Below are 143,770 nucleotides of genomic sequence, written 5' to 3' on the forward strand. Positions count from 1 at the left end.
CCAGACAAGTACAGGTCTTCCATCAGTTCTGTGTTGTATCAGCCAGCATCACGCAGTTGGCTCAGACAGCCAAGAGCAACTAAAATGACAGTTTTCAGGGAACTATGTGCTAAATGGTGCTTCCTTAACTAATCTTGAGTGTCAGGTGCTACTAGAAAATCTCTAAGGCTATCTCTAATAAATTAAATTTGGCCAGGAAGAGTCCTGGGTATGAATGCTAACAGGTATGGAATGATTTCCATCCATTCTCTCATCTGACTATCCTGGCCCTCGAAACTAGGTTGTCACAAGTAAGCTACTTGTTAGTATTTTTGCAGCACTATTGGGAAGGTAGTTAGGCTAAAAGTGTGCAAGGAACATTTAGGGCATATAATAGTCTGTATGATCATATTTCATTCCTCAGAACTGATGCTTATTATGTACTTACTTGTGAACTACTGGTCTACTCTATTTCTAAAGTAGGTGGGTGGGGAGAGTCAAATATCTCTTACAACACTTCTACTGGTGCCCATGAAGAGTTTAGTATTTAATTCCCTAGTAACAAGCTCCCAAATCCATGACTCATATAAAGCAGGGTGATCATTACAGATTGTGAACATCAAAATATCTGACTGAAAGAAATTCAGGCACAGTCATGGGTAAGCAGATGGTGAAAGTGTCTCCTTCATTAAGGTTATGAGAACAAGGACCTTTTCAGGCAAAAAAGGACAAGTAAAGGAGCAAGCAATAAACGAGAACTCACAGAGAAAAACACAGAATGTCAATGACCAGAATTCTCCAGCCACTAAAAGCTGGGATGTTAGGAAACTACAGAGATAGCTTTGAGAGGGCTGATGTGGACTTTCATAGAATCAATAAGTTTGGAAATGACCTCAAAGATCATCAAGTCCAACCTGCCACCCAAGACCTCATGACTACTAAACCATGGCACGAAGTGCCACGTCCAATCCCTTCTGGAACACCTCCACAGAAACTACAAAGCATAGTGGCAAAGGATCCCAAAGCGTACAGAGTCCCTTACAGCACACTCAAAGGCTTCCCAATACTTCCCTTCTTCTCACCCAAATCCCCCAGGGCTCCTTCCTCCCCCACCACTACTAGGCAAGTCTCAGCTGGCCAGGTCTGAGACTCCCTCCCCACCCCCACCCCCCTTCTCCTGGCATTAGGCCTAGAGAGGCCTAAGAGGCCTTGAGATACTCCTCCACTGTTACCCCATAGGGAGCATCTCCCACGGGAGCAGAGAGGGAAGAGAGAGGAAGAGAATGACTTTGCAGATGGGTTTCACAGCATCACAGAATTAACCAGGTTGGGAAAAAACCTTCAAGATCATCAAGTCCAACCTATCACCCAACACCATCTAATCAACCTGTTGGAACAGGTTGGACTTGATGATCCTTGGGGTCTCTTCCAACCTTAGTTACTGTGATACTGTGATACTGTGTGATACTGTGATACTGAACTAAACCATGGCACTAAATGCCTCATCCAGTCTTGTTTTAAACACTCCCAGAGATGGTGAGTCTACCACCTCCCTGGGCAGCCTATTCCAATGGCCAATCACTCTTTCTGTGAAGAACTTCTTCTTAACATCCAGCCTAAACTGCAAAATTGGTTTAGAATCATAGAACTGTTGGGGTTGGAAGTGACCTCAAGGATCATGTAGTCCCAACCCCTCTGCCACGGGCAGGGACACCTCACACTAGATCAGGTTGCTCACAGCCACATCCAGCCTGGCCTTAAAAACTCCCAGGGGTGAGGCTTCCACCACCTTCCTGGGCAACCTGTTCCAGTGTCTCACCACCCTCATGGGGAAGGATTTCTTCCTAATATCCTATCACTACCTGACACCCTAAAAGTTCCTTACCTGCACCATTTTCCCCCTTTTTCCCTCAAACCCCAGAGCACCTGGGCTCTGTTGGAGCTCCTCCCACCCCAGGTGTGGCCACTTGGCCCTCCTCACCCACTCCCCTTTTTAATCCCCGCCCCCAGGAGAGGCAGAAGCCCCAAGCTGAGCCCGTCTGGGCTGAGGATCCTCCTCTCATCACTGGTGAGTGCCCATGGTGCACACTGGGTGATGGTGGTGGTGACAACAAAGGCCGGGGGGCCTGGTGGCCCCCCGGTTAGGCAGGGTGATGACTGATGACTCCCTTAGTATTATCCATGGGTGCTGGCTGGGCCTCCTTACTGGGGCTGAGCTCCTTGCCCCCGGCTCTGGGATGGGTGCAGTAACGGTGGTGGTGGAGCAGGAGCTGCTTAGTCATATGAAATTTTGCTGGTTACACTGTTTTTACCTGGAGGCCACTTGAGTCTGCTCTGCTAAATCTGAGAAACAGAATTAGGGCTGAAGCACTCCTCTGGCAATGCAGAAAAGGAAATATTTGTGTTTAGTGGACAGTTTGGATTTAGCTGTTTAACTCCAGTCACAACTTTTTGGCCCCAGCCATCCAAGCAGTATTTTAGCCAGTAAAAAGTATGCTTACCTAAGCCATGAACAGCAGAAGAATGCTGTGGGGAATAATGCTAAAGGGTTTACTAAAGATACATCCACAGCCTTTTGCTCATCCACTAAATGGATCGCCTTCCTCTGAGGTTGCTCCGTTGATAGACTTCTCAGATAGAAAATGGGAGGCCTGGTAAGGCTATGAGGACCTGTGTGATAGAGACAGAATCCTTCAGCATTTTTACAACATGAGGATCTCCTGAGAGAGACTTATAGGGTAGGGGACTTATGGGTAGGAATTCACTGTCCTGTGTCTACCTACTAGGTTGGACACTTGGGACACCGGAAGTGTAACTTATGTGGCGGTAGCAGGAGGCACCCAGCCTAAAGTGCCACAACTGGCGAACAGCTCAGCCTGGGACTATTCCCCTAGGTCTCTGAGCCCCCAGGCTGGGTTCCAGCAGCTGCTCATAACATCCCTTAAGATACATAGTCCCAGAAATCTCTTTTGTCATTTGAAAGATCTTGAAGCATCTAACTTGAAATGTTGTCTCCCTTTCTGTAAGATTGGCAGGAGCAAGCTACAGAGCCTGTTACTGAGCTGCAAAACCTCTTAGAAACAAACAGTAGAGGGAGTCAGGTAGTTAATGCAGCAGATCACTTTCTCAGTTACAGTCACTAGAAAATGAGAGCTCTTGGCAATTTAAAAGCTTTAGATATATTTTCCTTTGGGTACATACTGAAATAGAGATTGAAGCCAGAGCTTGACAGATCACCCTAAATACAGTCTTCCATAAACTGAGCTAGCTGCATATTTCCTGCTCTCAAGAATCTAGAGAGTCAAGCCTAATTCAAGTAAAATATTTGTTTTCATGAAAACATTGCCCTTAGTCCAAGAAATACTCATGTAACCCTTTGTCATACTGTTCCAAGGTATTTACAGACAGCAAATGTGTCCTACCTCAGCCTGCCTCACAAATTAATTTCTTCTGCTGCCCTCTTATATGTTGTCTAATCTAGTGGGAGATTTGTCAGTCCTGTCTTGAACTCAGAGGTTCAGTTTATCTTTCTTGAACACAGCTAGCTAGATGGTATCATATAAGTATGGTGATTTTTCTCATTCTCTAATGTAACTATTTCTCCTGACACACAATTTAGATTTTAATTGGTCACTTTTATGGTTGGATCACAGCAGACACTCAGTTACCGATCTACAAATTTGTCCCATTCTTTGTACTCCTCTTTTGTTTTCTCTTGAGGGTCTTACTGCACAAATGTTATTAAGGCTGAAGTGCCTCACTTCACACTCTGCAGTATAATTTTTTGTCTCAAATACTTCAAACAGGGTTTGAAGTTAACATTTAAAATGGTGTGTGACGCAGCATCACAGTCCCTTTTGGCTGAGAAGGACATCAGATGAGATTTTTCAACTGCCTGGGAAAACCTTCTAATTATCCTCTAATCATTAAAGGGGGAAACAATCCACAGCAGTTCACCTTTTCCTGAGGCTCTATCTTTGGGGCTGCAGTCTGGGTAGGTGAGGGTACATGCTTGCAGAGCTGGGTCAGATACATAACCTTCAGAGAGGGAAAGGATGTCAGAAACACTCTGGCGTTTCTCTTCTTCACAAGTACACCTTACTATTAGGAGCTAGGATTCAAGTTCTCTCTGGAGATCTGAGAGTGTGAGCTAAGTCTTGTAGCATTTGCGGTAATCTTTATTGAATCTAAAGTCCCAGAGTCCAATTAAAGCCAGAACTATGGTATCTTGATATCTTCAGCAGTCATTAACCTCAGAGGAGCGGGAAGATGACAGGTGCATGAACGCAGCAGCACAAAAGCATTGCAGAATCCTGACAGGGCCTATAAAGGCTCACAAGTTTAATGAATTAAAACTGTTGAAGACACTGTTTTTGCAATTAGTCTTAGTCTGAGGTTAGAATGATGTCAGAACTGGGACCACAGATGGAGGTGAAATGGAGAGAAAAAGTTTTCTTCAGAAATAACTGCACTGGGATTTGAAAACCCTTTTAGATTGAAATTTCTTCCATGAGAAGAGAGTCACATGGGCATTACATTTTTTCCTAACACCACTGACACTGCAGCAAAAAATTTTAGCATAGCAATTTGGAAGAAAACTCTTCCAAAACATGATTGATTGTTGTGTTTGGGTGATTTTTCAGAAGCTGTTTATCCTTGAACTAGATATTCATGTGACACAGATATAAAACTTTAAAATATAATTTTAGTCATTATTAATGTACAGTAAATATTCCCCAGGGAATATTTTAATGCTGTAGTATAATTTATTAGGAAAAAAAATCATTATTCTCATTGAGTTGGGTTTTCCTATGAATCACAATAACAGATATTAAGGGATGAGAAGGACTTTGAAAGATCATTTAGTCCAGCCCCCTGCCAGAGCAGGATCACCTAGAGTAGGTCACACAGGAACATATCCAGGAAGGTTTTGAATGTCTCCAGAGAAGGAGACTCTACAACCTCTCTGGACAGCCTGTTCCAGTGTTCTGTCACTTCACAGTAAAGTTGGTTTGCTTTTTTTTTCCCCTTATGTTCACATGGAACTTCCTATGCCTCAGCTTGCACCTGTTGCCCCTTGTCCTATCATTGGAATCACTGAGAAAAGCCTGGTGTCATCCTCCAGACATTCACCTTTCACATTACAAACATGAATGAGGTCACCCCTCAGTCTCCTCTTCACCAAGCTAAAGAGACCCTGCTCCCTCAGGCTTTCATCTTAAGGGAGATGAAAAATATCATTATTTCATAAAGCTGGAGTGTTTGGGGTAACACAAGCTTCTGTATTTTAGAGTGGATAAAAAGGTCTTAGTAAAAATAAGTTCCAGAAAGAATAGTTTGATGTTTTCATTAATTGCAAAGTCTTTAAAGCAGAAACAAAAGGCACCTTTTTTTTCCAATAATAGTGTTTTTTTCAATAGAAATTTGCTTGGTTTTGATGTAAGAAAGGCTGAGGTTATAGTTTAGAACAGAATAAACCAGGTTGGAAGAGACCTTCAAGATCACTGCGTCCAACCTATCATCCAACACCATCTAATCAACTAAACCATGCAAGCAAGCACCCCATCAAGTCTCCTCCTAAACACCTCCGATGATGGCAACTCCACCACCTCCCCAGGAAGCCCATTCCAATGGGCAATCACACTCTCTGTGTAGAATTTTTTCCTAACATCCAGTCTGAACCTCCCCTGGTGCAGCTTGAGACTGTGTCATCTTGTTCTGATGATGGTTGCCTGGGAGAAGAGACCAGACCCCACCTGGCTACAGCCATGCTTCAGGTAGTTGTGGATGGCAGTAAGGTCTCCCCTGAGCCTCCTCTTCTCCAGGCTAAACAACCCCAGCTCCCTCAGCCTCTCCTCATAGGGCTTATGCTCCAAACCCCTTACCAGCTTTTTTGCCCTTCTCTGGACACATTCCAGCAAGTCAACATTAGTTACACTTTTCCAAGCATCATCTAACCAGGTTTATTTCAATCCAGTCCCTCTATAATACCATTGGGTATCATCAATCCATTTGTGGTTCATTTTAGGGATTAGTTCAACCTTATGGCAAGCATGTAGCAGAGAACCGGAAAAGCATGAATCTATTCACTTCTCTTGTTGCAATCAGGAAATACTTGAATGCACAGATGCAATGAAACTTGGTACTGAGGTTACCTGTCTTCTAAATGTTTATTTTTAGCTTATCTTGAACAGAAACAATCCTGAGCATGTATCTTTAATCTCACTTGGTGCTGCATTAATTAGGACTCTTCCTTTCAGAAGAATAGTCCATATTTTATGTAGTACTATTACTTCTCTGTACAGTTCCAAATAAATGGGGGTAGGGAGGAAGGGCAAAATGCTGTTCCAGCAAGACTTCATATAATTTTTAAAAAGTCATATAAATATTGCAACAGAAAACCAATATGCTAGAGTCTCAAGAATTAAAATATAACTCATTGTCTCACAGTATTACCAAGGTTGGAAGAGGCCTCAAAGATCACCAAGTCCAACCTGTCACCACAGACCTCATGACTAAACCATGGCACTAAGTGCCACAACCAATCACCTCTTGATCCCCTCCAGGGACAGCCCTTTCCAATGGCGAACAACTCCCTCAGTGAAGAACTTTCTCCTCACCTCGAGCCTAAACCTCCCCTGGTGCAGCTTGAGATTGTGTCCTCATGTTCTGGTGATGGTTGCCTGGGAGAAGAGACCAACTCCCTCCTGGCTACAATCCCCTTCAGGTAGCTGTAGAGAGCAATAAGGTATCCCCTGAGCCTCCTCTTCTCCAGGCTAAACAATCCCAGCTCCCTCAGCCTCTGCTCGCAGGGCTTGTGCTCAAGGCCTCTCCCCAGCCTTGTTGCCCTTCTCTGGACACATTCAAAAGTCTTGATGTCCTTCCTAAACTGAGGGGCCCAGAACTGGACACAGTACTCAAGGTGTGGCCTAACCAGTGCAGAGTACAGGGGTAAAATGTCTTCCCTGCTCCTGCTGGCCACACTGTTCTTGATACAGGCCAGGATGCCATTGGCCTTCTTGGCCACCTGGGCACACTGCTGGCTCATGTTTAGGCAGCTGTCAATCATACTCCCAGAGCACCAAAGCAATGGCTATGGCTTTTGGAATAAACATAACAGCATTCTATTGACAATTTATGATCCAAACAAGCACAACTACCTCATTGTTAGGGAATCAAAGAAGATGTCTGCAGCAGATACATGCTTCCCTATCAAGTATATTACAGGTCCTGACTGCTGTATTTTCTTTTGTTAAATTAAGCAACATTATTCAACATGACCATAAGGTGTCCTTCTTTTAGAGTAAATCTTAAAAGCAAAGTCTTTAATTTCTTTGCTATTGCTTTCAAGTTAAAATAGTGTCATTTAATTTCCCGCCAACAATCTATGTGAGTAACACATGCAGGAGACTTAAGAACACCAAAAATAAAAGCAGAGTCTTGAAGGTGCATGAGTATTTGTAGAGAAAAAGACAAAACTTGAAACTGATTGTTCTGCAACTTCAGAGTTGAGTCTAAACTATTTCAATGCAACACGTGAAAACTTAAAATCAAATTCAAATATTCCTTGGTAAAGACGTTTTTCCAGGGCATTTTGTAACCAAGAGAAACCACTAGAGGGCAAAACGTCCACTGCTAAAAAATGTGAGACGAACACCTTTATATGAAGGAGAAAAGCACTGAGGGGAAGGGGAGGGAAAGGGTCTGCTAGGAAGTGTTGGTACTACAATTTTAACTACATTACCACTGAAATGTATTCGTTATTCATTTAAACTGCTAGGATAACTTTAACTGGACTGATCATAACAACTGTCTTTTATTTTAGTAAAGTCTAGTAGGATGTTAAGGTGATTAACAATAAATTCTTTCTTCCACATGTAAATCAAGTTCCCTATTTTTGTCCATACTAAATTTTTGACTATAACAACTAAGCCAGGTATGATAAACCCAAGAACTTAACTTTAAATGCCATGTAGTGCTGCAAAGGTCTCTTCCAACCTCTGGTCTATTCTATTCTAAAACATGGAAAACAGTCTGCATCTCAAAATAGAAAAGATGCAAATGTCCAGCCTTACAGACTATCTAGTGGTTTTCCACTCACCAGTTACTTAGTAGTCATGCAACAATATTTTGTAGCTTAATTGCCTGAGTTGTAGTTATAACACCAAGTTGCTAAATCCAGTGTGTGTATTTTCCTTGGGGGAGCATTTATGCATTCAAGACATAACAGCTCCTGACATGGTAGGTACACATTTCAGCAACAAGGAAATCAGGCAGGAGATTAATTAGGTGTTAGTGAAGCAATTAAAAAAGAAAAGGTAATTTAACTAGATTGCATACAGGCAGAATGACAAAGATGTCTGAAGTAACATGACACCTTTCAATGTGGCATTGTGCTCGACAGTAAAACCTTAAATTATTATGCAAATATTATTTGCTTGCATGACATTTGCCAAAATTTTGATTGACCTGTGTTTCCCTTCCTCAGCCCTGGTATAAAAGCAGGTTACAGCTCCTAAGGGCAAATTAACCTGTTCAAACTTTCTGCTACTGTTCTTAAATTCCCCTTTGGGCATTCCCTGTATTGATATCTTTCCTTCCTTTTATAACTTTAAGCTTACCTGATCTTTAATGACTTGATTTATCTTTGGTAAGCTACTAATAAAGATGGAAGTTGTAGTAGCTGGTTTACAGTGCACAAACCAGCAACCTTTTCATGGGTTGCTTTGAATCTGCTGATGATTATTCAATACCATGCTGATGTCATGCTAGCTTCAGAATGAAAATTCTGGCTGGAGCAAAATGTCATGGGGCTTGAAGTTTGGATTGTAATCTGAGAGGCTTTTTGTTTCCAGTTGCTGCTTCCAGTTTCTAGTTTTGGGGTGTTGGTCTTTTCTGCTGGGCTGGTTGCAGGTTGAGGGTTGAAGGACTGACTTAATCGCTGGCTTCTACTGCTGCTTCTGCTTTTGCTGTGCTTTTACGTGAAATAGTATGATGTACAATTAGCCTATCTCATTAAACTCCTTGTCTCAACCCAGAGACTTTTGGTGACACTTTCCCTCCCATGGGGCAGGCAGGGATTAGGAGGGAAGGGGGTTGCAGGGGGCAGATGTGCTTGGGGCAGATGTGACTGTGTTAACTCAGGACAAGCTCCAAACCAGGATTTAGAGGAAGATGTTGCCTTTTGTCCCACAAATTTAAGAAGTTAAACCCAAAGCCATTTGCATGATAGTCCAGGTTAAAAGAACAAGTGATGTCACCTGTGTCACACTAATACTGGTGTAACTGGTTTAACTACAGTCTGCCCACAGCATCTCAATACCAGGTTTACTACAGTAAGTTATTCTAAACATCATCTTCTCTGAATTGATCATTGATTATTCACCATTCTTTACAGTGGTAAAGCTCTGAATTTAATTGTAATCAATACTGACAAATGGTGTACAGTCCCAAACCCTTACTACTGACTTCTTTGGAGAGCTACACACTTTGAGATTTACTCGTAAGTATAGCATTTTACCTCTTCTGTTTTGGCTTTGTGCTTTACAGCAATACTCACTCCTTTGTTTTGCTTGGTATTTCAAAATGCTTCAAACTGCATCACTTCAAAGTATTTTGTTTATTTGCTCTTTAATACAGAAATGTTGTCAGGAGGGAATACACTGAACTGTTCTTAGAGGTGTTCAGGACCCATCTGCCTGAGAAGGTCCTTATGCTGTGTTTCAGATGCACTTTGCCATTTTAATAACAAAGCAAACAAGCTGTTATTTTCAGCGTTCAGCAAAAGCAGTGAGCCTGATCTAAACCACTAGAAAGCCTTCCATCACACATGTCTGAACTGCCTTCTAGCTGAGGAAAGGTTAACATAAAATATAGTGCAGTTTAAGTTTCAGGATATCCAATTATGGGAAACAAGCAGATTAATTGACTAGATACATCCGTGAACATCACTAAAGGTAAATACAGTTTCAGATAGGTGTGCACTGAAGCAATTATATCCTAACTATATATCCTGCAACATTTTTTTTCACACTTATTTATATACATGATATAATCCATTACAGAGAAATACAGTTATTAGAATTTTAGTGCTGTGCTTCTACAATGAAATAAGAAGTACTTCTGTAGGGAATTTATACATGATTTGAATGCTAGTTTGCACTCATCAAGGAAAAGTAGAAGGTAACTCTTGAAAGGGTCAATTGCATGAAGCAAAATAATACTAGCTAAAATCTCCAGGTTCCCAAATGATGTCAAGAGCTTGAAAAACTAGCTTTTTAAATTATAATAAATTATAATGTGGTGGGTTGAAATTTCCCCTCAACATAAAATTGCCATTTATTTACATTATGCTACTTTCTGTTCGAGATCTGTGGAAAATTTTTGTGGTGGGTTGAGAGACCTCAAACGGTCACAATTTTCTAGGCACAGCCTAAAACTACCACAACTATATACTTACGAATTTAAGTTATATCTGACATGTATCTCCTTGGAAAGCAAAGCTGAGTGACATAAACATAACTGACACAAAACAGGGAACTAGAAAACAAAATTACGTTGAAAGAATCTTCTCACCTTACTAGCTCATTTCTATTGATTATGACAAGATTTTCTTCTTAGCCCCTTGAATTCAGATAGTAAATATAACATTTTGGGTGTTGTAGTTCACTGTTTTGAGTTATTCAGGTAAAGGGGTACAAGGGCAGATAGGTAGGTGTTTTTGTTCTTGCTATAAGTAACGGAGTATCTTGTCTCACCCTCACCTCCCTTTCTTTCTTTCCCTCCAGTTTCCATTTTGTTTCTTTCTAGTTGATCATATTTTGATTTTAATAGCTAGTTTCTTTTTCTCAAGTCCTATAAAGCAGAATTTCTAGTCTAGCTGTGGATGTCTGCATTAGTCAAGTGCTGGTTATTACAATGCAGCATCTCACAGCTAAGAAAGCTGCAGGTCTGTAATTTGTTGCACAGGACAAAGTATATCCTAAAAATACAACAGCTGCTTCTAATATGTCACTATCATGTATTTAGTATACCAAAAGTTTACGTGAGTAAGAAATTCTAGGTTCAATTTAAACAGTCTCAAGCTCCGACAGGGGAGATTTAGGCTGGATGTTAGGAAGATATTCTTCACAGAAAGAGTGATTAGCCATTGGAATGGGCTGCCCAGGGAGGTGGGGGAGTCACCATCACTGGAAGTATTTATGAAGAGACTGGATGGAGCTCTTGGTGCCGTGGTTTAGTTCATTAGATGGTGCTGGACTCCTGTGTTGTGTGCTAAGAAACAGCAGCATACAGAAAAACAAATTGTGTGATCTCGGCAACTTCTGGATAACTATATGTTGGTGTGCGTGGTGTGGGAAGACACAGTTTCTTATGTGCCACATTTAGTGTAGTTCAGTGATAGAATAGAATAAACCAGGTTGAAAAAGACCTTCAAGATCATTGAGTCCAACCTGTCATCCAACACTATATAATGAACTAAACCATGGCACCAAACACCCCATCCAGTCTCCTCCTGAATACCTCCAGTGATGGTGACTCTACCACCTCCCTGGGTAGCACATTCCAATGACCAATCACTCACTCTGTGTAGAATTTCTTCCTAACATCCAGCCTAAACTTTCCCTGGCACAGCCTGAGACTGTGTCCTCTTGTACTGGTGTCCTAGGAGAAGAGCCTGTCTACAACCTCCCTTCAGGTAGTTGTAGAGAGCAATAAGGTCTCCCCTGAGCCTCCTCTTCTCCAGGCTATGTAATCCCAGCTCCCTCAGCCTCTCTTCACAGGGCTTGTGCACCAAATCCCTCACCAACTTTGTTGCCCTTCTCTGGACACATTCCAGCATCTCAACATCTTTCCTAAACTGAGGGGCCCAGAACTGGACACAGTACTCAAGGTGTGGCCTAACCAGTGCTGAGGCCAGGGGCAGAATGACCTCCGTGCTCCTGCTGGCCACACTGTTCCTGATACAGGCCAGGATGCCATTGGCCTTCTTGGCCACCTGGGCACCCTGCTGTCTCATGTTCAACCTACTCTCAACCAGTACCCCCAGGTCCAGGTTCTGCCTGGACACTCTCCGGCCACTCTCCCAGCCACTCTGACCCGAGCCTGTAGCACTGCATGGGGTTGTTGTGGCCAATGTGTAGAACCCAGCACTTAGGTGTGTTCAATCTCATGCCATTAGACTCTGCCCATCTGTCCAGCCTGTCGAGGTCACTCTGCAGAGCTCTCCAAGCTGTAAGCCAGTAAAGGGAAGGGCTGTCAATACAAAAGACCACGGGATAAGTATTGAGGCAGGGATAACTCAAGGCATATGTGGTGCAAATGAAGCTTGTTTGCTGCAGGACATGCAAGACAGAAATCAGGCCCAAGATTGCCAAATTTTAATGTATTTCTGAGAGAAACCCCAAATAATGCCCATTTTTCACATTATGTTGTAAAACATGTTTCAGGTACTAAAATACTGCCTATTTACCTCTGCTTTCATGGTTTTGAAGAAATTTTCCAAAAACCCAGGAGAAGACATTGGCAAAGTATGTTTATTTGATGTCTGATCTGAAGTGCATTGGACCCAGCACACCTCTACAATGCACAAATGCACACTTCTACAATGTAAGCTCAGAGAGACTGCAAAACTGAGGATGCTTTATGGAGCTCAGCCAGACTTGGCACCTGTGTGGGTTGTAGGCAATCACTTTCTCTCTTGAATACTACGCCTAAAAACATTTCATATCTGATTTTTCTCTTCATTCTACAGTCTCTTGGTCAGAATGGGGCTGAGGCCCATTGAGTATTAGGCAGGCCCTACTGATCAGTTTGCAAGCCTGAGAAACATAAATACCGTCTGAAAATTGATTATACAGTCTGAAAAACAGGGCAAAAGGGACAGAGACTTCTCTGTATAATATTTCTTCTGCAGCAAACTGGCAAACTTTACATTTCACTCTTTTCAGTATCAGTCTTCTTTCCAGTGTGATCCTTGCAATCCACATGGCCTCTCTGAGGAAAAAACCAAAAATAGTTTCTAAGATTTAATGTGACAGAGCATTCATACCACAGAAAAAGATTGCACTGGCTCAAGGGCTATTAAAAAGCTATACACAACAGAGTGATCACACTACTTTCTCCTGAATAAATCCAGCTGCAATGGCTGCTGCACAGAAGTGGAAGACTGCAGAAGAGGAGCGATACAGGATAACTGCTCATGAAGAGGTGAAGCACTGTAGGAAATTTCCCTTCTGTCAATGGTGACTCTGTAACACCTAAGGAGTTATTGTTGCATGGGTGTTCTCAGAGGGTGTGGCAGGTCCTTTTCATAAAGCCTTCCAAAAAGTGTTGCTGTTATGAGTGGTTTCGATGTGCCATGCTTGCTTTTTAATCGTCCATCTTGTAGCACCTAATTGAAAAGAGAGAGAATGACAATAACAGCCCTCTAACAGAGCAGTAGTATCACAGGGTGCTGAAAGGATAGGCCTTGATGCTGGGTATTTTGATGGAGCACTTCTAAAAGACAATCATGAAAATGAAAGAAAATAGAATTGTTTCTGACTCTGCCACTACCTTCCCACATTTCCTTGGACATGAGGATCTTTAAAACTTTCTCTGGCCCTTTGAGGGGAAGAAAAAAAACAAAAACAAAGAAAAAAACCAAAACAAACAAAACCAGGATGTGGGGAGGCCTGTGGATGTAATCTACCTGGACTTCAGCAAGGCCTCTGACACTGTCCCCCACAGCAAACTCCTGGCCAAGCTGTCAGCCCAGGGCTTGGATGGGAGCACACTGTGATGGGTTAGGAACTGGCTGGAGGGCCGAGCCCAGAGAGTGGTGGTGAATGGTGCCACGTCCAGCTGGCAGCCAGTCAGTAGTGGTGTGCCCCAGGGATCAGTGCTGGGCCCTGTGCTCATTAACATCTTTATTGATGATCTGGATGAGGGCATTGAGTCCATCATCAGTAAATTTGCAGATGACACCAAGCTGGGGCCAGGAGTTGATCTACTGGAGGGTAGAGAGGCTCTGCAGAGGGACCTTGACAGGCTGGACAGATGGGCAGAATCCAACGGCAATTACGATTTCATCTGGCCTCTTGCATGCCTGTAATCTAAGGTTTGTGAATGAAAAGTTATTTTGGCAAAAATATATAGAATCGTAGAATTGTTAGGGCTGGAAGGGACCTCAAGGATCATCTGGTTCAAACGCCACTGCCATGGGCAGGGACACCTCACACTAGATCAGGTATGATACTGTTTCAAGTTTAAAAAATAAACCCTACAAGCCCCTCAAAAATCTCTTAACTTTTTTAACTGCATAAGCTTTCTACTCTTTTTTTAATTTTTCTTGCTTGGACAATTTCTGAGTGTATTTGATTTCCTTGTTTCCTAAAATGCCCATCAGCAGAAACCTGTAGAAAAATAGCTCCTTGACAACTGCTCTTTATAGCTTTGGGACCTGAATTGGGAAGGCATATTTGCAAAAGAAAACACTAGAACATTGGAATATTGTGTCCAGTTCTGGGCCCTTCAGTTCAAAAAACACAGTGAGCTACTTGAAAGAGTCCAGCACAGAGCCACAAGGATGATTAGGGGAATGGAACATCTTCCATATGAGGAGAGACTGAGGGAGCTGAGGGCTCTTTATCTTAGAGAAGAGGAGACTGAGAGGTGACCTCATTCATGTTTATAAATATATAAAGGGTGAGTCCCGAGAGGATGGAGCCAGGCTCTGCTCAGTGGTGCTCAGTGACAGGACAAGGGGCAATGGGTGGAAGTTGAGGCATAACAAGTTTCACATAAATGTGAGGAAAAAAAATTTCACTGTGAGGGTGACAGAGCACTGGAACAGGCTGCCCAGGGGGGTTGTGGAGTCTCCCTCTCTGGAGATATTCAAAACTCACCTGGATGCATTCCTGTGTGAACTGTGATCCTGCTCTGGCAGGGGGGTTGGACTAGATGATCTTTTGAGGTCACTTCCAGCCCCTGAAATTCTGTGATTCTATTAGTTGTAGCATTTATATGTCCTTATCACTAAGGATTAATTTAATCCATCTATTTAAATGTCCCCTTGAATTACGGTCTGCAGAACCAAAGAAAGTGATTTTTGGATGAGACTTTGCTGCCATATGGGTTTCCAGCACCACAGCCTGGAAAACCTCTCAAACAGCTCCAGGGTGCCCCATTACCTCAAATTCACCGTGTGCCAGCTGCACCTCGCTGTACAAGACTTCTGGAAAGACATAGTTGGTACCAAATGTGCCACTGAGGGAGAACATCTCGAACTTGGTCTCAGCTGTTTCCACTGGCTGCCCACACGTGTTCAGGTCTGCGCTCTTGCACTTGAGCAGTGTGCATACCTGTGGGCAGGAGGATACACAACTACAAAATACTGTTAAGCTTTTCATAATTAAGAGATAGATTTGGTGGCAATAAAGTTGTCATGAGGTAGTACTGGACAAGTCTTTTGGGGTCATTTAGAGGTAAGCATATGAAACCCACATTTGCCCCTACAGAACCAGTTACCTGCCAGTGATATTTAATGAGAGAACCATGGAGTCCATCAAATGCACCCAGGACATACACTTCATCTTTGCTCTGGTTTGACATCTGATAAACCAAATGACAGCAGAGGTCTCCTTGACAAACTGTGTAATTTCCATCTTTGTATTTGAGGTGACTGAAAGTGAATATATCCCGCCGGACAGCTCCCGAAAAAGTGTCATTTCCTCCTGGGAACTTCCCAATGCTTGTGGCATACAAACTCCAGTTGACAGCAGGAGGGTAGGTGGGAGAAAGACGAGGGTGTGCACTTAGCTCTGCTACCAGGAGTTGTCCCTCCTCAGTCTCACTGTTGTAGTGATAGGTGGCAGGTCCCTCTGGTGTGAACAGCCCACTGCCTGCCAAAGACAGCCCCCGGCTCTCTGTCAGCTTGCACCCTGGAGTACAGCTTGACAGAGAGTCCAGCTGTCCCCTGAGCCACACTGGTGGGCTTTTCTGGTGATGTTATTTCTAGTTATGGAGAACTTTTAAGTAATTTAAAAGCACAGAATTGATAAAATACCCATCATTGTGAAAACATGACTTAAACTTCAAGTTTTGTGCTTTGCTGGATCTTAAATCTGGGCCTCAAATGGCAATTTAACATTTGACCATCCCTTTAAGAGCATTAAGTTCATTTAGATGTAAATCCGAGCTCTAACAGTGGCATACTTGCCAAGGAAGGAAACTATGGAGGTGATTATATTTCACAGAAGGCATCCCAGAGCTGTGGCCTAAACTCAGCTCAGTATATTTCAGACAGGCAAAAGTGTTCCTTTGTGGCTTTCACTTTGGCTTCCAGAAAGAGTTGCAGATGTAGCTACTGCAATGTTTTCTCAGTTTAAAAAGAAAAAAACCCAAAAGAAGCAATAAATAAGTATTCAGAGCAAACCAAAACCTAAATATCTCTAATTCTTCAACAGCCACAAAAACCTGAAAATCTTTTATTTAATATCTGAGTTTAGGTTATTAAATTCTGTTTGAAACATTTATTTATTTTTTCCTTCATTTTACTGTTGATTGAATTTTAGACAAAAAAGATCTGCTTCGAAAAAAGAGGCTGAAAATGTAAGTGAAACTTTGTGCTATTTTTGAAAATAAAATTTCCCATTGAAATGATCAAAATTTAATGTTGTGAACTTCACAATTTCACCTTCCCCAGAACATTTTCTTGCCTGCAGCTGTTTACTACATTCAATACAACATCAGGAAGATATTTAGTCTGACTGAAACACTGTTTGCCAGAGATTTCACTATGTGTAAGACATTTCTGCCTGCTTCTGAACTCTGTGCTTTGAAGACAATTTCCCTTTTCCCACATGCAACTCACCTGTCATTGCTGTGCCAATGTTGTGAGTATTTGCTGAAAGTAAATTGACACCCATGCCCATAGCCCAGGCAGAGTGAAACTCAACTGCAGTCAGAAATGGCAGGACATTCATCCAAGCTGTTGGGTAGACCATGGTGTCCACCTGCAACTTGTTCACCAGGACCATGGCAGGCTCATGGAAAAGGATGTCGAAGCAAGTGAAAATGCCAAACTTTCCAAAGGGAGTCTGAAAGGTGACAGCTTCTGGCTCTTTTGGGTAATTAAACTGAGTTTCTCCTCTAAACAGGTTGTACTGTGGGTGAAGAAAATGACATATCAGAAACTAAAAACAAGATTATAAACAGCTACTCATGCATCTGAGATTGGCCTTAAGGCAAAACTAGGATTTGAGGTACCTGAGCTGTCCAGCATAGGAGGTTTGCAGCCATCTAGCTGACCGTCTCCCTCTGGGGGTGGCTCTGCTCCAGCTGCTACTTGGAAGCAATACCTAGCCAATATTAACTGCCAAACCCTTGCCAAGAGTGCTCTCTGGCTTGATTAAAACTATACTGAGGACCAGCTAACATTTACTGAGTATGGAAAACTGTCAGTGCTTACTTTCTGATTTGGTATCATAAGAGTAGCCTTTGTGCTGCCTGGGGAGGTGGTGGAGTCGCCATTATTGGAGGTGTTTAGGAGGAGACTTGATAAGGTGCTTGGTTGCATGGTTTAGTTAATTAGGTGGTGTTGGATGATAGGTTGGACATGATGATCTTGAAGGTCTCTTCCAACCTTGTCTGGTCTGGTCTATTCTATTCTATTCTATTCTATTCTATCTGGCATACACTCTGCAGCTGTGATGTTTTGGGGAACAATGCCTGATCCATCAAGCCCTTGCCTGCTTTTCCCTCTGGCCAATAAGATCCTTGCATTTAATCAGTCAGGACTGGTTGTCACTTTACAATAATTTACAATTATTATAAAACTCACCTGAAATTAGTGCCAGCAGTACCAAAAATATACCAATAATCAATTAGAGGGTGATGCCGAAGTGCCTCCTTACCTTGTGGTAACGAGCCACCAGTTTCCCCTCTGGATCAAAGACAACATTGGTATTGTACTGGTAGCGACCATCGCTGGGGCAGCTGGGATCACTGGAGTTACACAGCTTCTTGTCCCCAATGTTTGCAACCACATAGATGGAGTTCTGCCTGGCCATGCAGCTGAGTCGTTCCTGCACTGGAGCAGGAGCAAATCTAAGGTATTTTTGGGGAAAGCAAAAACAAATTTACAAGTTGTAGTTTGGGTGTGGAAGAAATGCCTTCAAAATTAAGATTCTGATGAGTGGACAGTGCCAGGAGCTGGAAAAGATATAGGTCATAATTTCTGTTCATTTTATTCTCTGTTGATAACATCATTTTAAACTGCTGGTCTCACTTAGCTTTAAAAAATGGTCTCCCTGTGTTCTCCTTTCCTGTACCCCTAGTGTGTGGATATAATTCCCAGCTAGCACACATACAAATACATGGAGAGGTTCAGAAGGCAAAGAGGAGAATAAATCAGTATGTAGATAAATACAGAATAACTTTTAAAGAACTTTTCAGGCATATCTAAGCAGTGATTTCAAAAGATTACTATTGCTCATTTTTAAGACTCTTCACTCTAAGTCAGCTGCCTATAAACCTTTAGTAAAAAGTGGCCACAGCATTTACATGAACTTGGTCCTCCTGGCATTCCCTGCAGACACAGAGCAGCCTTGTGTAATGCATCAGTCTGTGCAAGTGATTGGATTTCTGGACATCACTTCTTTCAGCTCTAGATAAATATTTGGTGAAATGTGATTTAGAAATCAGCCAGCCACATAAAGTGAGGAGCTATTGCCTAATCTAATAGGAACTAGCTTACACTTACAGAAAATTTTCACAGTTAATCTGAAGTGATAGTTTTACATGTTTAAAAAAAAACAAACAAAAAAAAAATTATTTTTCCTAAAATGGCCTCAGTTTCCTCCTTTTCAGTTCTTAAATTGAGGCTGTTTCAATCCTTTTTACCTTGTATAACCCCACTACTATTTCATTAAGAGCTCTTTTTGATGCCTCCCATTTCTACAATGCTTAGGTTTTTCAATAGACATAATAATAATAAAACAGCAGTTATGCATTTACTGCAAGCAGCTCATGACTCCATGATGCACTAGTTTGAAACCACATAAATCGCTGCAGAAAACAATCACCTTGTAGGGTCCGTGCAGGGAATCCAGTTCACTGCTGGATCAGGGATATCCTCCAGGTAGGGGTAGATGGTTTCTCTCGTGAAACGCCAGCCATAGATGCCATCTTCCGGAGTCACAATTATGTGGGCACCCTGACACAACAGATTCCAGTAAGAATTCATCCATCAATGGATAACCAGGATGGGCAGCAGCAGAAGAAAACACAAATTAACAATGCTCAAAATACACCTTGTACCTGTTGGGCAGCTTCCTCGATGGCTCCTTCCAAGACATCCATGTTTTTGTTCATCAGGGCCAAAGCCTCCTCAGGAGAAACAGGCTTGTCAGTGACATCTGGCAGGATGACTGCATGCTCATAGACGGCTGCAATGAAGGTGCTGGAGGCAAGGGCCTGAAGAATTGTGAATCCCAACACTGCAGCACGCAGGAGAAGGTGGGAAGTGAGCATGGCTGGTGTCTTGCAGCTTCTGAGTTGGGCATGAAGAATACAAAGTGGACAGAAACAGGAGAAGTAAAGATTAATGAGTTTCCTCTGGACATAAACTTCCATTGAGCAATCTGGGAAAGTACAGTGTAGTCCTGCCAGCAACCATGACATGTCTTTATATGAAATATTTTTAGAAGCTGGGTCTCTTTTCCAAATCTAAATGCTGTAAGTAAAAGGGCAACAAGAAGTCAAGAGAGAATCTCAGAAGCTAGGCTGACCCTATACACAGCTCCATGGAAAGAGCACCTGCACGCTCCATTTTTACACCTCTCCCCAGGCTTCCAAGTCCATCTCAGGTGAGCCCAAACTCTTCTAGTGGCAGTTTTAGGCTCACCTGAGATGGTCACACTATTCCATATAAACCCTACTCTGTGTGGCTGTCCTCAGCTAAAAATTCTGTCAGTGCCAAAGGCAGGCCACCTGCATGAAGTATGCTCAGACTGTAGCATGATTATGAGACATGTGGTCTTGTTGTGCCTCTTGTCCTTGGGCAATGGCTTAGTATAGTTGCAGCAGGCACCCTGAGAATGTCCTCTCTCCTAGGTTCATACTGCAGTATAAACTAAACCTTGAATTGCGATGATGTCTTTCCCTGGATAAGCTGGCACACCTGCTTGCTTCGTGAGAAATAATTAAGCAACACAGCTGGGTTTTTTTAATACTCTTCATTACAAAAGGTCTTTTTTGCACAATAAGCAATCAGAAAATGTTCATACAAATCAGGTTTGGTTTTTTCCTCATTGAAAGAAAATTTTGCATAACTGTTTTAGAAACCACATATTACTCCTGTAGTTTCGTGTCCTCCAGAAAACAAAACCCTTTGCTAGAATCTGTGGTACCTCTAAAGGAGGTAAAGGAGCGGAGCTTGGATAACCATTTAGCATTCAGCAAGGAACCAAGGAAAATATTCTTCATCCTGACAACATCTTGCTCTTTGCTATGTAGTTTCAACCAGAAGTCTTGCTTTTGTCCATCAGCAGCACCAGGGCCTTTCCAAGTATCACCAGCACTTCAGTGTCCTCTGACAAGATCACACAGTGCTCATAGATGGTTGTGACATAGCTTTCCAGGGCTTTCCAGGGCCTTCAGAGCAGACAGTATCAAAAGCATAGCAGAGGCATGAGCTTTAGGAAGCCCCATGTCTGTTCTCTGGAAGTCACCCAAGAGGAAGCAAGGAACAAGCAAAGACAAGAAGCTTTAAAAGGCAAAGTCTTGCACAAAACCTAGGAATTCCCCAGCATTGAGCAATTCTGCCTGGCACCACTGGCAGAGATGTCACAGAGAAGTCACCACTGTGCTGCAGCTGAAGAAACATCTCACTTGCTTTATTTACTAACTGTTCAGGCATGGCATTACTGCAGCAGTGTAGCTCAAGGCAAGCCCAGGTCACAGCAGGAAAACAAGCCTGGGTTTGGGAAATGTCAGCAAAGACCACCACAAACATGTTCCTGGCCAAACATAAGGGCACAGGGTGCAGGCAGAGCTGCTGCCGCCACACAGGCACTGCTTTTGACACCCCAGCTCAGGAGAGCACCAGCTCAGATCTGCAGGACATTTAGTGGCTGCTCCATATCATAGGGGGCACGCATGGCAGGCCATTTGTCTGACCAAACTCATCAGCACACTGCTCACTGATATGAGCTCTAAAGATCTCTGGTCCCCAAAGATGTCTGTTGGAAAATCCAACAGAGCCACAATTGCAGGAGCCACAGTTTTGAAATGTTGCCTATTGTAACCTGCTTGCTTACATCTACAGAATGCTCCATCAGAAATCTGGGAGCAAAAGCTGCATGTAACAAAAATCACTTGTATCTGGTTGCTCAAGTTTCTTACCTTCTTTGGCTCTGAGTTAGCTGCCAGGAAGTGAAACACTTTGCTGCCGCACTTCCCTCAAAGAGTTGTTTATTGGTATCGGTGGTTACACACAGCCTTGACTTTATACAGGCTGAGTTGGTATGTGGATAATGGTTAGATTTGCATAGAGTTACCTTCTGCATGCTTGACTCACCCCACACAATAGCACATTTCACAACGATCAATGTTATGCAATCTTTCTGCAACACTAATTTAGCACCGCGACAGCTTACCCCACTCTGCTGTAAGAAAATACTCGACATACAAATGTGCCTAAATGCAACCACAATGGCCTTGAACCAAATCCTGAGTTCAAGATACTTGGCCTGTGTAACGGTGAAATCATATACTACTTACAGACACACTCCCTTAGCTAGAGGACTGGTAGCAGCAGTGAACAAACCTGAAGAAGCTGCCTCTCACCTCTGAAACAGGCCACGTGCTCCTGTGTAATCCCTTCCACATTCTGTGATGAGATCTTCTCACGTGCCATAGTCTCCCTTAAATCCAGATCCTTGCCCAGGGAGAGAGTTGCAGCATCATCTGCTATGTTCCTGTAGGCTACAAGTACAACATCTGCACCGAGTTTCTACCCATGGGAAGAGGATGTGCTGGACAATCCCATACCCAGACTGAGATCAGTCTGTGGTCAGACAGTAACTGACTCCAGCAGTGAATGAGCTAGGAGCAGAGATGTTGATCTACCATGAGTCAGGGTACATTGTCTAAGGCTTTTGACAACGTCAAAACCACGTCACTATGGTAGAAATGACTATGCTATGCAACATGTGAGTGGCTATTTACACCTGAAAACAGAAAAGGTCATGTGGTGCACAGCAGTGACAATCAGTGCTGGAGTTTGGAGCAACATCTCCATAACAGAAGCACATGGGGCTGTGTGAGGCAGCACATCAATATCCCCCAGAGGAGCCAAGATGGGGGGAAACACAGAGAAGCATGGGAAAAAGGGACAGGAATACCTCTCCCCCTCCCCAAGGCTGTGGTTGGTGACAGGCCCTTTGCCCCAAGCCGCATGTCAGGCACAGACCTCCATGCTAGGGCAAGCTAGAGCATGCAGAAAACTGATGGTAATCAGTTTCTGCCCTTTTTGGCTTTTGGAATATGCTTTTTGGTAGCATTTCACAACACAAATTAGCATAGGTATTTAAACAGGTAAGCTGCATAGCACTCACCCTCTCTTTCTTGGGTTTTTCACACATACACACACACACACACACACACACTCGTGGATTAGGCAGCTGCAGTTACAGAAGGATTTTCTGATTAAAAGACACCAGAGAAATTCCCGTAACTGGGAATTGTTAGTAGAGGTAAGATATTGCTTTTCCAAATACCGTCTCTCAAATTATTTGTAACCATTCCAGCATGGATTCAGGAAGGGTAGGTCCTGCCTGACCAACCTGATCTCCTTCTATGATCAGGTGACCACCTGATGGGTGTGGGGCAGGCTGTGGATGTGGTCTACCTGGACTTCAGCAAGGCCTTCGACACCATCCCCCATGGTAAACTCCTGGCCAAGCTGTCAGCCCATGGCTTGGACAGCAGCACTCTGTGCTGGGTTAGGAACTGGCTGGAGGGCCAAGCCCAGAGGGTGGTGGTGAATGGTGCCACATCCAGCTGGCAGCCAGTCACTAGTGGTGTCCCCCAGGAATCAGCGCTGGGCCCCATGCTCTTTAATACCTTTATCAATGACCTGGACTTTAATACCTTTATCAATGACCTGGACGAGGGGATCAAGTCCATCATCAGTAAGGTTGCAGAGGAAACCAAGCTGGGACAGGTGTTGATCTGTTTGAGGGTAGGAGAGCTCTGCAGAGGAACCTTAACAGGCTGGACAGGTGGGCAGAGTCCAAGGGCATGAGATTTACCACATCCAAGTGCTAGATTCTGCACATTGGCCACAACAAACCCATGCAGTGCTACAGGTTGGGGTCAGAGTGGCTGGAGAGTGGCCAGGCAGAAGGGGACCCGGGGGTACTGGTCAATAGTAGGATGAACATGAGCCAGGAGTGTGCCCAGGTGGCCAAGAAGATCAAAGGCATCCTAGCCTGTATCAGGAACAGTGTGGCCAGCAGGAGCACAGAAGTCATTCTCCCCCTGGACTCAGCACTGGTTAGGCCATACCTTGAGTCCTGTGTCCAGTTCTGGGCCCCTCAGTTCAGGAAAGATGTTGACTTGATGGAACATGTCCAGAGAAGGGCAACAAAGTTGGTGAGGGGTTTGGAGCACAAGCCCTATGAGGAGAGGCTGAAGGAGCTGGGGTTGTTTAGCCTGGAGAAGAGGAGGCTCAGGGGAGACCTTATTGCTCTCTACAACTACGTGAAAGGAGGTTGTAGCCAGGTGATGACTGACTCAACCCCCTCATCCAGATCATCAATGAAGACGTTAAGGTCTTTTCCAACCTTATTGATTCTATGATTCTATGACTATTCTGTGCTGCCATGTGCCACACAACAGGCACCAATGGCATAAAGGCAATAAAAGCAAAGCAATACAAACGGGGTGGGGGGGGAAGTTTAAGTAATATATCAGAGGCAAAGCATTCTTGAGCTTTTTTGTATAATAGTGCCATAAAGCAGCTTTCACTGTTTTTATTTACTGTTCTCATAATTATCTGCAATTACATTTCAGTAAGAATGTATCCTCTGGCTCACAACACAGTTTTTCTGATTGCTAGAAAAACAAAAGTCCAGAAAACAGAGAAACACAACTGCCATTTTGCACTAATAAAAGGTTAGTAATCTTATGAAATAGAATAGATACTTGCCAACAAGTAGTAGCAATAAAATATTCTGGCTGCATAATTACTAAACAAAGAACACTGGTAAGTTTGAGCAACTCTAAATAAGAAACATAATTGGGATTGCTGTAGTAGAGGATGCTGTATCTCCTTTAGATTAACAGTGTACAGCTTCAGTTATGGAAATACTGTGGCAAGTTGGTGTTTGTAGGGTTTATATCAAGATGATCCTTTTCATACCATCGCCCAAAAAGTGTCACAGTGACGACTGGTTTTGTTGGTCTTGTCTTGCTTACCAAGCGCCCATCATTCAACACCTGATTGAAAACAGTGAGAGGACATGATGAGAATAGCCACAGGGACACGCTAACAGCTCAGAAAGATGTGACAAAACAGGAAGAAGGCATGTCAAACCACATCTCTTACTGATTACTTCATTAAAAGGCATTTAATCCATCTATTTATTCACTATGAGCAAGTTCACTTTGGCTGTTTCAAGACAGTTTATTTCATTACTATTCCACATGACACAGCTCCAGGGTGCCCCATTACCTCAAACTCCCTAGGTGCCAGCTGCACCTCGCTGTACAAGACTTCTGGAAAGACGTAGTTGGTGCCAAACGTGCCACTGAGGGAGAACATCTCAAACTTGGTCTGAGCTGTCTCCACTGGCTGCCCACACGTGTTCAGGTCTGTGCTCTTGCACTTGAGCAGCGTGCATATCTGTGGGGAGGGGAAGACAGCAATATCCTGTAGCCACTGATATGCAACTAGCATATTGACTAACAGAAGTAACTAAAGAATAATAGATAGGCACAGTAACTTAAGTGTGAAGGTAAAGAAGGTTTTAAGTAAATTCAGCCAGGATGTAACTCTCTGTCTTCCCAAACACTTGGTTAAAAGAGAGGAGTGGACATTTCCACTAGAAGTCACATGCCATTTGAGTAAATGACAAAAAATTAACATCTCTTAAATTAAATTACCAGTGTATTTAATAAATCACAGAATCACAGGAATATTCAGGTTGGAAAAGACCTTCAGGATCACCAAGTTCAACCGATAACCCTACTCGACAAGGTTCACTCCTAAACCATATCCCCAAGCACAACATTCAAATGATCTTTAAACACAACCAGGGTTGGTGACTCAACCACCTCCCTGGGCAGCACATTCCAATGCCTGACCACTCTTCCAGTGAAAAACGTTTCCCTTATGTCCAGTCTAAACCTACCCAGTTGCAGCATGAGGCCATTCCCTCTTGTTGTATCACTTATTACCTGTGAGAAGAGACCAGCACAAGCCTCTCTATAATGTCCTTTCAGGTCATTGTAGACAGCAGTAAGGTCACCCCTCAGCCTCCTCTTTTCCAAACTAAACAGCCCCAGCTCCCTCAGCTGCTCCTCATAAGATTTATTCTCCAAAGAGAATCATATCTTTCACAAAGATAGATATGATTTTTGATGACATTTGATGAAGATTAGAAATGATTCAGAACACTTATTTCAGATAGTCACAAAAAGGGGACCTAAATTTAGCCAACATGGCATGCCTAAAGAAAAAATCAGTGAGAAGCTTCAGAGGTTTAGTGACCTTCACTGCTTTTGTTGGATTTAAAGGTAAGCAGGCTCAGATAGATGTTTATAAACATTTAGCCAGCGTGCCCCTTCCTTAAAGGCACAGCCTCAAGCGGTCACAATAGTATAGCAACTACTTCCCTTTGCTAAGGAACATGACATCAGAACTCCATCACACAAGAAAGGCATTGCCTTTTTCCCCTATGGAGCTGAAGGTTTCTCCTGTAAAGAAGATTCCTAAAGTAACTAACCCCTCTCCAAAGTGTCATTACCTGCAAATAGTACTGTCCTTCAACAACATGAAGCCCATCAAAAGCACCCAGCACATAAACTTCATCTTCTCTTTTCCCTGCCATCTTGTAGCTCAAGTGACAGCAGAGGTCTTTCTGGCAAACAGTGAGATTCCCCTCAGGTTTAGTGATGTCAGTGAAAGTGAACTTGTCATGGAAGATGAGTCCTCCAAATTCATGGTCATTGCGTGAAAACCTTTCAACACGCGACGCATGTGAGTTCCACTTGACATCAGGTGAGGAAGCAGAAGAAAGGCGAGGGTGTGAATCTAGTTCAGCAATGAGGAGGTGACCATCCTCAGTTTTCATATTGTAGTAGTATGTTCTGGCTCCATCTGGTGCATAAATACCACTCCCTGAGGAGAGCATAATAATGGTCAGTCTATAAAGAATAAAGAATTTCATATTGGTTTTTCAATTGTGCCTCCTGCCAACTTACAGAATAGAATTAGGATAGGATAGGATAGGATAGGATAGGATAGGATAGGATAGGATAGGATAGGATAGGATAGGATAGGATAGGATAGAACTAACCAGGTTGGAAAACACATTTGAGATCATCAAGTCCAACCCCTCACCCAAGACCATCTAATCAACAAAACCATGGCACCAAGCACCCCATCCAGTCTCTTCTTAAACAATCCAGTGATGGTGACTCCACCACCTCCCTGGGCAACCCATTCCAATGGCCAATTACTCTTTCTATGAAGAACTTCTTCCTAACATCCAGCCTAAACCTCCCCTGGTGCAGCTTGAGACTGTGTCCTCTTGTTCTGGTGCTGGTTGCCTGGGAGAAGAGACCAACCTCCACCCAGCTACAACCTCCCTTCAGGTAGCTGTAGACAGCAAAAAGGTCTCCCCTGAGCCTCCTCTTCTTCAGGGTACGCCTGTCCTGGTGAACACAGAAGAAATAGCAGCTGTCTATCCCCACTTACACTATCAGAGGACTCATCTCTACATGGGGAATTCACACCTGAGCAGTGTCAAGTGACAAGAGACATCAAAGAACATCTGTCATACCCATCACTGCTGAAGAGCCACATAAAATGGACAAGCAGTAGCCTGTCAGGCATTTTAAATGAGAAGCCCCAAGCCATTACTGTGGTTTCACAGCTCAGTGAAGATACTAGCCTAGCTGAAATAATCCTATAAAGTAAGATCTAGAAAATCAATGCTAGATTCTTAAAAAGAAATGCAGGCTTTTGGCAGTGTTACTGCAACAGGTCTGAAAAATTTCTTTTTAATGCTTTTCCATGACTGTTAAATGTAGCTACAAATAAGTCTTTCATTTGGCCAGAATAAATGGAGCCATGTATGTAGTTTACAAGAGTAGGTACAGTTTGGCATTCAGTCCCAGACTTAGAGGTGGAAATGTAAAGAGCCTAAGTTTCAGATGTTTTTCCTCAGGTAGAAGGGGCAGTAACTCATTACCTGTTTAGAGGTGCTAAAAGAAAGAAAGGAAAATCCTAAGAAGCTAGGGCAAAGAAAACATCGCACTCTTTGCTGTACATCACATGGCACCAGTAGAGACGGGATTTGTCAGATTTAAAATCTGGTGACCAGACACTTCACATTCCAGCTAAAGTTACCTTGTAGAAGAGGGATAAAAGAATTCATGGTTATAAATGTTTTTCAGACAGATTGAGAATTGATTACCTGTCATAGACATGTTGGTGCAGTGTGTATCGGCAGCTAAGAAGTTGACACCCATGCCCATAGCCCAGGCAGAATGAAACTCAACTGCAGTCAGAAATGGTAGGACATTCATCCAAGCTGTCGGGAAGAGCACAGTGTCCACCTGCAACTTGCTCACCAGGACCACAGCAGGCTCATGGAAAAGGATGTCAAAGCAAGTGAAAATGCCAAACTTCCCAAAGGGGGTCTCAAATGTGACAGCTTCTGGCTCTTTTGGGTAATCAAATTGAGTTTCTGACATAAAGAGATTATACTGCAGGGTAAGAAAAATAAACACTGGTTAAAAGCACTTATTGCAATATCCTGGAGTCCTTTCCTAAAACCATTCAGAACAACCAGAGAAGTGTTTTGACCTATGTTTGAAGCTTTCACATATAGGAAGTCAAGATAAAATTCTGTGGTGACCACAGGGCACAAAAGGTGGATATGGACAAACATATTGCCATGGCATCTAGCTAGGAAAGCAGGCTGCTATCTGCATGTCTGTTGGTGTTACCCACCTGCATCTCCTGTAAAGAATAATCTTTCCATTCTCCCCACCTAGTTTATAATTCTGGTGACCTGAAAGATGCACATTAAAATAAAAATAAAGGAAGAGAAGCATGAAGGATCTAGTTCCCAAAGACAGAATTTATGACCCTGGTGTAGAGATACACAGAAGTACACAGACGGGAAGCACACAGCTCCAGCAGGAAGCATGACAGCACTGGGAGACTGCAGAGCAAAGAAGAAAAAAAGGCAATAGCAATGGGGGGAAGTAGATCATCTTAGCCAACACAAAAATACAAGTTAGCAACATTTGAGTCACCATCACCGGAGGTATTTAGGAAGAGACTGGATGAGGCACTTAGTGCCATTGTTTAGTTGATTAGACGGTGTTGGGTGATAGGTTGGACTTGATGATCTCAAAGGTCTTTTCCATCCTGGTTAATCCTATCCTAGTCTATTCTATTCTCCGCTTTCCAACATTTTCTTTCTTCCTTCACATTCATGTTTACTAAAAGAGTTGTTAATCTTCATGTGGCATGGAGAATAAAGATGTGTACAGAATAAGAAAAGAGGTTTGAGTTTATTGAACTTGCCACTTAGTGCCTGGGTCATGCCACACTGGCACACAGGGAATCAGACTCACATTACTAGGGTCCCCCCTCACCCAGTTTGCTCACAAATAAATGTCCTAGTACCTGAAGAATCAGAGAATCATAGAATCAGTCAGGGTTGGAAGGGACCACAAGGATCATCTAGTTCCAACCCCCTTGCCATGGACAGGGATACCCCACACTAGATCAGGCTGGCCAGAGCCTCATCCAGCCTGCTCTTAAACACCTCCAGGGATGGGGCCTCAACCACCTCCCTGGACAACCCATTCCAGGGCTTCACCACTCTCGCGGTGAAGAACTTCCTCCTCATGTCCAGCCTGAATCTCCCCACCTCCAGCTTCATTCCGTTCCCCCGAGTCCTTTCACTACCTGATATCCTAACAAGTCCCTCCCCAGCCTTCTTGTAGGCCCTCTTCAGATACTGGAAGGCCCCAGTAAGGTCACCTCGGAGTCAGGAGAACCAGGTGAAATATTGCCTGTAACACGTTAAACAACTGACTTCAGTTTAGCCACATTGGCATGCTATCTGGCAGATGCGCCCTAAACATTGATGAACCCTGCAGGCAAGCACATAAAACTGGAAGCAGATATATTCTTTGAATGAAAATGTTTCAATGCCCTCATCTGTCTTCACACTCAGTTTATGTCTTGTGGTTTTGCCATGATAATTCCTGCTTTGCAAAAACATCATTAGTTAAAAAAACCCCAAGTTCAGGAAAGAGTCCATCTTCCCTAAATCAGACAGACTGCTCATCTAAGACAAGATGCAGATGAACCTTGTAAAATCCTGGAACATGAAGAGGTAGTCTGGTGAAAATCTGCCACTAAACATGCTTCATAGGCAGAATTTTCAGTGAGAGAGTTCATGAACAAAACCCTATGCCACTAAATTGGACTTGAGAAATCACTTTTCATTCCAATCTCTTGTGAGAAATATGACAGCAAATGCAAATCTGGAGTCAACACTTCACAGCAAGAGAGAAATTCTTTTACATTATAAAAATTATAAAACAGAAACAAAAATCTACCATGAGGCAATGAGTGGCATTTAATTCTCATGCCAAACGGAGACATTTTGGAAGTAGTGGAAAAACAGCTCCTGATTTCCACGGCCACTTTACCTTGTGGTAACGAGCCACCAGTTTCCCCTCTGGATCAAAGACAACATTGGTATTGTACTGATAGCGACCATCGCTGGGGCAGCTGGGATCACTGGAGTTACACAGCTTCTTGTCCCCAATGTTTGCAACCACATAGATGGAGTTCTGCCTGGCCATGCAGCTGAGTCGTTCCTGCACTGGAGCAGGAGCAAATCTAAGGTATTTTAGGGAAAAGAACAAATAAAAATCATTTTAAAATCTGCCTGTGGTGTCCATCACTGGCATGCTGAGGGCCTGCTGGCAGCATTTTTATCCTGTTGTCATGGCAGGGCAGGCAGATACACAGGATTGCCTCCTGCACCTTGAGGCCCTGGAGCATTCTCATTGGTGTCCAGAAGAACATGCCACCCCTGGGCTGCCTGTCAGCACCCCTTGGCACCTGGAATGTGCTGTGCAGCAAGCAAATAATTCTAAGGCTGGGAAAGGGTAGGAGAGGAATTGCTGGGCAGAGGAAAAGACAAACTTGGTGTTTAGCACAGTGGCATCTGATGACTGAAGCTCTGGGCCTATGACACACCAAGCAGAGTTGAGCTGTGGAATAGTATCATCATAGCAATTCATTTCCTCCCCCAGCTGGAAGCACACAATCCTCTAGTTATGGCATAAGCAGCAGTTGGACATTCATGAGTCATGTGCCATAAACTGACACCATCTCTGAAGTAACCATACCAAGCCAGAAAGAGAGCAGACATCCATCTGAAGTTGGTAATGCATGTGGCTTTGCAAGGTGCGCATGGGCCACACAGGAGGACCACCAGGCAGGACACATATATAGCACCAAAGAACAGGGCTTGCCAGACTGTGATAATAGGTGTTACATTCTCAAAAGCCACTAATGAAAATGCCAATTAAGAGCAGTGAAGAGACACCACAGATCACATTCACAACTCACTGTGCAAAGAACTGGAATAAAGACCTGCTCAGACACACAGTACCCCACAGATCACATTCAGTGAGTGAAAGGCTCCATGTATTTTAGCTACGTATGTCTCAGCTACTTATGCACTTCTATCTGCTGTGAGTCTTCCTCTCTAGACCACTGAGGAATTACACCCTCACAGATGTAATAATATGCTCTAAGTACATCATCATTGAGCAGATGTAGAAAGCCATGGTGAAAAAGGCAGACCATGGCTGGAGTTCAATTGCTGAGTACTTACTGCATGCTGTACAGATATGAAGTCCAGCACTCAACTACAGGTTATCCTGTTCCTGATAGAATATGATGCTTGTATGACAGATCAGTTTAGGAAAGATGTTGACTTGCTGGAACGTGTCCACAGAAGGACAACAAAGCTAGCGAGAAGTTTGGAGCACAAGCCCTATGAGGAGAGGCTGAGGGAGCTGGGGTTGCTTAGCCTGGAGAAGAGAAGGCTCAGGGGAGACCTTATTGCTGTCTACAACTACCTGAAGGGAAGTTGTAGCCAGGTGGGGGCTGGTCTCTTCTCCCAGGCAACCAGCACCAGAACAAGAGGACACAGTCTCAAGCTGCACCAGGGGAGGTTTAGACTGGATGTTAGGAAGAAATTCTTCACAGAGATCATGAATGCCCATTGGAATGGGCTGCCCGGGGAGGTGGTGGAGTCACCATCACTGGAGGTGTTTAGAAGGAGACTTGATGGGTTGCTTGGTGCCATGGTTTAGTTGATTAGATGGGGTTAGATGATGGGTTGGACACGATGATCTCGAAGGTCTCTTCCAACCTGGTTAATTCCTATTCTATTCTATTCTATTCTATTCTATTCTATTCTATTCTATTCTATTCTGTCATGTTCTACAGTACAGACTCTAGCAATGTGGACTTTATCTGATCTTAAATATGAAAAACTATGATTAAAAGTTTCTGGGCTTGTAGCCCAAACTCAGAAGTTTGGACTTTTGACTACTGAACTCATCAACTCTATTATTAGCTGCTCAGTAACTAGTTCTTGGCTGTTCACAGAAATGGCATGTGTGCTTTTGTTTGAACACAGCACTTGTAAGAAAAAGCAAACAAACCAACAAAGCAAATAAAAACAAATGTATGTTATGAACATACAATCCATTCTATTAAAAATAATATGAAAAAAAAGCCCTGAAAGCAGAATCAATCATAGAATCATAGAATCAGTCAGGGTTGGAAGGGACCACAAGGATCATCTAGTTCCAACCCTTCTGCCATGGGCAGGGACACCTCACTAGATCAGGCTGGCCAGAGCCTCATCCAGCCTGGGCTTAAACACCTCCAGGAATGGGGCCTCAACCACCTCCCCGGACAATCCATTCCAGGGCTTCGCCACTCTCATGGTGAAGAACTTCCTCCTCATGTCCAGTCTGAATCTCCCCACCTCCAGCTTCATTCCGTTCCCCCTAGACCTATCACTACCTGTTACCCTAAGTCCCTCCCCAGCCTTCTTGTAGGCCCCCTTCGGATACTGGAACGCCACAATAAGGTCACCTCGGAGCCTTCTTTTTTCCAGACTGAACAGCCCCAGCTCCTTCAGTCTGTCCTCATGAGAAGCAGCATGTCTGGCATTAAAGCTTTTCCCAGACCCCAAAATCAAGATGCTTCCTGTACAGTCAGTAAGCTAAAGTCTGCATATTGGCTGAATTTCACTTTTAGGAAAGTGTCCAATTCAAGAAAAAATGTTGTTTGTTTGTTTGTTTGTTTGTTTTTTAATGTACTCTCATCAATAAGTCTTGGACTTGTTATATTTTGTCATGCAACTTACCTTTGTATAAAACTTTGATTGAAACTTGCTGTTGTGTCAAAAGCATTAGCAGTTCTTAGGCATTTACTGCAAGCAGCTCATGACTTCATGACTCACGAGTTTGAAATCATAGTTACAGTTTGAAGGGGGAACTTTAGCCTAGTCCATGAATGCAAAGACTAAAAGTAAAATAAATTCCCATTGGAAGCAAAAGGAAAATAATGGTAAGATCTATATAATTCATTGGATTGCTAAGGGGCATACAGAGCAGAGGCATAAACAGTTCTCTCTGTTCTTCTGTCGCTACTGCTTGCTACTTTCCTCTCTCTCTCTCTGCTTTCTACTTTCCTCTCTCTCTCTCTCTGCTTGCTACTTTCCTCTCTCTCTCTCCTGTAGCCTTGCCAGGGTATCTGTTTTGACTACTGCACAGGGTAACAGGGAGCAGGGAGGGAGTGGGGGAGGAGGTGAACAGATTCCCTGGCTCCATCCAGGAGGAACTGAGGAGTTTCTGTGTTGTTTATAAACTGTAAATATATATATATATGGTACATATATTGTATATTTTGTACATACTCATTGCATTTCATATTTCTAGATTGCAATTTGCTTTTAAATATAGCTGAGCTAGTCTGGCAATTCATCTGGGGGGGGGCTAATTTCTCCAAACTAGTTGTGGGGTAATCACAACCCTACACACACACAAATCACTGCAGAAAGAAAAACACTAAAATCACCTTGTAGAGTCCGTGCAGGGAATCCAGTTCACTGCTGGATCAGGGATATCCTCCAGGTAGGGGTAGATGGTTTCTCTCGAGAAACGCCAGCCATAGATGCCATCTTCTGGAGTCACAATTATGTGGGCACCCTGACACAACAGATTCCAGTAAGAATTCATCCATCAGTGGATAACCAGGATGGGCAGCAGCAGAAGAAAACACAAATTAACAATGCTCAAAATATACCTTGTACCTGTTGGGCAGCTTCCTTGATGGCCCCTTCCAAGACACCCATGTTTTTGTTCATCAGGGCCAAAGCCTCCTCAGGAGAAACAGGCTTGTCAGTGACATCTGGCAGGATGACTGCATGCTCATAGACGGCTGCAATGAAGGTGCTGGAGGCAAGGGCCTGAAGGATTGTGAGTCCCAACACTGCAGCATGCAGGAGAAGGTGGGAAGTGAGCATGGCTGGTGTCTTGCAGCTTCTGAGTTGGGCATGAAGAATACAAAGTGGACAGAAACAGGAGAAGTAAAGATTAATGAGTTTCCTTTGGACATAAACTTCTATTGAGCAATCTAGGAAGGTACAGTGTAGTCCTGCCACGAACCAGGAATCAACTGTTCCTGTGATAGACTGGAAAGAATGAAAGTACACACTAAAGAAGTTGCAATGCTGAGCAATGCAGAGACTAATTGTACCAATATAAAATCAAGTCATTGAACACATGGCTAGAAAGAGCAGTTCAAGTTTCATTGTTACACTTCTCGGTCATTGATTGCAATTGACTTTTGCTATCTGTGTTGGCTCAACCAAAGTTGAGGTGAAAGGTGGTCTTCTGGGGAGTTTGAGTAGCAGAACTGAGGGTCTTAAAAATGGGTTTACTCTAATGTCTTCAGACTCCCTAATTCCTGCGCTATGTGTCAGTGTGTGCAGCTTGCTTCCCTGAGTTTCTTTGTATCAAAGTCCTGTCATTACAACCTTACTGTCGTTAGTTGCCAGCAATACAACCACACCTGCCCCTTGCACTTATCCCAGCGGCTTTCCGAGTCATTTCTGTTTAGCTATGCATCACTTTCCAACAGTCATCTGTCAGAAAAATCTGCATCTAGAGGGAATGTTTTCCCCTGAAATCAGGCAGGTAAGTACTTTTTAGCTGCAGTATTCTCATTTGGAAAAGTCTTTCTGAATAGTGGGAAGCAGAATAGGCTGCCTACCCTCAACTACAAGCGAACTATCATTGTAGAGTTGTCTCAGAAAAGACAGAATTTAGGGTGATTGCAAGCACTGAAGAGTTCCTTAGAGCAGGAGGTTGAAATCCACTGATTGAGGGTTTCAACCATTAGAAACATTGATTTGCATATGGCATTGTTCACTGCTTCTGTACTTTGCAGTACTTCCATTACTAGATACAGCGTGCTCATTCAGGAGCCTTAAATATGAGCCTTTAAAAGACTGCAAGAGATTTCAGTGGTAACATTGGAGTAGCATTGGAGTATATTTCCCTCACCCTATTTTTCTTACCAAATGAAATACACAATGAGTCACATTAAATACAAGCAGACATAAGTCTGAAGGAGGAAGCAGCAAATGCTCCCTTGTTTAAAAACTGCTAGAACAACAGCCCAGAAATGTGAGTGCCCTGGCAGGGCTGAGCAGAAAAAGTTGCAAGCACAGAGGCCTTACAAAGTTCATGTCACACCACCACGACAGGGGTTTCTGTAGTACAGTGGGATAGGGCACCATCACATACAGCCTGCAGATCTGGGAGCTCTCCCAGGAGCAAGAAATTAATGCCAGTTAAACAAACCAACCTACTGAACCCACTAAATAAAACTTGGAAGCTGCAGCAGTCCAGGCTCTGCATGGCTGTGGGCAATGTAAAAGGAAGCTTACCCTAGAGCTCCCTCTACTTTTCACACCTCCACCCTTCTCATCTGTTCTTCCCACACTGGTACTGCCCTTTCCCCTGTCTCTGCTACTGCCTGGGGATGCCAGTTATCTGAGGATTTACCTTTGTGAAACAAGCTGTGGTAGCATCAAATTCGGCATCCTAGCAGTAGAGGTAGTCTCTCTTGAGATTGTAGTCGTGCTCCTTCTTTTGTGCTAAGAGAGACTGCATGGAAAACCACTCCTTATTCAAAGGGTTAATCTTACTGTAAAGACTGTGAAAGGTCACATCTGCAACCATGCAATCTGCACAGCAGTGAGGAAATGTGGGCAGGGGTGAGTAAATCAACTCGGTGAGGAAACCAGAAGCTGCTCAGTTTTCTCAAGAGCACACAGTTATGCTGCTTAGCTGTAACTACCACCACGTCCTAGTGCACAGACAGATATGTAGAGATACATTACTTTTTCTCCACAAACAAGCAGAGTGTTTTCCATTACCTCTAGTATATGAATTGTACAGGGTTATGATTTAATACATTTCCAGACTAAAATCTTGGGTTTACAACATTCACTTTGTCCAAAAAATGCATTTTGTATTCTGCAAGTATTATTTATTTTAAGACATTGGCCAAATTAAACATGAAAAAAAAAAGTTACTTCAAAACAAACTTGCAGAACAAACAAAAGAATTAACCACGCAAAGAGATCTTAGCCAAGTAATCCAGCCCACTTGCTTTGAAAGTGCAGTTGGCAGGGCCTAAACCAGGGCAGCTGCCAGTGCATTCAACCTGTTCACTAGCCTTTCCCTATACCTGCCTCCCCCTAACACCAGTACAAGCAACCATTTCAAAGGAAGACACATATGCAGCTGCAAAATGGCTCATTTTGAGGATTTTTGGTATGGACCCTCTTGACTGCTTGAAGAAGGTGACACGGATATCAATAGTTTTGTTGCAAGGAAATTTTCCACACCCTAAAGCTGTGGCCAGAAAGACTCCAGAAGGCTCCTCTGCCACAGAGGAGTGTTTAAATCACCTAAATAATCACAGCCAAAAGCACTTGCAGAAGTGATTTTAATATGCATTTGTTAAAGAGTGACATAAGACAGCACAGTGGCAAAATTCACTCTATTACCTACTACACAGATCCTACACAGCCTTGAGGTAGTAGCAATTTAAGATTTATAAACACTCTTAGAATAAATCACAAGATTAGATTGACCGTTTCTTAACAATACTTAATCATCAGCAATTATCAGAGTGATTTAATAAAACTTACAGTGACCTAATTGGCAGGGGGGTGGGAAATAAGTGATCTTTAAGGTCCCTTCCAACCCAAAAGATTCTATGATTAAAGATTTGAAAATAGCAAGGTTCACACGAGACTGACAACAAAGTTCCCTGGATTGAATCCCACACCCATGCTAATAGACACACACAGATGTAGGGGTTAAGCTGCTCTCCTTTTGCAAGTTGTAATAAATTGTCGGTGCCAAAAGATCTTTGAAACCTCACAAAATCCAGCTGTAGTTAATTACTCACTGTTCTCCTTTGTCAGTATCTGTCAGCAGACAATCTTTGTACCCTTTCTCTTTATCAGCATCTCTCGGTAGACGATCTTGAAAATCTTTGTGGAATCTACTATTTTAAATCCTCACAAAATCTGTTCTCTGAAGCTTTTGTGGAATCTGTCCTGAGAGGTGCCCGAGCTCAGGGGGAATCAGAGTGTGCTAGGGGTTGGAAGGGATCTCCAGGGACCCAGTCCAACCCCCCTGCTAAAGCAGGTTGACCTGGATCAGGTTGCGCAAGAACGTGTCCAGGCACGTTTTGAAATTCTCCAGTGGATATTGACCACCTCTCTGGGAAGTCTGTTCCAGCGCTGAGTCACTCCCAAAGTAAAGGAGTTTTTCTTTACATTTAAGTGAAGCCTTCTGTATTCTGGTTTGTGCCCATTGCCCCTTGTCCTATTGCAAGGCACCAATAAAAACAGTCCAGCCCTATCTTCATGACCTCCACCCTTTAGATATCTATATGCATTCATAAGATCTCCTCTCAGTCTCCTCTTTCCCAGGCTAAAGAGTGCCAGGTCTCTCAGCCTCTCCTCATAAAAGAGATACTCCAGTCCCCCGGTCATCTTTGTGGCAGTCCATTGGACTCTCCAGGTTCCCTGTCTCTTTTGAACTGAGGAGCCCAGAACTGGATACAGTACTCCAGGTGTGGCCTCACCAGAGTAGAGGGGAAGGAGAACCTCCCTCAACCTGCTGGTCACACTGTCAATGCACCCCAGAATACTAGAAGATACAGGGTCACAGCCTCCTGCAGGGTCTCACTTAGAATGGCTGTTTATAGGCTTGCAAGCCAATTGATTTTGGTCAGCATTATTTTCATTTGGCCACAATTCTATTCATGTAATTCTGACTCCTTCCAGAATGGGCTATGATTGAGGCAGCAGGAGTTTCCCAAGGAACAGGAGTTTCAGGTATGGTTAGGGAGTGGAAGAATGTCATAACTCACTGAACTTGTAACCAAATCAAGAACACAATGTTGGATGGACTTGACATCACAATGTGGCCCAGGAGGTCTACGCCATCACGTCCTTCAACAAAGCTGGAGCATGGCATGACAATACATTATACTGTGTGCCAAGCTTTTGGAACAACTTTGTTTTAAGGCTTGTTTTCTTTTCCAAGTAAATGATTAAAGTTCAAACATCAGTCCTCAAAGGTTCTGCTATCTCTGATTCAGAAGAGTGTGTTTTCAAACACTGAGTGGAATAGTGCTGTGGAAATGTTCCACCAAAAATTTCAAAGAATTAAAAATCACTTATTATTGGGCAACAAGCCACTGCTATGTGCCTGAATCCTACCACACAGAGTCAGAAGAATTTACTTTCTATTGTTCTCAGCATCAAGGTCAACCAACACTATTACATAAAACCACATTCAGAACTGCGCAGCAGAGTAGTTTATTTTTGCCTCGAGTCAACAAATCAAATTGATTTTGCAGCAAAATGTCTATCCAGTTAGATAAGACAAGCTGAGAAATAGACTGTTATTATAATTATGGATATTAAAACTAATTAACATTATTATCCATTATTGTTAATTAGCATTACAGAAACAAGCATGTGAGAACATGCTGTGAAATCAGGGTGTAGCTTGCTCTGTGTGTGGAGGGTCCTTTTCGTACCAGCTCACAAAGAGTGTTACACTCAAAACTGGCTTTGATGTAGTTGTCTGACTTACCAGATGACCATCAGTTAGTATCTAGTTATGGAAAAGTAAAATAAACAGGAACATCAGCAAAGCAGTAGTATTGTATGACAAACAAGGATCCTTACTGGTGCTGACCTAATTGAGAGATGTGGTATCTCACTCAGAGCTACCAGAAAATCTGAAACTACTCTTCTGTCTTCAGCGAGATCTTGTTCTAGGAGACTAGGAGACTGAGAAGGCAGCTGGCAAATATGGATCTGCTGTATGAAGGCACCCAGGAAAATCTGTAAGAAGAGACTGGATAGGGTGCTTGGTGCCATGGTTTTGTTGATTAGATAGTGTTGGATGATAGGTTGGACTTGATGATCTCAAAGGTCTTTTCCAACCTGGTTAATTCTATTCTAAAAAAAGTAAAGTGGCCTTGAACTCAAGCCAGTTACTGAAATAGAGGACACTGATACTGCTACTCTGCTTTCTAGTGGCTTTCTGACCATGTTAGAAATGTCAGCCAGCTCACGGGACTGTCCCTTGAGTTCCCCAGGATCCAGCTACACTGTGCAAGCCTTCTGGAAAGGCCCTTCTGCTGAGGGAGAATGTTATCAAGCCATGTCCACCAGCCTGCCCTTATGTGTTCAGGGCAATAGGCATATCTACAGGAAAAAGTATACAAAAAAGCAAAATATCACAAAATTTTCAACAATCACAAGCTGGATTTGATTGTAACAAAAGCTGTCATGATGACAAAATGATCCAATATATCTAATTATGTATTTAGGCCAAGAGGATTCATGAGTGGAACTTGAAACTTTGCAAGAAGACAGATCTTTGCCAGCACCCTAGCAAAGTATAGTGTCAGTGTGCACACATCTGTTTGTAAGCTATGTGTGCATTCATGCATAGTACATATGCATTTAGTCATAGATCACAGTATCACAGTATCACAAAGCTTGGAAGAGAGACCTCAAAGATCATCGAGTCCAACCTGTCACCACAGACCTCATGACTAGACCATGGCACCAAGTACCACGTCCAATCCCCTCTTCAACACCTCCAGGGACGGTGACTCCACCACCTCCCTGGGCAGCCCATTCCAATGGCTAACGACTCTCTCAGTGAAGAACTTTCTCCTCACCTCGAGTCTAAACTTCCCCTGGTGCAACTTGAGACTGTGTCCCATTGTTCTGCTGCTGGTTACCTGGGAGAAGAGACCAACCCCTTCCTGGCTACAACCACCTTTCAGGTAGTTGTAGAGAGCAATGAGGTCTCCCCTGAGCCTTGTCTTCTCCAGGCTAAACAATCCCAGCTCCCTCAGCCTCTCCTCACAGGGCTGTGCTCAAGGCCTCTCCCCAGCCTTGTTGCCCTTCCCTGGACACGTTCAAGTGTCTTGATGTCTTTCTTAAACTGAGGGGCCCAGAACTGGACACAGCACTCAAGGTGTGGCCTGACCAATGCAGAGTACAGGGGCACAATGACTTCCCTGCTCCTGCTGGCCACACTATTCCTAATGCAGGCCAGGATGCCGTTGGCCTTCTTGGCCACCTGGGCACACTGCTGGCTCATTTTCAGGCAGCTGTCAATCAGCACCCCCAGGTCCCTCTCCGTTTGGCAGCTCTCCAGCCACTCCAACCCTAGCCTGTAGCTCTGCATGGGGTTGCCATGGCCAAAGTGCAGCACCTGGCACTTGGTCTAGTTGAATGCCATCCCGCTGGACACCACCCACCTGTCCAGTCAGTTAAGGTCCCTCTGCAGAGCCCTTCCACCCTCTGACCAACATTTGCTCCCAACTTGGTGTCATCTGCAAATTTGCTGATGACTGACTCAATCCCCTCATCCAGATCATCAATGAAGATGTTAAAGAGGATGGGGCCCAGCACTGATCCCTGGGAGACGCCACTGGTGACTGGCCACCAGCTGGATGTGGCACCATTCACCACCACTCTCTGGGCTCGGCCCTCCAGCCAGTTCCTAACCCAGCACAGAGTGTTGCTGTCTAAGCCACAAGCTGACAGTTTAGACAGCTGTTTGCTGTGGGGGACGGTGTCAAAGGCCTTGCTGAAGTCCAGGTAGACCACATCCACAGGCCTCCCCACATCCACCAGACGGGTCACCTGATCATAGAAGGAGATCAGGTTGGAGAGGCAAGACCTGTCCTTCCTAAATCCATGTTGGCTGGACCTGAGCCCTTGGCCATCCTTCAGGCGCACAGCTATTGCCACCAGGATAATCTGCTAGATGATGAATAGTAGGTGACCTAGGAAAGTTACTTCAAGTCTGGTTGAGTTTCCTAGAAAACTGAAGCCACATTTACTTGCCTACAGCACATTAAAAAAATCAACACAACAATAAAAAAAAGAGCCTAAGAGCAAAACTTGAAAGATTCAATACACTGGAAAGCCATGTGTATATAAATGCTACAGTCCTATCTGGTTTCTTAACTTTGTTAGATAAACACATTAGATATACCGTTAGCATAACGGTATAAGCCACTGAGCAGATAAAAACAGGTCTCTGTTCTGATAAGAGCAACGCTGTGGAGACAAGGAACATTCAGACTTCTCTCTCTTCTGTACACATATGTGGAAATCTGTGGTAATGGTTGCAATAAGCAGTGTGAGCAATCTGGCAGTGTAGGCCTAGAGCCTGACATGGTGATAGGCTGTGTCCAGCATGGGTGCGGAAGTGGCTAGCAGTATAGCAGAATAGTGCTGTGCCTGCACCGCCTAACCAAAGCAGGACGCTGGTAGCTATAAACACAGAGAGTTGTCTTGGAATAACAGGACGCACACATGCATCAACAACCTCGTGTGTTATTACTAGTTTAACCAATAATCAATAGTGATAGTGTGTGGTCACTCGTGAGGGGCCAATGAAGCCATGCCAGCAATGCCCTCCGAGTTTATATAAGCTGTAAAGGTTTTCTTACTATGCACTTCTTCTATGCACTTCTTACTAGCCTGTCAGCTCTACTGTCTGCTCTGTACTATGCTTGCATTATAATCGAACAACACTGAAGCAATAAAGGAACAATACTAGATCATACTGATCAGCTGTATTGATTCCAATCTCCATCGTCACCAAAGAAATCTCCTTGAGGAGTTTTAGTACAGGGTCAACTCAGGGCCTTCACTTGAATCATTTGTAACACAGACATTTAGAAAAGCAGGATGAACACCACTAATGAAACTGATGTTTTCAGAGAAACCCAAGATATCTCCTTTTAAACCATATCAAAAAGGAGAAAAATGCAAAGGGGCTGTAAGGAAAGTACTACAGAATCACAGAATCACCAAGACTGGAAGAGACCTCAAAGATCATCAAGTCCAACCTGTCACAGACCTCATGACTAAACTGTGGCACCAAGTGCCACGTCCAGTCCCCTCTTGAACACCTCCAGGGACGGTGACTCCACCACCTCCCTGGGCAGCACATTCTAATGGCTAACAGGTCTCTCAGTGAAGAACTAGCCTGGAATAAATCACAGCCTGGAGAAGAGGAGACTCTGGGGTGACCTTATTACTCTCTACAACTACCTGAAGGGAGGTTGTAGACAGACGGATGTTAGTCTCTTCTCCCAGGTGGCCAGTACTAGGACAAGAGGACACAGTCTCAGGCTGCGCCAGGGGAGGTTCAGGCTGGATGTTAGGAAAAAGTTCTATACAGAGAGAGTGATTGCCCATTGGAATGGGCTGCCTGGGGAGGTGGTGGAGTCGCCATCATTGGAGGTTTTCAGGAGGAGACTTGATGGGGTGCTTGGTGCCGTGGGTTAGTTGTTTGGGTGGTGTTGGATTGGTTGATGGGTTGGACGCGATGATCTTGAAGGTCTCTTCCAACCTGGTTTATTCTATGTATTCTATGTATTCTATATGTAACTTTCTCCTCACCTCAAGTCTAAACTTCCCCTGGCACAACTTGAGACTGTGTCCTCTTGTTCTGGTGCTGGTTGCCTGGGAGAAGAGATACATAGAATACATAGAATAGAATACATAGAATAAACCAGGTTGGAAGAGACCTTCAAGATCATCGCGTCCAACCCCCTCCTGGCCACAACCACCCTTCAAGTAGTTGTAGACAGCAATAAGGTCTCTCCTGAGCATCCTCTTCTCCAGGCTAAACAACCCCAGCTCCCTCAGCCTCTCCTCATAGGGCTTGTGCTCGAGGCCTCTCACCAACCTTGTTGCCCTTCTCTGGACACATTCATGTGTCTCAGTGTCCTTCTTAAACTGAAGGGCCCAGAACTGGACACAGTACTCAAGGTGTGGCCTAACCAGTGCTGCTAACCAGCAGCCTTCCCACTGTCCAGATAAAACCAAAGAATCTTTACCTGCAAATAATACTCTCCTTCAACAACATGCAGCCCATCAAAAGCACCCAGAATACATATGTAATTTTCATGCCTTTCTGACATCTTGTAACTCAGATAGCAACAGAGATATGTCCTGCTGGGAAATGGCACCATTTCCTTCAGGTTCAGTGAGCTCTGTGAAGAAGGCTTTAAGCTTGAGTTGAGGAGAAAGTTCTTTACAGAGTTTTTAGCCATTGGAATGTGCTGCCCAGGGAGGTGGTGGAGTCACTGTCCCTGGAAGTGTTCAAGAGGGGATTGGATGTGGCACTTGGTGCCATGGTTTAGTAGTCCTGAGGTGTTGGGTGCCAGGTTGTACTTGATGATCTTTGAGGTCTTTTCCAACCTTATTGATTCTATGATTCTAAGAGATCATGGTAAACAATGAGACTGAAATAGTGATTGTTTGATGAAAGTGGTGCAATCCCAATGGCATGCAATTTCCAGTTAATAGCAGCAGGATAGTCAGGAGAGAGACAGGGGCATGAATACAGTTCTGTCACCAAAAGGTGACCATTTGCCATTTCTGTGCTGTAGTAACATGCACTTGGACCATCTGGCACATAAACACCACTCTCTACAAACACAACATCAGAAAGCTGATGAATGGGATAGGTAAGCAATTTTCACTAAACAAGTTTTATCCTAATGTTTACCAGATTATTTTGAAAGTAAATTAAGCCTTCACAGACTAATCTAATGTTTTTTTGCAATCAATGGAAAGTAGACCAAACTCTGATGTTTCATGCTTTTTAAGTGACAAGATAAGTGTGCTAATTATATGCCATTACATATGATTTAAGTGGCAATATAGTCCTCATTTGAAGCTGCATTGGAGATCAGTATTTCTGATTAAAATGGTAGTACTGTGAAGTCAAACAATTCTGTAAGGAAAAGATACTACTGAAAGTGACATCTTTATGCAAGCTCTTTACAGAAAGACATAAATCTTTAAAGCCCTGAGTAAAACCTATTCATAAAGAATATGAGTCATATGGTGGAGAATTGAAGGAACAGTCCTATTATCTGCTTGTATTTGGAAGATGAAGTTAGGGCTACATTTTAACACCACCAGTAAATCACAGATTATAGATCCTTGGGGACATTAAACTGCTTCTCTGTCACAAAAAGGTTGTACTGCAGGTTTTACTATAGGAAAAGAAGGAATAGAGAGGAAAAAAATAGAAATCATAGTGTTTAAATCAGACTGATATTGAATGCAATTTCCATTCATTTAAACACAAGTAAGGGTGACTGTGGATATATTATATCTTTATTTTGAAAAGAGGAATTCATACTGCTACAGGAGGAGTCAAGCACAAATATTTGCAGATCTGATTTACAGCAGTGAAAGGGATTCACATTAAGTCAGCACAAGTTTAGGAGATTAATGAATATCTCATGTGTTACTTCTTCTTGGGAAGCAGTAAAAACTGAGGACTTACTGAGTTTTAGTTAGTGTAATTTAATTTCTCATTATTAAATTCAGAATGGCAGGAATGAAGATATCTTAAGGCACTGGCTTTCACCTGCCCCCTGACATCTCTCTATAATGATTCTATGTACAAATACATTTAAGTCTTGGAGGCAGCTTTTGTTTCACATCTTGAATCAGCCAAGGATCAGGCACTTCCTGAATGTTGTAAAATCCTCTTACCTTCTGATAACAAGTCATCAGTTTCCTTTCTGAGATAATGTTGGTATTATACTGATATTGACTACCATTTGGGTACATCAGATGACTCAAGTTCTGTGACTTCTGGTCTTCCATATATTTGCAACCACATACATGGAATATTCCTTGCCAGACAGCTCAGTCTTACCCAGCAGGGGTGAGGGAGCAGATCTAAACATCAGGTAAGGAAGAAAGGTAATAAAACATCAGAACCAGTCAATCCATGAGAATGTCAACACTAAGACTACAGATCACGAGAACGACAGGTTTCATTAATTCCTGTCTGATATGACACTATCGTATTCTGTTCAACAGAAGGCAGCGCGATTGCGCCTCCAAGTCCAACGGGCTGAAACTCCAGCGTTACCGCTCGTCACAGAGGGCTTCCTTGCACTGAAAGCGAATCTTGGCACCTCCAAGTCTCCCTCTGCTGCCGCCGTGTGGCACAGCATTGAAACTACACGGGCGCACGGGCTAACCTCAGCTGCTCTGCTTCAGCTCTTGATTTGGCCGCTGTGCTGAGGTAGTTTAGGATTTGTCGTCTCTGTGGTGCGGTTTGTTATCTTTCTTCAAATACTGCAGTTTCCAAAAAATGGTGCAATGTACTCGGGAAAATAACAGAATAAAAAGGCTATCACATCGTGACTCAAAAACGTAAAACTGAAATTGTGCAGTATGTGCTTTCAGTAGCAGCTGTTACTTTATTCCTAATAAACCTATATCTTAATTTTCTACAACATGCACGGAATACAGTACTGAAAGGTAGATTCCGTGAGTTTTTTGTTTCTCATTTAACTAAGTCTTAACCTTTATTAACAGGCATATTAAAATTCACCAATAAAACAAATCTACAGTGTGAAAAAAATTACAAAGTATGATGAAAGAAGTAGTCTGAAGCTATATATGGCAAGCCAGAGAGTGGTGGTGAATGGTGCCACATCCAGCAGGAGGCCAGTCACCAGTGGCATACCCCAGGGATCAGTACCGGGCCCCATCCTCTTTAGCATCTTCATTGATGATATGGATGAGGGGGTTGAGTCAGTCATCAGCAAATTTGCAGATGACACCAAGTTGGGAGCAGATGTTGGTCAGTTAGAGAGTGGAAGGGCTCTGCAGAGGGACCTCGACTGACTGGACAGATGGGCAGAGTCCAATGGAACGGCATTCATCAAATCCAATTGCCAGGTGCTGCACTTTGGCCACGGCAACCCCATGCAGAGCTACAGGCTGGGGTCAGGGTGGCTGGAGAGCTGCCAAACGGAGAGGGACCTGGGGGTGCTGATTGACAGCTGCCTGAATATGAGCCAGCAGTGTGCCCAGGTGGCCAAGAAGGCCAGTGGCATCCTGGCCTGCATTACGAATAGTGTGGCCAGCAGGAGCAGGGAAGTCATTGTGCCCCTGGACTCTGCATTGGTTAGGCCACACCTTGAGTACTGTGTCCAGTTCTGGGCCCCTCAGTTTAAGAAAGACATCAAGACACTTGAACGTGTCCAGGGAAGGGCAACAAGGCTGGTGAGAGGCCTTGAGCACAGCCCTGTGAGGAGAGGCTGAGGGAGCTGGGATTGTTTAGCCTGGAGAAGACGAGGCTCAGGGGAGATCTCATTGCTCTCTACAACTACCTGAAAGGTGGTTGTAGCCAGGAGGGGGTTGATCTCTTCTCTCTAGCAACCGGCACCAGAACAAGAGGACACAGTCTCCAGCTGTGCCAGGGGAAGTTTAGGCTCGAGGTGAGGAGAAAGTTCTTCATGGAGAGAGTCGTTCGTCATTGGAATGTGATGCCCAGGGAGGTGGTGGAGTCACCATCCCTGGAGGTGTTCAAGAGGGGATTGGACGTGGCACTTGGTGCCATGGTCTAGTCATGAGGTCTGCAGTGACAGGTTGGACTCAATGATCTTTGAGGTCTCTTCCAACCTTGATGATTCTGTGATACTGTGAACTACATGATGTCTACCCTCACTCCATTTCACATAAGTTGCTTCAAGACACTTTAAACTATCAGTGACCATTCCTGGATGCAACTGTATTTCCCATCAGACAGGTCCTCTGTGTGCAGCAGGGAACGTATCTTCCAGCATCAGCACGTGGAATCTAGTCCACTTGTGGGCCTTTGAGATGCTCAAGATAAGGGTGTATTCTTTCTCATAACAATCCAACCACAAATGTCATCCTCAGAAGACACAGTGATATGGGCACCCTAGAACCAACGCAGATACTTCCAAAATACCATTAATAAAATGAATAAATGGTCACCATTTACCAGAATGAGTGTCTCTAATTTTTTCATACCTGTCTGGCTGCTTCTGTTGATAGCCTCTTCCAAAACTGTTATATTTTTGTCCACCAGCACCAAGGCACTTCAGTGAAACTGGCACTTCAGTGTCCTCTAACAAGACCATGCTGTGCTGAGATGGCTGCAACATAGCTGTCCAGGACACCCATCTCCAGAGTGGACAGCACCAAGAGCGCAGCAGAGTTACAAGCTTTAGGAAGCCCCATGAAGACAAAGCCTTGCACAACCCCCGTGAATTCCTTGGGGTGGCAAAAAGCTACACCAGGAGATGCAATCACCCTGCCCACAAAGACCCACAATAAAGGCAAAAGAGCCACCAGCATTGAGCAATTTTGCCATTAACCACAAGCAGCAAAGTCACAGGGAAGTCACCACTATGCTGCAGCTGAAGGAACACATCACCTGCTATCTGCCTATGATTCAGGTGTGATATTGCTGTAGTAGTGTGCAGCTCAGGTCACAGCAAGAAAACAAGCTTGAGTCTGAGAAACCTCAGAGACCAGAGATGTTCCAGGCCAAACATGAGGGTGCAGGGTGCATGCAGGGCTGCAGCAGCAGGTGACTGACCCCGAGCTTGCTGCTGCCACACTGTCACTGTCTGTGACATCCTGACTTGGCTGCTCCAATCCAGCATAATAGCTTGAGGTGTACATTCCTGGTTTCAGTAAAGTCTAGCACCTGCTAAAGAAAGAAAGGGAGCTATTGCCAAGGGACCCTGGTGCATCACACTTGAGCTGGCTACCAGAGCAGTTCATAGGATCACAGGATGTTAGGGGTTGGAAGGAACCTCTGAAGGTCATTGAGTCCAACCCCGCTGCAAGAGCAGGACCACAGAAGCTAGCACAGGTTGCACAGGAACACAACCAGATGGGTCTTGAAAATCTCCAGAGAAGGAGATTCCACAACCTCCCTGGGCAGCCCGTTTCAGTACTCTGTGACCCTCACAGTGAAGAAGTTCCTTCTCATGTTGAGGTGGAACCTCCTGTGCTGTAGTTTATACCCATTACCCTATCATAGGGTGCAACTGTGAAGAGCCTGTCCCTTCCCCTCTTGACACACAGCCCTCTGATATTTATAAATATTCATTAAATCCACTCTCGGTCTTCTCTTCAGACTAAACAGCTCCAGGTCTCTCAACCTTTCCACATAAGGCACATGCAGCAGTCCCTTAATCATCCTCATAAAGACAGAAAAAGGTAAAGAGCAAAAGGCTAAAAGGAGTGAGAGTGATTCCCTATGAAAAGAAGAAAGGGGAGAGCCTTTTTTTGCCAAAATCTACCATACATAGAGTTCTAATTGCTAGTGACCCAAACAGGTCTCTGGCAGAACAAGTATTTCTCAGGTGAATTCCAGTAGCTACTCACAAGAGAATCTGCTTGCTAGGACAGGTGTTCAAGAACAGATTGGACGTGGCACTTGGTGCCATGGTCTAGTCACGAGGTCTGTAGAGACAGGTTGGACTTGATGATCCTTGGGGTCTCTTCCAACCTTAGTTATACTGTGATACTGTGACTAGAACATTTTTATTACTTATGGGGAAAATCAGTACCACAGAGAACCCATTTTAGGACTCAGTTCCAGGCTCAAGGACAAATTAAAATACTTTTGCCACAACTGAGGTCAAGAAGTCTAATGTCAGTTTGGCAGGTATGATCTTGTCTCAGTCACCCCTGAGTTGTTTTGCTGAGCATCTGGAAGAAGTGAGAAGATATATTTTTTTAAACCCCATTGTTGAAAAATAGTAGCCATAGACTCTTGATAGATTTACTGCTGCAGAGGCAGGCGGTACCAACATTCCAGCTGGCACTTACTGGTAAAACAGAGCTCATACTCCCCAAACTGAGTGTTCATATATCTACAAACATATGTCTGTATGTGTATTTATGTACACACACACACACACACAATGCCAAATCTCCTCCAAAACTTAAGATCAATTAGCTCTATGTAGAGGTGCCAACTCTTCTCTTCATTACCTTTCCCTCCCCTTTTCAGGCAGTTTCAAGACAGTACAAGTGCTGGTAGACACAAAGCCTTCTAGACTCTGGTTGTCTAAGAAAACTTGCAAAGCTTAGCAAAACCCAAAAAAGTTGCTTTATTGAAAACAGTATTGTGCTTAATGCTTTGTCATTTCAAATTCCATTTCAACCTGTTGTTCTCTGATGCAGTATTACAAAATTATGAACTTCCTTGTAAAAAAATACAGAAAATCACCGTAGCAAAATAGGAGCTTTACCCAAGAATAATGCACAGCAGGCTCAAGGATAGAAATCAGACATTTGAAAATGCACCTCTTCACATACAGTGGTGCACTGTATACAGAACACAACAAGCTGGTGTCTGAGAGTTACTCATCCCTTCAGCCAATCCACATCATGACTTCCAAAAGAAAGGCAGTCAATGTTTAGTGCTTCGAAACAGTGATGCAGCTGCAACTAAACCAGAACCGATGGTTCACTACGGGATCATGTATCCCAGCTCCAAAACAATGAAACGCTTAAGTCCACTGGTCTCCACACCAGGTTAAACCACAACAGGAAACAGAGAACTGAAAGCATGTCTGACTATGTTTCACTGCCCATCAGCTGAGTTCTTTCTTCATTATTATCAGGAGGATTTTGCAGGATAGAACTGGAACTGCTAGCACAAGGAAAAGAAGAGGAGGGAAGAAATAAGATTAATATTCTCTAGGCATTTCTATGCAGCACCAACATTACAGAGAAAAAGCCACACATTACACAGAAGCTGAAATCCAGCTTTTCATGCATCAGTACCCCCAAGATGTGCTCCACAGGGCTGCTTTAAATCTCTTGGCCTTATTGAACCTCATAAGGTTTACACAGGCACACTTCTCAAGGTTTTCCAGGTCCCTCTGGATGGCAATCCATCCTTCTGGGGTGTCAACTGCATTGCTCAGCTTAGTGTCATCTGGAAATCTACAGAGAGTGAATGCAATCCTACTGCCTGTGTTGTTATGAATATATTAAACAGTACTGGTCTCATTACAGACCCTTGAGGGACATCACTTGTCCCTGATCTCCATCCCGACATTGAGTCATTGATCACTAATCTCTGGATGTGACCATCCAGCCAATTCCAGCTCACAGACACTCTCCTGGAAGAACCAGCAGTAAGGTTTGCCTGTTAATGCCACACTCCTGTTGCTTTTATAGAACAGGCATTGTCTGCCCATGTCATGATTCATTATCAGGTTGGTAGTAAGATAATCATAGAAGCACAGGATCTAAAGATTTGCTCTATAAGGCTGCAAGCAAAATAAAGAGTATGTATCTCAGCATACCTTCTCCTTGTTGCCTCAATGATATAGAACATTCCAGTTGCAAGGCCCTTTGAGGAAACAGTAAGTTACAATTGTAATAAACCCACCTTACACCATAGCTCATAGTTGCAATAGCTATAAAAAGCAAAACATGTGCAATTACTCACACTTAACAGTGGCCATCCTCCTTGGATGGCTGAGGCCCATTCAAAACCCAGCTTCTCATTTAGAAATCCTCCAAGAGTGGGACCTGCAAGTGCCCTGCAACAAGGCAAAATGAGGAGTTAGTATCCCAAACAAAAAAGACAGTACCATATTCTAAGATAATTTTTATTGCATTTTGTGACCTCACTTCATTGATTCTCTTTCCTTTGTCAACAAAGATTGTCTTACACAGACATAACTTTCCTATAATCCACAGTATTAGTTCTGTGTTTGCCATGGCCCCACTGAGCATGTACAGTTACCTTCTGTCCTGTTTTCAACTAGAATAAAGTTCATATTCTTCCTAGCAGCTGGATTTAGGAGGAGAATGATGATAACACACTGATGTTTTAATCGTTGCTAAGCAGTGTTTACACTAAGTCAAGGACTGATCAGTTTCTCATACTGCCCTGCCAGCAGAGGCACAAGGAGCTGGGAGGGGACACAGAAAGGAAAGCTGACCCAACAAGCTGAAGGGGTATTCCATGCCATATGAAGTTATGTCCAGTCTGTAAACTGGAGGGAGTTGGCTGGGGAACACTGCAGCCTGGTGATTGTCCGGGAATCAATCAGCAGGTGGTGAGTAATCATACTGTGCATCTCTTCTTCTGCGTACTATGATTATTTTCCTTTCCTTCTCTGTCCTATTTAACTATTTTAATCTCAATCCTGAATTTCTCTCCCCTCCTACTTGGGGTGAGGAACTGAGCAAGATTTATAGTGCATCATCACTGGCAGGGGTAAAACCACAACACTTCCTCAGCTGGGAAATAGGGTCCACATTAGAAAGCTGCACACAGTCTTTTTTGTATCTGGAATGGCTTAGAGGCTCCTCTAAGGACCGTGTTCTAACAGGGCATCTACACTGATCAATTCTATTCTAAAAGAAATTTAAGCTCATCCCTAAAAATATAAAGCTTCCAAACTTCAAGATAAAAGACTGGTGGACACAGGCAGGTGGGGAGGCACATCGTGACAGATGCAGCCACCGCAAAGCTGAGCTGTAACTAACCTGCCCCTTCATGCCTAAGAATGCCACGAGAGGCAATGCAGCTGCTGTGATCTTATGAAAGGTCTCACACGATGTATTCTCTTGCTAAAAAAAGGACATAGCTGTGTAAAACTAGAAGGACTTCCTGAAAGCAAGTGGCAGCCTAAAATTGTGGGTTGGTAACTTTATGCTACCTGTACTGAACCTTATGCCAAACAAACAGGACATCTAGGACTTCAGCTACTTAGGGAAAAAAAAAATACCTTTGAAACCCATCAGCAGCCACAGAGGACTACAAAGGCCAAAACACCAAATATATATTCCTGGAAGTGACTGTCAGCAGGGCAACTCTGTCACTTCTCATTTAGAGACTAATCTGAAGGGTCAGAAAGTAGCAACTTTCAGTAGCACCTTTCACTCGTTTCTGTGATGAGCACTGGGTCATAAACATAGTAACACAGAGAATCATAGAATAGTAGGGGTCTGAAGGGACTTATAGAAATCAGAGTCCAACCCCCTGCCAGGGCAGGTTCACCTAAAGAAGGTCACACATGAATACATCCAGACAGGTTCTGAATGTCTCCAGAGATGGAGACTCCAACTCTGGGCAGCCTGTTCCATGGTTCCATCACCCTTAAAGAAGTTCCTCCTCATGTTTAGATGGAACTTCTTATGTTCAAGTTTGTACCCATTACCCCTTCTCCTGTCACACTGTTAAGCTATGCAAACATCGACCTTAAACAATGGCTGTGGCTGAAAGAAGAGATGATTCTACCTCTGAACTATCCCAGACAAAAGAAGGAAATGGGGAAAATGAAAAAGGGAGAACAGAATTAATCATGAGCAGATACCTTCTAGCTTGCACCACAAAGGTGGAGCAAAAAAAGGGTTTTGTAAAAAAAATAGGATTCACCTCTCTCTGTACTAAGCATTACTTCAGTGACAACAAAACAACCACACAAAGTGCACATTTAATCACTGCAGCTTTTTTATAGGCAAGGCAATACATTTCAAGGAAGAGTTCAGAGTCCATTCCCTTTAATATGTCCACCAGATGCCTGTTTAGCATGAACTTTGAATCAAGGTCACCACAATGACTGCAATTCAAGGTTGTAATGCAGGAGGCTTTCATGTGGCAATAGCAGAGAACAACCAAATTATAGCTTACAAAATGGTGACTGTATACCTACCCAAGTGACCACATGGCATTGAAAAGCCCAGATGTCAGTCCCAGCAGACTTAGACCTTCTTCAAATCCATTCTCGCTGCAGAAAGACAGACCAGTTACAGTGGTACACCACATTGTTGTGTCCCATTCTACAGCATTGACCTAGAGAGGGCTTTTTCCTTTCCTTTTAACTTACACAGAACAAATAGTTAAGCATAAATACACAGTGGAATCATGCCCAACCACTTCTTTGCTGACTCTCTAGAGAATTGCAGAGCTACTCCTCATCTCTGATGCCTTCTGAGTAAGATTCCTAGTACCACACCATTGCTCATTCCCCATGCTTTGTACAGCAAGTGTAAAACAGTGGCAGGTGGCTTTTAAGAAGGAAAGGCCTTTGTTCCAAGAGGAACATACTAATTAATAAAGACCCTTCTAGGTCATTACTGCCAAGTCAGATCACAAGTATGAATCTTGTAGGTGCAGCTGTTAAAGCCAATGCAGTCTTAAAATCCACAGAAAATTGCTTCCTATTAATTGTTCTTAGATGATGAGACAATTCCACACACAGGTCACCCCATGCTACAAGACCCAACATATGATGGACTTCAGTGTGTTCACAGTACTGAGGCACACATTTACAAAATTATACTTGGAAAGGGTGTCCAGTTAGAAAAAGAAAATGAGACAAGAAAGTAGTGGAATAATTTACTTGTTGCTTCTGTTTAAAAACAAACAAAACCCAAACAAACCAACCAACCAAATACAAACCCAGGGAAAAAAGCCACACCAAAAAAACCCACTTGATATTGAGCCCTGAAAATTAGCTGCCATTTCCTACTGTCAGTAACATGAAAGATGTGTGGGACTGAGTTACTTACTATGCACATTGCAGTATCTCTGGAAACACTGGGATAGCACACATGCCAAGGGAAAAGCCAATCAAAACCAGCACTAGCACAAAGAGCCACAGCTGACTGGAAAAAATACAAATAAAAAAGAAATCATTTAAATTAGTGTCTGAAGACTCTTTTTAAGTAAGGACTTTGATGACAACAGTTCCATATCAGCTCTCCATGACTAACTGGAAAACTAGGTTTCTTGAAGCCAGAACACTACATTAATTGAAAACAAGACTTGAAAAAAATCAGTTCTATGCTTAAAAAAAAAATCAAGATTTTGTAAGATAATTTTTAAATCATGTGCTCAAATCAAGTATTTTCTTATCAAATGCAGTTCACTTTAAGAGGAGCACATGGAGAAGAGGTAGAAAGACTAGCTTAACTGAGTGATACAGATGTTCAAGTTCCAGGCAGGCTTGGTGTAATGGGTTGGGGCAGGTCCCCTCCCCACCACAGGCAGAAATAACGACTCAGGCAAACGGATTGCAAAGGTGATGAAAGTTTAAATAGAAAGCAGTGAATGTTACAGAAAACCCAAAGCGCAGTGACAAAGAAAGATCCCATCCCCACCTGAGGGTGCATGCAAAACCCCCAGGGCTCCTTCTTCCCCCTCCCTCTGCTGGGCTAGTCTCAGCTGGCCAGGCCTGAGACTGCCCATCCCCCTGTGGCCTTGGGCCCAATCAGGCCCATGGCCGGGAGATCTCTCCCCCAGTTACCAAGTCTCGGAGAGGGAAGGAAAGAGGAAGTGCCAGACTCCGCACTGGATCTTATAGTGGTGCAAAGAATTATGGTAGGAAATACACAATTTCCTGTGTCCATCCCTCTGGGCTGGACTTCTGGACACAGGAAGTGAATGCACCAGGGGGGCACCCAGCTCAAACTACAACACTTGGTTTATTATACAAGCCAAGGATGTGCAGATAAAATACATTATAACCAAATAGACTTAGTTAAAGTAAAGACTGTTGAAGATTTTACTGATTTGTTTTTCCTCACTAGCTCAAATATATGCTCTCACCAGGTTCAAATTAGAATAGAATAGAATAGACTAGACCAGACCAGACTGGAAAAGACCTTTGAGATCATTGAGTCCAACCTATCATCCAACACTATCTAATCAACTAACCCATGGCACCAAGCACCCCATCCAGTCTTCTCTTAAACAACTCCAGTGATGGCAACTCCACCACCTCCCTGGGCAGCCCATTCCAATGGCCAATCACTCTTTCTATGAAGAACTTCTTCCTAACATCCAGCCTAATCGTCCCCTGGCACAGCTTGAGACTGTGTCCTCTTGTTCTGGTGCTGGTTGCCTGGGAGAAGAGACCAACCCCCACCTGGCTACAACCTCCCTTCAGGTAGCTGTAGACAGCAATAAGGTCTTCTCTGAGGATCCTCCTCTCCAGGAAATTGATGGCCATCTTTAAAAGTTCAAAGTCTAGGAGAAAGGAACTGACCAGCTCTGTGCATTGGCAAGACCTAGGACAAAAGGACTGTACAGCTCTGAAAGTATTGCAGTGTTATGCTGTGAATTAACTTGAGAATAGAGCAATGCAGTGCTCAGGTGCAATAGATACTGTTTTTATTTACTTAACTGAAAGCAAAGCTATATTCAGACATTTTCCTTCGTAGAATATATATGGGGAAGAAAAAAAGCAAAACTGCTGTACAGCCATGCAAATAAAACCCCCAGTTAAGAAACATTAATGAAGTAAAGAAAATTTTAAAATAAGACAGAAAAATAACTTTGCTTTGCTGCATTGGAAATGCCACAGATTTGGGAAGAAAGGAAAACAAGCAGCAGCATTCTTCCCACTATACACATTAAAATGAGCAATCAGTAGCAGCAAAAAGCAAAAGGAAAAGGATCTGTTTGGCAAAGTTGAAAGATTTCAGTTTTCAGATGCATCTACTGCTTTACATTCATAGTCTCATGTTAGAAGTTAATAAAACCAAACCTGTTTGGTGGTAACTATAGACTCACGGACAAACATGGCTATGGTGATGATGGCTATCACAAAAGGATCACATTAAGGGGACAGGCTGAAGAACAGGCAGTTCTGTACCTTTCAATGTGCAGTACAGGAGCAGGTCCTAACATGAAGTAGCACACTGCTGTCATTAAGCCTCCAGACACCAGCAGCCACTTTCTAAGGTACTGTGAAAGAAAAGGAAAAGGTATGTTAAGTTAAAGATACTAATTTGCAATGTAACTATTTTGACTTTCCAAATATCCCTCCTCTAAAATCTTCATCTCCTAAAAAAAGTACAGCTCCTGTAAAGACCATTATTGCAAAATGGGAATCAGAAGTGGCAGAGAAATTGTGAACACCATCAAGAAACAACAAATTCATGTTTCCTTGCCACCAATGCAATCATTAGCAGCAGCTGCTTAATACAGAAATTTCTGCAGGATACTGAGTAAGACTGCTTTTCTGTTCACAAAATACTTTAGGTCTTGCTCTTCCTTAGTGCAAAAAGTATCATGTTTAATGTTTGTGTCAGGAAAAAAGTGTTAGAAGACTGCCACTGTCCTTCATGCACAGCATTCAGAATATAGGGTTCCTTGATCAGTCAGCAAGGACTGTCATCTGGGCAGTTTTAGAAAGAGACTTTAACAGTGATACACCTATGATGCAGTTAAGAGTTAGAGAACCTAAGTGTGCTGATCTCTTCAAGTTTACTATCCAAAGCAGATGAAGTCAATAATTAAACTACAACCAGAACACCTTCACTCCTCAAAAGCTGACAAAATGACGTATGGCCAAAAGCACAGATAACTGGGATATGTATTTTCCCACTCTCCATTCGATATTGGCTGGAAATAGATCATGATCAGTCCTCTAGAAAAGATCAACACATTTCAACTACAGGGTACTTGTCCAATTTTGGACACCCTTACATCCTTGTATCATGCAAAAGAAACCTTCAAGTTGGCGATCCTCAGTGCACATGCAAGACAGAGGAATCTGTTCTTAAAGACAGAACCCTTTACAGGACAAGGTCTAAATCCATCACTTCAATGTGGGAAGTTCTCAGGTTTTAGTAAGTGCAGAGAGTACCTTATTAACCCTGTAAAAACAGCAGGGTAGTACTTACTGGCCTTTTGTCACTTAGGAGTCCGAGGAGGGGAGAAGACAAAGAGTATGAGAGCGCTAAACCAAGGAATACCAAGCCCACATAACCAGCTGGGAGTTTGAACTACAGAAAGGAAGACAAAACAAAAAAAAAACCACAGAACAACAAACCTTATATGGTACACTCATTTAAGGACAATCCAATCATTATTTTAGGTCAAAACACTGAAATGCAGGATACCATAGAGAGGAACCACTAGTATGAATTGCAGTTCCCTTCCATTTTCATTTCTAAATATGAAGTGGAAACATGTGACAAATGTACTCAACAACTAAATAATCAAAGGCTCTGTCTCCACACCCAGGGTTCTAACACTAATACCTGGTACATTTGAGACAGACACTTCAGACACTGAAATGGATATAAACTGAGTCTTTAACTCTCCTAGCTCAGAAAAAGCATAAATATTGTAGTCGTTCACTGCTAATCAGTGCACCGTAGAAGTGAGTAGTGCTACAAAACAGAATTCTGGCTTTGGATGATTTTTGAGAAAGAGTAAGAGGCTTTTTCAAACAGCCCAAGGTCTATGCTTTCCTAATGCAGAGTCACATTTTTGTACTGAAGCAAAATGTGTAATGAAAAAGCGTAACAGTCTCTCAAATGAGTGTTTCAACTACCAGTTAGAAGGTATTCCATGATATTTTTTGTGGTGTGGACTATATAAATATTCACTGTTTACTTGCCATTTGCAAGCACATGATAATTAATTTAGTAGTTAGAATACCTGCTAAGAAGGCTACTTGCTGTGAAAGGGCTGTATCTGATAGCACAGATCAAGAGAAAGCAGAAGAGCCACATCAGCGGGCAGTGCTCTACAGTGGAGTAATTACAGGTCCCTCCCAGGTGGTGGTGAACTACATCCACATGGCCACTGATGGAAGAGGTTAGCACCAAGTCTCCTCCACAGTGGATGAGTGCTCTAAATACTGGACTAGACAGATTAAAAAGTAAGAGCACAACCATTTGTGAAATGCTATTCCCAGGAAAAGTTAAAAAACCACACAAAAAGCATTTCTTCATTTCACACAGGAACAGAATCCAATACTGGTTACCTCAAATTCATTACCTTAATTTGATTTATTTAGTTTCCCTATGATGTTGAAGTAGGAAATAAGTAAATAGAAAACTAACCATTTAAATAAACCTTTTGCCTTCTTAATGAGTGAAGAAGTCAGCTAGTAGGCTACAAAGTTGCAATAGGAGTAATAAAGGCATTGGTGTAAGAGAAGTCAAGATCTGCAACATCATGTCCCTGATAAACCTTCACATCAAGAGATACAAATAATATTCAGTGACTGTTACAAGTTTTTTTAGAATTTACTTTCAGAAATGAGGAAACATTCCCTCATTTACAAAACCAGCTGCTACATCCTTGTCAGAGGAGGCACTATGCAGTTATAAGCCAACTACGTGATACAAGCTCATTTTTGAAGGCCTTACATTTCCTCAAAAGTACCAAGACCCAGCAGCAGCAGGAAACTGATTTAGCAGTACTGTGGAAATCATATTATTAACAGGTAAAGCAGTGTAGTTGGGTAAGGCATAATTTTGTTTAGGATACTTAAAACTTCATCTATAACCAGTTATTTACTATTCAACAAGTCATAGCTCCCTGAATGTTAACAGGACTTACCGTCTTTAGGATAAACAGAGATACTGTGGGATCCAAAAAGCCCAAGCATGTACTTAAAGAAAATATAGTAAGACAGAGTACCACAATTTTTGGCAGAAGAATGAGCTTCCAGAAGGACTCCTTAGTAGAGACTGAATCTGTTTTGAGAGAAAGGAGGGAGGGGGGGAAACCGCATTATTTTCAGCAGCATAAGCTTATGATTGCCCTTCTTGCTTCAGAAAATAAATCAGTAGTTCCCTTCTACCTAGTCCTATTACTCCTGTTATCTAACAAATGAAAGTTAATAGCAGACTATTACACACTACATTAATTTTATATTAAAACACCAAATTTGGACATGCTGGAAGGTGTCCAGAGAAGGGCCATGAGGATGATCAGAGGGCTGGAGCACCTCGCCTATGAGGACAGACTGAAAGAGTTGGGGCTGTTCAGTCTGGAGAAGAGAAGGCTCCGAGGTGACCTTATTGTGGCCTTCCAGTATCTGAAGGGGGCCTACAAGAAGGCTGGGGAGGGACTTCTCAGGATATCAGGTAGTGATAGGACTAGGGGGAATGGAATGAAGCTGGAGGTGGGGAGATTCAGGCTGGACATGAGGAGGAAGTTCTTCACCATGAGAGTGGTGAAGCCCTGGAATGGGTTGTCCAGGGAGGTGGTTGGGGTGACGTCCCTGAAGGTGTTTAAGAGCAGGCTGGATGAGGCTCTGGCCAGCCTGATCTAGAGTGGGGTGTCCCTGCCCACGGCAGGGGGGTTGGAACTCGATGATCCTTGTGGTCCCTTCCAACCCTGACTGATACTGTGATACTATGAAATTTGATAGGTGAAGAGAAGTATACTATTTAGATTCCAACACAGCCAATCCCCAGCTTGAAAAGAAAAAAATGCATATACTGTTCCAAATTATGTGAAAATACAGTTGCTTCTCCACTAGCCCTTATACAATGAAAGTCTCATGGCCACATCTCAACTTAAACCAGCATGCATGAAACATTCATATCCAAACAAAGAACCGTGTTTTGGAAGTAAACTACTCACACTGCCATTTATCAATTAAGATCTGTCCAAATTTTTAAGCAGCTAGTCATTTGGGTCTCCAACATGTTCATTTCATAGTCCATACAGGAAGCTTCTTTCAGATGTCATGGCTAGGGTTTCTAAAGCAGGCTCCCTTCCTGATGCTGTTGGTATTTTAATAGTTGAATGCAGTCTCAAAGCATACAGAGAACTAAAAGTTCAATCATTTGCACCCACAAGCTCAGAGCTAATATTTGTTGTAGTTTTGAACTGGCTAATCATATTTTTGGGTCACAAAAACCCCAAGCAACGCTACAGGCTCAGGGAAGTGTGGCTGGAAAGCTGTCTGGCAGAAAGGGACCTGGGGGTTCTAATCAACAAGGAATTGAACATGAGCTAGCCCAGGTGGCCAAGAAAGCCAATGGCATCCTGGCCTGTATTAGAAATGCTGTGTCCAGCAGGAGTAGGGAGTCCTTTTGTACTCAGCTCTGGTGAGACCACACCTTGAGTATTGTGTCCAGTTTTGAGCACCACAATACAAGACAGATGTGGAGTGCTGGAGCCAGTATACAGGAGGGCAATGAAGCTCAGGAAAGGCCTGGGGAATAAATCTTACAAAGAGCAACTGAAGGAGCTGGGCTGTTTAGTTTGAAAAAGAGAAGGCTTGAGGGAAGACCTCATTGCTGTCTACAACTACCTGAGAAAGGAGAAAGGACATGTGGAGAGGCTGGTGCTGGTCTCTTCTCACAGGTAGTCAGTGATAGAACCAAGAGGGAATGGCCTCAAGCTACAACTGCGTAGGTTTAGACTGGGCATAAGGAAAGAGTGGTCAGGCATTGGAATGTGCTGCCCAGGCAGATGGTTGAGATACCAGCCCTGGATGTGTTTAAAGGTTGTTTGGAGCTGGTGCTTGGGCATATGGTTTAGGGGGTGAACTTTGTAGAGCAGGGTCATCAGTTGGACTTGATGATCCTGAGGCTCTTTTCCAACCTGGCTGTTTCTGTGATTCTGTGATTATGACTCCATACAATTTCAGAGCTCAGGGAGGTAGGGGACTAGCAATAGCAGAACATGGTTAACCACTGAGTTTCTTCTAAAAGCCAATACACAAAGTTAGTTTCCAAGCTTTTCATATTCAAAAGGAAAAAATACTTGAAAAGAATGTTTTAAGTTGCTAGGTTTTATTCTAGAAAAGACTAGCAGAACTGTAAACTAGAAATTACGATCTTGCATAAAGACTTATCTTAAAAAGTTAACTTTATGTCCTGGCAAGACCATCTGAAAATCTAATCAGATTTTTGTTACCTCCAGTACTTCAGTTAAACACCTTATTTATTAATATTCTTGCATGTTAATCAGATCCTGCATCATGCTTTAGTCTCCTGCCAAAACTGACTGCCTTACTTAAAACAGCCTGCTGTTTCAAGCCCCACGTTGGGTGCCAAATACAGACTGTCCTGGGTTAACACAGCCCAGCCTAACAAGCCCCTCTCTCTGAACACAGATGGGAGGAAAAGTAACACAAAAGCCTCCACTCTGGGTTGAGATAAGGAGTTTTACTGGTATTGATACAATACACAATTTCTGTAGCCTACGTGCAGAAAAAGCACTGGGAATAACAGAAGCTGTTGGCCACCTGACCTGCAGCCTGCACAATGGAGAAGACTGATACCCCCAAACACTGGAAACTGGAAGGAGCAACTGGAATAGGAAGCCTGTCATGTTACAATCTGAACTTCTCTTCACAGAGAGAGTTGTTAGCCATTGGAATGGGGTGCCCAGGGAGGTGGTGGAGTCACCATCCCTGGAGTTGTTCAAGAGGGGATTGGATGTGGCACTTGGTAGTAGGCATGAGGTCTTGGGGGACAGGTTGGACTTGATGATCTTTGAGGTCTTTTCCAACCTTGATGTTTCTCCCTCTCTCTCTCTAAATAAATCCTTTTTGCTCTTGCAATAATTATGGGGTTTCCCCTCATTACCTTTTGAACATGTTAAGTTCTCAGGTTTTGCCCAAAAGAAATACCCTGCCTTCCTTCAACTAGCTGCAACATCAAGCTGATGCTCAGAAGACACAAGCAATGTTTTACAAGCCCTAAGCTAAAGGGACAAAAAAATCCAACAAATCTAGCTCAGTTCACTTTCACACAGAGTTCCACATCCCAGGCCATCTGCTTAAATTGATTTTACTTTGCATTAAAACATGGGCCTGACCAAGTTAATTAAGCCAGAGCTTTGCCCTCTGAGTTTTATCACACTTCAGAAATGGGCACTTTTAGAAAACACAGGTATATATATCACAAAGTAAGGCAAATTAAAAAGACACAAAAGGGTGCTTACCATATTGTGGTAATATGCACATATTGACAGGCACCAGAACCAGCACTACACATCCCAGTGTAATAAAAGGGACCTCATAACCAAATGATTGGTACAAAAAGCCACCTAATGGTGGGCCCAGCACTAGTCCAAGTCCTGTGAAAATTTCAAGGCTACCCTAAAGAATGGAAAAGCAAGCAAGCAAAAATAAATCAACAAACCAAAAAAACACCCAACAAAAAATCCACAAATCAAGAAAATGCTGAGAAACTCCGGTATAACAGTAAAAGCAATAGATTTTTTTCTGAGGAGCAGCACAACATAATCAAACTAGTGAAAAGTGCAACTGCATCACTAAATGGTGTAATAGTAAGCAGAAATCTTCATCAAGTCGGATAGCAAAAGGAATTTTGCAGCTGTCTCTGTGACTCAAATCAAATCCTTTGCTTCGCTATGGGGAAAGCACCTGTACTGCAGTGTTAGCCACTCTGCTGTCACCTAACAGATCCCCGTCCTGAGGCAAAACAAATGGTCTGCAGATGGAAAAACCAGTATTTAAGAGTAATCTGGCTTCTGACATCACTCTGTCTAGATTTTAAACAAAGGTAGCTACCATGCCACTGCTGTGTGGCATTTCCAATTGTGGTCCTTATCACTACATAGTTTTCAGCTATGCATCATGTTTATTGGGCTGCTACCCAGAGTTAAATTTAAGTCTAAGATAGATAAAAGGACTTAGATAAGTTAAAGTTACTTTAGGTACCTCTTTAAACTGCACTTTTAAAATCTGCAAACATGAAACCTTAACCTCATTGACTGGATAAATGAAATCAACACTAGTGAATGAATTAATCATTTACTATTTTTTTTTAAACCAACCCACCTGGATTCTTACTGCACACATGGAAGTAGTCCTTAACAACCATATTAGTATTTTAAGAGTCTGATGTCAGTGGAAGAGATAACTACTGCCATCAATGCTCTGCTGTCTTTAAAACATAAGTCATACATACTGCTTACTTTATATCTAATTGAAGTTATGCTAAGGTCTAAATTTGTTCTAAGATTGCAATACTAGACTATAAACAAACATGATGTGATGATTCCAAATATGCCTGTACACAACACAGTAGATTTTCTCCTCCTGATTTTAAGCTGCCTCCTGGAAGGTGCTCAGCTGTAACACTGTCTTTTGCACTTACCAGGACAGTAGCTATATTGTTGGGAAATGCCTTTGTAAGGATTGAAAATGATGCTGTCATTGCTGCAGCAAAACCCAGCGCATCCATTGATCTTACTAAAAAGCACAAACCAATGAATATTGGTCCACTTGGCACCTTGTCCAGCATTCTAAATAATAAAAAAACAACCAACAGACAAAAAAGCCAACAAACACAGAAAAAAACAACAAACAAACAAAAAGACAGTAAATGGATATCTCTCAGAATGCAATGAGTAATCTACTAAAGGTTCTAGAGCATCATTTCATATTCTTTAAAGGACACAGCTACAAGACACTCAATGTATTATATTAAGACATCTTTTTGAATCACACTGAAGTCATTCAAAGTCTACCAAAATATTTCTGCCAGCTTTCTCCTTTTCTCCTTTCTTTCGTGATGGAAAGAGCATGAAAAGCCTAACCTGTGGAAAAACTGCAATGCTATCTTCTGCTGTATTTTATAACTTTTCCAGGCAACCATGAAAGCAGTCTGACACAATGTGTTACAACTACCTAATAGGAGATTCCTTTATTGTTAATAAAACTTTAACTTTACTAAAATGAGTGCCTTACCCTCTCCACCTGCCAAGCAAAGATTCTCATTTGCTCTCAAAATTATAAAACTTACAATATTGTGCATAAATCCTTTGCTATTGCTGCACTTGGACAGACTTCTTGCTGCTCAGCAATTATGATAGCTATTTAAGCATGCAGAATCTCCCTTCTTTGCTTTCAAAGTAAACAGGCCTTGAAATCTACTGAAAGGGAGAAGCATTCGTTCTTTACAAGGGGCAGATGAGTAGCAAAGATGCAGTAAGTTAGGTGACATAAGCCAACAGTCAAACAATGCCTGAGTTTCCAGTTTTGTTTTGAATACATCTTTTCACATGAAAATGGTTAGAAGACAAATGTAACAAAACAAACCAAGAAAAATTACTCACCCAAACAGAATGGTCACACATCCTGAAACAAACATCCCTGACACAAACATGAATTTTGCTCCAATTTCTGTAAGCTGTAAATTAAATACCATTTTTATAGATTATTTCAAGCACAGATCAAAGTAAGTTGCAAAGTAAGCTACTGTTCAGGAATCAAACATTCTGGGCACTTCATAGAGGATTCAACTAAAAGAGCTGGAGACACTGCTCTTGTCAGTGTGCCTTCATTCAATACTGAACCTAAAAATACTCTAAACAGTTAAGTGACTTAACCCAGTTTTCAGAACAGTAAGACAGTGATGCAGTTAACCATTTCACAGTTACAGCCTCTGTGGAGCAGTTTACAGCAGCACTCCTCATAGCAAACAAACAGAACATAATACATTCTGCCTCCAGCACCATCAGCTGGAATCAGCAATACCAGCCACACACATGGCTCAATGGAAGCTGATCTTAAAACAAATTTATCTAAACCTTTAAGAGCACAAAACTTTGTCAGAAGCATCACTGTAGCTTCAGGTTTCCCTGTTCATTAGTAGGGAAAGATGCCCACCTTACTTCGTCTCAGACTCCCATCACCAGAGTGAAGTGCAATGAAAGGCATGCCATAAAGTTAACTCAATCCCATAACAAATCTTCTGAGCTTCTAATTGCATGCTGTAATTTCCCCTAAGGACAGTAGGTATTTCAGACTCTTTCCTTGTTCAGGCCTGGACAAAGTCCCAGCATTTCAGCCATTACTACTAAAGCCATATTTTGGCAAGTTTCACTGAAACCCTGTCTGTGGATGCTCGCTTTGTCTGTCCGCAGCAAGGATGGCATGCCCACTTTCCACTGCCAAGTACTTGGTGAGGGTTTTGCCACTGTTGAATGTCGTCACAGGCACCAAGATTGGATTTACCAATGGCAGCAGTATGACACCTTGGTAAGCTACTTCACCACCAGAGGAAAAAAGAAAAAATCATTCCCCATGAAGCCAAAGGAACTGCTTGGCCAAAGAAAGTGAATACTGTGAAATTACAGCAGCTCCAGCTTCAGGTATGATCCTAAGCAGCCCTTGCCAAAAATGCATAGGCAATGGTGCTCCAACATATAAACAAACCATTATAGAAATTTATTAGTAATTTCTCCAGAATGAGAAAAATTCAGAATCTAGGGGAAAACTGAATTTGCAAGAACTGGAGACATGTGTCTCCCATTGCTTCATAATGAAGTGAAAAGGGAAAGTGTTAAGCAGCAAAATCATACCAGAAGGAAATGCTAAGAAAAAAGGTAACATACCAGGAAAGAAGGGGTACAGCTAACTAAAGGGGAAAAAAAATTCTTAAGAATGGCACCAAAGGCAAACATTATATAAATGAGTGAAATAAATAAAACAGCAGGTAGGGAGGAAGGAAATACAAGAGAGGAGAACTGATGAGCAGATTAGTCTGAAGCAAATGGAACAGTTAACCAGAGAAATAAAACAGTTATGTGTCTGCCACCCTACGCTACCCTCAAGACCTGCAGAAGAGTACACTTTAAATTGTACTGGCGAGACTTCGATCAGATTCAGACTGACTGACCAGGCTCCAGTTACGGCAGGCAGAACCTGGCAGACTACTATTGAATAGAGATCTCTTCTCTTAACCTCAGAGAACAATCTTCATGTACCAGCCTGTGTCATCACAGAAATAAGTTAAAACTTCAACTATACTTACATAATTTCCCAGGATTAAAGATGACAAGAAATTGACTAAGGCAAAACATCCAAAAATCATGCCAACAACAGTGTTACTTGCACCTTTTTTTTCTGCCTGCAAAATAGATCACAACAGTATAAAGATGGAGGAAAATTCTTGAGACGATTAACATTTGTGTTGTACATATTTTGTTTTCTCTATCAGTGCAGTTACAAAGCAATTTACTTTCTCAAAGGCAGTTTAGGCCTTGCAAGGAAATAGCACAGCAATTTAATGACACGTTGCACTTCTACTTAAGTTACACAGAATAAAGGGAAATGCAACATTCATTCCTCAATGAATGGAGCTATGTTTGCTGAACAGGTGATCACACCATACAGGAGGCTTCAACTGGCGTGTAACAGAGCTACCTACAATGCTTTGATCTTTCACATGGCAAGAGGGCAGCGAACAGGTATGTTACCTTTACTAAACCATGCCTCCCTGTAACAAGCACCAGGCAATTTTTTCTACTTATCCAACTGGCAAAACAAACTTACCTTGCTATGAGCAGTACATGTGAGTATTTAGAAAGAAAATAATCTTATCATTTGTTAATGCTTGAAAACAACTCGATCATGAGAGAAATGGACTTTTGCTGCACAGGCACCTTGACCAATTTTTTTTTTTCCCATCTTATATTTAATAACATTGTATTTGCTCAATGTAAGCAGAGATTATTTTTTTTTCCCCTCCAGTTGCTAGGTCAGGAAAGTGAAGAGTCAATGGAAGGCCCAACATGATGTAACAGAAAGGTAGCTTATCAATAAAAAGTCATCGAATGGCTAAGGCACTCAAATGAAAGTCAGGATATGGGCAGAGCTTTGGCCTCAGCTCTACTACCAAAGTGCTATGCAACACTGGGCAAAAAAAATATTTCACTCCATTAAGCATCTATTTTAACTTTTATCTCACATCATTAGTTTACTGTGTTCTCTGAAGGCATGAAGATTAAATTAGACTATGGACAGCATCCAAGTCACTATTATACATACTTTATTTTAGCCAGCATCAGGCCATGACTATGATTTCCACAACTGTGAAGTCTAGATTCAGAGCTTACACCCAACCAACGATAAAGGTCCCACAGCGTTCAAGATCCTTTTAAAAGTTTCAACGTGAAAAAAAAATAAATAAATAAAATTCAAGAGTAGCTGGACTAGTTTGTTTACCTCTGTAGGGAAAAAGGGTCCCAGGATTGAATAGCATATCATTGAACTGAAATTTATAGAAGCTGTTGCAGCTATTGTATACAACTGTTCTCTGGTAAGCCTTCTTGATTCCACCTCACTGGGTGCTTCTGGCGTGCCGTCTTCTTAAAATACAAAGAAAAATAAGAAAAATAAAAGAAAGGGGGGCGGGGGAAGTAGTATTGTAAACTGAGAGAGGGCAAGGATACTGAAATCGGGTTCGAAAACTTCTGTCCTCCCGCCTCTGGGGAACTAACCCATGCTGCGCTACCTCTTTCCCTCATGTCGGTGCACACGCTTGCCGGGGTAGCCGCCCCTCAGCCCGCCCGAAAGCGCAAGAGCTTCTGCAAGGGCTTCCCCGCCGCTTCCCCGCCGCGGCCGGACAGCCCCGATACGCCGTGCTGCGGAACTCACTCCCAGGGAGAAACCCGCCCCCATTCCCTGCACGCCCGCTCCCTTTCGTGGTTGCAGGCTCCGGCGCTGTGGAGCGGCCAGGCAAGCGCCAGCCCCGCCACAGCTGACAAGACTCCGGCACAGCAACTGGCCCCCGGACCCGGTTGTGCCGCCTTGTCGCCGCCGGAGAAAAGCGCGAAGCCCCAGCCATCTACCTAGGGACTGCTCGCTCCCTGCGCTGTCCGCCGTCCGGCTGCCCATGGTGAAGAAGCGCAGAGTTCGCAGATGCCGGCGCAGTGCGCCGCTTCTCGCCGCCCCGTCCACCAGCGGCCGCGGGCTGTCACCGCAGCGGGGCCGACACCACACCGGCTGCCGCTACTGAGCATGCTCAGGCCGCAGGGGTGTCCTGCCGCGCCCCACGGCTCCTTGCCCGCTGATGGTGGCTGAACTGCGGCGGGTCTGGTCTCGGGCTGCCAGCCGGAGAGGAAGAGCGGTGAGGGCGGCGGCAGGCACCAGCCCTGGCCAGTCTGACAGTAACCTGCCGGGGTACGCTGCGCACTTGGCTCAAGGGAGCCGCTCACAGAGGCTGGTGGAATATGGAATGTAGCCTGTGCTGTACGGCGGCTTCCACAGGTTACAGGTAAGGAACACCGAGGAGCCGTCTGGACATTAGAAAGATGTTTCTGACAAGCAGAAAAAATACGCATTATAGAACAGCCTTGCAATGGAAGTGTGAATCTGAACTGTCTTAAAACAGGAGCTCAAAGAGTCTGTTACTGTGACTGCTAGTGAATGGGGGAGCTGGGGTCAGGAACTCAAGAGGTACATCCAACTTCAAACAGCTAAAGGAAGTTTGAATGGTAAAGGAGGCATTGACTCCAGACACATTGCTACAGCTGGTTAACCCAACTGTGCTTCCTGGAAACAGCCCTGTTGGTCCAGCTTCACTCACCAAATTCCTGACCAGCTCTTAACTGTAGGACTGCTGATTTGCCATGCAGTCATCTGTTCTCAAAAGAGCTGCAACATCTGTTCCATACAGGATGGCTTCATAGGACTAGCACACCAAGCAAGATCACAGCCTCTAGCAAGGAATCATAAAGGAGTAACAGAACTGAACAGAGTTGTTCACAAGAATCAATAGCTATAAACTGACCAGGAGTAACTTCAGACTGGCACAAATTCCTATCTGGAAGGGAGGAAAGGAGGAAAGTGAGGAAGAAGATGAGGCATGAGCTGAGGACCTCTTCAAAATTTAATAAATGACAGACCACATATTGCTTGAGGGGGAAAAACAGTTATTATTTCTTCAAAACACCATTTTAACTAGGCCCTCAGTGTTCCATCTAGTCACCATCTTTAATGCTAAGATGCATAATCAGGACATTTCAGAGCAAATGATACCATAGAATCAATAAGGTTGGAAAAGACCGCAGAGATCAAGTCCAACCTATCATCCAACACCTCATGACTAACTAAACCATGGCTGTAAGTGCCACATCCAATCCTTTTCTGAACACCTCCAGGGACAGTGACTCCACTACCTCCTTGGGCAGCCCATTCCAATGGCCAATTACTCTTTCTGAGAAGAACTTTGTCCTCACCTTGAGCCTCAACTTCCCCTGGTGCAGATTCAGACTGTGTCCTCTTATTCTGGTGCTGGTTGCCTGGGAGAAGAGGCCAACACCCAGTTGTAGAGAGCAATAAGGTCTCCTCTCAGCCTCATCTTCTCCAGACTGAACAACCCTAGCTCCCACAGCCATTCCTCACAGTGTTACCAAAAATGGCAAGTAAACTCCCCAACACTAATTTTAGTTATGGTCAGGCACACTGGGGATCACTCTGCCCATGTGAGCACTTGATTGAGCATCTTACAGAGAATATATATATCAGCATTCTATGCATATTCACTAGATTTCCAGGAACTGACTACACATTAATCAACTTTTCAGAACTCATTCTGATATATGCAAATGTATCTCCTGCATGCACACTCCCATCCTCTGATGAATTTTGGGAAAGGGTCTTCAAGAAGAGTCCCCCTGACTTCCTCCCCCTCTGATGCTCCAATTTTCTTTATCACCGTTCACTAGTTGACCCTGAGATTCATGCATGCTCAGAGGTGTGGACTCATTAGTAAGTCTTAATTGTTTAGAAGCTTTCTACTCTTTAATTAAACTGCTGACTTCACAATTCATTACATTTCCTTCCAGGATTCATCATCTCTTTATCTGAGACCTACAAAGATGGTCTCTTTATCCAGCTATGTTCTGTGTTAGAATAGAATAGAATAAACCAGGTTGGAAGAGACCTTCAAGATCATCGTGTCCAACCCATCAACCAATCCAACACCACCTAAACAACTAACCCATGGCACCAAGCACCCCATCAAGTCTCCTCCTGAACACCTCCAATGATGGTGACTCCACCACCTCCTCGGGCAGCCCATTCCAATGGGCAATCACTCTCTTTGTATAGAACTTCTTCCTAACATGCAGCCTAAACCTCCCCTGGCACAGCCTGAAACTGTGTCCTCTTGTTCTGGTACTGGCTGCCTGGGAGGAAGACCAGCCTCCACCTATCTACAACCTCCCTTCAGGTAGTTGTAGAGAGCAATAAGGTCACCCTGAGTTTCCTCCTCTCCAGGCTAAGCAACCCCAGCTCCCTCAGCCTCTCCTCATAGGGCTTGTGTTCCAAACCCCTCACCAACTTTGTTGCACTTCTCTGGACTCGTTCCAGCAAGTCAACATCCTTCCTAAACTGAGGGGCCCAGAACTGGACACAGTACTCAAGGTGTGGCCTAACCAGTGCAGTGTACAGGGGCAGAATGACCTCCCTGCTCCTGCTGGCCACACTGTTCTTGATGCATGCCAGGATGCCATTGGCCCTCTTGGCTGCCTGGGCACACTGCAGGCTCATGTTCAGCCTACCATTGACCAGGTCCCTCTCTACCTGTTTCTCTCAAAGAAACAAAGGCTAAGGAGCTAATCACTCTTACTGAAATGGTATCAGTAGGACATGTGCTGTAGGCCCTTCACAACTCTCCTTGTCCTTCTCTGGACATGGCACAGCACTTCTATGTTCTTCCTATAGTGAGCAACCCATTGAACACATTATTCAAGGTGTAGCCTCACTAGTGCCAGGGGAAAGATCACCTCCCTGTTCCTGATGGCCACAGTGTTTCTAATACAGTTTTGTTGTTTGTGGGGTTTTTTTTAGAAAGAGAAGATTTTCTTGCTTCTGTCATGTCTGCAATAACTAGAACTAAAAAAAAAAGCAAGCAGCATCTTTCAAATCCCAAGTCATGTAGAATCCAAGCCATGGAGCACTATCCCTCCATAAACACTACAAATAAAGTCTACATCCATTGCTGATGCCCACAAAATAAAAACAATAAGAACAAATGCTTTGAAAGCAGCTTCCTTTGTGAACATCCAGGACATTCTGAAATGCTCTGCACCTGTGGGAACACATATCCCATTCTATTGTTCTGTGTGTAGGAATCTTCAAAATACTTTTGCATTACCTTCTAGGAATCACTAACCTACTGCTTATTTGCATCACACTACTATTTTTTTTGCCAGAAGCCATAGTGGCTGCACACAAGTATTTGAAAAGACTTAAAATGGCTCCAATGCAACCACAGGATAACCACATCCTTTCAGAGTCCAGTGCAGAATCTGTTGAAATAAACAAAACCCAGAAATTAGTTTTGTTCAGTTACCATGACAAGCTTTCTTCTTTTCATATTGGTATTGAAATGCCATAATTTGTCCTCCTTCTGAGACCCCAGAATGGTCTCACCATACTTCTTCCGGGCACTTGAAACGGACATCTCTTGCACCTCTAGGCAGCAGCACATGGTTGGCTGTTCTGAACTGTTACCTGGAGGGACTTGGAAATACATGTTTCTCCCCCCTGAGCTGGCAAACAAATATTCTATGGAAGGGCAAAATAAAATAGGCAAAAGCTTGCTCTCTACAAAAATCCTTACACTGCAGAACGTTTTTCTGAACCGTGTGACCAGGAAACTACTAAGATACTTGTTTAGGACAAAATGTGAAGTAGTGCTACTTGCAAGAAGGCTTCCAACCCAGCATTCCTCAGGGCTGAGAAATTGTATCTGTTTTGGAATGAAAATGAGAGGATTTTGTCTTGTGACATTAGAAATCCAAGTGTAGCCTGTGCCTGTACTTTCTATTTCTAGTGACAAATGTCAGAGGGAAGTCAGCTCTTAACAGTCCTTACAGAACTGAAATTCAGTGCAAATTGTTCAGCATTTAGCACTGTCATGGGGAGTTTGCAATATCTGACACTTTGATCTGTCTACCTCCTATTTCAACATACTGTGCCACTATCTGAATTACTCATTCCTCAATTCATGAATCTCCACAACTTACATGACACTTAAGCTATAGCTGGAGTCTGGCAAGTTGAAGACAAGACAGGAAGAGGTTGCCAGGGTGAGCACAGGCTGAAAGTAAAGGTTCCTACAGCAAGAAACAGACAAAAAAAAGTGAAAAGGAGTAAGAAGAAGATGGCTAAGACAGAGTGAATCAGTATTGCACTTCTAAAGAAGTCCCTATGTTCATTTGCCATTCGGATCGGGGGGGGGGGGGGAGGGGAGGGGAGGGAAGGGGGGAAGGAAGAAAAATGCCATCACAGAAAGGTGGCACAGTCAGCAGCAGTTAGGAAACTGATGGAAAGCATAGAGGGTATATAAACACCAAAAGGCTTTAAAACTTATGTAACAAGAGGGTGAGTCTGAATGAATTATCCAGAACCGCAACCTGGTGAGAATGTCATGTGACATCATCTCATAGTTACTCCTCTTCTGCCCAGATACAAGCATATGATGTTGTTCATAACATAAGGAAGTCTTGAGAGGACCAGGTTGCCCTAGAGGAGCTGGCCACTCAGTGAAACACCAAGCCAGCATTTGTACTGATTCCATTCCAGCCCTCTAGAACCCAGGCAGGTTCCCAATTCTCTCCTACTGTGCTTGTTATCCCACTCACACACCCTCAAGTATACTACAAGTGTTCTCAGCGCAGGAGTGTAATCCTTGGCTTAAATGTGTTATAGCCCATGGCTGTATGCCAGTGTTCTGAATGGACATCTTAACTCCATGAGAAAATACAGAGATTAAGAAAACAGCAACTCCTTGTAGGAATCCAGGCAGAAAGGTGGAGCAGGTGGAGTAGTGCAAACTGTATGCAGAGCACCCACATGGACACAGAGCTCACACTGTCACACTTTTCAGTGGAGTGGACTTTGAAACAGAACCTCAGGTTCCCCTTAGTCATTACACACAAATATGTATACCAACTACTGGCATTCAACACAGAGTAAAGTGCCAACACAAACCTCCCTGTCCCCATACATAGCTGTTAGCGCAGCTTTGTTTGCAAGAGCAACATTCTACTTCTATGTTTTGTATGCTATTAATGCTTTTGCTGTAATACAGATCTTTCAGATGTGTGTACTTCCATCTTCTGGACAGAATAAATATTGCACTTACTCAGCAATACTGGTGTGTCCTGTGGTGGTACCTGTGTTTAGCCTGTATCTGAGGCTAAACTACAGCAGCTGCTCTATCACCCCATGACCTCTCTGCATCAGAGAGAATCAGGACAAGAAAAGAAGACCCAGAAATTGAAATGGATTTAATGAAACAGCTAAACTAACACAAATGTCATTATAAGATATATAAAGTTATACTCGTCACACACACAAAAAAAAGTGCAGCATTCAGGAAGACAGGCCTCAAGAGCTGGAAAAGAAACAGAGTAAAGAGTAAACCCAAGCAGGAAACTCTGTCAGGAGACTCCCCTCTTCTTAGCAAACTTCCCCCTTTATAATGTGTGGTGCTCATGGTATGGGATACACCTGTGAGCCAACTCCAGTCAGCTGTCATGGCTGACTCAGAATGGCTAGTGGCCTGCAAATCCATGGCTGGTTGAGGATTCTGGCCACCTGCAGACATCTTGTTATCCTGTGGTGACCTTAAGGGAGCTAATGGTTTATTATTCCACTCAGTACAAAACCGTCTCTGTAGATTAGGTGTCTTTAAGACTTCTTAAGGGGCATAAGATTAAGTGGTAGATAGGTATAGGGAAGAACATTCTCGCTGTGGAGAAGAAAATAAGGTGAGCATTATAATTTATGTGTGCTTGTGTGCTTTCTGGGGTCTAAGCAGTACGAAGGAAATTGTATATTCACACTTCACGTAGAGGAAGGAGGGGAGAAGTCATGGACAAAAGTCCCACAGGAGCTGCTAGATAAGAATACCTGTCTTAGGTTTGCAGTGGTTGCAACCCTCTGGAGTATTGCAACTGGGGCTGAAATTCAGAGTTTCAAGCAATATGTGGTAGAAGTTGGAGATGGCCATATGCACCTTGGAGGCTGTTGGCATGAGAAACGGGCAGTGTTGTTCTATTGGCTTTAGAGTGCAGGAAGCAAAGTGCCTCCATGCTACATTCTGACTCCATGTCTGTTTTTCATAAGGCTCTGATTAGCTTCTGCCTCCTCTACACCTGTGTAATATTAAATGTACATACCTGACTGCCTGAGTAGATATTAGCCAGGAGACAGATGGAGCCTGGGAGTGCTGTGGCTACAGCCCCCCCAGCCAGGCCATTCCCCCATGCAGACTCAGAAAGGTTGTGCAGCTTGAGATCTGTGGCCAGCTATGAACTAGCTGAGTAATTTCTACTTTTCCCCTTTGTCCTCCCCTGCCTTCATCAACCCTGAGAAGTCATTGTATGGATAATGTCTCCTGGCTTTAGCCTACAGCCTACCACTTGACAATATTAGGAAGATCAAAGAAGGACATATTGTAGAAAGGTGACAGCGTTGCTGTCAAGTATTTGCCTGCTTTTATTGTCACTATGTACATTTTTACAAAGATGGCAAAACATAGACCACCCAGTAATGAAATAATCACATCTCAAACAGGTAGGATGGACATAGTCCTATACCAGACTGACAGCACCTGAGCAAATAACGTGTTTGAAATGTGGTGGCCATGGTGCACACAATCAGTACAATCACTTAGGCCTGTGTGAGCATCTGACAGGAATGGGAATCTGCAGTTGCACTTCTTCAGTTTCTGAGTTACAGCCAAGTGCTGCAAGCCCTGCTGAAAGCTGCCAGAGATTTCAGGTTTGGTCCCCATCTTCCTCCAGGTTGCCAGGTTTTCAGGAACGGTGCCATTCGAAACCAGACCTTTTTAGCAGCAACAGGCCCTAAGGAAGATGACAGGATCCAGCTGCAGATGGCCTCTACCCGGCTTCTGCAGTTGGCTTTCCCGCCTTGAGGACTCTCTGCTGCTGTCTCTATAGCTACGAGGAGGCGGTCCCGCGACCGGCGAAGTGACGGATCAGGCAGCGCGGCGGACAGCCTCCGAGTCACGCAGGATGGGTCCTCGCCTGTTATAAGACCGTGAGACGGAAGTTCCGCCTTCTCTTTCGTGTGCGGCTCGCGGTGGTGCGGGGTGAGTAGCAGTGATGGCGCCGGGGCCTGCCGAGCTGAATCCCCCTCGCTGGTGGGACATCGTGGCGGGAGCGGGCCGGGCGGGGGCCCCGGGGCGGCCGGCACCACTCATCGGGGCGGCTTGTGTCTGTATTTGCAGCAGGAAGCCGGGCGGGAACAGCACCCACCGAGAGCGCCATGGCCGAGGAAGGGTGAGCGAGTCTGGGGCTGTTGGGGGTGGTGGGCCGAGGGGCTATGTCTCATTTGAAAGCGCCGTTTTGTGTGGGGCCTTGCAGCTGCGGCCGCATGCTGCTTGCGCAGGGCCAGGCCCCGCTATAGTCCTGCCGCGTGGTTCGTGCCAGTGAGAGGGGCCTGGCTGCTGGGTGCACGACTTCATCTCCTCTCCTCCGTCTGTAAGGAAGCGTGGAGAGAGCGTAGCTGGCAGTTTCACCAAGCAGCATTTCGTTTCGTAGTATCTTTCAAATCTACCTTCGGTTTCTTATTTGGCGTGTTTTTTCAGCCGTTTAGGCTTTGTGGCTTTTTGTTAATTTAATTGGGTATTTGCAGGTGATGGGAAGCTTTGCTTTTTATTGTAAGATGTTGGCACGATCAGCAATATCTGTCTTTCTTTAGCATTACTGCTGGAGGTGTAATGGATGTTAACACCGCCCTGCAAGAAGTGCTGAAGACCGCACTTATCCATGATGGCCTTGCTCGCGGTATTCGTGAAGCAGCCAAAGCCTTGGACAAGTAAGGGTTACTTTCTTGTTTTATCTATGGTGAATACCAACACTGGTTTGAGGTAGGTTGTGACGAGGTATGTTGAACGCATACAGTGGTCACTTTGTCCACATGTTTATTTGAAAGCTTTTGCAAGACCATGATTTTCTGCCAGTGAGTTTTTGTCATTTGCTATCTCTATTTTTGGGGCCTTAAGCTGCGATCTCAAAATACAGATGCTAAACTCAGCGATTTTAAAATTACACTATCTAGTGTATTAGGTTCTATCTTTATGTGATCCCACTGCCACTCAGTTTTCACATAGATTGGTTTTGTGAAGAAAATGGAGTGGCACTTAGTGTATCTAACTGTGGAAATCTGAGTCTCGTGAACCTTGTATTTCAGAAAGTTATAAACGCTTATCAAAACTTTGGAGAGGGCTAATTTTTGGGTTGCAGCTGTAAATAGTTGCTTTGGTACAGTATCAAATCAATATTACACTTGTTATACACATGCAGACTACAGTAATAAGATAGTTTCTTGATAGAGTGAGGTACTATATATGTGTGTGTATGTAAATATATTTATATTTGTATTTCTGTATACACACGTGCTAGGTTAATGATGTACTTGATGATCTTAAAGATCCTTTACAATCTGATCAGTTCTGTGATATAAGCATGTACTTTTAAGATAGTTAGTGCTTAAATGCAATGCTGCAGTGTTTGGGTGATGACTTTATAACAATTTGTCGGATACCCCTTCACTCATGTTATGAGTGAGAACAAAAGTCTGACAAACCTGTATGCAAAAAACTTCTTACACTAAACAATGGGAGAGAAATAACAACTTGAGTGACAGCTAGTTTGTGAGAGTTCTTTTTGACTTAAATAATTCCATACACTGTGTGTTAAGAGGATGATGTATATATAAGGTTTATATACATATGTGTGTGGTGGTTCTTGCTTGGAGGTATTTCTGAATCATTTGGGTGAAACTCGTGAAAAAAAGCCATAGAAAAAACTGACTTTGAAGTGGTCAAATTACATTAGGTTAAGCATAGAAAACCTATACAGCTCTCTTTGTTGTCAGGTATCCCTTTGGTATTAACATTGTACCACAGTATTCAAAGATCCTAATTAGAATTGGGACCCTGTCATAACAGCTTCTTTGAACGTAAGTAGAAAATACTGTTCTGAAGAGCTTGTAGCAGCTTGACATTGAAATTCAAGCTTCTAATAATAATTACAATTCTAATGTTAAATTCTTGTAAAAAGCAACTTGTAACTTGGTTGCTTTCTAATAGTGATACCACTTCTTCATAAGACCTGGTGTCCTAAAGCTGGGATGGAATCTGATAATAAACGTAACGATGTATGAGAAGTCTGTTGTATATGTGAAGAACATAGTAGTAGATCGTATCAAAAGCATATTTAGTATTTCAAAAGCATATAGTATATTAAAACCAAAAATGGAACTTAGAAAGTTTTTGTCTAGAAGTGCACGTGCTGAATTTTTTTTCTTTATGGTTGTGGTTATAAAAATGATTTGAGCAGAGCCCGAAGTTACATTTGTTGATTTTTCTGGTTTTGTTTTTTTTTTTTAGACGCCAAGCCCATCTTTGTGTTCTGGCTTCAAATTGTGATGAACCCACATATGTAAAATTAGTTGAGGCACTTTGTGCAGAACATCAGATCAACTTAATAAAGGTAAGCATTGGAACTTCAGACACAAGTTTAGAACAGTTATCCTGTGCTTGCAATGTAAGCTGCTTGGTTTAGCATATAGAGAGCTGAACCACTGAAATACTGTGCTGTGATGCTGTTTATAGTTCATTATATATGTTGGGTATTTTATGACTTTAAAGGGGATATTTACATCCTGTACAGTAAGAACTAGAATTAGTGTTACAAGTGATGGAGCACAGGAGTGTTAGGGTGACTTTTTCTTCAAATGAAAGTACTTCAAGCTGTGCAATGATGATACCTTGGCTCCCTCTTCTGATACTTGTGAGGAAAGCAGCCATCCGTTACCCAAATCTTCTGAGTACAGCAGCCTTTTTGCTGAACCTAGTTATGTTATAGTTAGCTAGTTCTAACGTGATCTGATGTTTTACACAGGTTGATGACAACAAGAAGCTGGGTGAATGGGTAGGTCTCTGCAAGATCGACAGAGAAGGAAAACCTCGCAAAGTTGTGGGCTGCAGTTGTGTGGTTGTCAAAGTAAGATGCTAATCATGGCTTGTTTCTGGACTTCTGAAAATAACCAGTAAAGATAAGGGTTGCTTTAGATAAGGGACTGTTAAACAAAGGTCTTGGATTTCTTCTTTTAAACATTTGCTTTCCATTCATAGGGAAATTAACAGCTTCCTTGTTCTATATTCCCTTTCATGTTTATTTCAAATACTTACATTAATTGGTCGAGTTAGCGGTTGTCTGTAAAGCATCTGCCTGCTTGCCAGTAAGCATTAAAGGAAGGACCTTTTAACTAGAAGAGGTGAAGTTTTACTTTATGACAAAAAACATGCCAGTTCAGTATATCTGCTCAACTTGAAAATGTTTTGCAGAGCATATTCTAAAATGATGCTGGTAAAGTAAAGCCACAGTACGAGCCTTGAAGTCATTGTTGTCTTTGAGGTCCCAAGAGATGGCTACATCTTCACAAAAAAGACTAACGCCTTCTGCATGTTTATTTTAAACCTTTGCTCATTTTTCTACATACTTTATTTGGCTTGCTTTAAGCAGAAATAAAAACTTGCTTGGATCTGTACTAGTAGGCACTTGAATGAAATAAAATAGTTCTTACTTAGCATAGTCTTTTATTAGCCAGTGAAGGGAAAGCAGCTGGCATATCGCTTGAGGTTACTTGGATGGAATTCAGGGAATATTTGGGAATGCCTTGAGGAAAAAGTTTTCCTTTTAAAAGACGATTGTAAAATTTTGAAAAGATCTGTATGTTATTAATGGGTTTTCTTGTGTTACAGGACTATGGCAAAGAATCTCAGGCCAAAGATGTCATCGAAGAGTACTTCAAGTGCAAGAAATGAATGGAAAATAAAATTTGAACCTGACTAGTGTGTGTGTGTGATTAATGGGTGGGTATCTGTGGACTTACTCTTTGGAGTTGCAATAGTTAACATCAGAAGGTGAAAGGACTTTGCAGATCTTGGTATAATTTATTAGTGTTTTAACTCTTGTCAGTTTGATAAGAAGATAATGGCAATCCCTGCCATTCCTTTTCTAGCATGCTTCTCTTCCGTCTTACTCCAGAGGTTAATGGCTTAGGGAACTTTACACAGCTTCTCGTTTGCAAAAGTGCTGACAGTTGATTGCTACCTCTTTTGTGTGTGTGGTGGGTTTTCGTTTGTTTGTTTTGGGGTTTTTTTTGGTGGTGCTTATGCTTGTACTGCTCTGAGTAACTCATTAGGGAAGTCTGAAGTACTGCTGCATCTGTGATGAAAATTTGGCTCCCTCTGCTGAACCAAATGAGGAGACCAGCCTTAACCGTTACCCAACTCTTCTGAGATGTTGCAGGAACTTCTTTTTAATGCTCTTTTTAATTCAGGGACACAAGATGTTCGATTTGTTTGGTTGGGTTTTTGTTTTTTTCCCCACCTCAATTCTGAAGCAAATTGTGGGTGGGATTATCTTCTTGTAAGAAGTATTGTCATGTACTTTTATGTCTGATTCTGTAAGATGCCTTAATAGTAAATAGGCCCAAGTAATTGGGATCTTGCTGCTCAAGGAGGGCAGTGTCAAACTCAAGCTTGCCTTATGTCCTTGTTTCCGTAGTATCTGGATGTTGTACAGAACTTGCGTTTTTAACATTTTCTTGCCTTTTGGAAATCAGGTGAGATTCAGGCTGGAGTTTTAAGGTAACTTTTTTTCTCTCCCAAGTTTTTTTACATCTCTGCTGAGCAGGCTCTAAGTGGCATCATAAAGAATTGTTCCATTCTGCTGATAATGGGACAAAATAATGTGGAGCTGCGCACCTGTAGATGGAAGGCAGGAATGTGTATCTTCCGTGTCCTCAGAATTTTCATAGCTGTTTGTAACCCCTTTTTTGCTACAAAAAATCATTCCCATATTATAGAGGCAGGCATTGTCTCCACATGCTAGGCTCATGCACTTTTTGAAGTTTGTGTTTTGAAAGTGTCTCTGGGTTTTGGCCCTGACACAACTTTCTAGTAGCTAGATTGGGGTCACCTAGATTTTTAAGAGGTTCCTGTAATAACATTTTCAGGAGTTCTTAATAGAGTTGCCTGTTCCAGATCTGTTTAAAAAACAAATACACCTTTGTGCTGAATATGTGTTCAATCTTGTCTGAAACTCAGTGAAGTTAAAAGTAACATTTCAGTTTATGTAGAGCTAGTGTTGCAAATAGAGGGAAGCTTACACAAATGTACAGATGCTAACATTTTCAATTTGGATATTTCTGAATATAGTTGAAATTATAAAAGTTCCCTCCTGTACATAAGAATCTTAGTTTGAGATCTTACTGAATTATTGGGGATTTCTACACAGAATAATTTGTAAGAATGCCCTTTTTTCAACTGAGTTGAAGGATGCTTAAACTTTGGTCATTGGAGTTTGGGTAATGACTTTTGGTATCTAACTCTTGTATACAGGAGCACACCAGAGGACACAATGTTTTTCTAATGTCACAAGCTGCATCCTTGAAGTATTTTGGATGCTAATTGTTCTTCAGAGTTAACTTCACAAAGGGAATTTGGATCCAAAACAAGCTCAGTACTTGGGTCATTGCTTCTCTATTGCTGGGGTTGAAAGTTATTTTTAATGGAACATGCTTCTGTGCTAGAACTTTTTTTTACCTGCTAGGAGCAGTAGAGTTTTACTTCCTTATGTCTCTGGATGCAGCATAACAAATGTGCAATAGAAAGGCAAATTCTCCAGGGTAGTAATGGATGAAGATTTATTTTTTTTTTAAATACTAAATCTTGAGACTTTCATTGTCAAGTTTGAGTTAAGTTTGCTAAGCCTGTGCCAGCAAGCAAGTTTTCCAGCTGTTTGGCTTTTTGGCTAAAAGCAGCTTTTCATTTTGTGACTAACATAAATTGAGATACACTAATTATAAAGGGAGTTTAGGCAAGTTAATCATGTATATATATTTGCTTTCTGCATGTATATAGTTACAAGAAGTTAATTACTTAAGGTTTTAGGGCTATTTTATAAAATTTTGGTTGCTTTAGTATGGACAAACAATAGACATTAATTTTTATTTTTAAACTGGCTTTGGCCTAAATTCAGATTAGCTTAAGGTCAACTCAACACACAAAACTGCTGGTACAACTTTCTTGTAAGCCTAATGGTTATCTTGTGATGTGAAATGTACTAAAGTTTGAGAGGATTTGCTATTCAGGGGAAATACAATCAAAGGAAGAAATGTTTGTGCCCAGGTGAATTGTAATTGAGAGTATGGTCCAAAAGTGAAAGGAAAAGGAACTGCTGCAGAAAAGGATGAGTAAAAATAAAGTTGATAACCTGATGCTTGGTTAACCTGGCTCTTACTACTTTACCTTTCTAGAGGGTGTGGAAGGCTTTTCACCTTGTGTTGTGCATTTGATAACTGAAGTTGTTCCCCTTTGTACTTCCCTCAATATTTGTGGAGAAAGCAGATTGAAAATAGTGTGCTACACTGTGATAATCACTAAATTTTCTGTCCAAATACAACACTAGAGAAATAAGCTGCACTGTGTAAAGAAAGATGTTCTGTGAGCACTCACAACTTGTTAGATTACATACCAAATTTGGCTAGGCTAGAATAGTACAACACCAAAAGTCCAGGTAGCAGAGGAGCCTGATTTAATGAATTTTGAGTTTGCATACTGTTACTCTGACAGAAGCAGTGAAATTCCTTATAAGTTAGTTTTGAGGGAGTTTTAATACATATATGGGGAACATGCACACTTAATTTACTCCCTAATTTATTAAGGAGTTCTACATATTTAAAGCATGTAAGCAATTTAAGAGTCCACCATACTCCTGAGTATATTCAACTAAATTCAACATGGTTTCACTTTAGTGTGAGAAAAATATTACACATGTGGTTTCTGTGTTTCATTTATGTAGTGGGATACTGGAATTGCTACTTCAGCAGTAGCTGGGTTATACATTTCCACTTAATTACTGTTGGGCTTCCTGTAATGCTTCATTTCCTGGAAGTGCCCTTAGAACCTATGCTCAGTGCTGAAGAACTGATTAGGATTCAGTTTATAGTTAATATATTTCAAGACTAGCCCTAATGCTTGATTTACTTTTCAAAAAGTTCCTGAGCTAAATTGCATTTAAACTTTCTGGTTCATCTTTTGCAAATGTTATTTTATTCAAATGAGCTGAGGAGTTTTTGGTGTATGCTTCTGAGACCTCTGCTTTGTAGACAGGAGCCCCAGTGTCCACATGCCGCCTTCATAGGAACTTGTTTTGTTTTGCTGTAGAAGATACACTGTTTCCTCCAGTATTTCAGATAAGGTTTCAGAGGAGCAGACTTTGGATTACTTTAAATTACAGCCATCTGTAGACAGCACCCTAAAGGTACCCATTACCTGTCCCTTGAAAGGATGTGGTTAGCTTTAAACATAGCAGAATAGAATACACCAGACCAGGTTGGAAGAGACCTTCAAGATCAAGTCCAACCTATCAACCAATCCAACCCACCTAAACAAATAAACCATGGCACCAAGCACCCTATCAAGTCTCCTCTTGAACACCTCCAATGACGGTGACTCCACCACGTCCCCAGGCAGCCCATTCCAATGGGCAATCACTCTGTATAGAACTTCTTCCTAACATGCAGCCTAAACCTCCCCTGGCACAGCCTGAGACTGTCCTCTTGTTCCGGTGCTGGCTGCCTGGGAGAAGAGACCAACATCTGTCTGTCTACAACCTCCCTTCAGGTAGTTGTAGAGAGCAATAAGGTTACCCCTGAGTCTCCTCTCCAGGCTAAGCAACCCCAGCTCCCTCAGCCTCTCCTCACCGGGCTTGTGTTCCAAACCCCTCACCAACTTTCTTGCTCTTCTCTGGACTCACTCCAGCAAGTCAACATCCTTCTTAAACTGAGGGGCCCAGAACTGGACACAGGACTCGAGGTGCGGCCTAACCAGTGCAGTGTACAGGGGCAGAATGACCTCCCTGCTCCTGCTGGCCATGCTGTTCCTGATGCAGGTCATGATGCCATTGGCCCTCTTGGCTGCCTGGGCACACTGCAGGCTCATGTTCAGCCTACCATTGACCACTACCCCCTGGCTGCTCTCCAGCCACTCTGACCCCAGCCTGTAGCACTGCATGGGGTTGCTGTGGCCAATGTGGAACTGGAGACTTAGGAATTCCAGGACTGACACTGACTTTTCCTCTTGCTGATTGTACTTAATGTCCCTTGCAGGGTTTCCTCGATGTGAGACGGGGATAATACAGAATGGTTTGCTTACTTATACGTGTTGTGTGGCTTTTGGTTGGCAGAATCAGCAGGATGAATTTTCTTTCTCTGGACTAAAATAGCAGGTTTTGGTGGTTTTGTGTGGATTGGTAGTCCTTTCCAGGCCTGGATTTCTGCTTCCTTGTGAAGTAGGAAACTAACGTGCCTTAAAGAAGTGCTGGATAGTTATCATGAAAGTCTTAACTACAGGCTTTTAGACAGTTTTGGAAGAAAATCCTATGTGAAATTTCAAATTAATGTCCTGAGAATGGTTGCACTTGTTTTGGGCTCACCTTGTGTAATCTTGGCTAGTACTGCTTTTCTGTGTTTTCTGTTGTGCCTTGGGTAATACAAGCTTGAACATTTGGACATCACCACTGCTTCTTGCCATCCGCTCTTTCCCATGTCATGGCCTGTTTCACTGTTTAAATTCCATGGAGTCTGAGATAATGGCAAGGGAAAAGTGTATCGTCCAGTGTTGTTTAATGTGTATTTCATGGAGGGTGTGCACTAGTCTCACATAAAAAAAAGATACATTTAGTATTAAAACACAGACTATCCATAGCATTTTCTGTGACAAATAAGCAAAAGTCCCAGTATTTCCTGACTAATACTCTTGATTCTCCAAAGCTACAGAACCTGGATATTCCAGCTCCTAGTCTGCCTCCCTTTTGTGTCTGTTACAGCAGGAGTAGGGAAGTGATTGTGCCCATATACTTGACACTGGAGAGGCTGCATCTTGAGTACTGTGGTTGGTTTTGGGCCCCTCACTGCAAGAAGTATGTGGAGGTGCTGGAGCATATCCAGACATGGGCAACAAAGTGCAAGGGTCTAGAAAGCAAGTCTTAAGAGTGTGGCTGAGGAAATTTGGGTTGTTTAGTTTTCAGAAAGAGGAGGCTGAGGGAAGACCTTATTCTCTACAAGCACCTGAAAGAAGGTTTTAGTATGTGGGAGTGTGTGTGTCAGTCTCCTCCCTAGTGTCAGGTGATAGAACAAGATGAAATGGCCTCAGATTGTGCCAGCAGAGGTTTAGATTGCATATCGAGAAAAATTTTGTTGTGGAAAGTGGTCAGACATTGGAACATGTTGCCCAGAGAGGTGGTGGTTACTGTCTCTGGAGGTGTTCATGAAACTAGTGAACATGGCCATAGTGGTCTCTAGGTTGATGGTTGGACTCAATCTATCTTTTCCAAATGAAACAATTCTGTGATTCTGCTGACGCTGGTACAAAGGATGATCCTTAGAACATGTTCCCTTTCCTGGAGACCTCACAAAGGCCTCTGATCCAGTGATGTGAAAAAGGAACTTTGAATACACTCCTGTTTATCAGCATTGTCTGCCTTTGAGGATAATATGTTTGGAATGTGAAGCCTTAATATGAATATTTTTTGGGCGTTGAACCAGATACTGGATGTTGGCTGAACACAGTTGTGGTTTGATCTATATAGCCTGAAGGAAAGTGAAAGCAATAGCAAATTATTTTCTCAGTCACTTTAGATAGTTAAGAAAATGGGATTTATTTATTTTTTTCAGGCATTACTAGGCAAGCAAATGTTTATTTTGTGGCTTTTTAACAGATAAAGTGGTCAGCATAATAATTGTGTACACATTCTTAATTTTCTTACTCGTTGGCATTTTTCAGTTGAAGTCCACCTACAGAAAAAGCCATGAATCCTCATTAACTGCATCATGTAGCTGACCTGATAGTGTCCTCTATGGAAGGAAGCCACTGTATGGATGCCTGAATTTTTAGCTGTTGACAACTGTGCTTCCACCTTTTAATTCCAAAAGTGTTTCAGTCCTGTTATATTGTAGGAACTTATGAACTAGTGGAAATTGATTCGAAAATCACTTTTACTTAGAGGAGCCATTTTGTTACCTTGAAGTAGACCTCTAGCTCAGAGTCAGGAATCTGTTTATGACTGGAGCTAGTGTCTAAGGTATTTTAGTCTCCTTGAAAGCACAATGGTAGAGTTTGTATGTTAGTACTCTGCAAAAATACCAATGCATAAACAGTCAGATATTCTTTTCTAAAAGCAATGAAATAATAGGCATTTAGGTCACTGCCTGGCATGCCAAGTTCCTGCCCTGTAAAATTTTACAATAAAGTTATGAAACTAAAATGTATTTTATGCTGACATGGAGAAAAATGTTTATTAAAGCAAATTTCCTGTTTCCATACTCCAAACATTTGTAATTTCAGTATGTTTAGGTGTGTTTTTGTTCTTTTTTACTTTTCCCTCCAAATGGTTCTAAGACTTTTTCCAGTGAAAGAGTTCAAATCCCTGTTTAAATAAGCTTTGCATTTTGAGGACACAAAATAGCCATGCCCCTTAAATAACCTTTTGTATTGATTGCATTGCTAGCAGGCAGTGTGTTGGATAACATAATGCAGATGCTTAGGACAGGTTTAGGAAGGCAAATGGTGGGGGGACACACTTAGACCTAAAAAACCCAACCAACTCTCCAGGAAAAGAAACCCAGCAGTATTTCTAGTTGTTAGAGTGTTTAAAGGAATGGAGGTCATGGTCTGTAGAAACCATCCACACAAAAAAATGAAACACCCACAAATATCCATATATATAAAAGTGTTTGTATGTCAATATAAGCTATGGTATATATTTGCTTTTCCATCCATTTATTTGAATGGACAATATTCAAGTAACACCTTTCAGCTTTGCTTTATTCAGGGAAGCAAAATACAATGTTTGTCAGCACATCTACAGAAAATGCCTTTATGTGTATAATTTAGCGAGCTACTGTATTTTTAAAGACCTATAAATCCAATTACTGTTTCTGCAGAAACTGACTTTCACCTTTCCATTCCTTCAATGCTTACGTTTTACATCCAGATCAAATTCTCAGTTGGTTCTGAATTTTTCCCTCATGGCTGTCTAACAATCTGCTTTAAACTGAGCATGGCAGCTTTAAAATTTCCTTTAAGACTAGATCCTTTGCTAATCAGTGTCAACAGCATCATCATTAGGCTCGAGGTGAGGAGAAAGTTCTTCACAGAGTTATTGGCTATTGGAATGGGCTGCCCAGGGAGGTGGTGGGGTCACCATCCCTAAAGGTGTTCAAAAAAGGATTGGACATGGCACTTGAAGCCATGGTTTAGTTAGTCATGAGATCATGTTGGGTGATAGGTTGGACTTGATCTCTGAGGTCTTTTCCAACCTTACTGATTCTATGATCATTCTGTCTGACCCCTAAGCCTGTTTACATACCTTCTTCAAATGAAAGTTAATTGGAATACATGTGTCTCCTGTTGCAGTTGTACAAAAACATGCTTAAAAATGCTGTTTGGGTATAAGCTATGAGTGATTTTTTGCATATATTCAGGAAACAGGGTGTTAGGAGGGGGAGCTTTTAGCCAGGTGGCCTACAGTCAAGAAGCAATGGTGGAATTGCAGTGCCTTTTGTTGAGCTGCCTCTGTTATGATCAAATCCATCATTACTGACAGTGGTAGTATCATTGTGAATACCGAATAGTTAGCTATCCCTTCTCATAAGATCTGTGTTGTTGAGAACATCACTTATTTTCTGTGGCCAGAAATTGTTTCTTGTAGAGGATCCATCTCAAATACTATTTTTAAGCTTCAGTTAAAGCAGTGTAACTATTTCTGAGACTCTTTGAGTATAAGGCATTCAATAGTTTATTTGCTACTTAAAAAAAACAAGAAGAATTCAGCTAAATTACTAAAATATTTTCATTGGGAAGTTCAAGTGTTTGTATTCATGGTCTTGATAGGTAATAGGAAAGCAGGGAGAGAGAAGGATCACTTTGAGATTATGGGTGAAAGGGAAGGATTGCATGCAGAATGGAAAAGGCAGACTGGCTGACAACAGTAGGTGGAAGATGAGCAGGAAAAGCAAGAGGCAGAGTCAGACAGGAGAATCTGGTACTGAGCCTCAAGAAGTCTGTTTCACCATTGATTTCTTGTCAATAATCGTCCAGGAAATGCATGACAAAGTATGTCTTTCATTGTCCCGGTTTGAGCTGGAACAATCTCTTTTGTGATTCTACTTTACAGCTCAGTCTCAAAGTAACTGTTATCTGAAATTAACAATGTTTTTGCAGGCTGTCTGCTTCTGATAGTGATAATACTCAGCATTCATAGTTAGTGCCAAACATTAGTATGCAGACCAAAGTCACTGCTAAAACTTGTGTATCATACTGGGAATGCAGAAAGTAAAAGATGACACCTGCAGGGAGGAGTGGACAGGGCAATTGACCCTAAACTAACCAACAAGGAATTCCATTCTATATATATCAAATTTGGTATAAAATTGAGGGATCATAAAGGTCAATCTTTCTTCAGTGTCTGGTGTATGAGGCGGCCTGTGTTGATTCTGCATTTGATTCTGATACATGACTTCCTGAATACTCTTCAGAGTTCAGTTGCCATCTGCTGCTGAGTCCACTGTGGGACTTTTTTCCAGTGCCCATCCACAATATCATGGCAATGGTGTTGTAATTGCTGTAAGAAGGTTTGGGTTCAATATTGGTTTTGTTTATACTTATATTTTATGTTATTGCATTAGTTAAGTAAGTTTTAGCTTTCCAACCCATAAGTCTCTCTCCCTTTTTCCCTTTGGGAAGGGGTAGGGGTTAAGAGGGCGTGTCTTGTCACTCATTCAGTAGCTGGCCCAGCCGTAATCTGTGACACAATTGTCATCTAGCGCGGGTCACGTGGGAGGATGGCTGTCAAGGAACAGAAGTCAGTGGAAGAGCAAAGTTGGATGTACCCACACACATGTATGACATTTTAAAGGCAGATTTAAAAGTTCAGGATAATGTCAGGGGGGAAAATGATGCATGTGTTACACTGTTCAAGCCTCTTAGCATGTCAACGTGGAGTTGTATGCTGCTGTTTCTACAGCTGTCTTATGTGAAGGTAAAGCAGACCAGCAGACCCTAAAAATGTGCCAGGGCTCTACTGTGAAGAAGCCTGTTGTGTGTATAGAGAAACCCCAGAATGACATAAATATGGTTTTGTGGTTAGACATGGTGATGTTGGTTTGCCTTTGCCGCCGAGTTCCCATGCAGAGTTTGAGAAGTAACTTGAAATTTTCATGGTATGTTGCTGATGGTATGTTTTAGTTTTCTGGGTGCACCAACTTGCCTGTGAGCTTTTTCTGCAAGTACATCAAACACTCATGGCTATTGGCATTTTGGTTTAAGCATAGAAAGCAATGAAGTGCTTTTCTTGGTTTGTTTGGGCTTGTTCCCACCATCCCCCTGAATAACAAGTTTACAGGAGTCTCAGACTGGCTAGTCTATGCGTATGGGTGCATGTAGTTTGGATTAGGAGGGGGAAATAATCCCCCTTGTAAACAAAGACAAATCTGTTTCTGCTTGTCAAGCATGGTTTAGCGGTGGATGCAGAGGTGCTGGGTTAACGGCTGGGCCTGAAGATCTTAAAGGGCCTTTTCTGCCCTAAATTATTCTGTGATTCTGATCAGATTCTGAAGGGAGGTTGTAGACAGACGGATGTTGGTCTCTTCTCCCAGGCAAGCAGTACCAGAACAAGAGGACACAGTCTCAGGCTGCGCCAGGGGAGATACAGGCTGGATGTTAGAAAAAAGTTCTATACAGAAAGAGTGATTGCACATTGGAATGGGCTGCCTGGGGAGGTGGTGGAGTCGCCATCACTGGAGGTTTTTAGGAGAAGACTTGACAGGGTGCTTGGTGCTGTGGGTTAGTTGATTGGGCGGAGTTGGATTGGTTGATGGGTTGGACGCGATGATCTTGAAGGTCTCTTCCAACCTGGTTTATTCTATGTATTCTATGTATTCTATGTATTCTAGTGCACCCATGCTGGTGTGTGTCTGGCGAGCGGACGTGTTGGGGCTGCATGCAGCGCGCCCTGTGCGTCTCGCACGCAGAAGCGGTTTCATGGCTTTAGCGGGCCAGTGGCTCTCCACCAGCCGCAACGCTGCTGGGACGGATCCGAGTCCGTGGCTCCAGGGCTGCTGTCGCTGCCAGCCGTAGTCGGCCGGGCCCTGCCGGCGGCGCTTCCCCGTGGCAACAGGAGATGGCGCCCGCGCTACAGCTAGAGTGCCGCGGCCAAGAGAAGGGAGCAGGCCCCTGAGCTACCAGCCTGCCCTAGCCTGGAGTTATAGGAGCAGGTGTTGCGGCGATCCCAGCAAGCTGGCGACATAGGAAACAAATGTGAAATGAAACTCTTTAATGCCTTTGAATGCTGTCGATTTCTATGCGTATTTTCCAGCATTGTAGCCTTGTAAAATCCGAGTCAGTCAGATGTTTGGAGTTTTACGGCGTGTAGAAATGCGTTTGCATAAACCAAAGGACTTTGTTGTACAGCTGTGGCTCCTTTAATCTGTGTTTTTTCTTAGAGTCGTACCACACAGAGCAAGCACTCTCGTCTGCTTTCTTTCACGGAGATATTTAATGAACAAGGTACAAACTTAGAGAGGTTTGAAAGGATAGGTGTAAGTAGTTACTGGTTCGGGACTTCACTTTGTATGTTGTAAGTAGCACCATCTATGGAGACTAGAGATCACTAGTATCAAATTAAATATTTAAAGGATACTGTAGACTTAAGAGCCAAGGTAGGTGAAGGCACTTTTTTTTTCCCCCCTTGCTGCCTCGAGTGTCTGATGTATGGCAGTGTTCAAAGCGTTTCAGTATGCTTACATTGTATTCACACATATGCAATGTATTTGAAACATTCCTACCAAGGAGATTGTGGTAAAACCCATAATGTGCAGCTTGCTGGGTTTCATTGTAAAGTAATATAATCTCCACATGTGCGAAGGCCAATGCAATATTTTATTTTTTGCTTACCCCAGGGAATGTGATATTAAATTTATCAGCTGAAGTATTTGAATTAGAACTCATAAATATTTTTTGAGGTGCATCAGTGGTTTACACAGGGAGGGAGAAGACGTGCAGCACTGGGTGGAGAGGAAGTACTTCATACTTTTCCTCCTCCTTTGTCACATAACAGGTATGCTTTGCCCTTCAGATGGTAAGTTTTCTCAGGCACTGAAAACAAGTTTTAAGTTTGGAAGAATTTGTTACTTACTGATTTTTTTACTCATAATTACTAACTTCATAGTACATGGACTTTAGACAATGTTCACGTTGGATACAGAGCTCTGAATGCCTTGTGGGAAGAGGAGAAGGCTCCTCAAAAGAGGTATCATGCTGAAGGTCTTTCAAATGCAGAGGAGGGACTGTTGACCTGCCCGTTTTACACAATGTATTGTGGTTGTAGGCACCCTAGATGGGCAAGGTACTGCCAGATACAGGAGGAGTCTGCACTGTGTTAATATAGTTAAAAATCTTCCAGGGCTTAAGCAAGTATCTCTGCATGGTATTATCTTGTGTTTTTGCATTTTCTGGTCTCTTGTCTGGAGTTAATTTGGGTGTCTCCAAAGCAACTCTGTGGTGCATTAGAATAATCCAAGCCATGCTGAGTTAGCAGTTCTTTGTCATCACTGACATCGCTGTTAAGCTGCAGCCAGAATTGTTTGTATCAGGAAGGGTACTGAGAACGTGACGAAAGGTGACATTTTGCCACTGTAGAAAATATTTATGCTTCCACATTTGTAGTAGTGAATAGAATTGTTTTGCAATTTTCAAGAAGAGTATTTTTTTTTTCCCTTAAAAATAAAAAGCTATGAAAAAAAAAGACATCTAAAGTTGTTATAAGGAAAGTAGCAGCAAGTTCATGGTCTCACTTCAGTTTGGTGAGAAGGCTAAGGAAGAACGAAGCTGATTTACAACATCAAGAAGGCAGCACAGAAAGATGAGTCCTAAACTTGTTTACCAAATTTACTTGTTTACTAGATCAGAGAAAATGCATTGAAAGTGATTGGATGAAATTTGAAAGCAGGGTTTTTGCAAGCCCGGGATAAACTGCTGCAACTTACTGTTGTATGCATGAAGTCAAAATGCATCCAGAGGTTCCAAGTAGATCAGACAAATTAATGGCTAAAAGGTGCAGATCAGATACTATTAGGAAAAGACAGCAAAATTCTCTCTGACATCTGAAATGTAATAGTAGGTTGTGGAAGGAGCATGAGGATTGGACCTCATGGCTTGTTTCACATGCTCTCACTAAACTTCAGTGACAGCCATGTGAGAGAGAGAAAACCAGGCAATGGACATTGCTGTCACTCTATGGGGCATTTCTAATAGGAAAAGATAAGGTGAGGATGCTCCCAAGAGTGTTGAAAAAGCCCAAATAGCTGCTTAAAGCCTTTTATTTCCTGAATACAGGCTTTGAAATCTACAGAAGGAGTTGCTAGCACTTGCAGAGAAAGCAAGCTAAGAGCAGGTAGCTGTTTCTCCAATCCATTGAAGGTCAAGAAACAACTTTTTAGGAATCTAATTCATTAGCAGCCATCTCAAACCTGAAGGCTAGCAGAGGCTGAAGATGTCTCAGGGTGGTAGATGATAGAAGTGAAAATAAACCTTTTTATTATCATTTAAATTGAGAATATCAGAACTATGAACATGCAGAGTCCATTTAGCTTTCTAGATAAAAAGTCCCTTGAGTCCTTTTCTGAAGTTACTCCTTTTTTGCAAAAGCTTATGACTTTCTCATCTTGGGAATTGCATCTGTGTGATGCACTTCACTTGGAACTGCTTATCTAGCCAGCTCAGAAACTGAAGTCAGGGCTGAATTTGGCACACACTGTTGCCTTCTGTGTATGTTGTCTTTGTGCACAAGGATGGGCTGTTTCCAAAAGGAACTGAAAGTTGTTTTTTTCCACTACAAAAAAGTCTTTAATGGCCCAGCCCTACCCATGTTAGACACCAGTGCTTCTCTTCCCATGATATTTCATCCAACAGAGAAGGTGAACTGGCACCTTTTTTCCCCTCCCTTTTCTTTTTTTTTTTTTTTGGTAAGAGAGCCCTTGGCACTTCAGAGACGTTTTTGCCTTTGATCTAAAATAGCCTGTGTTCACCAATTCTCTGGCAATCTGCAGACTTCACCACTTCAAGTTTTTCTGAGAGAAACAGAATCATGAAGGTGGTGAAAGGGTGAGTGGGGCAAGGATTTATTTGTGGGTTTTTTTTCCCTTTCTCTTAGCTGCTTCTGGCCTGAGATCTGAGGAATGGTGCTAAATTTGTAGTTTGTGTGGACTGTATTTGAAAATATTTGCCAGTTAGTCCAGATAATAAAATGGGGATTTTTGTCCAGAGGAGAGGACATGAAAATAAACATAGATCTCTTTTCACCTAATTTATGATCTGCAAATCATGCAGGTTGAGGAGGAACCATATTAACTATTTTCAGTGAAGTGACCAATTTGACTACACCTTCTAACAATAAAAAGACATTAATTTTATTAATTTTTTTTTTGAGAAAAGAAACCAAACAATATCAGATGGCTGCAGTACAGAATGTTTTGCCACTTGTATCGGGGTTTTAATCGTATTACAGCTGATGTATAAATTACAGTACCTTACCTTTTAACATCCTGTCAGATTGTAGGCTGAACATGAGCCTGCAGTGTGCCCAGGCAGCCAAGAGGGCCAATGGCATCCTGGCATGCATCAGGAACAGTATGGCCAGCAGGAGCAGGGAGGTCATTCTCCCCCTGTACGCTGCACTGGTTAGGCCACACCTTGAGTACTGCGTCCAGTTCTGGGCCCCTCAGTTTAGGAAGGACTTGCTGGAACATGCCCAGAGAAGGGCAATGAAGTTGGTGAGGAGTTTGGAACACAAGCCCTATGAGGAGAGGCTGAGGGAGCTGGGGTTGCTTAGCCTGGAGAAGAGGAGACTCAGGGGTGAGCTTGTTTCTCTCTACAACTACCTGAAGGGAGGTTGTAGACAGGCGGAGGTTGGTCTCTTCTCCCAGGCAGCCAGTGCCAGAACAAGAGGACACAGTCTCAGGCTGCACCAGGGGCGGTTTAGGCTGGATGTTAGGAAGAAGTTCTATACAGAGAGAGTGATTGTCCATTGGAATGGGCTGCCCGGGGAGGTGGTGGAGTCACCATCATTGGAGGTGTTCAGGAGGAGACTTGATGGGGTGCTTGGTGCCATGGTTTATTTGTTTAGGTGGGTTGGATTGGTTGATGGGTTGGATGCGGTGATCTTGAAGGTCTCTTCCAACCTGGTTTATTCTATTCTATTAACCTCTCTGAGATTTAGTTCAGTGGAAATTGCCTTTACTCTTACCAACTTTAAACCACTGGCGCTGGAAAGCTTTTTTGCTATGGGCATGATACTACTTGTTCCAACAGACATTGGTTATGATATGGCTTTGGGTTTTGACCAAGCGGGAAGAGAAATTTTTGTTTAAAATGTTGCATTTGATTAACATTTTTGAAGCTGGATTTTCTTCTTTTAGAAATACTTTGTGGCTTAAGTGCTTATAGATGAGGGTTGATTCTCAAAGGAAAAGGTGCAGCAGTTCTGTGTTGAGGTCTCTGTACAAACTTATTATCCCAGCCTCAGAAATGTGTTTTCACTAACTTATCAGTGTGGTAATCTGAAGGAGAGGGTGCATAGCTTAGGCATTTGGCCTAGCTTCCACTAGAGCTGCTGTACTGGGGTAGTGGCAGAGGTTCATGAAGTGAGGTGTTCTTTCAAGTCTATCATGTCTCAGCTACTTCACAATCTCTGGAGGATCCCAGACAGAGTTTCTACAAGCTGTGCCTTGGTGTTTACTGGATAGTACATGTGCTGCAGATGTTTTAGGCTGATCACCTGAAGTTCTTGATAACTACAACACCTGTTACATTTTGGATGATCTCAATAGTATGTTTAATATCCTATTTCTGAGGCATTTTTGCTGCATGAGGCAATAAATTCAATTCTGTCATCATTAAGCAGGTGTTTATATATACTGCAAGACTTTAATCTCTCTCCAGGGAACAGAATACTTTAGGGGCCCATTCTACAGCTTGGCTTTTGCTTTGCATCTCTGGCGTGTTCCTGTTTCTCTCTATGCCAGGAGATCAAGCGTGATTTTGTTTAGGTTGCAGATCTTGAATCCTTTCCCAGTTTTGCCAGTGACTGCTGTGAAACCTAGTGTAAATCTGTCCCTCATCTTGTCAATTACAAAGAGTAAGTGTAGTGTGGCTTTTTTGGTTCTGCTGTGTATTTCATCTCTTACTTTGGAAACCATTTAGGATGCAGACTGCACTGTTAGATGCATGTATTGTGGATCCTAGTCTTTGTACACAAAGCCACAATCTACTGGTAATAATAGAACAGAAGTTTAGTCTACAGAATACTTGATAAAAAGACCCCCAAAATACAAATGACTTGCCATCATCCTGTACTTTGGTAGCCATATGATGTGCCCATGAGAGATTCATGGTTGTGATGTGACAACTGTCATGTCTGTGCTTAGGAGAGTGTCAGTACGTACCAACTTTGTTTTCCTGAAACAGGTTTAAGTAGGTGGTGAGCTGATTTATAACTGGATTATTAATTTTATTCAGATCTACCCAAGTCTTATCCATGCAATATCTCAATGGTTCTTGTAGGGAGTCCTGGTGATCTCTAATATTCTTGGTCTGTGAGGAGCTGGGTGTTTCTGCCTGCAGGCAGTTTTCAGGCTGGAAGTGGAATGGACTCAAACTTGGGAGTCTGCTCACTGGTAGTTGTTGAACAGTCCTTTGTGAAACTTTATGCTGAACCTTAGTGAAAATTACTTGGGTAGCCATGAGAAAACTTACAAAACAAGGACAGAAATGCCTTGAAGATGCTTTGAGTAAAGAGCCTTGTAAGCCTGCTAGCTCTTAGCTGTCAGAAAATGATCTCAGGGAAGACAAGAACAGTGTTTTAAAAGTTTCAGATTCCAGGAGAAAACTCACAAAAGACATTCAACAGGTTCTCACAAGATAATTGTGGTATGTTACATAGACTTGAAGCAGCCCAGCCATAAAAGCAACGTTAAAACAATTATCTCAAGGAATTGTGGTCAAATAAAAAGATATAAATAAATGATTCCAAGTAAACTTCCTGTACTTAGAAGATAGTATGGTAGGATAAAATTAAGGCAAACAAAAAGTCTATGAGAAGCCCAAACAAATCTTTACAGCTTTAAACATGAGCTAATTTATTGTATGCATGTTTAACCCCAGCTGGCAATTAAGCACTACAGAGGCACTTGTTCACTTCCCCCAACCCTGCAGTGGGATGGGGGAGAGAACTGGATTTCAAAAAGACAAAGGTGCTTTAACAGGACAGAAAAGCAAGGAATAATAGTAGTTCTAATAATCATCATCATCACAGAATATATAAAACAGGTGATGTGCAACACAGTCTGACTAATACCTAGCCAGTCCTTGAGCCATGGTGTCCCCTGCCCGACTGCCCCTAGTTTACCCCTTCAGCTCCTTTGGGTCAGCTGTCCTTGCTGTGTCCCCTCCTAGCTTCTTGTGTACCCCCAGCCTCTGTTGGCAGGGCAATATGAGAAGCTGGAAAGTCCTTGACTCAGTGTAAACACTGCTTAGCAACAACTAAAACATCAGTGTGTTATCAACATTATTCACATCCTAAACCCAAAACACAGCACTGTACCAGCTACTAGGGAAAATCAACTTTATTGCATCTGAAACCAGGACAATGGATAAAGTCAAGGCAGTAGCTACTATCTGCATCAAACAGCTAATGTTTTCTTTTAGCTGTATTTCAAAAGAATTATTCCATTAGGTTTGGATAACATTCTGTATCTTACTTTTGAGAACATTTGCAAATTCATCATTTTATGAAATATATTGGTAGTGTAATACTTCAGAAATCTGTGCTGATACAAAGAAGAAATTTTTGTGTGATTAGTTTGCAAATTCTGTTTTGGTTTGTTTTTTTTTCAAAGAACAATGCACCATAATCTAAATTTCTTTTTTCCAAGAGAGTCTAGGAAAATAGAATTGTTTCCTTTCCTGTTCATACATATAAAAGTGTGTGTGTATTGCATACATCTCCCCCCACCCTCCCCCCGAGGAGTTAATGTACTTGCAGATATCCATGTGATTTCTACCCATATCTTTCTTGATGTCAATTTTACACTCATTTGTGATTGAAAATCTGAAGTCCTTAAGAGCTATAAGATGTGTGTATCACCAAGGTTGGAAGAGACCTCAAAGATCATCAAGTCCAACCTGTCACCACAGACCTCATGACTAGACCATGGCACCAAGTGCCATGTCCAATCTCCTCTTGAACACCTCCAGGGATGGTGACTCCACCACCTGCCTGGGCAGCCCATTCCAATGATGAATGACTCTCTCAGTGAAGAACTTTCTCCTCACTGCGAGCCTAAACCTCCCCTGGCACAGCTTGAGACTGTGTCCTCTTTTTCTGGTGCTGGTTGCTTGAGAGAAGAGACTAACTCCCTCCTGGCTACAACCACCCTTCAGGTAGTTGCAGAAAGCAATGAGGTCTCCCCTGAGCCTCCTCTTCTCCAGCCTGTAACTGGGTATATTTTTATTCTCACAACAATAAAGTCCAATTTGTTATCTGTTTCCTGTGTTGGGAAGTTGCTGTAGTAGCAGCTTCTAATGATTTCTCTTTTGAAGTAATCCATCCCTTTCAGTCTATATAGGTAGTATCCCCCTGCCCTGCTGAAGGTGGTCTAGGGGCAAGGAGGAGAGGAGGCAGGAGACATCCTGATCTGCAGAGTAGTGGATAAAATCCTGAACTGGGATTGGGGAGAAAGTAGTTTTGTCATTTTACGTCCAAGTAATTTCATGGGACTTTGTGGGTTTTGTTTGTTTTGTGGGGTTTTTGTTGTTTTTTTTCCCCTTCAGTGATATTCAAAAGTAAAACACAGAAGCAGACCATGGGACAAAATACCAGGAGTCCTACTGACTTTCTAGTGGTAATGTTCTTCATGTGTCCCTTGGTGTCTCTGTTTATGACTTCAAGGCTGGTTTATCAAACCTATCTATCTACAAGGTACATTTATCACCCCTGCTTGTCTTTATTGACAATGGAAAACAAAAATGGGGGTCACAATCTCATTTTGCAGTTCATATTAAAATAGTGAAACAAACCACCTGCTCTTCTGTAACTGCAAAGGGAGCCTTTGACAATGCAGACAGATGTCTGCATACCTCTGGTGCATGGACCTTTGTGGTACTGTGAGCAAAGCTACCTCAGGCCAGGCCTGGAGCAGAGTCCCCTGTTTAAGGGGTGTTGACTTCATGTGTTACACGAAAATCCTGATTTGAACCACCTTTGCTTTTCTTACTCTACATCTTTTCTGCCTAGCAGACACCAATATTTGCCTGTTCGCTAAACGTGGTAAGGATGAGGAGAATATCCCTCCTTGAAAAACAAAACAGAACAGGCAAACCCCAACACAGTCCCCCAGAAACTGCCACAAAGAAAGACATGGATTGTGCTGTTAGTCAGTTAAATGAAGGGAAGGCACTGGAAGGAGATCAAGGGCAAGATCAGTGCTTAAAAATAGTGTGCGCACAGCTCCAAATGCTTGCTTTACCCTCACCGCAACCACCTAAAAGCTGTTCAAAGTTGCAGTTTTGCTCTCAGCATGCAAGCTGGGTATACCTCAAAGCTCAAACTGCAATCCATGAGACTGCAAACCCACAGAGCCAGTCAGGTATACTGAAAGTCAGTTAAATAAATCCCAATAAATTCAAGTGCTGTAACTGTCTCTACTTTTAAAGGCAGGACTAGCAAATAAATGTACACAGCTGGGCCCTTCATTCTCACTGACTTCAGTGAAAGGTGATATGGAAACTCTTAAATCAGGATAGGAGATTATTTAGTCCTAGAAATAAAATTATTTGGAATAGAAATACTTAATACAACACAAGATCCTTGCCACTGCTCCCACAGGATGTTTATTCAGAATGGTCCATTAAAAAAAAAAAAAAAAAAAATAATTAATGGTTAAGCTTTTTTCTCCCCTCTGAAAGAGACAGAAGACAGAGTTTCTGCCCCCCTTAGTAACAAGGAATCAGAACTTTCTGCCTACCTTCTGTACAAGCCAACTGCTAGACCTCCAAGTTGTATCTAGCTGTATGTAGCATATGTGCAAACTCACAAATCAGTCTAATCTTAGGAAAGATGCACAATTTGGATTTCACTGAGTATTGGAAACCCCACAAAATGTAGAACAGCTAAGGAGTAAACTCCAGATCAGTGCAAGATCAGCGTGTTATGGGGAAGATGCAGCTCTGATGTAATGGTGAACCACATGAAGGGAAGAAGGAAGAAAAAGCTAAAGGGGATTTGCTGAATAGTTGTATCTCTTTTGGGTGACCCCATCTTCAAGCTGTGGCAGCTGAAAATGTGCAACAATTCTGGTAGATGTACCATGCCTCATGTAGTTTCTGAATCTCCCAGTCTTAATTTTCTGTTTCCTGATTAATTTCCTATGAATTATTTAAGTTTTTTAAATCCTGAGGTAGACAAATTATTAGTAGCTGCATTACAATAGTGTTGATAGCAGAAAAGCTTGGTGTCAGAAAAGCTTATTCCCTCATGCTAAGGCTCCCTCCTTCTTGGATAAAACTAAAGCTTAAAAAACCAATACCAGTAATCTTGTCTATATCCTTTTCTCTCACTTGCATATAATGTCAAAAAATATCTAATGTCTCTGGGGTTTGGCAGAACAGAATGTTGGTTCTGTACCCATTTTTATGTCATCACAAGCAAAGTAACTACTAAGAGCACTTGCACGCACAGGACCAGTTCCTCAGTACAACCCAGTGAAATCAGCTGCAGGGCTTTCTCTCCCCTTAGAGCAGGAAATCACTCCATTGACAGTATTATAAAGCATTACATAGCTGTTAAGTGTTTTTCCAGTAATTTTTCAGTACTCAGCAGAAAACATTATCATAACTGATGTACACTAATTTTCTCTTGTTTATGTGTGTATATAACATAACTTCCATTAAAGTGCTATTACATTGGCAAAAGGAATTCTGTAAAAATGACCTGGTGGTCTTCCAAATCTACTCTTTCAATGGCTCCAGATCAAATTTGCCTACTTTAAACAATGCTTCTAAAAATTGACAGTGTTGTGGATCCCCACCTGGAATCAAGCGTGTTCGTTCTGTGTTGCATTTGTAATGAGGATGATTTAATTATTTAGCTGACAATATTATTAATGATGTGCAAGGGAAGGTAGGAAAGACCCACCAAGCCTTTCTCCCTTCCATCTTGTCCTCCCCAAAATCACTGTAATTGTAGAATAATAACAGAAGAAAAAATTGCATTCAGTTCAGTGAGGAGATATATCTGGATGAGCGAGACAGCACACGGTGGGAAGGAACCACAATGAAGGTTTTCTGATCGTTGTGATATTTTAAGGCTAATGAGAATTTAGTATCTATGTTGAGTGAAAAGATTTAGGCATCTTAAATCACTGAGAAACTAGCTTTGTTGGTGGTTGTCTTCTTTTTTCCTTCCACCTTGGCTCTGGAGAACTTCTGTATGAGCAATGTTCAACTGTATTTCCCCCTAGATTTTTGTGTGTTACTTTTGGACATTGCCCAGTGTCCCTGGGAAGGCTGCTTCACTGCATATCATGGCTGTATCGCTTCAGCCCCCTCCACTCCCCCATGCTGGAATCATTTGCTGGCCTTTGTGCAGCTTCCCCAGAAGTAATAGGTCTGTCTGCATTCAAATATTTTACCTATACAGCTTTGTCAGTTAAGAGCATGGGAAGGGAAGAAAAGAAACATATCACTAATTAAATTGTCAGTTCTGGTAAATGTCCTTATATCAGCAAAAAGCTCTATTGAGAAGTAGAACTTAGGTCATTTGGGTAGCTGGTGTAAACACTGCTCGCAAAAATCTCTTGCCAGTATACATCACATCTCTGCTTGGAGAGTTTGTTGTGAAAGCTACCTCTGAAAAGATCTTGTACTACAGAGGGAACTAAAGGGTTTTCCACAGGGTGGAATTGCCACTATAATGAAAGCAAAGTTTCAGTTTTTCTAAAGTGGAGTCTGAAACTACGTGTAATGGGGATAAACTGGCAAAGGTACTCCAGTATCTCCTAAGCTTTAGACAGCAGTTGGGCCTTTAGAATGGATGCTTTGTGAATTTTGCCTTTGCTGGGAAGCTGCTCATCATCTGCAGAGCCTCCAGATGATGATGCAGAACATGCAGGCTGCAGACTCTGGGCAGTCTTGCCCTCTAGTTTCTTCCCCTAATTTTGCTAACTGGAAATAGTGTGAGTACCTCTGTTCTCTACTGGTGTAGGAGAGTTCCTGTGGCTGAAGAGAGTAAACACCCTGGCAAGCACCCAAGACTGGTGTGTGGGTGTTGGGGGGGCAACAGCTCAATAAAGCCACCAGTGGGCAGAGGAAGAAGTGACACTGCCCTCTGACCTGTGTACCCTGTGTCTGTGGGCTACCAGGACTCATCTCAGTGATTTTCCTGACAGTGCTGCTTGGTGTGCTAAACTTGGTGAAATCTGAAAGTGAAATCTGAATATCCAATCCAGGGAGTGTTACACATAATAACCTTTCCACAGAGCACACTGGGCAGAAGCAAACAGCAGGACATCAGACTTAGCGCCCCCAGTCTTCTGTCAGGCAGTGGTGGCCATTTCCAGTAGTTTGTATAAGTAGAAAAAAATCCGCTCGGAAATAATTCCCTTCTGCCTGACCTAGAACATCTGGACTTTGCTGAAGCCATTAGTGCAGTTATTTCACTGTGAACTAAATGGCAATTAGCAGAGTGAGGCCACACTAGAAACAGGATGCATGACTGAAATTTTTTAAACCCGTGGTGATCCGGACAAACCGGGAGTAAAGTGCAGAAGAATGAAAGCTCCTGTTCACACAGGCTTCATAGCTTACTTGCAGACAAGAGGGAAATGTGTCTTAGCATAAGCTTCGTTTTGAGGGAAGTGCCCACGTGGATTGACCGATCTATTCATTATAATCAAATTAAAGGAAAATGTTACTATGTATTTTAAACAATCCTTAGCAGTGCCACTGCTACTCACTGTAAGCAGTTGCAATTTTGGAGGGGAGGGAAAAAAGCAAACCCACAGTTTTCACTCTTTATCTGCTTTTGTGTGTATCTGTTTAACTCAGTTTAGACTATGAAATTACTAGACTTGTCTGGTTCACTTTATAGGCAGTGCAATGTTATGGTTTTCATATCCTATAAAAGTAGTGATGCCACAAAATTGCAAGGGAAATACTTCGGTCCCTCGGCATAGATATAATTAAATCCAACTAAAGTATTTCATTGCCTGAGGTGAGGAATCATAAATAAAGCAAATACTTGGGTAACAACATAAAGATAATTTTTAACATCGTATGATCAGACCATTCATGAGATTTTTTCAGTTGCATATTTAAACTGAAATCTGTTCTTTAATAAAACATACAGTCATTGTCATCTGGTATAATGCCTGTAACCAGCTATACCTAACAGGACTGTAATCCTGTTGAGCTGCTGTAACAGCATGAACCACGAAAGCAAAACCCAAGTGGTTTATCAATGTCAACAAACTCCCAGATGGAATTACAGTCTTATACGCACCATTTAGTTGTATGCTATTCATTATAACATATGACAAAAATTATGCTTCTATTAAAAAATGCACAGATGAGAATATGTGTTGCTGAAGGGGATTGTTTAAAGAGCAGAAGGCATCCTTCGCTACAAAGCAGAGTTATGTTCAGTGCTGTACCTTTTCAGGCATATTTGCAGGATGATGGGGACTTGGAATCAAGCTCTGAGAGTAATCATAGAATCAACAAGGTTGGAAAAGACCTCAAGGATCATCAAGTCCAACCTGTCACCCAAGACCTCATGCCTACTAGACCATGGCACCAAGTGCCACATCCAATACTCTCTTGAACACCTCCAGGGACGGCGACTCCACCACCTCCCTGGGCAGCACATTCCAACAGCTAACAACTCTCTCACTTTCTTGTCACCTCAAGCCTAAACTTCCCCTGGTGCAGCTTGAGACTGTGTCCTCTTGTTCTGGTGCTGGTTGCCTAGGAGAAGAGACCAACCCCCTCCCAGCTACAATCACCCTTCAGGTAGTTGTAGAGAGCAATGAGGTCTCCCCTGAGCCTCCTCCAGGCTAAACAATCCCAGCTCCCTCAACCTCTTCTCGTAGGGCTTGTGCTTGAGGCCTCTCACCAGCCTTGTTGCCCTTCTTTGGACACATTCACGTATCTCAATGTCCTTCAGACCTAGTAGAATATTTATATATCCTTTTTTCTCTTTATCTGCAATTTTCTTGTGTTGCCTATGTTTGGGGAAATAAGGCCACCTCTGGAGAAAGCGTGAACTGGAGCACAACACCAAGAACCTTTGGGAAATAAATGATGAGATGCTAACCAGGGAAGTCCTTCAGGACCTATCAGGATGTTTAAAAGGAATAATTATTTTGTAACATTTAAAACAAGCAGCTCAGATTCCAAAGTTCTATCTGCCCTCTGGGCAGTTGTGTTTTTCATCTTTTTAGAGAAGCCCCAGTATTAAAGAAAATCTTTCTCACATCTTAAAATGAAATTGTGACTGGAAAGCAATGAGATGAGCTCAACATGGAGCTGCCCCTGTACTCAGCACTGGTTAGGCCACACCTTGTGTTCTGTCAAGTTCTGGGCCCCTCAGTGTAAGAAAGATGTTGAGTTGCTCGAATGTGTCCAGAGAAGGGCAAGAAGACTGGTGAGGGGTTTGCAGCACAAGCCCTATGAGGAGCGACTGAGGGAGCTGGGGTTGTTTAGCCTGGAGAAGAGGAGGCTCAGGGGAAACCTTATTGCTGTTTGCAGCTACCTGAAGGGAGGTTGTAGCCAGGTGAGGGTCAGTCTCTTCTCCCAGGTGACCTGTGACAGAACAAGAGGACACAGCCTCAAGCTGCGCTAGGGGAGGTTTGGGCTGAATGTCAGGAAGAAATTCTTCATAGAAAGAGTGATTGGCCATTGGAATGTGCTGCCCAGGGAGGTGGTGGAGTCTCCATCACTGGAATTGTTTAAAAAGAGTCTGGATGAGGCACTTAGTACCATGGTTTAGTTGATTAGATGGTGTTGGGTGATGGGTTGGACTTGACGATCTTGAAGGTCTTTTCCAACCTGGTTAATTCTGTATTCTGTTTTCTGTATTCTAAAGTGCTACTAGTAAAAAAACTTTTTGAGTTGAAACTATCTTGGGAACTGCCAAAGTATTTCAAAGGATCTTCAGTGCTTCAAACACCACAAGGTTCACCCAGCTATAATTGAAATAGCTGGAATTTCCAGTATATTCCAGGGTGTAATGCCTGTACAGGCAGGGAGGAGCAATAAAAGCATAAAAAGGCTGAACTGAAAGCAATTTCCCACCCGTCAGGACCCCTCAGGGGACATCTTAGCTCTGTGGATGATCAGCTCCCAAGAGAAACATTAGCTCTGGGGTTGACAAGAAGAGTTCAGCAGTTTACTCCAGGAAATCATAGGACTACTCTACAGTGAGAACAGTATGTTGTCATGAGTTTAATTCCCAGGTGTGATATCAGAAATAAGGTGATAGCATTATAGGATAGTGCCTTCTCTAGCTCTCACAGTTAGTTAATTCCCCCATCCTACAGAGCTGAAAGGCTTACACCTGCACAGAGCTGGCGTCTCTGGGTGTGTTTTGCATAGGAACAGCAACAGGGGAAACAAACATGATATGCATGTGAGCTAAAGAAGGAGAACATTCCTGTGAATTCCATGCAACAGTGAGGAGACACTCAGTGCAGATTTCTGTAGTATGCACTGCAAGTCTCTGTGCGGAAGTTGTGTATCTGGGGACCTAGAGCCTGTCCTCACAGCCCTCATGATGTGTGTGCCTCTCCAGCTGGCCACTAACATGTGACCACAGGTGTGAGCAGCTGCCCTCAACTGCTATTTCTTGAATTGCTGACACATCATCAGTCTCCTCATTTGCTTTTCTTCAGAGTGGGCACGCATGGAGTTGTCATTCAAACACGCCAAACCTGACTTAGCGGAGGCAAAGCAGGGCATGTCTTAGGTTAATTGATGGGATACAGTAGCTTTTAAGCATCAACAGGGAGGACTACATCCAGTTGCTTCTAAATGGACAGCATGGAAATCAGGTTTATCTGAAAGACAGCAAGAGGTTATAATGGCAAAGAAATGTGTTTGAGCTGAGCAGAAATATTTTCACCACATTAATCTTGGGGTTTGTTTGTTTCAGTAAAGGAGAGTTCATCCCTGTGTCTCCTCAGACCTAGTCTCCTAGATTCTTCCATAAGTTTCCTCATGTACAAATCCAAATTTGAAGCTTTGTTTTCAGAAAACAAGGTGTAGAGTGAGAAAGTTTTCCTGGAAGATTTACATTTTGTGTTTTTCATTGTCATTTGTGTTCTGTGATTCCATGACATGCCAATAGAAGTGTGGTTTAGGATGGCAGAAATACCACCATAACATTTAATAGCCACAGTATCTCACATTCCATTTTTAAAATGGAAAGAGCCTGCTTTGTACTGACAGAAGCATCAAATCTGATTTTCCCTAGCTAAAAAAGTCTTCTCTTCATCTTCTAATGAAACCATTTGATACCTTTTCATAACAGGCACACTTATGGCTAATGGGAATCAATGTAAAAATATAAACCTCAAATGAAATTTGAAATGAAATTTCAGTTTACAGAGCAGCAATACACTTTCTAAGACAAATGCCAGAAAACCGGAACCTTTAAAGAGAATTGTTTTTATCATAATTCAGAATTCAGTTAGGGGGGGAAAAGGAGAACTTCAAAAGCTGTCTGTAAATACGACTTTGCTACCCTCAACAATTTTCACAAGGGGACTAAAAGCAAGAATAAAACCAGGCACAATACAGCCCCCTGCCTCGCTCCCTGATCCCTTCCCAAATCTCTTGGTCCTGCTCCTGTCTGCCTGCTGTTGGGTGGTTGCTAATTCTTAAATGAGCTAGAAGTAGCAGGTGAGGGGGTTAAATAAGCTTCTTAAACTATTTCCATCCTGCCACTGCCCTGTTTTAAAATCCTTGAATTACTCACCCACAGAACTGTTTATTTCATTATTAAAATGAGGCTGCAGGGCTCTCCCTTCTCCCACCCACGCATGATATTCGTGGAAGGAGAGCTACTCCCACATGATTACAAGGTCTACTATTAAGTGTGAACTTCATATTTAATTGTAATTGCTAGCAAAATATAATTTAATGGCAAAGTATGCTGAATTTGTAACAAAGTCACCCTTTTATTTGAGCAAGAATATGGATGCTGCCCAAATGTATCCGCATGGTTCCAATTAAGTGGAGGAATGTTTAATGTAAAACTCAACTTGATGAAAATAACTGAAGTTTCTGACAAACCAATAAATTGGAGTCTAGAAACCTTTGCATATACAGTGCAGTCAGGGAGGGGCAACACCCGTTGGGTCATCAGTTTTGGTGCAAGACTTCCTGTTCGTTCATGCTAAAATAATACTGTGTAGGTAATTCAATTTCTCCCCAGCTGTAAACATAGAGAGGAATGCTGGATGCAGATCTGGCTGAGAATGTTGGGGGGGGGCTGGGCTGACTCAGCCTCTGTGCAATTTCCAGCCTGAAATTTTGAGAAACTTTAAACCCTCTTCTTCATCTTTCTAACCTCCTTCTTCTCCTTTCTTCTTTCTCCTTCTCCCTCTCCTTCCCCTTCTTTCTCCTTCCCCTTCTTCCCTTTCCCTTTCCCTTTCCCTTTCCCTTTCCCTTTCCCTTTCCCTTTCCCTTTCCCTTTCCCTTTCCCTTTCCCTTTCCCTTTCCCTTTCCCTTTCCCCTTCCCCTTTCCCCTTTCCCCTTTCCCCTTTCCCCTTCCTCTTGTTTTGCTGCAGCTTCTGTTTCTGCTGCTGTGACTTCATCTTTGTTGTCTTCTTCATGTTCTCTTTGGGGGCTGGCACATAACAGTTATCAAATAGTCCTACAAAACATTCATTCAGAACATATCAGTGTGTGTTGGAGATGTGAACCAGAGCTCCATGCAGGAGCTACCAAGAATTCCAGGCTTGCTCCATCCAGTGAGGTCTTCTCCTTTCAGCCACCATTGTTACTGGCAGTTCTTACATCAAGGTTTTGTTTAAGCTCAAGGTAATGCTAGAATCAGTTCTGATCTTGGATACAGCTACATAAAACTGGATGTGCTCCACCAGCTGAGTTCAGAGTGTGACCTCTACCTAATACAGATTTTAGGTTGGGTTTATCGGTAGAATTGCTGAATTATAAACTTAAAGCTGTGGTGATTAATGAGCTCCATAAAATAAGGAGGAAATCTATTTTGAATGGATTGTTTTAGCAACTTCAATAATGTGTATAAAACAAGTAGTTATTCTTGGGAGCTTTGCTTTCAGAAAGAGGAGAGACTGAGGGCTAAAAATGTAGCATGCATCTCTGGAGATTTGGAGCAAAGGTGTGCTGGTTGTATCCTTGGAACTAGAACTGCTGTGTCTGGTAAATGAAATGATCCTTAGCTATCTAGTGATCACAAATAAATATTCTTCAAGAAACAGGGAAGAAAAGATAGGTGGAGTGAATTCAAAATTAATGTAATAGATTATGAAATTTTACCTTTTCACTGCTGCTGTTACCAGGCTGTGCCTCACTCTTCTCCATAGCCATGTCTGTGGGCAGCACAAACTCAGGCTTTCAGATGTGGCCAAAGGGTTTCACCAGTAACTAGATCAGGGTCTGTTGAAGGGACTAACTCTTGGGTACCCCAGCTGAACCCACTGGCAGCCAAACAGCATGAGAGGAGATCATGGTGGGAAATTGCCCTCATCAGTGTGGGTTTCCTTATCCTCCTCCAAATCACCTACCCCTGGTGTATCTAATCCTCTTTTCATTGCAGAAGTCATCTTATACACTCCTTTTCACTCCTGCTTTGTCTTGCCTACTGAAGCACAGCCATGTTTTCTGTACCTACCAGGATAGTGCCTGATCTATGGCAGGCCCATAGCATTCTCCTTTGATATGCATTAAAAATTGCCTGAGTTAATACAAATTGCACTAATTCTGCTCAGGCTTTGCATGGGGGGCTACTTATTTAAGTTCAGCTGGCATCTTGTCTTACTCAGTTGTATTGCTAAAGGCTTTTATGCAAGAGCCGTTTTGTTTTTCCTTCCCCCCTCTCTTCTCTTCCCCATCTCAACAAATAGCTTTGTAAGACAAAAGAAAAGCTGGCTAATTAATTTACCCTTTCCTCTCTACCTACATAGAGATCTATTTACACTTTAAATGGGGTGGGCCAGGTTACTCTTGCCCTCCCAAGGCCAAGGTAAGAACAGACTTTAAAACAGGACTTTGTACGTACCTATGTTTGCTGGAAATATTTAGCTTCTTAGTCCTGTGACCAAAGCAAATTGTTCACTTGAGCAGAACACGATGGGCTTTTATTTCCCATTATGGGAAATACAATCTATGCAATCCTGAGAGCATTGTTTGGTAGCTGATGTTTGAGGGTCAGTTCAAAGTTATTGTTAGCTGCCTCCTGCCCTTGCCTTTCACTTTCTGGCTAGTCTCTTGATGAGAATTCACTGCAGTCAGCATTTAAGTGTCCTTTCTAAGGGTAAAAAAGTTACTTTTGCCAATTTTTCTTGTAGCTTTACAAATTCAGAGTTCTCTCTCAGATAATTTTGAAATATGGTGACAGAAATATGGCTTAAATAATCAGCAGTGACTTGGAGGATCTAATATGTATTCAAAACTATCAGGATATATTGTTTTAGTTTTCCAGAAGCTTAAAAATTAATAACCATAAACCTGGCATGCTTATATTAATCTTTGTAGGATATTACAGCTTGCACTCAAGACCTGAAGTGTTTTTTTCAGCAACAGTGCTGCTGATTTCTACCCTTTCCATTTCATCTATGCTAGATGGGTCAGTATATAAACCATGTGCTGTTTCCTTATTGTACACAGACAACAGCTAGAAGATAACACAGAGAGAGGACAGATGACAATTATATTTTCTACTATTGAAATGCTATCAAAAAGCTCTCTTTATGTAAGACTTTCCTGCACCTTGGAAGACACTTTGTGTTGATATGCCAGAACTTTAATTTGATACTTATGGGATAGTGTGACATTTTTGTGTGTTACTTTTATCTCCAAGTACAAAATTACACAGAGGAATGCTTATGTTTAGAACTAATATTTAACTCCCTGTGGGTGTCTTCCAGTGTTGGTACTTGACTGAGAAGAGCCTGGTAGCTGCAGGAGCCATCCATTGGCAATGGGAAGCTGCAAGAGTATAAGTTAGTCTGAGATTGTGCTGTTAGGAGGTTCTGCCTAAACATAAGGAAAAAATTTTCCACTGTGAGGGTGACAGAGCACTGGAACAGGCTGCCCAGAGAGGTTGTGGTGTCTTCTCTGGAGACATTCAAAATCTCCCTGGATGTGTTCCTGTGTGACCTACTCAAAGAGATCCTGCTCTGGCAGCAGGGGTTGGACTGGATGATCTTTTGACATCCTTTCCAAACCCCTAGTGTTCTGTGATTCTGAGACTGTTCCCTGTGCAGCAGTCCCTAAGTCTGGGACTTGGGAACTTTTTGCCCTGCAAAGCCAATGGTGTCATTAGCCATGTCTTTACACCAGTAAGGGAACACTGAGCTGGAAATAAACATCTGCATTTAAAGCCTTTGCTTGCTTTAGAGGAGCTTCACAGCACATCATCTGCATCACGTCTTTGGCTGCCAGCCTAGGTAGTATGTTGGTAATGCAACCATGGAGCTTGTTCCGCAGCTACTGTGTATTTTAATGTCCTCTTTACTTCCTGATATTAGAGATTAAACACTCTTTTGTGCTTTTCTAAAGGCTTTACTTCTTTCATGCTAGCGCACAGAAAAAAGCAAATCTCACTCTGCAGTCTGTGTGGCCGCTCCCCTGCACAGCTCTGGCCCTGAAGGTATGTGTGGTATTTGTAGCCCTGCTGAGGGCTGATGTTAGCTGAAGTGAATCTAGTGCTTAAAATGTCAATAGGTTTTGTGCTCTTAAAAGCGATGGACTAGTGCTCTTTGGATTGCAGCTGAGACAATGTAAGTTTCTCTACAGATGTGCCATGCTTGCTCGGTCTTGACCTATGTTCCTTCTTACATAGAGGCTTTAAACTGGGCTAGAAAAAATCAGTGAAGTGTATCCTATAAGGAATAATCTTGCCAGGGAATGATGGCAAACAAAGTGGTTTAATAAAGCTTCCTCAGCTTCAGTTTTTATCATTCCCTTTTCACTACAGCAACTACCTTCTGACCAGGTAGGGAATGTTGTGACTTGCAGACCAGGAGGACGATGACAGACCTGTGGTCTTGGTTTGTCATTGGTGAAAAGCCAAAGCAGCTTCAGGATAGACCCACAAGGGACAGTTTAATGTTGCCATTTACACAGCCCTTGGTGTACAGATGTTCCGCTGGGCATTTTCATCACTGTGACAAGCAGACAGCATTTTGTTCTCACCAGGATTTCCAAATGTCTGGAATATTGGAGCAGGAGAAACCAAATCTTTCTAGAGCTTATTTTTATGGAATGTATTATGAAAAGGAGTCTTTAGGAAATAACAAGTCACTAGAATGCTTATTAAAATGACCTTAAGGTCAGATTCTGCCACTGTTAATCACAATAGTTGTACCTTACTCTGTGAGCTTTCCCTTTGGATTCAGTAGGATTACTTAAGGAATTTAAGTACTACCTGATGGCACCAAAGTGGCTCTAATAAACATAGCAGCTGTAATGCAACATGCATTCATTTTTACCTACTCTTTTAGCTGAGTAAAAATACTTCATAAGCAAGCTGTTTTCTTTTGAAGATCCCTTCTTCACAAAGAGGAAATTTTATATGGTAATCCTTAAAACATTCTGTCATTTTAGTCAATATTTCAATGCATTTATTGGTGTAACATGAACTCATTTTGTGTGTTTCTAGATTAGAAACTTAGGGTTTGATTTTAAAACTCTCTGCAATAGGAGGAGAGAGAAAATATTCTGAAGACTCCTTGAAATTCTACAGGTTTTGCAATGATATTTAGTATAGTATCATAGCATCAGTCAGGGTTGGAAGGGACCACAAGGATCATCTAGTTTCAACCCCCCTGTCATGGGCAGGGACACCCCACACTAGATCAGGCTGGCCAGAGCCTCATCCAGTCTGATCTTAAACACCTCCAGGGATGGGGCCTCAACCACCTCCCTGGACAACCCATTCCAGGGCTTCACCACTCTCAGGGGGAAGAACTTCTTCCTCACATCCAGTCTGAATCTCCCCACCTCCAACTTCATTCCATTCCCCCTAGTCCTATCACTACCTGATATCCTGAGAAGTCCCGCCCCAGCCTTCTTGTGGGCCCCCTTCAGGTACTGGAAGGCCACAATTAGGTCACCTTGGAGCCTTCTCTTCTCCAGACTGAACAGCCCCAGGGTTTGTTTGTGTTTCTGTTTGTTTTATTAAGCAGCTTCTGCCAAGTAGTCTGATTTAGAAGAACTGGAAAATACTTCATGCTCTTTCTGAAATGATAAATAGTGGACAATGACTTGATTCAGTCTTGTAACAGCTGCATGAAATAGAATGGGGCTGCTATACATTTCTGAATGTAAATAGGGAATTTGCCTGTGAAAATTACTTGTACTCCTGGGAAACAAAATTATGAGCTCTTATTTACACACTTTTTTGTACTGGGAGAAAGGGCTACAAGAATTAGATTTTTTTTCTACTACTTGCTGGAGAAGAAAATTCACTTGGCTCAGCTTTCATCTACTAAATGGGTTCTTTTCAACCAGAGACACAAACCATTTCTTCGGGTGTTTGTGAGAACATTCTTAGCACTGAGCATTAGTTCAGGTTGTTGAACTTAAACTCAAGGGCTTGAGCACTGCAAGAAGGTACTTTAGTGATAAAAGCTTTCATTTTGCAAAGTTGTTCTTTGTGTCTTTTTTTTTTTTTTTGAAGCCAGCAAAATTAAAAATACTCAAATACAATATAATTCTAGCCCTTCTCAGGGCTAGATTTCAGAGGCTGGCAAAGGGTTTATGCTATGGGGTAGTCCTGTGCACTGAGGAGTTTAACCCTGTTTAGTCTGATGATGAAATCATCCATGTCAAACATCAAAACTAGATTTGTTTTAAAAGGTCTTAATAATAATTGAGCTACAGTCAAGTGTGCACAGTGCAAATTTAGTGCAGAAGAAGCAAATATCAATATTCAAGTCAGAAAATACATCCTGGGCTGCATCAAATGATGCATTGCCAGCAGATCCAGAGAGGTGATTCTGCCACTTTGCTCTGGTGAGATTTCAGCTGGAGTACTGCATCCAGGTCTAGAGCCCTCAGTATAGGAATGACATGGACCTGAGGAGTGGGTCCAGAGGAGGGCCACAAAAATGATCAGGGCATTGGAGCACCTCTGCTACAAGGACAGGCTGAGGGAGCTGGGGGTGTTCAGACTGGACAAGAGGAGACTCTGAAGACCTAATAGCAGCCTTCCAGTACCTGAAGGGGGCCTGCAGGAAGGATGGAGAGAGACTGTTTACAACGGCCTGTGGTGATAGGACAAGGGTCAATGGCTTCAAACTAGAGAAGAGCAGATTTAGACTGGATGTTAGGAACAGGTTCTTTACTATGAGGATGTGGAACACTGAAACAGGTTGCCCAAGGTGGTTGGGGCCCCACCCCTGAAGGTATTCACAGTGAGGCTTGTCAGGGTTCTGGGCAGCATGATCTAGTTGAAGATGTCCCTGCTTACTGCAGAGGGACTAGATGACCTTCAGAGGTCCCTTCCAACCCAGACCATTCTATGATTCTATGCTTTAATACTGTTTTCCTGTGTCCTTCTGATGTGACTGCAGTTACCGATATGTCTCTTTTTAACTTCTCTTTGATAGAAATAATAATGATTATAGAAAATAAAAGTCAGAATTTAAAGTAAATTTAAGTCTGAATGCTGTCATGTGAAAAGACAGGATTCTTTTGCTTTTCTCCTTGAGCTGAACTGTGCCTTAACAGTATGTATGTAAATGTCAGTGACCCTTGTGAGTTTCATGGATATAAGGGTAAAAATTCTAGTTGAGTGTTTAGCTAAGAAAGAATAATTATTTCTTACTGGTTATTTTTCTTAGTGTAAAATGTTTTCCTCAAATAGAAGCAGAGCCCCCCCCCCAAAAAAAAAATTCTTGTCATTATTGAATGCAGTCAGTGTGAGCTATTAACAGACAGCTTTTTCTGAAGATACTTCCTGACTATTTAGACAACATTTCTGAATAATTAATACATCCCAAGGAGAGTGAGATTCATATCATATTGTGTGTAAAAGGACAAAGAAAATAGATTTATCAGTTAGATAGATTTATCAGTTAGATTTATCAATTAGATTTATCAGTTCCAGAGAAGGAAAATTCTGCATCTTCTATTCTAGTTTTTCACAGTACAATATTGTTTGTTATTGTGTATATATATATATTTTTTATATATATATACATACTAATATCTCAACCTCTTGAGAAGTATTTGCCCCTCAATTTTAGTTCTAGTGTTCCCCTTTTTTATCCACCGGTGTAATGTTGTGTTTCTTTCCCCTGCATGTGTATGCACTTGGTATAATGTTGTGTATTTCTCACCTGCATGTGATGGTAGCAATCCTGCACCTGCAGATTTAACTTTCCTGTCTTACAATAGCATCTGGCGAACATGGTCCTAAGTGCAATGCCAACATAAACCAAAGCACCATAGCTGCTGTGGAGAGTTTGCAGACAGAGGACAAAATGGGGAGACAGACACTACAGGGAAAATGCTGGTCAGTCCTCAGGGCCACTTAGGGCTTAGGAAAGGCCTTTCTTGGCCAAGCATTAAGCAGTGGTTTGCTGGATTGTCTGAAGGTGTGCTTTCCTTCAGTTGGGCCACGTGTGAGCTTCTGAATAATGGCCCTAAGGAAAATTGCTTTAAACCAACAGCAAAACACTTTTCTTGGTGTATGGGGTTAAGCCTCAAGACATTTCCCAGACTGGAGAAATCCCATGGCTTCCATGTGTGTCTAAGTGTATTTAGTCTCTTTTTCCTCAGGCAGACAGTCCCTGAGTTTCTCATTTCATAGTTTGCGTTGGCTGAAAGCAAGAGGAGTTTATTATATTTAAATTTATTTATGTTATACTTGTGACTATTATATTTCTTAATATTTTAAAATGTCATAAACATTTCAAGTGCTAAGGGCTGAATCATTTCAAATCACAATAAATTCCAGTGCTCAGAAAGTAAATCAAAAGGTTCTGTCCCCTCAGCCAAAAAGACACTGAATCAGAGGAGCCTCTTTCAGGGAAGCAGAGGAAATCTGTGTGCAGAGCAGGGCTCAGCTGCTCAGCCATGCCTCTTAGGTACAAGTGGATTCACAGACTCCTGAAAGGCAATATGATGGCTAGCTGAGAAGTATCTAAGAGAATTATCAGGTCAGTACCTGGATCACGTCCTTCATGAAAGAAGCAACCTGTCTTTATTGCAAACTGCTACGGAACCTAGCAGGGGATTCCTTGGACTCAGTGTCCTCTATGCTGCTCTGAGGTTCCTGCCCGCAGCAAGAAGGAGGAGATGTAGGGATGGAAGCCCCCATGTTAACTCACCACCCTGGTGGGTCATAATTCCCTTTGGAGAGAGCTTGGGATTTTCTCCTCCTACTCCCTATCCCCTTTGTACCTTCACACTTTCCTTTACCTTTTTTATTTACCCTGTTATGCTGCACCCCCATATTCACCCCTTTGGCTAGAAAATCAGGCTGAGCCTCCAAGGAGGGCCACACAGGTTTAGCCATACTGCCCCACTGGTTCCCGCAAGTGTTGATTCCTTCTAGGACTGCGACTCCCACGTTGCTGTCTGTGACCTGCATCCCTTGTTTCTAGATGTGCTTATCTGCATGTAGCCATTTAAAATGTCTCCTTTAAGGAAACAAGTACAATCCATCCAGGACTAAAACGTTCCTCCATAGGAGATGTTCTGAATTACAGTATCACAGTATAACTAAGGTTGGAAGAGACCCCAAAGATCATCGAGTCCAACCTGTCTCCACAAATGCACTGGAAAGTATTCCATCTGTCTGAGTCTTCAAAATACAGACCTGAATGACTCATTTTGCTTTTTCAGCTCTTCTGTCATATCCTAAACCCTGCCATCTCATTCTACATTGTATTTGCTTTTGCTCTTATGATTTTTGTTTATTGTTGCCAGCCCGGTCAGGTGAACATCTTTGGCTTTCTCTGTCAATTTTCCACACTTTGTAGCAAGTGTTGCTTGCTGTATCTTTGCCTTGGATTTGTTATTTATTACTCTGTTTCTGCTTGTTGGTTTTTGGTATTTTTTTCCTTCTCTTTGCTACTGAATCAAAAATGCATTTGTAGCCAAAGCTGTTATCCTCACTTGTGCAATAGTGTTCTTGGGCCTTTTTCTCATGATGTAATAAATTATTTTAAAGAAACTCTTCCTTCTTTTGCCATCTAGTCTTTTCTTCCTAGCTTTGCTTATTATCATTCCTTCCTTTGGAAAACTTTTTATTTTCCCTTCTCTTTCTGGTGGATCAACTCTATATCTTTTGTGAAATTTAATCTGATTCTTAGACAACAGTTCATTTTTAGTGCAGTAACTGATTTACCCTTATTCACCAGAACACACCTCAAGACAGGGGTTTACACTAGCACTGAACTCTCCATCTGTAAACCTACAGAATCACAGAAAATTTTTCTTGCATAGGAAAGGAAGAAAGAAAAATGTTGCACTTAGAAAGCTGTGGGATTTCTGAATAATTCAGATAGATAATGGTTTTCCTTTAACCTTGCTTGCTTATGCAGCACTAGCAGCTGGAAGGTGTAATGCATATTTCTCCTCACCAACTGGGAGAGTGATGCTTCTGAAGAGGATTCCAACCCCCTAATTTACTGACATCAAACTGGCTTCAAGAGGGGTTTGAGTGAGTCCATATTTCAAGGAGTATGTATAGAGTTTGGTGTGTACATCATCCATTTATCACTGAAATCTGTTGACTTGCTCATGTTTCTTCTTCCATGGGTAAAAGAATGAGCACAAGTGTGATGTTATGCTCAAGTGGAATTCCAGCTGCAGACATATTACCTTTGGCTTCTACTCACCAAATGATATTATTTTTTTCCAGGATACAACTAGTTGTGCAGTATTGGACAATGCAGCACTGTGTGACTATAACTGTAATAAACTAGAAGCAGAAAGGATTATGAATCTAGTTTTATGTGTGGTAACTGGGTGCTTAAGCTCAAATTGAGGAAAACATTTCTATGGAAAAGCAAGCTTACAGCATGCTTAACATCAGTCACAGGTCTATACCACACTAAGGAACATTTCAGAGAGAAACTTCAGCATGGCTATAGGGGTTTAAAAAAAATGGAGACTTCAAGTGTCAGTGTGAGATGAGAATTTTGCAAGAAATCAGAATGAGGTCTGTGTTCTGGTGTAGGATCATACCCAAGGATATGCCTTTGGTGAAGGGCAGTTCCCCTGTTTTCCCAGGAATAGAATAGAATAGAATAGAATAGAATAGAATAGAATAGAATAGAATAGAATAGAATAGAATAGACTAGAATAGACCAGGTTGGAAGAGACCTTCCAGATCATCGCGTCCAACCCATCAACCAATCCAACCCACCTAAACAACTAAACCATGGCACCAAGCACCCTAGCAAGTCTCCTTTTGAACACCTCCAATGATGGTGACTCCACCACCTCCCCAGGCAGCCCATTCCAATGGGCAATCACTCTCTCTGTGTAGAACTTCTCCCTAACCTCCAGCCTAAACCTTCCCTGGCACAGCCTGAGACTGTGTCCTCTTGTTCTGGTGCTGGCTGCCTGGGAGAAGAGACCAACATCCATCTGTCTACAACCTCCCTTCAGGTAGTTGTAGAGAGCAATAAGGTCACCTCTGAGTCTCCTCTTCTCCAGGCTAAGCAACCCCAGCTCCCTCAGCCTCTCCTCATAGGGCTTGTGTTCCAAACCCCTCACCAACTTTGTTGCCCTTCCTTAGGCAGCACTGTCGTGAGATACTCAGCTTGCAACAGAGCAAGCAAAAAGGAAGAAAAATAAAGCAAACACTTTTCTTACCTGCCAGCTAGGATACATCTGGCAGAGAGTAACACAGTTGTTCAGCTAACTAGGCAGTCAGGCTAGAGATGAAGTCTGTAATACCTTATTTTCCAGCAAATGTTTCCACTTCTTTTTTTTTTTTTTTCTCTTTTCTTTTTTCTTTTCTATTTTTTTTTTCAGTTCAGTTGCCATTGAGAAGATTTGGTTAGTTATTCATCAAACTTATTTACAAAATTCTGTGTCTGTAGTTAATTTGTGAGTAGTTCTTGGCACACTCCAAGCAGCTGTAATGGCTGTGCTGTGTATATGGCGTATTTCTGTTTCCTGCCTGCATGAGGGGAATAAGATTTCCACTGCAAATATTTTTTTGCAGGACTTCAAAATTTGCTTTCCCCCAAGTATTTCAAAATATTTTTAATGCTGTTTCCATGAGCATTCATGTTTTTGTGAACACAAAGTCAACAGGGTTGAAATGAAGAGTTTAAAAATTGAAAGGAAAAATAAAGTGTTTCTTTTTTTGTGCAATCATCCAGCCTGACCTGAAAGTCACTTTAATCCTAGTTCTAAGGTTTCATAGGGAAGTACACAGCCACAGGCACGTTCACACATTACTTGTGTTCATGGAAGCATTAATTGAATTTCCAAAGTCCTATCTCAGCACATGTTAACATGCAGCAGGAAGGATTCTTTAGAAGTCTCTCTCGCTGTTGGATCCCGGATCCTTGTGGCATATGGCTTCATATAGGAGGAGGAAAAAGGGAGTGCCTAAAGTTAAGCAGTTATGGCAATGACATTATAGTCCAAAAGGTATTTCCTCAGATAAAGGGAAACAAAGTGGTGTTGATGCTGACTACAAAATGGAAGTTTTATTAACTGGAGGGGGCAAGAGTCATGTAGTTTGATCAAAAGCTTTTTGCTTTGAATTTCTGAAAGAGGAAACACTTTGCCTATACCATAAGTAATGCTACCAGGAAGAGGTAGCCCCTGAGCATTTTGGAGTGACATGCGAATAGGATCAGCAACTTCACCTTTGGCATGGAACTCTCACAAAAATGTGCAGGAAAACACCACCCTAAAACTCTTTCATTAAAGGTAGCTTTTCTAAAATGCCTCCAATGCAGATATCTCTCCCCAGCTAAACCTAGACTGCCCCTGTGGCAAGGTGGGACAGATGTGCTGGACCGAGATTGCATTAGATGTCCTCTGTCATGCTCCTGTCAGTCACTGTGTGCCCTGACACTGAGGGAAACCTAGCAGAGCAGCAGGGGAGCTCAACATTTTAGTGAACTAAACCAGGCTCTCCTCTTGCTGCTTGATAACAGAGGTCGAGATTGCCTTTCTCTCTAACCAGTTTATTTGAGTCTTGGCATCTGTCTGACTCTGTAAGCACTGCACAAGACCAACAGGGTCTGAAGCTCAGGCTCAGCTTGGCTAAGTTTCTAAGGATTTTACAGTAGGGTTTTTTTTTTTCTTTCACTTGTGCAACATTTCCAAGAAATACTTCATGAGATATATATATCTATTTCTTTTAGCATAGCTGTCTGTCAATTTTCATGGCAAAACAACAAAAAAAAGAGTATTTACAAACTGGAAAATCCAAAGAGTGGAGTTGTTTTTAAAGGACTCACCCTACACCATCCTAGACCAAAATCTTTTATTAAAGTTTTATGAAAATCCTCCCTGTTTTTTACATTCCAGTTGAGTCTATTAGCTTTGCAGGTTTTGATGATCTAGCAGGTATAAGTACTTCTCACATTAAATGCAGTGTTGACAAAGGAAATTCACTAGCAAAGGTTTCATTAACTGGGGATTATACTGAAACCTTTTCCCAGAACTGCCAATAAATGAAGTCCTAATCCAAAATTTGGCTTTAAATTCAAGTGCAACTAATATAATTTTGTATTTGGTTTAAAATTACCTGTGGTTATTTTCTCTCTTTCTTATTTTTTTTCCAATATTCAGCATTATGTCATCTGGACTCTCAAACAGCTTTGTTCCTGTAACGAAAAAAAACAAACTTAAATGCTGTATATGAAGGAAACTTCAATTTAACTTATCCTTCCTGTGGAAAAATATACTGCTCCTGCAAAGATGGAGGATGACTAGTTCCCTCAAATGATGCCACAAGTAACAGACACACTGTTCATCCAGGGCTTGGTCCTGGGGTTGTGACATAAGGCTGGATGTGAGGAGGAAGTTCTTCACCATGAGAGTGGTGAAGCCCTGGAATGGGTTGTCCAGGGAGGTGGTTGGGGTGCCGTCCCTGGAGGTGTTTAAGACCAGGCTGGATGAGGCTCTGGCCAGCCTGATCTAGTGTGGGGTGTCCCTGCCCATGTCAAGGGGGCTGGAACTAGATGATCCTCGTGGTCCCTTCCAACCCTGACTGATACTATGATACTATGACCCTGAGGTGATATATCTCCATGGTTTCAGCACTGCTCAACCTTGAGGATGTGCCTTTGCTGTGTTCATCAGTTTATGGTAAGAAGATGCAGAGATGGGTCTGGGCCATGAGGGAATCTCTGGTGCCTGGGAGTTTGCAGTTCATCCAGTGTTCCAGCCAGGGAGCATTCAGGCAATGAGTTTTGCTGCTGGTATAAGCCATTTGACAGTCTTGCCAACCCTGATGAAAAACAACATAATATCCTCTTCTGGGTCTCTCTCTCCCAGCATTGAAGAACACCTAATGTCAAGGCCCATGGGCAAATTGACACTCTCTATTAACCCCTCTCCATTCCCAAAGGGGAAGAGAAAGTGCAAAATGGAGCAAGACTTATAAATTGAAAAAGTAAACTAAACCAGCTTTAATAATGAAAGTAACAAAATACATACAAATACATACAAAAGCAATCACATCACCATCACCACTGATGCTGTAGGCAGGCACTGAGAAAGTCCCAGACTGGACTCAATGGCAGAGGAGAACCAAATTCAGGAGCTGGATTCAGGAAGACACAGATTGGGACTGAAGCTAGGAGAATGGACAGAGTCTTCACTGAATGCCAGCCACTGATAAAGGGCGACTGACCCTCACGATCCCTCAGGTTTTTAATGGCTATGAGGTATATGGAATGGAATGCCTTGCTGGTCAGTTTAGGGTCAGCTGTCTTGTCCACTTCTCCCTGCAGGTGTGACCTTTCACTTAACTGCACCCTCAACACGGTACACAAGATTTAGGAGTGACCTTGGTTTCTGTAGAAGCAAGTATAAGCTTGAGCCTGTACCTGTCCTTGATGGTGACTATAAACATCAAGTGTCGCCACTTCTAGAAGCAGACACTGTTTGCAAAAACGTTGTTAACTGCAGAAAGTGCAGCTACTTAAAAGGGACTGAGCTGAGAAGTAAAATCACTGAACACAGTGTGTTAGCACAAAGCTGGTTTGCTCTGCCCAGGAGCTTCAAGAGGCTACAGCAGCTGTCAGTTTTCTCAACTGAGAAAGTCTGCAAACCCTTTAGGTGAGTACAGGAGTCATATGTAGCCTTTCTAAGTTTGTACACTGCAGTCATCTCATTTAGCCTAGAGAAGAGGAGGCTCAGGGAAGACCTTATTGCTGTCTACAACTACCTGAAAGGAGCTTGTGGACAGGTGCGGATTGGTCTCTTCTTCCAGGCAACCAGCACCAGAACAAGAGGACGCAGTCTCAAGCTGTGCCAGGGGAAGCTGAGGATCAAGGTGAGGAGAAAGTTCTTCACAGAAAGAGTAATTGCCCATTGGAATGTGCTGCCCAAGGAGGTGGTGGAGTCCCCATCCCTGAAGGTGTTCAAAAAAGGAATCGGAAATGCCACTTGAAGCCATGGTTTAGTTGTCATGAGGAGTTAGGTCTTAGGTAATAGGTTGGACTTGATGATCTCTGAGGTCTTCTTCAACCTGGTTGATTCTATGATTCTTTCACTCTGTATCTTGAGAAAATTTTCAAAAGCTGCAGAGGCAGATTAAGGCATTGCCGTTAGAGAGGGGCCTGGGGGCCTGCTGCTGTGCTGCAGATCCTGATGCCCAGGGTGCAGATCTCTGGACTGGGAAGATGAAAGAGCTTGCTCCAATTTTCATATACTCAGCGGGAATCTTTCCAAGAATCTAATAGGTTTAAGGTCGCCGTCACTGGGGGTGTTCAGGGCGAGGCTTGACAGGATGCTTGGTTCCATGGTTTAGTTGATTGGGTAGTGTTGGATGATAGGTTGGACACGATGATCTCGAAGGTCTCTTCCAACCTGGTTTATTCTGTTCTATTCTATTCTATAACACAATGTGTTAAGATGAAGTTTTTGAAACCACCTGAGGGAAGTGAGCATAACTTTCTATTAAAATTAACAGGAAGTGGATAGTTAAATTCTGTAGACGTCTTTGAAAGCTGCACCTCTGTGTAGCATGTAAAGATCTAGTGTAGCTTGTATTGCACCTAAGTTACAGTTTATAGTTAAGATGATGTAAACTCTGGAGTTTGTTTCCAAATGCAGCTCATTTATTTACAGCTCCCAAAGCTAATCCACTGTTTTAGTGTTCCATGAAAAGAAACCAAATGTTTTTTGTAGTAGCAGGCACCGTGGTCAGAATTGGTGTTAAAACTTGCATTTCATCCAAGTCAAGAAGACTGCAATATCTCATGAGGAGAATGGAGACAAAATCATAAATCTGAAGCCTTTTTGTTATCTTTCTGAAAAAAAAAAAGAATTTGAACTCATATCACCCTCAGCTTCCTTAATGGCTTTGCATAAACAATGAAGTGCCTCAGGAAAATCACCGGCAGCTCCTCTGTCAACAAATAGCTTCATTTTCTCTCTCAGATTAGGGTGGTCTGAAGCTATCAGCATCTGATCTGACAGAGTAAATCTGAAACAAATTGCTGTTTCTATAATCCTTCCTTTGCATGAGGTGCTGCAGAGAAGAGAAGCTAAGTATTGTTGCATAACCACATGGTTTGGCTGGTTGTTCATTATCGTGTACTAAAAAGTGTTAGATATCCTGCAGTTTCTGTCTGTCTATTTTATCTATCTACCTATCTACCTACCTACCTACCTACCTACCTACCTACCTATCTATCTATCTATCTATCTATCTATCTATCTATCTATTAATAATGTAAGAAAAGCCATCTCCCAGTACCTCCTGAGGTGCTGCAGAGAAGCGAAGCTAAGTATTGTTGCATAACCACATGGTTTGGCTGGTTGTTCATTATCGTGTACTAAAAAGTGTTAGATATCCTGCAGTTTCTGTCTGTCTATTTTCTCTACCTACCTACCTACCTACCTACCTACCTACCTACCTACCTACCTACCTATCTATCTATCTATTAATAATGTAAGGAAAGCCATCTCCCTGTACCTCCTGAGGTGCTGCAGAGAAGCGAAGCTAAGTATTGTTGCATAACCATATGGTTTGGCTGGTTGTTTATTACCGTGTACTAAAAAGTGTTAGATATACTGCAGTTTCTGTCTGTCTATTTTATCTATCTATCTATCTATCTATCTATCTATCTATCTATCTATCTATTAATAATGTAAGGAAAGCCATCTCCCTGTACCTCCTGAGGTGCTGCAGAGAAGCGAAGCTAAGTATTGTTGCATAACCACACAGTTTGGCTGGTTGTTCATTATTGTGTACTAAAAAGTGTTAGATATACTGCAGTTTCTGTCTGTCTATTTCTATCTTTCTTTCTATCTATCTATCTGTCTATCTATCTATCCATCTGTCTATGTAATAATAATGTAAGAAAAGCCACCTCCCAGTACCTCCTGATTTTAAGGTTGATGTAAAAGGTTGATGGCAAATGTAAAATGATTTTCTGAGATTCATCATCTGTTGATTTTTAAATCTTATTTTTTGTTGATGGGTTCAAGAAATGTAGTTAACTTGTTTGGTTGGTTTGTTTTCATTGTTTTTTTTTATTGGGTTTTGTTGTTCTTTGTTTGCCTGTTTTGTTTTGTTTTCCCCTAGAATTACTGTTTCGATTGATCTTAAAGTACTATTGAAAAAAACCAAACCACAAACTATTGGGCATAACAGCAGCTTAGTAGCATGGTAAAGGAACTGCCCTGATGCTTGAAGTTCTGGAAAGGCTGTGGTGAAGGTGACCTGAAGAGTATTGCCAGCTTCCTTGGAACTGGTGGAACTGCTAAGTTTGATAAGAAAAGCATCTCTAGATTACTCCCAGAATTTACTGGGGAGTTGTGTTTCAGACGCCATATCTTTGTTTATTACAATTTCAGGGACTGGATGTTAAAGATTAACTGACTCCATCCCAGGAAATCTCCAAATGCTTTTGGCTGTCATTCAGGTCTTAAAAGGAAAGAGGATGCTGTACCATTCTCTCAGTTTGAATAAAGCATCACTTCATTCTAAATTTAAGGGAAATCCCACCAAGGCAGATCCCAGCACCCCAGGCCAACACCATGCTCTCACTGGGGACAAGAGAGGGAGTGGTGGGAGAGGTGGGGAATTTCTTCTGTCCTTACAGGAACACACTGTACTAGTGTCATACCTGAGGGTGCTTGTTTACTCATCTGGGTACCTGCCCTCTCCCCTTTCCCCTTTGGTTATTATATGCACACTCACCTACATGGCTGACAAGCTAATCGACAGTCTAGGGGGTTTTTTGCTTCTCTTGGAAGTGACATCCTCTCACATCTTAGTGTAATATCAAGAGGAACTGTGTGAATTAAAGTTACTTTTCTTTCCTAGCAAAACAAAAGATCTGAAATATTTCAAAAGCTAATTACATCAAAGGAAGGAAATTAAAATATCCTTACAGGAATTCAGGTTGCTTAAAATCTCAGGTCCAGCCCAGACATAAGTATGTTTTATATTAAAACTTAAACAACCAGCCAGTATAACATTTCCTGAAGTTTCAGCCATGGTGCTACTGGTTTCTGCGGGGAGAGAAACATAACCTTCCCTTGCTACCTCTCAGGAAAAGTAAATAATATTGTTATGAGCCTTCTCATATCACTAGTGCCTAACTGGGGAAGCTTGGGGAGCTGGCAAGTTTGCAGACTGCAAAGCCCAAAGGAAGAAAAACCTTAAGGGATACCTGCAGATTATATGGGTGCAGGCAGACCTCCATCCTTGTGCCACTAGACTGTAGAATGGTTTCTCCAGAGGGGCGGAGAAAGTAGCACACGGCTGCACAGGCTGAGGCACAGAGCTGACAGGAATGTGGTTGAAGCAGCCGCTGCAAGGCGCCCAGTCTGCCTTCCTCTTTGCAGAAGACTGTGAAAAACACAGGAGAAGGGTTTGGCAGTAATGTTACACATTTTGAAGACCACCAGGTACCTGATGGATCTGGGAAACTGGAGTCTTGTTATGTGGTGAGAGCAGTCTCACCACATGGCAACTGGGGCTGGGGTTCTATCAGGAGAAAGCACAAAGAAACATGGTCTTTCTGAAGACATTTTCCTTATCAAGGACTTGGTCTTCTCTTCTTTGTGTGGAGCATATGTCTGTCTGCAGTTCTGGCTGAGGGTATGAGCTCCCACCAGCCCGAAAGGTAATTACAGCAAGGAGGAGTGGAACCTCTTCACGCCAGTCCTCTGTCTGCACTGGCGTACACATAAAACCGAATTTCTCTCCACACTGACAAAATGCCACACCCCACCAGCATTCTGATGGGAATTTCTTTTAATTTCTTTCATTGAAGCTACTGTATTTTTACAGCAACAACTAGGGGACCTAATGGTGGTGAGTATCAATCAGGTCAAGTCATTATAGGTCTCCCTTCTTTCAAGTGTTTTAACCACTGATCTTGAAGCTAGGTCTTTGCTGGTCCCTTCTTCAATAGCCAGTTGATTACTTAGTCAACAAAAAGCCTAACAGCTTGGGGAGGATAGAGAGGACTATAACTCTGGATGCTGTAAAGACTGAGAGAAACAGTGCTGGAACAACTTTCCCATAACAGAGGTAAGCGAGGTTTTAAGTGGTAAGAGGTGAGGTAGTGGCTGTACCAGGTCCTGTGTGCTGTGCAGGGACCAGTCTCAGGTGTGCTCTGAGACCATATAGTTGGTCAGATCGTGCAGGATGGTCTCAGCAGTGGTCCTGATATCACTGTCACAGGTGTCAAGCTGCTCAGCAGCTTGCTGAGACGAACACATTCTAGGCATGTCCAGAGCAACTCATCTAGATACTTAAGAAATCTTACTGGGGTAGGGAGTTATAGCCACTTCAAGCCTTTAATAATGAAATAACTTATCTTTGTTTGATAAAGTGACCAGAAATCCCATTTTCCCCCTCCTTTTTATTGAAAATGTAAAGATATTTTCAAATGTTAAAGGCATGGATTTGAAATATTTATTTTCTGGTGAAAAGCTGAAATGCCTTTTAGGGCAAGAAACAGAGTCTGGGAACACTTTGCATTGCTTCTTATTGAAAAATTAAGTATTCTATTAAGGAAAGAAAGAAATAAACACGCCCTAGCCACATATTTCACACATTTGCCTGGCTAAAAACTGAAAGTCATGGGGAAAATTAAAATTAAGGGCTTGTATAAACATCTCATAAAAAATAGAGCAAAAAATGGACAGATAATCCTCTGAAATGGCTTTTCATGCCCTAAGCTATAACTTCTATAATTTTATAACAACTGTGTTTACTACTAATGAACCACCAAAATGTTAGGGCTGTATTAAAGAACTGCACAAGTCGCTACCTCACAGAATAAACCCAGAAAAATCCTCAGTCAATCAAGTCCACATTGGGATTAGGCATATAGAAAGGCTTAATTAGGCATTAGCAAGGCCCTTAATGGAGCTACTGTGAAGGACACCTGCTGAGGATCTAGTCTGTCATGTCTTTTAAACATATTTATCCTCAGCCTCTGGGCTGTGGAGTTGACATTCAGTGCCTGCTCTGCTGATCAGTCTGTGCTTGCAGTTGTTTACAAGCTAGACAGCAGGGGAGCAAGGGCTAAATAAATAACCTACTGTCAAGCTATTTCCTTGCCCAGTAATGATTTCTCATTAGTTCCTTCCCTGCCCGGGATCAAGGAAGGATAAAGGCCTGAAGACAAAATGCTTCACTCATTTCCTTTGTTGTTTTAATCTGGTGACTTGGAAAATTTTACTCTTGTTGTGAAAGGTATATTCATACCTGTATCCCTATCAGTTAATATACCTCTTAACTTTCACTGTTATTTGCAGATTGTATGTATTGTTTCCTGTTGCTTACGTTAATTTTATACCAGAATGACTGTTTCACATTTTTAACTTGAACAGCATAAATCCAGCTGGTAATGCCTTCATGAGGTCCCTTCCTAAGTATTTGTTGTTTTCCCAGATGGCTCCTATCTTCCACCTTTTTACTACTGATGTGGTAAAAAAGGATATACTCCATGGTCAAACTCATACTGTGGCTGTACTGACTGCTCTTCATGAATTTTCTCTCCACTTCATAGTGTTGCATGTAACCAGTAGATGTCTGGTATAGCTTGGGAAACAAGAGTGGTCTTGGTCTTGAGTCCATGTGGAGGATTCATGCTTCATGGGTGCACTTTGGTGTTCAGACATGAGCTGATGGTATCTTAAATGCCCATGAGAAGGGGAAGAATCTACGGTCTTAGCCTCCATTGTTTCCAAGGGCAACAAAGTTGGTGAGGGGTTTGGAACACAAGCTCTATGAGGAGAGGCTGAGGGAGCTGAGGTTGCTTAGTCTGGAGAAGAGGAGGCTCAGGGGAGACCTTATTGCTCTCTACAACTGCCTGAAGGGAGGATGTAGACAGGCGGAGGTTGGTCTCTTCTCCCAGGCAACCAGTAGCAGAACAAGAGGACACAGTCTCAAGCTGCACCAGGGGAGGTTTGGCTGGAGGTTAAGAAGAAATTCTACACACAGAGAGTGATTGCCCATTGGAATGGGCTGCCCGGGGAGGTGGTGGAGTCACCATCATTGGAGGTGTTTAGGAGGAGACTTGATGGGGTGCTGGGTGCCATGGTTTAGTTGATTAGGTGGTGTTGGATTAGTTGATAGATTGGACGCGATGATCTTGAAGGTCTCTTCCAACCTGGTTTATTCTAGTCTAGTCTAGTCTAGTCTAGTCTAGTCTAGTCTATTCCAAATTACTAGTGCAGGCCTGAGCAGATGTTTACCTTTGGATGGACAACTGTTTGTCATCTGGCTCTGCCACCCTTATATTTATCAAGTATGTTTGTGGAATTTGGGGTATAATATAACCTGAGAACCTAGCTATAGAGGGCCTATGTAGAGGACCATGAATTTCTAAGCACCCAGAGTTGAAAGTGTTTTTACACATAGCAAACCAACAGCTTGGATAGGACCAAGGCCTCCACAGGATTAAGGCTTCTACATCTGGCTGTCTATCTGCAAATGGACTAGGTGTCACAGGTTGCCATGGGGGGTTGTAGAGTCTACTTCTCTGGAGACCTTTGAAACCCACCTGAATGCATTTCTGTGCAGACTACCCTAGGTGATCCTGCTTTGGCAGAGGTTTTGGACTCAATGATCTCTGGAAGTCCCTTCCAACTGCTAACATTCTGTGATTCTCTGATTCTGTGTCTGCATCCCAATCTGATTAATGGAGAATTTATCTACCAGTACTGTTTGTGGAATCTAAGGAGAAATTTGGTTGGCCAGTCACTGAATTCATCTGTTTGTGCACAGATATCATTTAACCATATGCTCCAGGGTGTCCTGCTTGACCTCCTAGCTGCCAATCTAGGAAGTCACAGGTCTACTGTGGGTCACATGTCACATTTACCTCCCCTATAGGTACCTTTCAGATACCCTAGAGCATCTCAAATAGCAAGGGACACCTAAAGACAATCTATCATGCCCTAAGCATCTTGTTTGGATTGAGGTGGATTGCCATTTAGACACTGTTGATAGCATTGAATAGATCTCCATTAGGTACTATGCCTACATGCACCTACAAGCACATATCTGAAGTTATGTCTTACTGTAAAGTTCAGTCTTGCTCTGTAAACAACAAGTTGATTTGAGACAGCAATGTTGATAGATGCTAGAGAACCAACCACGAGAGGATTTAAAGAGAGAATGTTGATGTAGCCAAACCATCCAGCTAGGGACTGGCTTGGTTCAAGAGTGAAACTGCCCAGGTTTTGATACAAAGAAGGATGTCATTTTGGCTATAACAAGAAAATGCAGAAGTTTGTCTATTAGTTAGACAAACTATTGCATTACATTAATTTTAGTTCATGAAAGTGCAAGGAAGAACTACATTTCAGGTGAAAAACATGACCTAAAACTGGGCTAGTCCAGTTAACACCTATTTCACAGAAATGCCACCCACCAAGAGTTTTTCTGAGTAAGATCAAGAATCAATTTATCAGTGCTCACATTAGCTGTAATGGCAGGTCCTTAGCAACTTTACTCTTTGTCAGCGATTACCTAACTTTGATCGCATAGTGAATGCCCTGAAATACTCAGATGTGGCTGAACCATCTGGCATTATATTATGCATTTTAAAAGGTGTATTTAAGACCTTCTGTGGCTGGAATAACACTTCTGTGGAGCTTGTGCTCTGATCTGTGTTCCAAATCCATCACATTATTTTCTTATGAGGCCAGAGCTACCATCACTAATTAAGCCTTTTATTTTGTTTTACTAGATTATCTGGGTTTTAACTTTAAGATCTCCTTGGCCAACCAACAGAACTTGGATTATATTATCTGAGTAAATCCAGGCCAACTCTCAGACAAAACTAGCTGAGTTGAGTTAAGATTTCCATTTTTACACAATATGGAACACCAGTTTGAGTGTTGCAAACCAGACATCATTATAGCTCTGTTTAGCTACTTTGCCAGTTTCCCATTTTACTGTGAAAAGAAACAGTTGCATGATCAATATTTGACCTATATGTCATGTACAGACTTTGTCATTGTGTTATGATGATGTGATAGAATAGAATAGAATAGAATAGAATAGAATAGAATAGAATAGAATAGAATAGAATAGAATAGAATTAACCAGGTTGGAAGAGACCTTCGAGATGATTGAGTCCAACCCATCATCCAGCACTATCTAATCAACTAAACCATGGCACCAAGCACCCCATCCAGTCTCTTCCTAAACACCCCCAGGGATGGTGACTCCACCACCTCCCCAGGCAGCCCATTCCAATGGGCATTCATGCTCCCTGTGAAGAACTTCTTCCTAACATCCAGTCTAAACCTCCCCTGGTGCAGCTTGAGACTGTGTCCTCTTGTTCTTGTGCTGGTTGCCTGGGAGAAGAGACCAACCCCCACCTGGCTACAACCTCCCTTCAGGTACTTGTAGACAGTAATAAGGTCTCCTCTAAGCCTCCTCCTCTCCAGGCTAAGCAACCCCAATTCTCTCAGCCTCTGGCAGCCTAGGCAGCCAGCACCAGAACAAGAGGACACAGTCTCAGGCTGTGCCAGGGAAGGTTTAGGCTGGAGGTTAGGGAGAAGTTCTACACAGAGAGAGTGATTGCCCGTTGTAATGGGCTGCCCGGGGAGGTGGTGGAGTCACCGTCATTGGAGGTGTTCAGGAGGAGACTTGATGGGGTGCTTGGTGCCATGGGTTAGTTGATTAAGTGGTGTTGGATTAGTTGATAGGTTGGACGCGATGATCTTGAAGGTCTCTTCCAACCTGGTTTATTCTATTCTATTCTATTCTATTCTATTCTATTCTATTCTATTCTATTCTATTCTATTCTATTCTATTCTATTCTATTCTCTCCACATATGGCTTGTGCTCCAAACCCCTCACCACCTTTGTTGCCCTTCTCTGGACACCTTCCAGCAAGCCAACATCTTTGCTAAGCCGAGGGGCCCAGAACTGGACACAGTACTCAAGGTGTGGCCTAAACAGTGCTGAGTACAGGGGCAGAATGACTTCTATGCTCCTGCTGGCCATACTATTCCTGATACAGGCCAGGATGCTGCTGGCCTTCTTGTCCACCTGGGCACACTGCTGGCTCATGTTCAGCCTACTGTTGACCAGTACCCCCAGGTCCCTTTCTACCTGGCTGCTCTCCAGCCGCTCTAACTCCAGCCTGTAGCACTGCACAGGGTTGTTGTGGCCAATGTGATATGATAGGGAGAATCAGGAGAATGTGATGCTCAATTTTCTCCTGTTGTATGAGCCATAAGTTAGATATTAATCTGGATTCATGCCTTTGAATTCTCATCTCTCCTTTATTTTACAAAAAAAATATACAGTTCTTGGAGTACTCTGTGAAATAGGCAAGTAAAGATACAAATGTAAATATGATAACAGTGAGTTAGGAGAGCCTGTAGGTGGTGGAAGATGATAGAATGGGTTAGAAGTTGTTGGGTTTTGCTTATAGTTTTGGGTTTTGTGCTCTTTTTTCTATTCTGGATGTTATTAACAACAGTAGGGAAAGAAAGTTCAGCAGGTTTGGGAACTGCATTTAGGTCACCTTGCTCAGACTCTCCTGCAGTGCCCTTAAAGGAATGAAGATATTCTTTAAGTATAGGTTGCTTGTAAAATTACTTCATTACTATCTACTTTGGACTGAACTGGTGTCACCCCAGCCTCCCTCCTGATTCTCCACCAGAATTTCATCTCTTTCTTTGAAGAGATATCTCAATAAAAAGTAAGCATTAGCAATTTGTATGTCACTGCTTCATGTTAGCTGATATTTTGACTGTTGGAGGTGCCTGCTGAAGATTGCTTCCATCCTTCCAAGGAAGGGAGTGGGTTGTGACTAAATAGCCCCCATACATCTGATGGAGGAGATGGGTCAAGTCCTGAGGTTTGCCAGTTATTCTGTCCTGGATCCTTTAGTCTTTGATGTTCTGGATACAACAGAGAAGGCACAAATCTGGTTCTGCTCTCTGAATATCCTGGTTTTGAGACTGCTTTTTGCAAGCCTTTTTCCTGGCCTGATGGTCCACACTGATGATGAGCACTGATTGGAGGCTAAGGGTGCTTTAAAAATCGTAGGCATGGATTGACATCATCAACATTTTTCTTTTGTGATTTTTAGCAAAACCAGCAATGTCTGCTTTGCTTTTACCTTGCTTCTTGCCTTTCAAGTGCATGAGCTGTTCCCAAGGCCACCTACCAAATAGCCAGGATAGCCTGAGGCAAGACCCAATCCTGCACAGATTCAAACAGTGATGTGGCTTGCAGAGAAGCTAAGCTTTCTATGTGGTCCACTGAAAATTGCTTCTGTGCATGCCTAGGATCTTAAACAGAGCCACCACTACTAATTGTCTTCCAAAACAAACTGCATCTATTGAGTGTAGGTACTACCAGTCCTGGAGGGCTGTTGGAGATGGTGGAACTATTCCCTTGGATTCTGGAAGGATTATAACTTTTTGTACCCAATTTGTGCACTGTAGGAAATGATCTGAATCTCACTCTTTCTCTTTTTCTCAGAGTCTATTTTGTGAGTTTATAGACTGAATATGTTGCAGAGAAATACAAGTAGCTTATTTGAAATACAAGTAGCACAGTGTAGCTGAACAATATCACCAGCTGTAGTTCAACCACCACACCACCAAGAAAATGCCACAAGTTCAAGTTATTTTTCAGCAGTGGTTTGACCTTCAAATTGTGGATGATCTTTGAGATATTATTTGAAATAGCCCATTTGTTATGACTGAAGACAAGAGGAGACAGGTCTCTGAATAGTAGTAGCACTGTGCTGAGATAAAATTACTCCTCTGGCAATTTCTCCTTCATCAGATCTATGATACTGATTTTGTTTTGCTTTAAAAAGCATGCTGCAGTTTTATGGAGAGCGAAGTCAGTTTTCTGTACAGAATAAGGTACCTCACAGTAAATAATGCATTTGCCATTTCTGCTCAGCATTAGAAGAATTATCTTCTAAGACAAAAATATGCCTTTGATCAAACTTGTGAATATCCTTTAAAAAAAAAAATGTTAATTTTTGGAATTACATTTGCTTCAGCATCTAAGCTACCCTAGGGAAGGATAATTGTTCTGCCAAAAACTGAAGGGGGGAAAAAAAAGGAAAGAAAGAAAGAAAGAAAGAAAGAAAGCACACCTCTGCCAAATACCACTCTCTTATGCAAAAGGTCTCCAAAAGAAAGAAAAAGAGAGGTCAGGATGGTGCACTTGCCAGTAAGAAAGCTGAAAAAACCAAACAAACCTGCAATTATGTCACAGATTTCAGCAACAAAGATCCCTTGTATGAAGTATGGGCAAGATTTCTCTTTTGTATAAACCTGTCCGGGATTGAAGGAGCTCTGTTGATTTCAGCACTTTCCACAGACCTGTACCAGTTCTTTGTCCCATGGGAGTTACAATTATTAGACAACTTCTTGGTGTATATCAATACAAAAGGTTAGAAAAGAGTCAAGAGGAAATGGGCTTCTATTAAAATGGAACCGGTGACTGCATGGACATTTATGCTGAGGGGAAGGTCTGCATGCATATCTCAGCTGAAGGCCTAGCTTTTAACCTTTTAAATGATTGTCAGCTTCTTTGCTCTTGATTTTAAGATTTTTAGACCCCAACAAACTATTCCTGAAAAAAAAAAAACCTTTTAGAAGAACTGTCTCAGAAAAGCCCCGTTTCTTGCAGGAACTCTGAGCTCCCTTTCAGGCATGATGGGCGAGCTACCTGGGAGGGCACAAGGGACTGAGCTGGCCCTGTTTCTCCAGTAAGGGCATGCCCTGTAGAAATTACTTGCAGGAATGACTGATTGTAAAGGTACCTCTCTGAACTTCTGCTGAAGCTGATAGGCTGTTTGGATGCAAAAAGAATAGAATAGAATAGAATAGACCAGGTTGGAAGAGACCTTGAGATCATCACGGCCAACACTTCATCCAACACCATCTAATCAGCTAAACCATGGCACCAAACACACCATCAAGTCTCCTCCTAACCACCTCCAGTGATGGTGACTCCACCACCTCCTTGGCCAGCCCATTCCAATGGGCAATCACTCTCTCTGTGTAGGATTTCTTCCTAACGTCCAGTCTAAACCTCCCCTGGTGCAGCCTGAGACTGTGTCCTCTTGTTCTGGTGCTGGTTGCCTGGGAGAAGAGACCAACCCTCACCTGGCTACAACCTCCCTTCAGGTACTTGTAGACAGCAATAAAGTCCCCCCTGAGCCTCTTCTTCTCCAGGCTGAGCAACCCCAGCTCCCTCAGCCTCTCCTCATATGGCTTGTGCTCCAAACTCCTCCCCAGCTTTGTTGCCCTTCTCTGGACATGTTCCAGCAAGTCACCATCTTTCCTAAACTGAGGGTCCCAGAACTGGACACAGGACTCAAGGTGTGGCCTAACCAGTGCTGAGTAGTGGGGCAGAATGACCTCCCTGCTCCTGCTGGTCACACTGTTCCTGATACAGGCCGGGATGCTATTGGCCTTCTTGTCCACCTGGGCATACTGCTGGCTCATGTTCAGCCTACTGTTGAACTATATAGAAAGATTCATGAGTTTGTGCCATTGATAATTCATCTGCTATCTTTAACATTCGTGCAGTATGTTTTTAATTTTCTAGCCTAAAAATCTGCCAAACATTTTGAACAAGTCTCGAAAACTTCCCTAATTCTTGTTTTGTTCCCTGCTTCTATTAGAGTTCAATAAATAAGCAGTGTAGTTTAAAAATTAAACAAAACCCATACCAATACCTGAAAAGCTACAAAATCCAGAGCTGTGTCAAATGCAAAGCAAAAAACCCTCTAAAAATACCTATGTCACAGAAGACTGCGCTGCTTTAAATGAGGAGCTCTTCCTCACAATTTTTGCAATGGTAACATACTTAAGAGTTTCAGTTAGGGCTCATTTGATTCTATTTCTTTCATTAGCAAAAGAATCTGCTAAAGATATGCATGCAACAGATTTTAATCACCATATCTTGCTGCTTACATTTTTTTTGCTATTTTAATATAGAGTTAAGAAAATACAGGAAGTCTTTGTTTCTAGAGAATGTTATATTCCAGTTGTAATGCAGCAGGCATATCCCCCCCTGTTTTGGGAATAAAATAGCCATGAATCTATTTGTTTTCCAAAGCAAAGCCTACCAAATACGCTTTCTTTATCCTTTTAAGCCTATGTGCCTATACATATGAGCTCCTACTGATTGTTTTGGGAGGAACATCTTCATTTGCTTGATTTGCCACAATCCCCTGGGATATTTTTGTCAAAAGAAATTAAATTATTTCATTGGAAATGATTAATTGTAAAACCCCAAACATTTATTTATGAAAGGTAACAGCAAAGGGGACATGCCAGGCAGCTTAACTTTCTGCTCTTCCTCTTAAGTACTTTCAGATTTATTGAGCAGCTAGGAGGAAGCAGGAGAGGAAGCAAGGACTGAGTTAGGCCTGAATACAAGTATTTCTTTGGGGGTTTTTTTGTGTGTTGTGTTGTTCCCACAGCTGACACTATTAGAGCTGGTGGATGTTTTCCCAATGATTTTACTTTAAGGGAAACAAGTCTACTTACAAGAGACAGTCATGGAAGACGTCTGAAGCACTGCAGACAGGATTTTTGTCCTGGTCGTGTTACAGTCTCAACCTCATACTTCTTGATTTACAAAGCATCTTTAAATAATACAAAGGAGGAGACATCTAATGAGATATGAGGACACAGAAATTATCAGACTGGCACCCAGTGACTGCAGGAAGTTTAAAAGCAGAACTAGGAGAGATCACTCCTCAGTAAAACCCCACAGAGGGAAGAGACTCCTAGTCAAGACAAGCTCGGTAAGCCTAAACTAGAAAGTATAATGAAGCTAATAACTTCAATTCATTAACTTCTAACTGGAAACTTTGGAGGCCTCTTTTCCTGGTCTTAGTTTTGTTAGGCTGTTTTTTGCCATGCAAAAAAAAACATTCTAAAAAGACCAGAAAATGGCAAATGTAGCGTGATGGAAAGAGTCTCATGGAAGAAGATTGTCACAGATTATTATGTGAAGTGGTCTTTGTCATCTGTCCTTTCCTTTTCCCTCATTTTTGGTGTTCAGAGGAGGAAATGTAATGAAGAAAGGGAGCTATTGCCTCACCAGCTTAGAAATTGGTAGAGTTGAGTAATTTAGTAGAGTAATTTAACCCCTGAATAATCTGACTTCACTCTTCACCAACATCATTTCATGCTCACGGCAGAGCAATCTAAGATCCATGCTTCAGCAAAGAAAGAAAGAACTGAACTCATAAGTGCCTTTGCAGCTAAAAATAGGGGATGTCACTGTGCCACCAAGTGACACTTTTGGCAGGGAGCTGGAACATTTTCATTTTGCAAGGCAAACACTGGATTTACACAGCTCATGACCAGTCTATAGGGACCACTCTCTCTCTCTCTGCAGATCCTCTCCTCATGCCAACTTTGCCAAGGTCTCTGGATTTCTTACCCTGAGAATTTTCAAACAGATTCCTCCAAGTGCTACCATTGGCTCTTCCCATCAGGATAATCTGGTAGAAATGTTCCTCAGAGAGTGGCTTCCAACAGAGGAAGCATTTCCAAGAACAGTAAACAGTAAAGGTGCCAACTTCTTGCCCACTGCATCAGGGCAAGAGTTCTGTTTGAGACAATACTGTGTTGGAAAGGCAGATTTCTGCATGTTACATGCAATAGCACAACATAACACTGTGCAATGACTTGAGACAACTAAAAGGCAAAATGCTGGCTCTCAATCAAACATGTAAAGCCACCTGTTTGGGGCTCTACTATTTGCTATCAGTTTGCACAGTGTCTTTCCCAGGTGAAAACATAAAGTGGATTGACACAAGTGGAGTATTCCCCTGACTGGTCAGAGGCTGCAGGATACAACATTTTTTCCCTCTTATGATCTGTCTATCTCTCATTTATTTGCATAATGTATTAGGCTGCTTTGTGTAATTTAAATCACGATAAGCTAAAACCCCATCACCTAGGAGAGATGTTCTCTAGCATCCTGACAGGCAAAACAATGGTATGTCACTTGCTCCTTCAAAATAAGCATCAGAAATTAACTGAAATTAATGCCAAGACTGGCTGAATTTTGTCTGCTGGAAGATTTTCACTGGGGACCCTTTTTCATTTGCTTGATAACCTACAAGTTCATTAACTCTACTGTTATCTACTGATAAAGAGAAAAAAAAATAGAGTAAGATTTTTTTTTCAGTTGGTAAATAACTTTCTGTGAAAAAATAGACACTTTGAAGTGTTTAATGGGGAAAGCAACAAAACAAAACAAAGCCAATTCAGTAACCTCTAAGCTTCTCTGTGGAGGCATTCTCCACCCCTAACCAGCAAATGGTTGATCACTTCTGTTGACCACACTGATTGCACCTTTAGAGCCATGATTTGGAGGGAGGGAGCTGATCTGGAATTCTTTCCTTTATAAGAAAGAACAGAACCAGCAGGGCATTTTCTGCTTTCTTCCCTGAATAAATAAGATCTTTCTGAGCTGAAACCCTGGCTCCATTGACTTCACTGGGGCCATGATTTCACCCCAGGAATTATTCTAAAAGCATTACTCATTTAATAAGCATACCACACTAATTCTCTACTGATTCTGTATGAGCACCTCCCAATGCCAATGTAAACCCACTGCACAAAGCTACATTAAAGCAATATTTATGGTTGAGATCTTAACACAAAAGTCAGGAAACTCAGAGTTATGATTCCCCCAGTGAACCATAACCAGGGGCAGCTTTAGTGTTTTACATTACTGTGTCTGTACTCCACAATGTATCTCCAAATACCAATGACTGAGTTATAGCTGCTGTGGGAACTATAGCTTTGGATTTGGGTGTCTTTTTGCATTTAAATTTTCAAGCCAGTTCATGAACAACTGTGAAAATTATGATGGCAACAGAGCTTAATATCTCCGGTTTGCTGCTCCTGGTTACTGCCAAGGGTGACATGGGAGAATGGTGAGCTCTTCCTGTGGTGCAGATACTGGGAAGCCTGAAGGTCTCTTTTAACTTCACAAACAAAATATTTTGGCTGCACTCATAAGGTATATAAGGATTAACATTTCCACAAGCTTTGTATCATTCAGCAGATAGTCTGGAAGAGAGCAAGGGAGCTAATAGGATTTGACATAGATTACTTACCGTGATTCTAATACCAATACTCAATTCACTTGGTTAAAAACAGGGAATAATAAGATGCTTTTCTGTCCATTTTAAACCATGTTAGGAAAATGCTGTATCTTCACTTCAAGAGAAATAGGGCTGTTTTTACCAAGTGTCTTCAGGAACAAACTACATGAGATCTGGATAAGAAAGTTTGTACAGTGGGCAGCACTAACCAGAACGACTCAGGCAGCCAAGAAGGCCAATGGCATCCTGGCATGCATCAAGAATAGTGTGGCCAGCAGGAGCAGGAAAGTCATTGTGCCCCTGTACTCTGCATTGGTTAGGCCACACCTTGAGTGCTGTGTCCAGTTCTGGGCCCCTCAGTTTAAGAAAGACATCAAGACACTTGAACGTGTCCAGGGAAGGGCAACAAGGCTGGGGAGAGGCCTTGAGCACAGCCCTGTGAGGAGAGGCTGAGGGAGCTGGGATTGTTTAGCCTGGAGAAGGGGAGACCTCATTGCTCTCTACAACTACCTGAAGGGTGGTTGTAGCCAGGAGAGGGTTGGTCTCTTCTCCCAGGCAATCAGCACCAGAACAAGAGGACACAGTCTCAAGCTGCACCAGGGGAAGTTTAGGCTTGAGGTGAGGAGAAAGTTCTTCGCTGAGAGAGTTGTTAGCCATTGGAATGGGCTGCCCAGGGAGGTGGTGGAGTCACCATCCCTGGAGGTGTTCAAGAGGGGATTGGACGTGGCACTTGGTGCCATGGTCTAGTCATGAGGTCTGTGGTGACAGGTTGGACTTGATGACCTTTGAGGTCTCTTCCAACCTTGGTGATTCTGTGATTCTGTGTGATTCTGTGACTCACAGTGCTGTGGGATTCTCTGCCTTCTTCACCAATACCTCTCTAGCTCAGTGCTGGAGCTGTTCTAGAGTGATTTTATCTGAAACCTACTGGGGAGCTACTATGCAGTTTGTTCAAATAATTATTTTAGACATGAATGTTCTGCAGTAAGGACTACAAATAGATTTAGTAGGTTGACAACAACTGGAATTTGATGTAGAGATTTACAGTAGATTGATGTAGAGATTTACAAATAGATTTAGTAAGTTGACAACAACTGGAATTTGATGTAAAGATTTACAGTAGATTGAAGATAATTTTTGTAATATTTCTCAGGGAGCATGAAATTGGACTCTGACTTCACAAAGCTAGCTGACTCTGGAGCATGCAATGGCTTGAATGCCAGAGAGGAGAAGCAGAGGCTAGAAACTCTTTCCTCTCATCTTTTGCCAGTGACAGCCTGGAACTAACTAGTCCAGTCACAGAGAGAACTGATTAGCTGAAGGTTGCATTTGTCTACAATAGACACTGAAGGAAAAGAAATTATTTGGACCTGTATTTGCTTAGGTGCGTTCACAGACAGATTGTACAACTCCCATTAATTTAACTGGGCTGTATTTCTGGAGGTGTTGTGCCCTCATCTACATTTGGATTGTGGTCACAATTTATAACTGTTAGTGAGCATGGCCACTTTTCTAAGGCAAGTAATGATCTTGTCTGTTGGGGAAATGGTCCAATCAAAGCAAAGCATGATAAGTGGAAAGAGAACTGTGAGTGCCTATAAGCAGCCACTCCAAATCACCACCTTTGTTTGCTTTTAGATGTTATCAACATCCCACTCTAAGGATGAATGAAGTGATACATCTGGCTCATGGACCAAGACATGAAGAGTGTTTTCCCCTGCTCTTAACAGATGCCAGCAACAGCACCCAGCTGGACTGGCCCTCCCAAAAACTAATCCCTTTTGAACATGGCTGCTGATACGTTCATACCTCATGCTTATATGTCTTGGCTTTTGGTTTTACATATTGAATTGCTTGGTTAAGGTCAATATGTACAGCAACAACATTCCCACTGACTACATAAGCCCAGCTGCTCCTTCCCCATATTTCAACCAGGTTCACACTCCATCTGAATATAGCAATGATATAATTTGACTGCACAAGGGCAAAACTGACCATTTGAAGGCTGGGTTGTAGAAATACTTTGCTTTGTGCATATATATGTGTCTTCAGTGTATTTTGCAGCAATTCTAACAGATTGCTCTATATCAGGTAAGAGTTAAAGCCAAGATGCTTTTGTACAACCAGGTCAGAAAAACTATATATTACTTTAGATGAGTTTCCCATTATTGTTCCCCTGTATGTCTCAAGGTAGAATATATATGGTGCTATGTCTAAATGTATGCACATGGACAGATCTTTTGTTTGCTTGTGCTCAATATCTTGGAGAAGGGAAAAGAACTAAAAAGAAAAAGACTGGGAAAAGAAAAAAAATCAAAGTAAGCTATTTTTAGTTTTGTAGAGGCAACATTTCAATTGTTTAAAGATAGTCTTTACTGGAAACTGCTTGAAATATAAATATATGGATGCTAGAGTTCTTTGCAAAAGGTCTGCCTGTGCTCTTCTGAACTGTTGGTAGATGTGGAGAAATGGTAATTTTATATTCTGAAAAATAATGAAAATGAATTAGAATTTCTTACCAAGCTATATATTAATCCTGGGGTACAACATAGTTCTTGAAAACTGCTTGATCGTGTACAAATTGTTGTTCTTTCATGCTCACCAGTTCACTAGGATGTTCATTTGCAAAGCTAAAAGTCTAGTAGGAATGTCTCAGAGAAGCTGTAAAGCAAGTTGGAAGTAGGTGTAAACTTACTTTTCAGTGTTACTCCTCTGTTGTGATGGGAGCAAGTTATCTGACTTTTGGGTACAACTGAATTATATATATCACTGCTCATTTTGATCACAGATTAAACCAATTTCCTACAGATTCTTTGAATTCTGCCTGTCTCCTCATGCAAATTGATATGAACCACTGGTTTTAGTTTTGAGTTGTGTAATCAAGAGCAAGTCTCTGTCCCTTCATTTTCCATGGTTTTTTTCCTAGCATGTATGGAGTGCTTTGCATACCTGTGACCTCTCAGTTACCATTATTTATATCTCAGTAAACTGTCATGCTACTTTTCCAGATGTCTTAATCCTTTATGTAAATGAACTTATTAAACCTAGCCACAAGGCTCAGTGAAACCTGCCAAATCCACTGTGTCTGGACTCACACACTCTGTAGACTAAGCTTTATTTGCATAAACTTGTTCTGTAAGTGTAATCTTACTTATCATCTGCAGAGTTAAAGTTTCACTAATGTAAATCCCTGACAAATCAAGCACAGATGTAAGTGTTTGCCCCCAGGCTCAGTCTGTCAATTCACTGCCACCCTTGTGTCTTCCCCCTCCTCCCACCTCCAACCCCTCCACCATCCCACCGCCACTCCCACAAGTGGTTTCTAGAACTAGTAGTCATTTAAAACTGTTTCTGTAGGTACATTACAGGTACTAAATATGACACTGGATGTTGGTCATTTGGGCTTTTGCCTTCTGATCAAATTGTCTCACAAAATAGCCTTGGCATGTAATTCGGGGTGTCTGCATGTACTACCTGGCCAAATTTGCTCTGCCAATCCCCAGGTGCCAGACAGATTGATGCAATTTGCCAGGCAATGTTCCAGATAAGAAGTTGAGCTCAATAAATGGCTAACCTGACAAATTCTGCAAAGCAGCAAAGGAAAATTCAATCAAAGGGCAGCAGGGGATGTAACTCCTTAAAACCACCAGAAAGAAGTGGATGATGGGGCAAGGGGATGATTCTTGAGCGTCATTTTCCATTGTCTGTGAGAAATGAAAATTCCCTTCCAGTCATGAAAGTAGTAGATTAGAAGCAAACAGAAAATCTGTGAGCTCTTGAACCTTTTATGAAAAGGAGGAAAAAGTTACTTTTGAATTCAGAGGGTGTTGGCATACACTGGGTTTGTTTCTGATTACTTTAAGGTCTAAATACGTTTCCTTTGCTGGTACCCAGTTGCTATTTATTTGGCTTCGGTCTTTGATCTCCCTTATGCTGGCACATCATAAAAAATGTATTCCTGGTTGAGTTCTATATTATGCAGTTAGTCTCTGCTTGTTATGTTCACCAGGCCGGTTGTATCTACAGAATAAGACTCTCTTTGTTTTTGATAGACTCCAGGTGTTTATCGCTAGAACTTACTAATGGATTTGACCAAAGAATATGCATGCAAGAAGCAAACTGAAAAACTAATGGCAAAATTACTGCCTTGATAATTCAGTGGCCTGCTAGACCATAACCACAGGAACCACACACGTGCACGCATGCATGCACACATGCACACAGAGTGAGTTTTGTGAAAGCAGGGATCTTTTTCTTACTGAATTTCCCTGAGATGAATTTTCTGTTCTGGAAATTCAGTTTTGCTTCAGATTTATTTGTCACTCATGAGTTTTCTTTGAAAGCTTTCCAAATTTAAGTCCTGCTCATTCAACACCCTGTGATAGTGCATTTTAGGAATGTCCTGTGTCTGGCTGAGGTACCACAGTTGCAATTCTCCACCCCTACTCCCCGCCAGAAAAGGAGCATTCCCACCAGCCTGCCCAGCACTGACAGCTTCAGTTAACCTCTTTAATCTGCCTTGCAATACCTTGGGAGCTGCAAAATTAACTGGCATCTCACCTGAGGATCCATAGCTTTGTGCAACGTATTAGTCACACTGCTTTGCAATAGCCAAAGATGACTTTTATTTCCAATTCTAGTGAACCCAACATTTTTTCTGATAGGAAATTGCAGAAATCCCATTTTTGTGGAATCCTAGAGAGAATCATAGAGTGGTTTGGATTGGAAGAGACTTTTAAAGATCATCTAGTCCAAACCCCCCTGCAGTGAGCAGGGACATCTTCAACTACATCAGCTTGCTCACCTTAGCAGAAGGTATGTGGGTTTGTTTGTATATTGAACTTAGTATTGGCCTATCAAAACCTTGTTTGAGTTTGTCAATAAATTCTCTAATATCCAAGAGTAGTGGACCATCCTGAAACTGGCCATATTAAGCATCTAGCAATCACTAAGAGTCAATCATTCATATTTGAATATTATTTTAATAACCATTCTTTCTCAAGAACACTGGTTTCACAATCTACCCCTTTTCCACCCCACCCATCTCATTTTCCCCCTTTTTCCCCTCAAATTCCAGAGCACCTGGGCTCTATTGTGGTCTCCTCCCACCCCAGGTGTGGCCACTTTGCCCTCCCCACCCACTCCCCTTTTTATTCCCCCCCAGGAAAGGCAGAAGCCCCAAGCTGAGCCCATTAGGGCTGGAGGATCCTCCTCTCATCACTGGTGAGTGCCCATGGTGCACATCACTGGGTGATGGTGGTGGTGACAACAAAGGCCGGGGGGCCTGGTGGCCCCCCGGTTGTTAGGGCCAAGATCGAGGACTACTCCAATATCATCCACGGGTGCTGGCTGGGCCTCCTTACTGGGGCTCAGCTCCTCTGTGTGGTATCTGGTGGAGGGTCTTGCCCCTGGCTCTAGGGGTTGGGGAGGGGAGGGGGGCAGGAGGGTTAAACTAGATGACTTTTAGATGCTACTTCCAAGCAAAAGCTAGGTTTTGTCTGAAGTGTAGGTAGTGGAAACACTAAAGGAAATTAATAACTTAAAGACAAGTTGTTTTATCAATATCTTTATGTCATTCTAGAAAGAAAATTCCATAATCCCTGCTTAATATTGCAGCCTGACTCAATACATTTTGGTTCAGAAAAAGGGTAGAGAGGTTACTCTGGGAGAATTGGGCTAGGTGATCTTCAGAGGCAGCAACAGGGAGGACAGACACAGTTTGGTGAGTGCAACCCAAAATGAGAAGAGGAGATCCCTCTCTTCCTCTGTGGGAAAGGGGAGGAAAGCAACAAGTGACACAAAAATCTTTCCTGAACAAAAGCCCAAAGCAGTAACCCCAGAAGGACTGCAGACCTCAACCCATCCCCAGAGGAACATTTGCTCCATCAGGACCATGCTCAACCCATCCTCAGAGGTGCATTTGATCCTACACATACCACTAAATGAGAATTGCATCTTAAAGTGCAGCTATCTTACCACTTCAAACTCAGAAATAATCTCTTACTGAATTGTTAGGAGGAAGAATTTGTAGCAAAATGGCCAAATGTACCTACTTTCAATGTCAGTGGAAGAGTTTCCTCTGTAGATCCACTGGAAATGTAAATGATTTTTGTATGCTTTTGTCTCTGGCATATCATAATATCATGGAATGGTTTGAATTGGAAGAGATCTTAAAGATCATCTAGTTCCAACCTCCCCCCCACCATGGGCAATGGACACCATCCTCCAGACAAGGTTGCTAAAGTTCTTGTACAACATGTCTTTGAACACTTCTGGGGAGGCCATATCCATAAGCTCCCTGGGCAAACTGTTCCAGTCTCACTGACCTCATTGTAAAGACTTTCTTTCTAATATCCATTGTAAATCTACTGTTCTTAAGATTCAATCTATTCTCTCCCATACAATAAGTATTAGTGGCACTCAATTAGGGTATGGTGTTGAGGTTGATAAAACAGTTGTCTGTACCTGCTGAGGACCTGGTTCACAAGCAGCTGGTTTTCCTGGGAGATAACTCTTCTCTGTCACACACTGCTCACAGAGCAATGAGCTGTGCCATTAAGCTTGTGCCCTCACCTCAGCTCGTCCACCAGCCTCTGTATCACCTTAGATCACAAGATTGAGTCAGAAACATCACTCAAACACTGCTGTTTCCTGCAAACTGCATTGGTATTTTGCACTTTGAGGTCAGTATTGCCATTATAGCACTTACAGATGCCATATAAATTGAATATGCTACATGAGGATGGCATTTTCTCACCAGCAGCTCCATGTTAGGGAATACACATTTTGTAGCATTGGATTTATTATTCAGTTCTTCAACACTCAAAAGTCACATGGTAATTCATTATTCTTATCTAACACAAATGAAGACCATTTAAAGAACTATTTCCCTATCAGATTATGTAATGGGCTGATGTGGATTTTTCCTTCAAACATATTGAACAGAAGTGATATCCTTTTGCTGTTCAGAATCTTCTTCCTTGTATGCAATCTTGATGTTTTGATATTTTAAAAGTAAACCTGAGATCAGTTCATTGATGAAGTTTTATGAGTGAGTCCCTTAAGAAATGCAGAATTTATCCTGAACACTTCAAATGTGAAGCTACAGAGGTGTGCCTATACACCCAGGTGAAATCACGTGCAAGTGAACATCAGCAAATTTACAGACCAGATAAAATAGAACAGAATTAACCAGGCTGGAAGAGACCTTTGAGATCATCAAGTCCAACCTATCACCCAACACCATCTAATCCACTAAACCATGGCACCAAGCACCCCGTCCAGTCTCTTCCTAAACACCTCCAATGATGATAAAGCTTACTTGAAGCAAAAAACCTATTCATGACCTTGCCACACTTGGAATTATGGTCAGGTCCGTAGCTCATATCATTAATAAGTGATTTCACTGTGATACCAAAGGAAACCCAATGTTTTCTCACAGATTAACTTTCATTTCTTAGTTTTATTTTTTTGATTAATTCCATATCTTAAATAACAGGGAAGCCTTCTGAGTCTAAATGCGATGCTGTGTTTCTTGGCTTCATGAAAACACACACTCTTAATCTCAGTGTATGCCTATGTACTTTCAATTTTACATTCAGCTTAACATAGTTATCTAAGAACCATAGAAGTGATGAAGATTAAAAATATGTAGAGAGGAATCTCAGGGTAGATTGATTGCATTGAGATTCAGCTTTACCCAGTTTATACCTGCTAAATATTAAACATTGGTGTTTTGCTACTTTTAGCTTTGGCTGCAGTAGAGGCCTCTCTGAGGACAAACAGGATTTCTGTGTTGGTTACATGTGCTGTCACCATGCTGATGCAGGGTTTTAGCTAATACCCACAAGCTTCTCAGGCTATTTCCATTAGGAGAAGAAACTGATGCAGCAATTCAGCACATTAACAAGGAATGCATGCAATCTCCATTTTGAGGAACATAAAGAAAATAAATGGCACAGACATTTTTTTTTCTTGCAAACAGTTTGAAGGATTTCTTTCCACCAAATCCTGAATATTTGACTGTCACAAATGCTTTTCTGCCTCTCCCAGACAGCCATTTTACAAAAGAGTAGTACCCTGGTTCCCATTTAACTCCAAACTGAAGTCCAAGTTTGAGTACAAGCCCCAGCCCTGTCCTGCAAGTGTGGCTTTGTTTTTGGACAGGCCCTGGTGATCTTGAACAGTGACTGCCATTATTTCCTGCTACTCATAGAGAAAATCAGTTTAATTCCTTGGACATGAAGGAAGTCAGATTAGCCTCTGGCTCTTTTCCTATCTGAAGATCAGGTACAGCTGAAGGCAGCTACTAACATTTGC

At 42.4% G+C, this 143,770-nt stretch overlaps 4 protein-coding genes and 4 non-coding genes across 11 annotated transcripts; 5 read left to right on the forward strand and 3 right to left on the reverse strand.

The window, feature by feature from the left end:
- Positions 1-13,046: 13,046 nt before the first annotated feature.
- On the reverse strand, positions 13,047-21,587 carry LOC104308652 (pantetheinase). Its single transcript, XM_009909859.2, has 8 exons — positions 21,367-21,587; positions 19,282-19,513; positions 19,047-19,177; positions 17,877-18,069; positions 16,835-17,126; positions 15,490-15,863; positions 15,153-15,323; positions 13,047-13,372 (listed from the first exon to the last, which is right to left on the reverse strand). Exons 1-8 carry the CDS (start codon positions 21,528-21,530, stop codon positions 13,247-13,249), a joined length of 1,683 nt encoding a protein of 560 aa, XP_009908161.2. The 5' UTR covers positions 21,531-21,587; the 3' UTR covers positions 13,047-13,246.
- A 2,475-nt stretch (positions 21,588-24,062) lies between these two features.
- On the reverse strand, positions 24,063-36,977 carry LOC104308653 (pantetheinase). 2 transcript variants are annotated; one of them, XM_054162594.1, is made up of 9 exons: positions 36,803-36,977; positions 35,386-35,487; positions 33,627-33,858; positions 33,392-33,522; positions 29,929-30,121; positions 27,669-27,960; positions 25,995-26,368; positions 24,701-24,871; positions 24,063-24,465 (listed from the first exon to the last, which is right to left on the reverse strand). In XM_054162594.1, exons 2-9 carry the CDS (start codon positions 35,421-35,423, stop codon positions 24,322-24,324), a joined length of 1,575 nt encoding a protein of 524 aa, XP_054018569.1. In that variant the 5' UTR covers positions 35,424-35,487; positions 36,803-36,977; the 3' UTR covers positions 24,063-24,321. The 2 variants fall into 2 exon arrangements, with proteins under 2 accessions (XP_054018569.1, XP_009908162.2); XM_009909860.2 differs by lacking the exon at positions 35,386-35,487.
- Positions 36,978-48,974: 11,997 nt separating this feature from the next.
- Positions 48,975-67,227, reverse strand: SLC18B1 (solute carrier family 18 member B1). Of its 3 annotated transcripts, none has more exons than XM_054162448.1 (14): positions 67,105-67,227; positions 66,479-66,618; positions 65,286-65,381; positions 63,586-63,659; positions 62,625-62,772; positions 61,444-61,600; positions 58,096-58,232; positions 56,424-56,525; positions 55,391-55,482; positions 53,304-53,399; positions 52,445-52,519; positions 50,227-50,320; positions 50,081-50,127; positions 48,975-49,419 (listed from the first exon to the last, which is right to left on the reverse strand). In XM_054162448.1, exons 1-14 carry the CDS (start codon positions 67,148-67,150, stop codon positions 49,344-49,346), a joined length of 1,380 nt encoding a protein of 459 aa, XP_054018423.1. In that variant the 5' UTR covers positions 67,151-67,227; the 3' UTR covers positions 48,975-49,343. The 3 variants fall into 3 exon arrangements, with proteins under 3 accessions (XP_054018423.1, XP_054018422.1, XP_054018421.1); XM_054162447.1 differs by having other exon boundaries at positions 48,975-49,416; positions 66,479-66,621; XM_054162446.1 differs by having other exon boundaries at positions 66,479-66,621.
- Positions 67,228-74,340: 7,113 nt separating this feature from the next.
- RPS12 (ribosomal protein S12) lies at positions 74,341-78,152 on the forward strand. Its single transcript, XM_054162449.1, has 6 exons — positions 74,341-74,384; positions 74,523-74,574; positions 74,996-75,112; positions 76,689-76,791; positions 77,203-77,304; positions 78,066-78,152. The coding sequence occupies exons 2-6, from the start codon at positions 74,561-74,563 to the stop codon at positions 78,126-78,128; spliced, it is 399 nt and encodes a 132-aa protein (XP_054018424.1). The 5' UTR covers positions 74,341-74,384; positions 74,523-74,560; the 3' UTR covers positions 78,129-78,152.
- Positions 75,806-75,883, forward strand: LOC128897313 (small nucleolar RNA SNORD101). The gene has a single exon (XR_008462325.1). It is a non-coding gene; the product is annotated as a small nucleolar RNA SNORD101 (small nucleolar RNA).
- On the forward strand, positions 77,051-77,135 carry LOC128897310 (small nucleolar RNA SNORD100). Its single transcript, XR_008462323.1, has one exon. It is a non-coding gene; the product is annotated as a small nucleolar RNA SNORD100 (small nucleolar RNA).
- On the forward strand, positions 77,606-77,740 carry LOC128897309 (small nucleolar RNA SNORA33). The gene has a single exon (XR_008462322.1). It is a non-coding gene; the product is annotated as a small nucleolar RNA SNORA33 (small nucleolar RNA).
- Positions 78,153-78,526: 374 nt separating the features above from the next.
- On the forward strand, positions 78,527-78,611 carry LOC128897311 (small nucleolar RNA SNORD100). The gene has a single exon (XR_008462324.1). It is a non-coding gene; the product is annotated as a small nucleolar RNA SNORD100 (small nucleolar RNA).
- The last annotated feature ends 65,159 nt before the right edge of the window (positions 78,612-143,770 follow it).

The sequence above is a fragment of the Dryobates pubescens genome, chromosome 6 (assembly GCF_014839835.1).
Source record: "Dryobates pubescens isolate bDryPub1 chromosome 6, bDryPub1.pri, whole genome shotgun sequence".
NCBI classification, from domain to species: domain Eukaryota; kingdom Metazoa; phylum Chordata; class Aves; order Piciformes; family Picidae; genus Dryobates; species Dryobates pubescens.

Coding starts and splice junctions, on each gene's coding strand:
- LOC104308652 (XM_009909859.2), bottom strand. CDS start 21,530: ATGCAGAAGGTAACTCTATGCAAATCTAACCATTATCCACATACCAAC. Junction 18,070..19,046: donor CCCTGCACGGACCCTACAAG/GTGATTGTTTTC, acceptor AAAATACCTTAG/ATTTGCTCCTGCTCCAGTGC. Junction 15,864..16,834: donor CATTGGCACAGCAATGACAG/GTGAGTTGCATG, acceptor TGTCTTTGGCAG/GCAGTGGGCTGTTCACACCA.
- LOC104308653 (XM_054162594.1), bottom strand. CDS start 35,423: ATGCCGAATTTGATGCTACCACAGCTTGTTTCACAAAG. Junction 30,122..33,391: donor CCCTGCACGGACTCTACAAG/GTGATTTTAGTG, acceptor AAAATACCTTAG/ATTTGCTCCTGCTCCAGTGC. Junction 24,872..25,994: donor AAGGACAGTACTATTTGCAG/GTAATGACACTT, acceptor CCCTCCCCACAG/ATATGCACGCTGCTCAAGTG.
- SLC18B1 (XM_054162446.1), bottom strand. CDS start 67,150: ATGGGCAGCCGGACGGCGGACAGCGCAGGGAGCGAGCAGTCCCTAG. Junction 56,526..58,095: donor CTCTGTTTATCCTAAAGACG/GTAAGTCCTGTT, acceptor TCCTTTCTGTAG/TTCAAACTCCCAGCTGGTTA. Junction 55,483..56,423: donor TCCTAAGTGACAAAAGGCCA/GTAAGTACTACC, acceptor TTTCTTTCACAG/TACCTTAGAAAGTGGCTGCT.
- RPS12 (XM_054162449.1), top strand. Junction 75,113..76,688: donor GCAGCCAAAGCCTTGGACAA/GTAAGGGTTACT, acceptor TTTTTTTTTTAG/ACGCCAAGCCCATCTTTGTG. Junction 76,792..77,202: donor ATCAGATCAACTTAATAAAG/GTAAGCATTGGA, acceptor TGTTTTACACAG/GTTGATGACAACAAGAAGCT.